This window comes from Schistocerca piceifrons, chromosome 4 (assembly GCF_021461385.2).
Source record: "Schistocerca piceifrons isolate TAMUIC-IGC-003096 chromosome 4, iqSchPice1.1, whole genome shotgun sequence".
NCBI lineage: Eukaryota > Metazoa > Arthropoda > Insecta > Orthoptera > Acrididae > Schistocerca > Schistocerca piceifrons.
In genome coordinates, this window is record NC_060141.1 from 815,169,235 (window position 1) to 815,313,413 (window position 144,179).

The window sequence follows — 144,179 nt, forward strand, 5'->3', positions numbered from 1 at the left end:
GCTTAATTACACATTAAAGTTATGACTTTAATATTTTATTATGTGGTACTTTATTTTTCATCTTTTTCTTTGACATTAATATTCCATTGGTGGTGTGCTAAATAATTTTTGTGAAACAGTTTTTCAAAATTCTATACTATAACTTAACACTGGATGTTAATTATGTCATACATAATTCGTACTGAAAATTGGCGGTGTTATTGTAACTACGAAAGATTGATTACAAATGTGCAGTTGCAATGAAAATGTGTACTGTAGTAGATTGTGAGGGAAATGTGGTCAAAGAGAAAAAAAGACAACTTTTTAAGTACCAAATTGACATTTAGAAATTTGTCATTGTAATGTTAAGCAAACATTACAAATAGGCACACTACGATAAGTAGTAATGAATTTTGCCACCTGACTGATGTGTGAAATAGCCTGACCCATCTGGGTGCCACAGTTACTCTCAATCCCTCACCTGCCAAGAGTGTTATTGACTACCCGGTGACAACATGCTACTGAGTACAAGGTGGCTGACTTGTTGGTGGCTTCACAACTTGTGTACTGCATTCTTGAGACCCATCTCATACTCCTTTCACCCCCTCTACTCCCATACCAGCTTCCCTAATTTGAAAATTTTGGAGTTCCCCTTAACTTAAGTTTCACAATCCTTCCCTCAGTACTAGCCACCCCTACACTGCCCTTTCCCATGCCTAGCTCTGTACCTGTACCTGTACCTCCTATGTTACACCCTCTGCCACCCCATCCCCTCTATGACATTTGCATTAAATCTGTCCACCACAACTCCTCACGCAGTTGGCCTGCAGGTTTATGACAATTTATCTGATTGGCAGAGGGACAGAACACGACAAATGTTATTCCAGGCTTAGCCTTTTACTGCTTATTTCCAGATTAACCCTTTCATGGCCAATCGAACATCTTAGGCTGATGCATAACACTGTAGTGTTTCCTACAAGTTAAAAAACTCAGACTATACATACTGGAGACTTAAATCATCATAAATAATATAATTTGTTTCGCTGTTCACTTCAGTCTGTTGGGATAACTTTCTGAATCCACAACTGTAGAAATCATGTGATTTTGTAGCAAAGAGCCATGTTCAAAGTGTATTTTCACCCCAAAGGAAGTATGTCAAGATCATTGAACAGAGAGCAGAGAAGATGAAATCTGAGGGTGCAAGATCAAATGAAAAGGGTGGGTGCAAAATGACTTCTCAACCCAGTTGTTCTATAGTGTTTGTTGCCAGTCTAGCAGAATGCTGGTGACTGTTACTGTGGAATAGCACCACTTCACACAGTCTTCCTGGATGTTTTTCTGGGACTATATCTGCAAGATGTCTGTTGTTGACAATAAATACCAACAGGGAAGTTACACCTCATGCAAGCAACTCGTAGTACACCACATGGTCACCTACATCTACATCTACATGATTACTCTGCAATTCACATTTAAGTGCTTGGCAGAGGGTTAATCCAACCACAATCATACTATCTCTCTACCATTCCACTCCCGAACAGCGCATGGGAAAAACGAACACCTAAACCTTTCTGTTGGAGCTCTGATTTCTCTTATTTTATTTTGATGATCATTCCTACCTATGTAGATTGGTCTCAACAAAATATTTTCGCATTCAGAAGGGAAAGTTGGTGATTGAAATTTCGTAAATAGATCTCGCCGCAATGAAAAACGTCTTTGTTTTAATGACTTCCATCCCAACTCGCATATCATATCTGCTACACTCTCTCCCCTATTACGTGATAATACAAAACGATCTGCCCTTTTTTGCACCCTTTCGATGTCCTCCGTCAATCCCACCTGGTAAGGCTCCCACACCCCGCAGCAATATTCTAACACCGGACCTCTCCACAATATCCATAACATTATCTTGTGTGGATGCTCAAAAGTCTATGTGGCACTGCTGCTTTGTTTGGATTAAAGCATTCCTTTCCGTTCTTTCTCTTACATTAGCATAAAAACAAAATTTCTAGTCATCAGTAACAATACAGGTTAGAAATGGTCAGTGGTATTCACCCACTAATCAAGAACAAGCAAGAGGGTAATGTACATACAGCCAACCACTGATTTATATGGTTTGGCATGTGGTACCCATATGCTTTATTGCTGAACCTTCTCCTTTGTATTCAAATGCTGCACAGTGACGGAATGGTCATACTTCATCACATTTTCTGGTTCTTGAGTGCAATGATGTGCATCATCGTGGATTAATGCATTCAGATCATCAAATGCTGAAGGTCTTTCTGAAAATGGAGGGTCAATAATGTCAAAACAATCATCCTTTAAATTAGAAAATCTTTCCTTGCCATGCTCTGTCCCATGGCATTATACCCATACATGGTGAAAACGTTACCATTGAAACCACATATTCATAAACACCACTGTTCTCATTTTGCCCACTTAGCCATTTTAAATTAAAATGTAGCAGTGCTTTGTGTCAACATAATATTCATAGAATGACAATTTACCTAAAAGAATGTGTCCACATTAAGTGAGAACAAGGTAATGTACTTCGTAAAAATGTAGGAAAAGACAACTGTATCCTTTGATCCCTAGGCATATGAACTTGTCTTAGATCACATGTAATGCCCCCAACAACACAAAACACAATGATGGGAAAGACTGACTTAAAGCATACATTGTATGCTCACTCTTACATTATTGGTATCGGCTGCATAAGTAACAATAACACAGTGCACAGTGTTCACTTAAGACGTCTCTCTGTTTTTGCTCCCAACATTTAATTTTCTAATGATGTACCAACATCATAATGCATTGATGATGGGTGGTTTAAATAAAAAATATGTACAAATGAAAAGAACTTCGTGACAAGGCTGAAGATATCGGTACATAGGACACTGCATAGAACTATATGGAACATTGTAGATGTAACTGTAGATGTGCTCCAAGGAAGTGTGTGGGGCCCTTGATATTGATGTTTTATATTAATGACATCACAGACATTCTTCTTCTTTTTGTTTTTCTGTTTGGGGTATCTAATGACAACATACTAATTTCAATGCTTCCTCCTTTGTTCTTCTTCCAGGTTTCCTTCGTCTTCACTATCTATCCTTTTTTCTTCCTCAGACCATTCTGACCCTGTCTTCCTCTTCTTCTTCCTGCCTTGGAATGCTTGCATTTGCAACACTTTCTTCTTGAAATCCTATCATTCTGCTGGGTCTTTCTCTTGTATTTCTTTCCAAATCTTTCCTAACTACTTGAATCTGTCCTGTTGTTGACATCTTGTCCCAAAGATGCTTAACAATATGTTTGGTTAACCTGTTGCTGTTCACTCTGTATAAATGTCCAAAAAATAATAGTCAGCTCTTCTGCAGCATTTCAGTTGTTTTTCCTATGCTGCAATATACTTTATTACTTCTTAATATTCATACTTATGGATTTCCTAGCAGTCTGAGTATTTTTCAAATGATTCTTAATTCTAGGACCTGAAGTTTGTATAATTCATAATTCAACATTAAACATTAAACATTCACTTGCATAGAGACATTCTGGTTTTACTACTGTGCTGTAGTGCTGTATTTTCAAATTTTTAGACACACACATCTTGTTGTAAATGTTCATGTTTATATCATATGCTTTCTCCATGTTACATACTCTTTTGTCTACAGCAAATATTTTTGAAGCCATTGCCTTGAATCTTTCCTCACAAATATTTAAATTTATAAACCCTCTTTATCAGTTCATTATCTGTTACTAGGATTTCTGGGTCATTTTTTTATGTTTGTCCTAAAAAAAATTTTCTACAGAAACTTTTAAAGCTGCTTTGTTAGGTATACCTTCCAAGAGGTTGATTTGTATTTCTGAATTTGTTATATTTTTATAAAGAATGGCATAATCATTTGCAAATACTAGACACTGAATTTCAGTATCTCTTTTTCCTGAAGTCTCCAGTCTCATTGTGACAGCTTATGTTCTTTGCCTTTTGTTTCAATTATCTTACTATTTCCTCTAAGATGCAGTTGAGGTGGTGTGGAAACATGTTGTCACCCTGCATTTCACCTGTTATTTTGAGTGCCTTAGGTGTTTCACACCAAAACCTTATTTATGCTTCAGTGTGTGGGTGTTTCACGAATAAGGTTTGCTAGTTTAGTGTAATGCCAAGTTCTCGAGTCACTTTACCCACTGTTAACCTGTCAATCAAACGCTTTTCTAAAACCTGTAAATGTTAAAACTATGTCTTAAAATTCGTATGGACTAAAAGTTGAAATTCTGTTCTGAGCCAGATTTGATCTTTCTAAATCCACTCTGATATTCTCCCAAATGGCTGTTAAGTGTTACTTCTACCTTGTTTAGTAATATTGTTAAAAATATAATACAGCCCACTGGCAACAGATATATACCTGTGCAATTATTTAGATAATGCCTATGACTTTCTTGTGCACAGGATGGATAGGAGCCACTTTCCAGTCTTCTGGAATCTTTTCAGTTTCCCATATTTCTTCAGACATAATCTGAAGGTTAGTCATCATTTCTGCTTGACACCAGTTATGGTTGAGATGATTTTATTTCTTCTCCACTGGCTTTGTTGTTTTTCAGGGTTTTTGTTTGTTTGTTTGTTTGTTTGTTTGTTTGCTGTAGGTGGTAGATCTGCTTCCATGTTTTCATCAAATATCTGGAAATTCTAGCTAACAATTCAGTTATCTACAAATCAAGAGTTGATCAAAGTACTTTCTTAGTAATTTACATGTGTGGTTATTGCTTAGACCTATTTTACCATTTTCGTCTCTGATGTAAATACATTGGAGCATGATAGCCCTTTTTGAATAAAACCAAGACTGTATGTATGAGAGCATTTTTTCTGCTGTAGTACACAGTGATTCTTTTTTATCACTAATTATGATACTCGTGTCATCTGCAAATAGTAGAATTTTGGCTGAGCTGTCTGGAGCCTGTATGTCATTGATATAAATTAGAAATAACAATGGGCCCAGAATGCTGCCCTAAGAAACAACTATTTAAATTTGTTTTGGTTCAGATATGGGTTTAAAATTGTGAAGATTCTTGGAGGACCTCGGCTCAACAACTTGTGACCTGTTTTGCAGATAGGATTCAAACCAATTTTTAACGGTACCCCTGATGCATATTGCTTCAAGTTTCCCTGGTAATATTACATTGTTCACAGTATTGAAGGCTTTGGCTAAATCTAGATTAATTCCAACAACCTGTTTATTTGACTCAAAATTTCTTACTATTTCTGTGCAATATGGCTGTTTCTGTACTGTGCCATGTTGACTGTTATTTATTAGTTTATGTTTTTCTATATGTTTTGTAACCCTGATTTTCCTTAATTCCTCAAGTATTTTGGAGGAGGATGGGAGGAGAGATATAGGTTGGTAATTTTCTATTTTATGTCTCACCAGTTTTGTATAGAGGTATCACTTTAGAGATTTTTAGATTATCCGGAAATATCTCTTGACTGAGGGACAAGTTTGCTATGTGCACTATAGGTTTGACAACACATGGAGCAATTTTCTTAATTATTGATACAGGTACATCATCCAAACCAGAGGACAATTTCGATTTCAAGCATTTAATGACTTTTAGAACTTAATGCTCGTCTGATGGGATTGCCATCATGCTGGTATTTACCATTGGAGACATCACTGTTAATTGTTGCTTAAATTTACTGCTTAAAGTAATGGGAATATTAACAAAATAATTGTTTACATTGTTTGCCATGGCATTTTTTCTATGGGGATATTTTTATTGTTTTTAAGATGGATTTCCTGTTCTTTAGTTTGACCTTCTTTTTTTTTACCACATCATTCTGGGCTTGTTACTAGCCTGCCTTATTAATCTATCATTACTTAATAATTTTGCTTTTGATATTACTTTGCAGTAAGTCTGTTTGTATGTTCTCACATACTCAACAAACTGCTGATCATGACATGTTTTTAACTTTAAACTTACTAATTTCATGGTTTCACTTGACGTTTTAATTCCGGGTGTACTCCAGGTCCCTTTGGATCCAAATGATCTGTAACCCAAAAGCTTTTTTGGGAAGCACATTTCAAAGTATGCCATAAAAGTGGAAGCAAATGTATTGTAAGCATCATTTGTGTTTGTTTGTGCCAAGACCTCTGGCCAAACTGCATTTTTAACATTATTTTAGAACTGATTACAATTTTCAGTAGAGAAACATCGTTTGTGCTCCTTTTATGTTCCCCTCCTTGGGAGTTGCAGTGAGATTAAAGGTTAGTGCATTATGATCTGATAATCCTATATTCACATTTGTAACTGCAACTTCATGTGTGACCACATTTGGGAAGATGTTATTTATTAGGCTTTCACTGGAATCTGTTGTTCTAGTGGCAGCTGATACGTGGGGAAACAAGTTGAAGCTTTTAGTATGTCTAAAAACTTGTATTTTACTGGCCTCTGGACCAATAGATTAATATTAAAGTCACCACAAAGAATTATGGTAGAGTTCTCATTTGAGAAAAATGTCGAGCATTTCTTCCAAATTCTTAAGAGAGACTTCAGTATCTCCAGATGGTGATCTGTAAATTGCTGCAACAATTACTTTCTTTTCTATGATTAATGGTTTAGCCTCATATCTTAACTTAAATTTAAGCTTGGGATTTAGATAAAAGCATACACCACCACCTTTGACATTTTGCCTATAGTACTGACTGGCAAGTTTATAATATGTGTGACCAAAAAGACTTAAACTATATGAGTTAATTGTATAAGGCTCAGTCACAACTTCTGTGCATGGCTATGACAGGTGGTGTGGGCAGCCTATCAAGTTAGGCTGTGGTCTCCTGATCTCACATTTTGTGCTTGCTTACTCAGTTGTGCAGGACTCTGACACTTGTCTCACTCCTCTGTCAACACAGCTTCCCTTTCATGTCGTTTGTCCCCTAACACTGCAGTCAGGTGTCATGTGGTGTAACTATTTAATACAATGATGTATTATATTCTGTACCTTATCTTCTATACTTCTTCTCAAACTCTGTTATAATTACTTTAAAATTCAAAATTGATGCCTTTGACGCATCACATTTTTATAAATAACTTACTATGTCACTTTTGACTTAACAAATTATTTATTCCCTTCATCATCACACTCGTGAACTACACTAAAAGATCACCTTCATTCAGTATAAAAGAGACACTCACAATAATTTTGAAGGTTCCTCTTCTGTGTCTCACAACATACATCAGTTGTTGAAATAACTCCTTTGGCAGCCTATTGCTTTACAGGACAGTGTGGTGACCCCACAGAATACTTATTTTCACACATGTAGTTTGGCACCCAAAGCTGCTGCGATAGCTGTACAGTGCTGAAGGTGCATATTGTCCCCTGATGTAAGCCACCACACACAAAATAGAAATAACACTAATGAACAATATCTGTACATTTATGTTTGACATGTTGTTTTCTATTGCCCTTTTCATAATGTGTACACAACACTTCTTTCAAAATGGCATTCATTGATAAGAAGTCATTGATATGTGCATCTCTCCTCTGGAGTGGTACGTACAAGCACAGTCTGTGAACATGGTGCCCAGTGAACACAGTCAAAAGTTTTTTAAATTTTTTTCCCTATATGCCATGAATGTGGATTTCTTTTCGTAACTATGGCTTCTGAGATTGGTTATAGCCGCAGTACATCATTGTCCGTGATAAAATACGCAAATTTACCCTCAATTGCAGCCACAATTTAAGACCATGTCACTAAAGTGAACATAAAGTACTTGAAAGATGTTTTCCTCTCTGTGTGTACAATAGTATCCAGTGCAGAACCACAGCGGCTGCGGACACCCGAGGCTGGAACCAGTACTGGAGCTGAGGACATACGTGCAGTGAAGTCACCTGGTGAGTAAGAGTAACTTTACACGTAGTTGCAGCCTTAACTAAAGCAGTACATAAAGTACTTAAAAGACGTTTTACTCTCTGTGTGTACAATAGTAGGCAGTGCAGAACAACAGCGGCTACGGTCACCAGAGGCTGGACCCAGTACTGCAGCTGCAGCAAAGTCACCTGGTGAGTAAGAGTAAGAGCCCACTGTGCGAGGCTTACATTCCTGCTCTGTACACTAGAGAATCAAATGTATCTGGACACCTATTAGTGGACATTAAGATTTTGTGTTCTCCTTTATGGGGACTTGAACTCTTCTGGGGACACTTTGACATTTCGAAATCTCTGTGGGTGGATGCCAGCCCATTCTTCCTTAATAGCTGATACCAGACAAGGTAGAAATATTGGACACAGGGTATGGAGTGAAAATGCCATTTATAACTAATCCCTAAGACGATCCATTGCTTTCAGGTTGGAACATCGGCAGGCAAGCCTTCTTCAGGAATGCCACTGGTTATAAGCCTTTGCCTAACAATGCTGATCCATGAGAGGTACAAGTGTTGAGCTGATCAAATCGGTCGTTATCTGTGAACTGTTCCCCTGCTGTGTATAGTACACAATAATGTCAAATATGTACTTACCCTTCTGCATTTATCATATCCTGAAGTACAATAAGGGGAGAACAAGTTAAAGAGGAGAAATTGCATATTGTTACACTGCCTGCTCTGCACTGCATTGTTGGCAGTAGAGGTAATGGCGGATAATGTTCACTTAGTAGTCACCACATCCAAATTCTTCCGTCAGATACCCACGGAGTATAGCACTGTTTGTCACTCCAAATCTCGTTTCCACTCATCCACTCACCAGCAGTCATAGGTTTTTATGCTACAGTCAGTGTGACTTTATGTTGAACAGAAATGTTGTTTCCAGAAGCTGCTCAGCCATTGTAACCAGTTTTTCTAACTCCCTGTACACAGCCATTTCCTTAGCGGGCTCCTAGCTGCACTTCAAAACTGAAGAGTGACTGCAGCATCTAACTGCAAGCTGGTTTTTACTATTTCCTACCACAATGACAGAAGCACTTGTCCATCAGCATACTGTGTGTGCCTGGACTTCATGTAGCATTGGTTGTTCCTTCACATTTTCACTTAACTGTCAAATCACTGACAGCTGACTTGGGCAAGTTTGGAAGGGCTGAAATGCATCCCTGTGTTAATTATTCAGGTGTAATGCAAAGAAAAGTCCATGTTCAGTGTACTCAGATCCCTGCCTGATGAATTCTGCTTACAAAACAGTATTACCTGCCACTTCCTATAATATATATGACGGCAGTATCTGTTCCCAAAAGAACAATTACCGTGGATGACCATGCAGCTTTGCTAGAAATGAAATAATTAAATGGACACCCTAGCTGCAAACAGGTGGTGATGTACTTCATTGGGGACATGTTGAAAATGTGTGGCCCAACCGGGACTCGTTCCCGGGATCGTCTGTTTACATGGCAGACGCTCTATCCATCTGAGCCACCGCGGGCACAGAGGATAGTGCGTCTGCAGGGACTTATCCCTTGCACACTCCCCGTGAGATCCACATTCCCAACATGTCCACCCCACTACATTCATAGTGTGCCTAACAGATGTTTGCCGATCGTACTCATTACTCGTGGCAGATTAATCTACCAAGTCCCGTACGAGTTTGGGCATAGCGTGTGCGTTCGCACAAGAAGGTCAATGGCCGGGAAGCCGTATTTTAACTATATATGATGGTAGTATCTGTTCCCGAAAGAACAATTACTGTGGATCACCCTGCAGCTTTGCTAGAAATGAAATGATAATTAAATGGATGGAGCGTCTGCCATGTAAGCAGGAGATCCCGGGTTCGAGTCCCGGTCGGGGCACACATTTTCACCATTTCCCCAATGAAGTACATCACCGCCTGTTTGCAGCTAGGGTGTCCATTTAATTATCATTTCACTTCCTATAATAGTAGCTCCACCTCTCATTGAATTAAAGTGCTCAGTTGCCCGTTACATAAGGGTGCCCAGGTATTTTGATTGGATAGTGGGTTTATAGTTCTTATCTATGTGATTTCTGCAACCCCTTAGTCAGTCCACCATACACAATTGAATTAGAATCCAGAAATCACAATATATTTTATTATATTTATGTTTTTGAATATTGAGGACTTTGATTTGGGGCGAGTATTTACTGACTTACAGAAATACAAAGTTTGCCTCTATAGCTGTGGAAATATGTGTGCTGAGAATTACTGGGAGGGAAAACGAAACAGAAAAATGGACAGGGAACAGGCAGGATTAGGAGACGTAGTGTGGAGGTAGTGGAGATGAGTGATACATGTAGTGATGGAGTGAGTGACAGATAGGATAAGACAATTACATGCTCGTATCCTAGGGAGGTGACTGGGGGAACATTGAGGTGACAGTCTGGTGAGAGGCATTGAGTGGATATCAGGCTACATGGACTTCAAGCTGCAATGCCTGTAGCTTGAGACCAGAATACCAGGAGAAGCCAGGGAAGAGGCTTAATCAAACAGTGGGACTCCAGTGAATGAATGATGTGAGTAGAAGAAACTGAGGATGATTTGTATTTCAAAACTGAACATTTTTGTGCAACCTATTAGGGTAGTAACTTAAATGGAAATATTGGGGTGTGAATCTAGTTTATAAATGGTCATAGCTGATGCGTTCAGCACTACCGTAAGTTATTTGATACTAACATTTTCAGGGGCTCCCTTAACCTTTCTGTGGTCAATCAGACATAAAGGTCCTGCCAAAATGTTTGTTTCAGAATCTGCACAACCATAGAAATGTCACATTTCATTGTGTACTGTGATCTTTTGTTCAGTTTATGTACAATTAGAACCCAGAAGCTGACAGGTGATGCTAGAATGTGTTTTTTCTTTGTTGGTACAGAAGTGAGTACAGTATGTTTTGTAGAAGGAGCTTCCTATCTTTGGCTTAATTGTGGATGGCAAAGACAGTGTAGATATTATTTATCTTTGTTACATTATTTGCTAGGTATATACTATTTGACATCTATTTTCACTGATAACTCATTCTTGAAGAAAACTGATGTCTGTGTCTTGTAACTAAAATTAATGCATGTCTTTATTAATGAAAATCATATCAAAATCATGACTGTAGTTGGAAATCTACCACCAGAAATGTACAGATACTGTTCTTTTGATGTACTGTTTTTCTTCTTTCTCATGAGATAGTGTACTGGAGAAATTTGTTTTCTTTTCCTTATTTTGTCTTGAATGTCTCAGTAGTTTCTTGGAATTAATTGTTTACAATTATTTATGGAGCTGTCTTTTGAATAATGGGTAGGGTGGTTATGAAGAATACAGTCAGCAGAAATAAGGTTTCTATGGTCTACTTTATAACATATGAAAGCTGATCACCTCTAAAATGAAGGTGCTGGGAGTGTATAGTAGAGTGGAAACAACTGAAGCATGTGGGATGAATGTGTCAATGCTTTTGGAGAGAATGGCTGATAATACAGTATCACTTCCTGTTCACTAGATTTGTCTCTGGTGCCAGTACCTTTGTTCATAAAATATTTCCCATCAAGACTTTCACTACAGTTTGATACCAGACCAATCTGTTCGTCTTTCTGCCTCACCTCTCTACAGGGAGTCCAGCAGGGAGCTGCCTTGCCCCATCTGCCACCCACACTCATGGTCATATGTCCCACCTAATGTGGATGATCCATGCACAAGGAGAGAGATGTGCTCAGGTAGCCATGAACAATAGAACCTCATTGCAGCACAGAAGGCACATGATAATGTTCGGCAAGTGAAACAGCTTCCTAGTGCAAGCAACATAAAAATACTCCTGATATGCTGTAAGGTTGTCACTAATATGAGCTAAGCTGAGCACTGCAAGCTGCACTGATGATGTCCTAGATTCCAATGTTGCTGTGCTCAGAGGAAACGTTTTGACTGTAACAGCAGCCAAAAGTATGAACTGTCATCCCCATGGAGGAGATGGCAATGCCATCCATGAGGCACACACCTGGAAGAAAAATACAGAAATTGGGCCAAGACATCAGTAAGGAGGTATGATGATGTGGAATGGTGCAGGCAGAAAGATACCAGGATGAAAGAAAGAAGTGGCACAAGGCATTTGAACATGGAGCAAAACCATTCAAACACTATGCAGAAGCACTTGAACACAGAGATGAAGGCTACCTAATGGATCACAAGGCACTGGTAAAAAGCTTCCAGAGACAAAAAAGGAATTATAAAAGCACAAGAAGAGAGATGTTCCTGAGTGGACAAGAGGAAGAGTGTTTCATTGCGGCACAGATGGTGCATGCCAACATGAAGCAAATGAAACAACTTTGTGATGAAGGCAAGGTAGTGAATGCCCTGATGCATGAAAAGATTGCCACTAATATGAAAACTATTCTTGAAGCTTCCAGTTGAGCACCCTGTAACAACTGACAAACACTGCTGTAGGTTGCACTGGCAATGCCAATATTGTGGGCTGCATTCTTATTAATATAGTCATGCATTCCAAAGTAGATAGTTGATGTCGAGTCTGGAACTTGGGTTGGCTGGTGAGCCTCTGTACATTCCCCTACAAAGGCTATGTAGTGGAGAAATACTGTTAAGTTGTCCAGTGTCGCATGGCTCCAGGGTGGAAACCGTGCAGTGGCTGTCATTGGCAAGATCTGCTGCACTGAGGGTGAGTTTCAGTTTCAAGCCTGTTAAGATGCCAGCAACTGACATACCTCTGTTGTGTGGCATAAGGCAGGATTGTAAAGCACCAGCCAGATGCTACACCACCCACTTCTACCTCATTCCAATTATGTCTCCTAATCCATCCTGTTCCCATACGCATCAGATTTTCTTTCTGTCTCACCTCCACAAAAAATCCACCTGAGAAATAATCTGCCTCACCTGCCACTCATTCTCCTCACTACTTGTACCCATCTGTAAGTAAAGAAAGGAGTGTTACATTGAATGTGTTTGATGTGGCATTATTACTGCACAAACAGCAAAAATGTGGTAAGTGATAAACATTTTTGCTATTACTTTCTGTGGGGTATCTGTGAGAGAAATTCATGATAATTTAAAATTATTGGTGAAGTTTTCTGCAAAACACTAAGTGCTCTCATTGCCAAATACTGGATGAATATAATGTCAGTACATGAATGCAATTAGTGAAGGTGCATAAACAAGCTTACACACAGTTCCTAAATGTTAAACATGAAACAGTGTGTTAACTGTGTAACATAAGATTGTATGTTTTATAAAGCAGATAAGTACAGGATCTTAAATTTTAAAATTTGAGCAATTTTTATGTGAAATGATGACAATAAACATTTATTGGTCCCTGCCAGTCTTCAGATAGCAAGCATGCAACTGGAATAAAGTTCTGGCTTTCTGGAACTCGGTAATATTGATGGTTGTTTATAATTGAGTAGATTAGATGCTCAATTATACACTGATCCGTAGGTTTTCTAAAAGATAGAAACAATTGATTCTGTTCTTTATCAGGTCATGTTGAAACACACTTAGTTTATCACTAGTTTGCTTTACTTGTGCAGATAAGGTATTTTTTATGTTAACACGCAAATTCTTTTTTTGTCAATCAGGCCCTGCTGAGGAGAAAGGCACGTGTCCCATTGCTCAGGTGAGTGAAAGTAGTGGATGCACGTATGAGACTGGCAGAGCAAGTGTGATTTTCACCAGTAGCATATAAAGTTTGGTTCTGTGGCATGTAATAAACCCCACACTGCTTCCTGTCCTCCTCCCTGGGTGAGGACATATTTCATCAGCTCAGGGCTTGGAACCGTTAAAATACTTCCTCCTATTCTGAGCTACTTTGCACACTACCCACTTGCTTAATCAAATAAACACCTTTATTAATATCCTATTCATCTCCATTTCAGTCTCATTGCGTCTCCCATGGCAGTCTGTTTCCTGACATCACAAACTTTGCAACTTCTTTAGCACTGTTAACTGAAATGCTATCTCAAGTCTAAATTACCTGCTAAATGACCCAAAAAATATCTCAAAGACCACTCATATATTGGCTCTTAATTTAAAACAAGTAACTCTCTTTAATTATTAATGTCAAGTCATGTGTCATTGGTCAGTGTACAGAATCTTACTGACAGCTCAACTTCATCTTCGTTCTCCTGATGTAATGGCAGTTGTCATGATGATGACAGTTCTAGGGGGAAGGCACATTGCTGAACAAGAATGAGACAGCAAGATATAAACCCATGGACTGGTTGTTTGTGTTGCCATCATCATTTGTGAAAGTGGCATGGCTGGACCATGTAAAAGTTGGGAATTCCTGTGGATGCTGATAACCATGCCATTGAGTGCCCCGTAACCAGGTATCATCATCATCATGATAGAATAAAACACTGAAATCATAATGAACTGTGAAGAACGATAAACTAATTATCGTTATCCCACCCTGCAGATATGCTGCATCAGTCTCCACTAGATTTTGTGTGTTTTGGTTGGAGGGTGTTACTAGAGGAGGACAAAATGCATGCGTTTTAACTCACACAGGCTGGCGTGAGGTCTGGAACAGGACAAGGAAATTAGAATTTAGAAAAACGGACTTAGCTGGTGGAATACTTAACTTTAATCCATTAATGATGAACGTCTGTCTTGATGGTACATAATTCACAATGGCTGATTTAAAGGCTACCACCTAGCAAGTGTGGTGTCTGACGGTGACACCACATTATGCACAACAGAGAAGGGTATAAAAGTTGAAAGCCACCATTTGAATTAAAATAAAAAAAAAACACTTTGTGGTGGTGACCATTGTTCATCGGTACTATAGACATTGTGAGATGTACGCCTTTACCAAAGCGATGTGTTACACCATAGTTGATACTCTTTAAACATGACAATAAATATTCCTCAAAATCGACACTTACCACTTACTGTTGTCTAAAATGCTTGCTGATTGCAGTTGGGAACTGAGATTTCCCCATTTTTGAGCAAATATCACAAACACAAATGACAGGTACTCGCAACCGCAAACACGTTTCAAAGTACCTTTCTAGAATGATATCAGACTCATTCTCCTCCATACATTCATGGCCTGTCAAACTTCCTAAACTCTTCTGAAAATACTTTCCTGCTTGTGAAATAACTACCAAGTGAACTACTTTGAGAGGTATACTTGTCATAGTGTTTGTTATGTTTGACAAATGTTGATTAGTAATTCAATAAAACTACCTTAGTGTACTTAAGCACGTGCATCACAAATTGTGCAGTGTGATTTCAAAGTAACTGTTTAGTTACTTTTGTTGTTAGGGATTTGCTTTCAGTAATATTAATATAGGTCTCTGGTACATTAAACAGAATCGAATGATCATTCTTGTGATCTTTCAGATCTTGCATTGACTTACTTGCCAGCTCCCATGACCATGGCAAACAGTCCTTTATCCAGTAAGTGGTTTCTTTTTCATACATCTTGTTGTTTAGGACCAATATGTGGCACAAATCTTAAAGGTCATGCAATGTGTCAGATAAAATAAAATGTTTAAGAAACCAAAAAAGAGGAGCCATAAGTTTATGTAAATGCAATCAAGAATGTAACACAGGAATGGCCGCTGAGGTGCCACCTCTCCATTTCTTCCCTCCTCCTCTTTCCTAATCATGACATTATTCCAATGGAATACTGGTGGCCTTCAATCCAAAAAGATGACTTGCGGCTGCTCTTGGAATCGCAGCCTCTGCTAGTTCTGTGCCTGCAGGAAACAAAATTGCATCCTCAAGACTGATTTGAGCTTTTGTATTTCTTCCCAGTCTGCTTTGACTCCCTCTCTCCAAAGATGGCATTCCATATCGTAGGAGGAGAGAGGGGAGTCATGCTGCTCATATGGAAGGACGTTCAAAGTCAACCCTGCTACCTGACTACCCAGCTTGAAGCTATTCCTGTCCGCATTTTACTTCCTCTCCTGAACTTTTCCATATGTACTGTTTGCATCCCTCAGTCATTCGGTGTCATGGACACTCTACATCGAGCTTACTGGCCAACTGCCTCACCCCTTTCTGCTGCTCGTTGACTGTAATGCACACCATTCCCTTTGGAAATCTCCCAGAACCTGACCGAGAGGTGCCCTCTAGGCTGAACTTCTCTGTCACCTTAACCTCATTTGCCTTATCGTGGGAGTACCCATCTTCCTTTTATACTACATGCACTCCTACCCATATCTGGAAATCTCCTGCACTGCCCAATTTGCCCATCATCTCATCACTGTCTCTAGTACGTACTCGAGCAACCATTTACCATTTGCTATCCATTTTCTGACTCCTACCCCACATATATGCACACCGAAATGGCAACTTTCTAGGGATGACTGGAGATTTACTGTTCCCTGGCACCCTTTGAGTGACATAATTTCTCCAGTTGTGATGGCCAGGTAGAATATCTTACAAATGCCATCATTACCACCACACAATATTCCATTCTCGCACTTCATCTTTACTGTGCCATGTCCCAGTGCCTTGATTGACTGAGCTGTGTTGTGACTCAACTCACATGCAGAGATGTGTTCTCCATGTTTTTAACCATCATTCTATGATGGCAAACTGCATTCATTATGAACAGTTGCATGCACAGTGCCGTTGCACCCTTCAGGATAGCAAAAATCTAGCTAGATTTCCTTAAGTAGTTCTTCTAACAGTTCCACTACCTCAATTGTTGTATGGGCCCTGCAGGACCAAGATTCATTGGGCTGCTATTCTGCAGAGATTTCAAGCTCCACCCACTATCATTCTGCCTTCCTCCACCAGAAACAAGTGGAGGAGGCTTGGGTAGTACCCTTATTTTGGCAGATTAGCGAGTGCTACAAGCTGCCTTTATTATGATTGGGTGAGAACTTGCTCTCACTTCATATCGATCCTCCAACACAGTGCTGGACGATGTTTGCATTCAGATGTTGCTAAACCTTTCTTTTGTGGGCAAGCACTTGCTCTTTCTTATGTACAACTGCATCTGGGCAGAGGGCACCGTTTGCCAGATGCCAGCATAGAGACACTGTCATTCCCATACCCATACCCAAGCCCAGTAAGGAAAAATACCTTCCTTCTAGTTACTGCCCCGTTTCTCCCACAAGCTGTGTTTGCAAACTGATGAAACATGTAATTCATGCCTGGCTGGCATAGTGACTAGAGTGTGGCAATTCACTGACCACTGTACCGTGCGGATTTTGAGCAGGCCGTCCTGCAGCTGACCATCTCATCACTTTGTCAACGTGTGTCGCGAATGGTTTTCTGTGGATATATCAGACACTGGCGGTGTTTTTAAATTTGCAGAAAGCCTAAAACACCTTCTGAAGGATGGGTATTCTTGATCTCTCTACATGTGGCACTTCTGAGGCCGCATGCCCCATGTCCTTCAGGTATTTTTAAAGTATTGATTTTTCAAGGAATGTTGGTACTGCCTTGTCAGACACCTCCACCAGGAAGTTGGTGTGCCTCAGGGTACTGTTTTGAGTGTGACCCTCTTTGCTATTGCCTTTAACTTTATTATGTCCTGTCTCCTGCAGGTCATCTCCAGCAGTCTACTGTTGCCCACCACTACCCTGTTACCCTCCCACACCCTGTCCCAGCCTCCTCCTTACCCCCACATGATTGCCTGTTTCGTCATGTGCAACTGCTCGCAGCCTGGCTTCAGCTGCCAGAGAGTGTGATCACGTGTGTGAGAGTTGCATTTGCGTGAGTATGTGAGTGTATGTTATCTATATATAACAGAGGCCTTGTTCACTGAGAGCTCACTTTCTTACAGTTTTTTTTTTTTTTTTTTTTTTTTTCGTGCCTGTGTGCCTTCCATGGTACTGTTAAATTCATTTCTGAAGAATTGTGATGGCTCGAGGCATTGAGGTGCTGGGGTAGGGGTCAGTGTACACTTATCAGCAAACAAACAATTGTGCCTTATTAGACAAAAGCCAGGAAAGATCAGACCATTTGGCAATAGTGCCGTAAAAACCAGACCAGGGATTGATCGCGGGGAGATGAGTGTCATCGGTGTGGTAAATGTGAGGTGTCTGATACTGACTCAGTATTCGTGTATGCCCCATATGCTAGTGATCGCTTACTTAACTGCATAGGTTATGGACCTGACTCTCAGAAGGTTCAAATCACTGACATATGCATTCCACTGACATATGTATTCCACTGCCACTCATATTCTTCATTTTGCAGCTTGAAAATATATCTCTGCATGTTTTGGAATGAAGGTTAAGGCCTCAAAATTACCTGCTCTTCCCAAATCCATTCTCCTTGGTGAAATGATAGAAGCATTGCACGGTAACCTGAAGGTGCAGAGTTCAAAGCTACACATTTCCATTTTTTAATTGTTTTTGCAAATTCACTAGAAAGAGAGAGACAGATTTTTTGGACATTTATGCAAATAATGGAATTGTGTGTCTGAGTAATTAAATAGTTGCTCTTGTTGCGTATGGGCTTCACTCTGTTTCAGATACATTTATTAAAGTACCTGTAGCTAAAGTCATGAAAGTTATAATGTTTTATGGTAGAGAAAATAACCAACAACAAAAGCAACATTTGAAGAGCTCTTCTTAAGACAGAATGAAACATGAAACCTTTAACAGTTCATGATAAGAAATGTTACACACTACTACAACTACACTTAATACTTACCATCCAGACCTCATGGCAAAGAATAGAAACAGTGAAACTAATGATTCACAGTATCATCCAGTTGCAGGCCTAGGTAAGCCAAGTGTTTCAACAAAACATTTGATCATATCCCATCAGATCTCATCTGTCACATGTGCCAAAGAATAAATTCACTTTCCATTACAGTGCTTGTGTATAGTCCAGCACAATATCAACATTGTGAAGTGCACTTCCACAAACATTTCTACAGCAAAAAGAGAGAAAATTTCTTCACGGGGTTTACAATACTATTCAGGTTTTCATCACACGATGTTTGTCTTGTATGGGAGTCCTAGTGTACTGCATATCGTGCTCGACAAAGGGAACAGGGAGAAGGGGGCGATAAGGAAGATGATGGCGAGGTGAGTTGCAGTCTTGTGTTAGACCATCATAGCAGCAATAGTTGCAGGCACAGATCAGCGTGATTTCCCTAAATTGCTCCAGGCAAATGCCGAGATGGTTCCTTTGAAAGGGCACGGCCGACTTCCTTTCCCATCCTTCCCTAAACCGATGAGACCGATGACCTCGCAGTTTGGTCTCTTCCCTCAACAGCCCAGCCAGCACAGATCAGTGGAAGATGTCATGGAAGGTCTTAGAACATCACTGAGACACTAATTACAAGTAACAGACATAAGAAATAAATGAATACACCTTTGGTTGTTGTTACCCATGCCCTGGCTCCAACTCAAACCATTAATGTTTGCTTGACTGTGATATTCCTGTGGTGCTGCTTGTGAGTGGATGACTGTAACTGAAGTATTGTCAGAGGTGTTAGTCATCAGAAATGGCATATTAGTCCAATGCTGATTTCTCTCTTGTCATGCTGATAAATGGCAAAAATGTTTAAGGAAATTTTGTTCAAATATGTGGCCTGTCCCCAGTGTAAGCTGTGCAGGGTTCAGCAAACGTCTGCAGTATGCAGATGATTTGGCTTTCCATCCATGCTTGTCACATATCTGGCAGAGTCGTGAATTTCTATGTATCCTGTGTTGACATGACAAATATTAAGGGGTAGTAACGTGCATTTTTAAAGCTATACAAATTCACCCCAAGGGTGACTATGGGAATGGAAGTTGCCTGAGTATTGGGAACTTTGGATAAAATATCAACCTGTGTGATTGATGAATCTTTGGAATGGCAGAAGTCTACCCCTACTGTAAACAGAATTTTAAAGAATTTTGTTGAAGGAGGCACTATCAGCAGAATGCCTGGCTCAAGATAATGAGCACACAGCAGGAAAACACATAGCTTGCCTGTAAGAGCCAACTAATCCCTCCCCTAGATACGAAGCAGTTGTAGTGAGTGACCAACTTCCCAGTTCCAATGATGCAGTTCACTGAGGGCCAAGGAAAGCTGTACTGCACGCACAATGATCCACTATAAAACAGGAACTCAGTGAGGAAATGTGTTACACTGGCTGGCAGCTACAGAGCTCCATCTGAATGCAATGTGGAAAAATGTACTTTTCACAGATAAGTTGTCTTACCAAGGCCAAACAGTAGTTTAGCAGCCACGAGGGTCCAGACATAATGGGGAATAAGTGGTGACAACAGGTAGTACTAGCCGATTGTCAGTTTCCTGGGGGCGTTGGTTTCCCCGTTGGGGGCGTTGGTTTCCCCGTTGGGGGCGTTGGTTTCCCCGTTGGGGGCGTTGGTTTCCCCGTTGGGGGCGTTGGTTTCCCCGTTGGGGGCGTTGGTTTCCCCGTTGGGGGCGTTGGTTTCCCCGTTGGGGGCGTTGGTTTCCCCGTTGGGGGCGTTGGTTTCCCCGTTGGGGGCGTTGGTTTCCCCGTTGGGGGCGTTGGTTTCCCCGTTGGGGGCGTTGGTTTCCCCGTTGGGGGCGTTGGTTTCCCCGTTGGGGGCGTTGGTTTCCCCGTTGGGGGCGTTGGTTTCCCCGTTGGGGGCGTTGGTTTCCCCGTTGGGGGCGTTGGTTTCCCCGTTGGGGGCGTTGGTTTCCCCGTTGGGGGCGTTGGTTTCCCCGTTGGGGGCGTTGGTTTCCCCGTTGGGGGCGTTGGTTTCCCCGTTGGGGGCGTTGGTTTCCCCGTTGGGGGCGTTGGTTTCCCCGTTGGGGGCGTTGGTTTCCCCGTTGGGGGCGTTGGTTTCCCCGTTGGGGGCGTTGGTTTCCCCGTTGGGGGCGTTGGTTTCCCCGTTGGGGGCGTTGGTTTCCCCGTTGGGGGCGTTGGTTTCCCCGTTGGGGGCGTTGGTTTCCCCGTTGGGGGCGTTGGTTTCCCCGTTGGGGGCGTTGGTTTCCCCGTTGGGGGCGTTGGTTTCCCCGTTGGGGGCGTTGGTTTCCCCGTTGGGGGCGTTGGTTTCCCCGTTGGGGGCGTTGGTTTCCCCGTTGGGGGCGTTGGTTTCCCCGTTGGGGGCGTTGGTTTCCCCGTTGGGGGCGTTGGTTTCCCCGTTGGGGGCGTTGGTTTCCCCGTTGGGGGCGTTGGTTTCCCCGTTGGGGGCGTTGGTTTCCCCGTTGGGGGTGTTGGTTTCCCCGTTGGGGGTGTTGGTTTCCCCGTTGGGGGCGTTGGTTTCCCCGTTGGGGGCGTCGGATTTCTGTGAGAGGAGCAGGAATGCTTCCTCAGTAGCAGGCCGTATGCCCACATTTTGAAGAAAGTGGTGCTGCATTTAGTGTGAATGCTATATTGTGGAGGGGATCTCATGCTACAGGAAGAATATTCACTTGTGTATAGGTCTGCTCATTCAACTGCAGCTGTCCAACATAGACATTAATGTAATGGACTTGCTGTGAGAGACTGCTCACATGAACACAATGGAAATTATGTGTGTGTAAGTAGCACGAACACACAGAGAACTGGCTGTGAAACACACCATTTATAGCTGATGCTCTTTTGGACTGCTTTTTTTGAAGCCTCAGTGGGGTTGCCTCTTCTGACAAATGGGTCCAATGCCCCACAGATTCAGTGCCAGGGTGCATGACTGAAGTCAGAAATAATGGGGCATTCTGGATAAAATGTTATGGACTGAGAACATTTTACTTTCTTTCCTTGTTCTGCTGTGCAGTGTTCTGTCAGTGAGAGCCAGCACAAAATCTCTTGGTGACAGAAAAATATCAAAGATGAGAGAAGGAAATTTGAGCTAGTTCTAGTTGGCATTATCCTTGTACCTGAAATAAATTTATTTTAATTTAATATTTTGAGTATTACATTCTCTTTACTTGCTCTCTGCCTACATACATGAAATGAATAAATCAAGAGTGCCCCTTTTTAGGGCTATTTTTTTGTTATGTCAAATTCATCTCTCTCCCACTCTATTGCCACCCATCGGACTCGGCCAAAAATGTGCAAAATATATCTTCTCTCTCTCTCTCTCTCTCTCTCTCTCTCTCTCTCTCTCTCTCTCTCTCTCTCTCTCTCTCTCTCTCTCTCTCTCTCTCTCTCACACACACACACACACACACACACACACACACACACACACACACACACACACACACACACGCACGCACATGCACAGGCAAATTAGAAATTGGAAAGTCTCTCATGACGAAATAAGAAAACAGGGCTGTAGGATAATTTGTAGTTTCTAAATGGTGTATATATATAGAAATTGGTCTGTATGTTGCATTTATTTGATGGAGTACATGTGTTTCTACATGCTGTATGTAGAATAAGAAACAATATGCCATTTAATTTCTGTTGGACAAAACGTGTTTATTTCTTGTCTGAATCCTGAGCCACAGCAATGAACTTTGTCCAGAGATTGTTCTTCCTTCATGTAATTGAGGAAAAATGCAACTGTGGACACTGCATCATGTAATTTCCCCATGCATCCTCCACAGCCTGACTAAACACAGCTTTGTTAGAGGCCATCTGATCTCGACTGTCGGTCATTTGTCCTAATCAGTGCTACCTAACAATAGCAAGACTGTGCACTCAATTTGCTTACTAAATCACAATCTGTCTTACATCACTGCACCCTTCAGTAAGAGTGATAGATTTGGTGAGTGGGAAGTAACTATATTGCCACTCATCTCAGACACTTCATACTTGCAGAACTGCAGTGCAAAAGGAGGGAGGTAGGGTGGGTGGGAGGGAGGTAGGAGGGAAGTCAGTATGGGACTGATGTTGCAGAAAATCAGTTTGTAAAGTAAGCACCACTTGGTATTAGGCTCATACTCATGCAGTTTATGGACTGCAGTTGTTCTTGTTGTTGTTGTTGTTGTTGTTGTTGTTATTGTTATTGTTAGTCCGAATGGGGTTAGATGCAGTTGTCCACTCTGGTATACATTGTGCAAGCATCCTTGGCTCTCGGTAACCATTATTAAATTCATTATCATGTGTTTAAATCTGGTAGTAGGCATACAGTAATGATTGTAACACAGTACCACATGGAATGACTTCAGTGCAGTCACTGCCACCAACTTCTGTACAAATAACTGGTCAGAGAATTCTGTACTGCCTTCACAGAGTGAATAAAAGTACTTGTTTCTCATGAGGTACTGCAGTGCTGGAAGTTAAGCCGCATCCTGTTAGCAACTGACACAAGCTGAGTGGACCAAAATCCATTTAGTTCACTTTCAGAGGACTAATTCCAGACCACTACTATAGCTCCTCAATGAGCTATGGACATTTGTGGACGTGTTTAGTCAGATGTTTTTACCTATTTTTCCACTTTTTGTTTCCATTTTAATTTCTTGTATTTCCTTTGTTTTGACTGCCATTGGGACCCTAGTTGTTGGGCTGCCCCAGTCCAATTATGCTTCTGCTCAAGTCACTAGTGGACAAAAAATTCTTATTTGCAGTTTCCTCTCTATTGGATGTGTTCACATTAGTCACATTATGTTGCTGCTGTCATAATATCAGCTTCCATCCCTGTTAGCCATGACCACAGAGATATGCATGGCCAAAATACAAAGTTGCCTTCAAAATTGTCCACAGCAACTGCTCTAACAGCTTCCCAATTAAATGCTCGAATATACCAAAATGGGATAATGATGCATTGCCTGTAGTTCTGTCAAACTGTGCTCTTACAGATTACTTTAAAGACTTCAGTTTTGAAATTTCCTTTCCCCTCCAAGTGATGTAGGACTTGCCTTATGCGTGTCAAGGAATCCAAATTTACATTGCAGTTGGATTTTGTGTAAATGTTACATTAGTTTCTTGTAAAAGTTGTAACAGCAGTCCCTGACAGGAATGCCTCATGTTAAGTCACCAGTACTGAGTACCACACTTGTTGATGATAGTTTTGTTGTTTAAGCTGTGTATCCAAATTGGCATATAGTTCCTTTAGTTGCTGGATATAAAATTTTCCAATTGTTTAAACTCCCACACCTTTATGCTGGTTCTTCATGCAGTCATTGTTGCTCTCTGCAGTGTTACTATGAATATGTGCTAGGCTGTTACAGTATTTGTGATTTATGATGCCGTATATCATTGCTACCAATGTCACATAGTACACTTCAAGACACCTACACTATCTTCTTTGTAAATTAGATATACTTTTCTGCATATCACCTTAACACTGTCCACAGTATGAAGTGACTTCCACCTAGTCATTCACTATGAAACACACAAGTCTCACTTGTTCTGTGTGTGCAGGTACAAATCAGTGAGGCTGATACACTGATACCAGTTGCCACTGATGCATTTTTACAGGAGAATGCCATCAATAGCGATTTGGATGCCTACAGTGCTATATTTCAATCACATTGCAGTCTGCTGTAGCAGTGTGAACAACAAGAGCTATTCAGTGTAGTTTGGGGGCTAACTGAGCATGTGCTAATCAACACAAAATACATAATTCACATAGAAAATAACTATCCAAACCCTAACCAACAATGTGCCTTGAACAAACTGCTTGCATCTGTAAGAAGCTCCCTAACAGGGTAGTGTGACTCAATTGAAATGAAAACTTATGTGCTGGCCACGCATGTTAAGTATGTGTGGGCATACCCTCAACACATTAAACTTCCTTACCTCTGGGGCAGCTATTAGCATGTTGGAATCCAAAATATGAACTTTGATGAAGAATTACTCTAACACAACACCACCCTGGAACAGGTTAGTACACCCCTAAATAGACAAAGCTCATAAAATCATAATGTATTGTTGAGGCCAGTGTCCTCCATTTTTGTAGGTATGCAGTCATTACAGTACTTGCAGATAGTTTAAAGTGTTTCGATCAGGATTCTGGGTATTCATGTGGCCTTTATGGCTTCCAATCAACATCACACTACTAATACAAAAGAAAGTGAGTCACATAGTTGTAAGCTGCCACAACTCTGCTACACTACATGGCATGTCATTTGCAACGTGTGCCACGTGAACTGCTGTGGCTCAACACTTTGGGATCTGCTGGTTCTCAGTAACTTGAAATCCAATGGAGACACTATCGGAATTGTACATGACATAATTTCTCTATCTCCTAACTGTGACAGTCTGTAATTTTATAATGGTCTGTTATTCCTTTCCCCTTTCATGAGGGGTGTTCATTCCAGCAAACTAAGCTGTACCATTATTTCGGTGACTGGCAGTGTCCTTACACCAGCCTCCAAACACCAATGTTGCCTTGCTTTTTGTGGGCACCTTTGTCCTTCTCTGTGACAGTGGCTGTATATGGCAGCTGTAATGAATTCAGACAATTAAAATTAAAATATTTTGTGGTTCTTCACTTGGATCATTATGCAGTTTTCATCAATCTCACTTTTATAAAATTTCTCATGTATGTACTTGCCACAGCACCTGATTCGTAATCTCCATCACTATTTTAGTGTAGCAACTTCTTGACATTAAAATGAGCATGTGCAGTGAGAAGACAACCACTGCCACATATCAAGATGTTCGATTTACACTCAAATTCTGTTGATGTAAAGTTATTCAGCTTCTTAATATTTTTGCAGATGCCGCAGAAGTTGAGGATGGAGGAACTGTTAGCAGGTGAGATATTTGCTTCCTTCAGTAGCTTAATTACACATTAAAGTTATGACTTTAATATTTTATTATGTGGTACTTTATTTTTCATCTTTTTCTTTGACATTAATATTCCATTGGTGGTGTGCTAAATAATTTTTGTGAAACAGTTTTTCAAAATTCTATACTATAACTTAACACTGGATGTTAATTATGTCATACATAATTCGTACTGAAAATTGGTGGTGTTTTTGTAACTACGAAAGATTGGTTACAAATGTGCAGTTGCAATGAAAATGTGTACTGTAGTAGATTGTGAGGGAAATGTGGTCAAAGAGATTAACCCTTTCATGGCCATTCGAACATCTTAGGCTGATGCATAACACTGTAGTGTTTCCTACAAGTTAAAAAACTCAGACTATACATACTGGAGACTTAAATCATCATAAATAATATAATTTGTTTCGCTGTTCACTTCAGTCTGTTGGGATAACTTTCTGAATCCACAACTGTAGAAATCATGTGATTTTGTAGCAAAGAGCCATGTTCAAAGTGTATTTTCACCCGAAAGGAAGTATGTCAAGATCATTGAACAGAGAGCAGAGAAGGTGAAATCTGAGGGTGCAAGATCAAATGAAAAAGGTGGGTGCAAAATGACTTCTCAACCCAGTTGTTTTATAGTGTTTGTTGCCAGTCTAGCAGAATGCTGGTGACTGTTACTGTGGAATAGTACCACTTCACACAGTCTTCCTGGATGTTTTTCTGGGACTATATCTGCAAGATGTCTGTTGTTGACAATAAATACCAACAGGGAAGTTACACCTCATGCAAGCAACTCATAGTACACCACATGGTCACCTACATCTACATCTACATGATTACTCTGCAATTCACATTTAAGTGCTTGGCAGAGGGTTAATCCAACCACAATCATACTATCTCTCTACCATTCCACTCCCGAACAGCGCATGGGAAAAACGAACACCTAAACCTTTCTGTTGGAGCTCTGATTTCTCTTATTTTATTTTGATGATCATTCCTACCTATGTAGATTGGTCTCAACAAAATATTTTCGCATTCAGAAGGGAAAGTTGGTGATTGAAATTTCGTAAATAGATCTCGCCGCAATGAAAAACGTCTTTGTTTTAATGACTTCCATCCCAACTCGCATATCATATCTGCTACACTCTCTCCCCTATTACGTGATAATACAAAACGAGCTGCCCTTTTTTGCACCCTTTCGATGTCCTCCGTCAATCCCACCTGGTAAGGCTCCCACACCCCGCAGCAATATTCTAACACCAGACCTCTCCACAATATCGATAACATTATCTTGTGTGGATGCTCAAAAGTCTATGTGGCACTGCTGCTTTGTTTGGATTAAAGCATTCCTTTCCGTTCTTTCCTTACATTAGCATAAAAACAAAATTTCTAGTCATCAGTAACAATACAGGTTAGAAATGGTCAGTGGTATTCACCCACTAATCAAGAACAAGCAAGAGGGTAATGTACATACAGCCAACCACTGATTTATATGGTTTGGCATGTGGTACCCACATGCTTTATTGTTGAACCTTCTCCTTTGTATTCAAATGCTGCACAGTGACGGAATGGTCATACTTCATCACATTTTCTGGTTCTTGAGTGCAATGATGTGCATCATCATGGATTAATGCATTCAGATGATCTTCATCAAATGCTGAAGGTCTTTCTGAAAATGGAGGGTCAATAATGTCAAAACAATCATCCTTTAAATTAGAAAATCTTTCCTTGCCATGCTCTGTCCCATGGCAATATACCCATACATGGTGAAAACGTTACCATTGAAACCACATATTCATAAACACCACTGTTCTCATTTTGCCCACTTAGCCATTTTAAATTAAAATGTAGCAGTGCTTTGTGTCAACATAATATTCATAGAATGACAATTTACCTAAAAGAATGTGTCCACATTAAGTTAGAACAAGATAATGTACTTCGTAACAATGGTGGAAAAGACAACTGTATCCTTTGATCCCTAGGCATATGAACTTGTCTTAGATCACATGTAATGCCCCCAACAACACAAAACACAATGATGGGAAAGGCTGACTTAAAGCATACATTGTGTGCTTACTCTTACATTATTGGTATCGGCTGCATAAGTAACAATAACACAGTGCACAGTGTTCACTTAAGACGTCTCTCTGTTTTTGCTCCCAACATTTAATGTTCTAATGATGTACCAACATCATAATGCATTGATGATGGGTGGTTTAAATAAAAAAATATGTACAAATGAAAAGAGCTTCGTGACAAGGCAGTAGATATATCGGTACATAGGACACTGCATAGAACTATATGGAACATTGTAGATGTAACTGTAGATGTGCTCCAAGGAAGAGTGTGGGGCCCTTGATATTGATGTTTTATATTAATGACATCACAGACATTCTTCTTCTTTTTGTTTTTTTTCTGTTTGGGGTATCTAATGACCACATACTAATTTCAATGCTTCCTCCTTTGTTCTTCTTCCAGGTTTCCTTCGTCTTCACTATCTATCCTTTTTTCTTCCTCAGACCATTCTGACCCTGTCTTCCTCTTCTTCTTCCTGCCTTGGAATGCTTCCATTTGCAACACTTTCTTCTTGAAATCCTATCATTCTGCTGGGTCTTTTTCTTGTATTTCTTTCCAAATCTTTCCTAACTACTTGAATCTGTCCTGTTGTTGACATCTTGTCCCAAAGATGCTTAACAATATATTTGGTTAACCTGTTGCTGTTCACTCTGTATAAATGTCCAAAAAATAATAGTCAGCTCTTCTGCAGCATTTCAGTTGTTTTTCCTATGCTGCAATATACTTTGTAACTTCTTAATATTCATACTTATGGATTTCCTAGCAGTCTGAGTATTTTTCAAATGATTCTTAATTCTAGGACTTGAAGTTTGTATAATTCATAATTCAACATTAAACATTAAACATTCACTTGCATAGAGACATTCTGGTTTTACTACTGTGCTGTAGTGCTGTATTTTCAAATTTTTAGACACACACATCTTGTTGTAAATGTTCATGTTTATATCATATGCTTTCTCCATGTTACATACTCTTTTGTCTACAGCAAATATTTTTGAAGCCATTGCCTTGAATCTTTCCTCACAAATATTTAAATTTATAAACCTTCTTTATCAGTTCATTATCTGTTACTAGGATTTCTGGGTCATTTTTTTATGTTTGTCTTAAAAAAAGTTTTCTACAGAAACTTTTAAAGCTACTTTGTTAGGTATTCCTTCTAAGAGGTTGATTTGTATTTCTGAATTTGTTATATTTTTATAAAGAATGGCATAATCATTTGCAAATACTAGACACTGAATTTCAGTATCTCTTTTTCCTGAAGTCTCCAGTCTCATTGTGACAGCTTATGTTCTTTGCCTTTTGTTTCAATTATCTTACTATTTCCTCTAAGATGCAGTTGAGGTGGTGTGGAAACATGTTGTCACCCTGCATAGGAGCCACTTTCCAGTCTTCTGGAATCTTTTCAGTTTCCCATATTTCTTCAGACATAATCTGAAGGTTAGTTGTCATTTCTGCTTGACACCAGTTATGGTTGAGATGATTTTATTTCTTCTCCACTGGCTTTGTTGTTTTTCAGGGTTTTTGTTTGTTTGTTTGTTTGTTTGCTGTAGGTGGTAGATCTGCTTCCATGTTTTCAACAAATATCTGGAAATTCTAGCTAACAATTCAGTTATCTACAGTTCAAGAGTTGATCAAAGTACTTTCTTAGTAATTTACATGTGTGGTTATTGCTCAGACCTACTTTACCATTTTCGTCTCTGATGGAAATACATTGGAGCATGATAGCCCTTTTTGAATAAAACCATGACTGTATGTATGAGAGCATTTTTTCTGCTGTAGTACACAGTGATTCTTTTTTATCACTAATTATGATACTCGTGTCATCTGCAAATAGTAGAATTTTGGCTGAGCTGTCTGGAGCCTGTATGTCATTGATATAAAGAAGAAACAACAATGGGCCCGGAATGCTGCCCTGAGAAACAACTATTTAAATTTGTTTTGGTTCAGATATGGGTTTAAAATTGTGAAGATTCTTGGAGGACCTCAGCTCAACAACTTGTGACTTGTTTTGCAGATAGGATTCAAACCAATTTTTAACGGTACCCCTGATGCATATTGCTTCAAGTTTCCCTGGTAATATTACATTGTTCACAGTATTGAAGGCTTTGGCTAAATCTAGATTAATTCCAACAACCTGTTTATTTGACTCAAAATTTCTTACTATTTCTGCGCAATATGGCTGTTTCTGTACTGTGCCATGTTGACTGTTATTTATTAGTTTATGTTTTTCTAGATATTTTGTAACCCTGAATTTCATTAATTCCTCAAGTATTTTGGAGAAGTATGGGAGGAGAGATATAGGTTGGTATTTTTCTATTTTATGTCTCACCATTTTTGTATAGAGGTATCACTTTAGAGATTTTTAGTTTATCCGGAAATCTCTCTTCACTAAGGGACAAGTTTGCTATGTGTACTATAGGTTTGACAACACATGGAGCAATTTTCTTAATTATTGATACAGGTACATCATCCAAACCAGAGGACAATTTGGATTTCAAGCATTTAATGACTTTTAGAACTTAATGCTCGTCTGATGGGATTGCCATCATGCTGGTATTTACCATTGGAGACATCACTGTTAATTGTTGCTTAAATTTTTTTTTTTTTTTATTTACCACATCATTCTGGACTTGTTACTAGCCTGCCTTATTAATCTATCATTACTTAATAATTTTGCTTTTGATATTACTTTGCAGTAAGTCTGTTTGTATGTTCTCACATACTCAACAAACTGCTGATCATGACATGTTTTTAACTTTAAACTTAGTAATTTCATGGTTTCACTTGACATTTTAATTCCGGGTGTACTCCAGGTCTCTTTGGATCCAGATGATCTGTAACCCAAAAGCTTTTTTGGGAAGAACATTTCAAAGTATGCCATAAAAGTGGAAGCAAATGTATTGTAAGCATCATTTGTGTTTGTTTGTGCCAAGACCTCTGGCCAAACTGCATTTTTAACATTATTTTAGAACTGATTACAATTTTCAGTAGAGAAACATCGTTTGTGCTCCTTTTATGTTCCCCTCCTTGGGAGTTGCAGTGAGATTAAAGGTTAGTGCATTATGATCTGATAATCCTATATTCACATTTGTAACTGCAACTTCATGTGTGACCACATTTGAGAAGATGTTATTTATTAGGCTTTCACTGGAATCTGTTGTTGTAGTGCCGGCCGCAGTGGCCATGCGGATCTAGGCGCTCCAGTCCGCAGCCGCGCTGCTGCTACGGTTGCAGGTTCGAATCCTGCCTTGGGCATGGGTGTGTGTGATGTCCTTAGGTTAGTTAGGTTTAAGTAGTTCTAAGTTCTAGGGGACTAATGACCACAGCAGTTGAGTCCCATAGTGCTCAGAGGCATTTGATCCATTTTGTTGTTCTAGTGGCAGCTGATACGTGGGGAAACAAGTTGAAGCTTTTAGTATGTCTAAAAACTTGTATTTTACTGGCCTCTGGACCAATAGATTAATATTAAAGTCACCACAAAGAATTATGGTAGAGTTCTCATTTGAGAAAAATGTCGAGCATTTCTTCCAAATTCTTAAGAGATACTTCAGTATCTCCAGATGGTGATCTGTAAATTGCTGCAACAATTACTTTCTTTTCTATGATTAATGGTTTAGCCTCATATCTTAACTTAAATTTAAGCTTGGGATTTAGATAAAAGCATACACCACCACCTTTGACATTTTGCCTATAGTACTGACTGGCAAGTTTATAATATGTGTGACCAAAAAGACTTAAACTATATGAGTTAATTGTATAAGGCTCAGTCACAACTTCTGTGCATGGCTATGACAGGTGGTGTGGGCAGCCTATCAAGTTAGGCTGTGGTCTCCTGATCTCACATTTTGTGCTTGCTTACTCAGTTGTGCAGGACTCTGACACTTGTCTCACTCCTCTGTCAACACAGCTTCCCTTTCATGTCGTTTGTCCCCTAACACTGCAGTCAGGTGTCATGTGGTGTAACTATTTAATACAATGATGTATTATATTCTGTACCTTATCTTCTATACTTCTTCTCAAACTCTGTTATAATTACTTTAAAATTCAAAATTGATGCCTTTGACGCATCACATTTTTATAAATAACTTACTATGTCACTTTTGACTTAACAAATTATTTATTCCCTTCATCATCACACTCGTGAACTACACTAAAAGATCACCTTCATTCAGTATAAAAGAGACACTCACAATAATTTTGAAGGTTCCTCTTCTGTGTCTCACAACATACATCAGTTGTTGAAATAACTCCTTTGGCAGCCTATTGCTTTACAGGACAGTGTGGTGACCCCACAGAATACTTATTTTCACACATGTAGTTTGGCACATAAAGCTGCTGCGATAGCTGTACAGTGCTGAAGGTGCATATTGTCCCCTGATGTAAGTCACCACACACAAAATAGAAATAACACTAACGAACAATATCTGTACATTTATGTTTGACATGTTGTTTTCTATTGCTCTTTTCATAATGTGTACACAACACTTCTTTCAAAATGGCATTCATTGATAAGAAGTCATTGATATGTGCATCTCTCCTCTGGAGTGGTACGTACAAGCACAGTCTGTGAACATGGTGCCCAGTGAACACAGTCAAAAGTTTTTTAAATTTTTTTCCCTATATGCCATGAATGTGGATTTCTTTTCGTAACTATGGCTTCTGAGATTGGTTATAGCCTCAGTACATCATTGTCCATGATAAAATACGCAAATTTACCCTCAATTGCAGCCACAATTTAAGACCATGTCACTAAAGTGAACATAAAGTACTTGAAAGATGTTTTCCTCTCTGTGTGTACAATAGTATCCAGTGCAGAACCACAGCGGCTGCGGACACCCGAGGCTGGAACCAGTACTGGGTCTGAGGACATACGTGCAGTGAAGTCACCTGGTGAGTAAGAGTAAATTTACACGTAATTGCAGCCTTAACTAAAGCAGTACATAAAGTACTTAAAAGACGTTTTACTCTCTGTGTGTACAATAGTAGGCAGTGCAGAACCACAGCGGCTGCGGTCACCAGAGGCTGGACCCAGTACTGCAGGTGCAGCGAAGTCACCTGGTGAGTAAGAGCCCACTGTGGGAGGCTTACATTCCTGCTCTGTACAGTAGAGACTCAAATGTATCTGGACACCTATTAGTGGACATTAAGATTTTGTGTTCTCCTTTATGAGGACCTGAACTCTTCTGGGGACACATTGACCTTTTTGAAATCTCTGTGGGTGGATGCCAGCCCATTCTTCCTTACTAGCTGATACCAGACAAGGTAGAAATATTGGACACAAGGTATAGAGTGAAAATGCCATTTATAACTAATCCCTAAGACGATCCATTGCTTTCAGGTTGGAACATCGGCAGGCAAACCTTCTTCAGGAATGCCACTGGTTATAAGCCTTTGCCTAACAATGCTGATCCATGAGAGGTACAAGTGTTGAGCTGATCAAATCGGTCATTATCTGTGAACTGTTCCCCTGCTGTGTATAGTACACAATAATGTCAAATATGTACTTACCCTTCTGCATTTATCATATCCTGAAGTACAATAAGGGGAGAACAAGTTAAAGAGGAGAAATTGCATATTGTTACACTGCCTGCTCTGCACTGCATTGTTGGCAGTAGAGGTAATGGCGGATAATGTTCACTTAGTAGTCACCACATCCAAATTCTTCCGTCAGATACCCACGGAGTATAGCACTGTTTGTCACTCCAAATCTCGTTTCCACTTATCCACTCACCAGCAGTCATAGGTTTTTATGCTACAGTCAGTGTGACTTTATGTTGAACAGAAATGTTGTTTCCAGAAGCTGCTCAGCCATTCTAACCAGTTTTTCTAACTCCCTGTACACAGCCATTTCCTTAGCGGGCTCCTAGCTGCACTTCAAAACTGAAGAGTGACTGCAGCATCTAACTGCAAGCTGGTTTTTACTATTTCCTACCACAATGATAGAAGCACTTGTCCATCAGCATACTGTGTGTGCCTGGACTTCATGTAGCATTGGTTGTTCCTTCACATTTTCACTTAACTGTCAAATCACTGACAGCTGACTTGGGCAAGTTTGGAAGGGCTGAAATGCATCCCTGTGTTAATTATTCAGGTGTAATGCAAAGAAAAGTCCATGTTCAGTGTACTCAGATCCCTGCCTGATGAATTCTGCTTACAAAACAGTATTACCTGCCACTTCCTATAATATATATGACGGCAGTATCTGTTCCCGAAAGAACAATTACCATGGATGACCATGCAGCTTTTCTAGAAATGAAATAATTAAATGGACACCCTAGCTGCAAACAGGTGGTGATGTACTTCATTGGGGACATGTTGAAAATGTGTGGCCCAACCGGGACTCGTTCCCGGGATCGTCTGTTTACATGGCAGACGCTCTATCCATCTGAGCCACTGCGGGCACAGAGGATAGTGCGTCTGCAGGGACTTATCCCTTGCACACTCCCTGTGAGATCCACATTCCCAACATGTCCACCCCACTACTTTCGTAGTGTGCCTAACAGATGTTTGCCGATCGTACTCATTACTTGTGGCAGATTAATCTACCAAGTCCCGTACGAGTTTGGGCATAACGTGTGCGTTCGCACAAGAAGGTCAATGGCCGGGAAGCCGTATTTTAACTATATATGACGGTAGTATCTGTTCCCGAAAGAACAATTACTGTGGATCACCCTGCAGCTTTGCTAGAAATGAAATGATAATTAAATGGATGGAGCGTCTGCCATGTAAGCAGGAGATCCCGGGTTCGAGTCCCGGTTGGGGCACACATTTTCACCATTTCCCCAATGAAGTACATCACCGCCTGTTTGCAGCTAGGGTGTCCATTTAATTATCATTTCACTTCCTATAATAGTAGCTCCACCTCTCATTGAATTAAAGTGCTCAGTTGCCCGTTACATAAGGTGCCCAGGTATTTTGATTGGATAGTGGGTTTATAGTTCTTATCTATGTGATTTCTGCAACCCCTTGGTCAGTCCACCATACACAATTGAATTAGAATCCAGAAATCATAATATATTTCATTATATTTATGTTTTTGAATATTGAGGACTTTGATTTGGGGCGAGTATTTACTGACTTACAGAAATACAAAGTTTGCCTCTATAGCTGTGGAAATATGTGTGCTGAGAATTACTGGGAGGGAAAAGGAAACAGAAAAATGGACAGGGAACAGGCAGGATTAGGAGACGTAGTGTGGAGGTAGTGGAGATGAGTGATACATGTAGTGATGGAGTGAGTGACAGATAGGATAAGACAATTACATGCTCGTATCCTAGGGAGGTGAGTGGGGGGAACATTGAGGTGACAGTCTGGTGAGAGGCATTGAGTGGATATCAGGCTACATGGACTTCAAGCTGCAATGCCTGTAGCTTGAGACCAGAATACCAGGAGAAGCCAGGGAAGAGGCTTAATCAAACAGTGGGACTCCAATGAATGAATGATGTGAGTAGAAGAAACTGAGGATGATTTATATTTCAAAACTGAACATTTTTGTACAACCTATTAGGGTAGTAACTTAAATGGAAATATTGGGGTGTGAATGTAGTTTATAAATGGTCATAGCTGATGCGTTCAGCACTACCATAAGTTATTTTCAGGGGCTCCCTTAACCTTTCTGTGGTCAATCAGACATAAAGGTCCTGCCAAAATGTTTGTTTCAGAATCTGCACAACCATAGAAATGTCACATTTCATTGTGTACTGTGATCTTTTGTTCAGTTTATGTACAATTAGAACCCAGAAGCTGACAGGTGATGCTAGAATGTGTTTTTTCTTTGTTGGTACAGAAGTGAGTACAGTATGTTTTGTAGAAGGAGCTTCCTATCTTTGGCTTAATTGTGGATGGCAAAGACAGTGTAGATATTATTTATCTTTGTTACATTATTTGCTAGGTATATACTATTTGACATCTATTTTCACTGATAACTCATTCTTGAAGAAAACTGATGTCTGTGTCTTGTAACTAAAATTAATGCATGTCTTTATTAATGAAAATCATATCAAAATCATGACTGTAGTTGGAAATCTACCACCAGAAATGTACAGATACTGTTCTTTTGATGTACTGTTTTTCTTCTTTCTCATGAGATAGTGTACTGGAGAAATTTGTTTTCTTTTCCTTATTTTGTCTTGAATGTCTCAGTAGTTTCTTGGAATTAATTGTTTACAATTATTTATGGAGCTGTCTTTTGAATAATGGGTAGGGTGGTTATGAAGAATACAGTCAGCAGAAATAAGGTTTCTATGGTCTACTTTATAACATATGAAAGCTGATCACCTCTAAAATGAAGGTGCTGGGAGTGTATAGTAGAGTGGAAACAACTGAAGCATGTGGGATGAATGTGTCAATGCTTTTGGAGAGAATGGCTGATACTACAGTATCACTTCCTGTTCACTAGATTTGTCTCTGGTGCCAGTACCTTTGTTCATAAAATATTTCCCATCAAGACTTTCACTATAGTTTGATCCCAGACCAATCTGTTCGTCTTTCTGCCTCACCTCTCTACAGGGAGTCCAGCTGGGAGCTGCCTTGCCCCATCTGCCACCCACACTCATGGTCATATGTCCCACCTAATGTGGATGATCCATGCACAAGGAGAGAGATGTGCTCAGGTAGCCATGAACAATAGAACTTCATTGCAACACAGAAGGCACATGATAATGTTGGGCAAGTGAAACAGCTTCCTAGTGCAAGCAACATAAAAATACTCCTGATATGCTGTAAGGCTGTCACTAATATGAGCTAAGCTGAGCACTGCAAGCTGCACTGATGATGTCCTAGATTCCAATGTTGCTGTGCTCAGAGGAAAAGTTTTGACTGTAACAGCAGCCAAAAGTATGAACTGTCATCCCCATGGAGGAGATGGCAATGCCATCCATGAGGCACACACCTGGAAGAAAAATACAGAAACTGGGCCAAGACATCAGTAAGGAGGGATGATGATGTGGAATGGTGCAGGCAGAAAGATACCAGGATGAAAGAAAGAAGTGGCACAAGGCATTTGAACACGGAGCAAAACCATTCAAACACTATGCAGAAGCACTTGAACACAGAGATGAAGGCTACCTAATGGATCACAAGACACTGGTAGAAAGCTTCCAGAGACAAAAAAGGAATTATAAAAGCACAAGAAGAGAGATGTTCCTGAGTGGACAAGAGGAAGAGTGTTTCATTGCGGGACAGATGGTACATGCCAACATGAAGCAAATGAAACAACTTTGTGATGAAGGCAAGGTAGAGTATGCCCTGATGCATGAAAAGATTGCCACTAATATGAAAACTATTCATGAAGCTTCCAGTTGAGCACTCTGTAACAACTGACGAACACTGCTGTAGGTTGCACTGGCAATGCCAATATTGTGGGCTGCATTCTTATTAATATAGTCATGCATTCCATCGTAGATAGTTGATGTCGAGTCTGGAACTTGGGTTGGCTGGTGAGCCACTGTACATTCTCCTACAAAGGCTATGTAGTGGAGAAATACTGTTAAGTTGTCCAGTGTCACATGGCTCCAGGTTGGAAACCATGCAGTGGCTGTCATTGGCAAGATCCGCTGTACTGAGGGTGAGTTTCAGTTTCAAGCCTGTTAAGATGCCAGCAACTGACATACCTCTGTTGTGTGGCATAAGGCAGGATTGTAAAGCACCAGCCAGATGCTACACCACCCACTTCTACCTCATTCCAATTATGTCTCCTAATCCATCCTGTTCCCATACGCATCAGATTTTCTTTCTGTCTCACCTCCACAAAAAATCCACCTGAGAAATAATCTGCCTCACCTGCCACTCATTCTCCTCACTACTTGTACCCATGTGTAAGTAAAGAAAGGAGTGTTACATTGAATGTGTTTGATGTGGCATTATTACTGCACAAACAGCAAAAATGTGGTAAGTGATAAACATTTTTGCTATTACTTTCTGTGGGGTATCTGTGAGAGAAATTCATGATAATTTAAAATAATTGGTGAAGTTTTCTGCAAAACACTAAGTGCTCTCATTGCCAAATACTGGATGAATATAATGTCAGTACATGAATGCAATTAGTGAAGGTGCATAAACAAGCTTACACACAGTTCCTAAATGTTAAACATGAAACAGTGTGTTAACTGTGTAACATAAGATTGTATGTTTTATAAAGCAGATAAGTACAGGATCTTAAATTTTAAAATTTGAGCAATTTTTATGTGAAATGATGACAATAAACATTTATTTGTCCCTGCCAGTCTTCAGATAGCAAGCATGCAACTGGAATAAAGTTCTGGCTTTCTGGAACTCGGTAATATTGATGGTTGTTTATAATTGAGTAGATTAGATGCTCAATTATACACTGATCCGTAGGTTTTCTAAAAGATAGAAACAATTGATTCTGTTCTTTATCAGGTCATGTTGAAACACACTTAGTTTATCACTAGTTTGCTTTACTTGTGCAGATAAGGTATTTTTTATGTTAAAACGAAAATTCTTTTTTTGTCAATCAGGCCCTGCTGAGGAGAAAGGCACGCGTCCCATCGCTCAGGTGAGTGAAAGTAGTGGATGCACGTATGAGACTGGCAGAGCAAGTGTGATTTTCACCAGTAGCACATAAAGTTTGGTTCTGTGGCATGTAATAAACTTCACACTGCTTCCTGTCCTCCTCCCTGGGTGAGGACATATTTCATCAGCTCAGGGCTTGGAACCGTTAAAATACTTCCTCCTATTCTGAGCTACTTTGCACACTACCCACTTGCTTAATCAAATAAACACCTTTATTAATATCCTGTTCATCTCCATTTCAGTCTCATTGCGTCTCCCATGGCAGTCTGTTACCTGACATCACAAACTTTGCAACTTCTTTAGCACTGTTAACTGAAATGCTATCTCAAGTCTAAATTACCTGCTAAATGACCCAAAAAAAATATCTCAAAGACCACTCATATACTGGCTCTTAATTTAAAACAAGTAACTCTCTTTAATTATTAATGTCAAGTCATGTGTCATTGGTCAGTGTACAGAATCTTACTGACAGCTCAACTTCATCTTCGTTCTCCTGATGTAATGGCAGTTGTCATGATGCTGACAGTTCTAGGGGGAAGGCACATTGCTGAACAAGAATGAGACAGCAAGGAATAAACCCATGGACTGGTTGTTTGTGTTGCCATCATCATTTGTGAAAGTGGCATGGCTGGACCATGTAAAAGTTGGGAATTCCTGTGGATGCTGATAACCATGCCATTGAGTGCCCCGTAACCAGGTATCATCATCATCATGATAGAATAAAACACTGAAATCATAATGAACTGTGAAGAACGATAAACTAATTATCGTTATCCCACCCTGCAGATATGCTGCATCAGTCTCCACTAGATTTTGTGTGTTTTGGTTGGAGGGTGTTACTAGAGGAGGACAAAATGCATGCGTTTTAACTCACACAGGCTGGCGTGAGGTCTGGAACAGGACAAGGAAATTAGAATTTAGAAAAATGGACTTAGCTGGTGGAATACTTAACTTTAATCCATTAATGATGAACGTCTGTCTTGATGGTACATGATTCACAATATCAATAGTAACTGATAAGGGCGCCTTGCTAGGTCGTAGCAAATGAAGTAGCTGAAGGCTATGCTAAAATATCGTCTCGGCAAATGAGAGCGTATTTTGTCAGTGAACCATCACTACAAAGACGGTTGTACAGCTGGGGTGAGTGCTAGGAAGTCTCTCTAGACCTGCCATGTGGTGGCCCTTGGTCTGCAATCACTGATAGTGGCGACACGCGGGTTCGACATATACTACCGGACCGTGGCCGATTTAAAGGCTACCACCTAGCAAGTGTGGTGTCTGACGGTGACACCACATTATGCACAACAGAGAAGGGTATAAAAGTTTAAAGCCACCATTTGAATTAAAAAAAAAAAAAAAAAAACACTTTGTGGTGGTGACCATTGTTCATCGGTACTATAGACATTGTGAGATGTACGCCTTTACCAAAGCGATGTGTTACACCATAGTTGATACTCTTTAAACATGACAATAAAAATTCCTCAAAATCGACACTTACCACTTACTGTTGTCTAAAATGCTTGCTGATTGCAGTTGGGAACTGAGATTTCCCCATTTTTGAGCAAATATCACAAACACAAATGACAGGTACTCGCAATCGCAAACACGTTTCAAAGTACCTTTCTAGAATGATATCAGACTCATTCTCCTCCATACATTCATGGCCTGTCAAACTTCCTAAACTCTTCTGAAAATACTTTCCTGCTTGTGAAATAACTACCAAGTGAACTACTTTGAGAGGTATACTTGTCATAGTGTTTGTTATGTTTGACAAATGTTGATTAGTAATTCAATAAAACTACCTTAGTGTACTTAAGCACGTGCATCACAAATTGTGCAGTGTGATTTCAAAGTAACTGTTTAGTTACTTTTGTTGTTAGGGAATTGCTTTCAGTAATATTAATATAGGTCTCTGGTACATTAAACAGAATCGAATGATCATTCTTGTGATCTTTCAGATCTTGCATTGACTTACTTGCCAGCTCCCATGACCATGGCAAACAGTCCTTTATCCAGTAAGTGGTTTCTTTTTCATACATCTTGTTGTTTAGGACCAATATGTGGCACAAATCTTAAAGGTCATGGAATGTGTCAGATAAAATAAAATGTTTAAGAAACCAAAAAAGAGGAGCCATAAGTTTATGTAAATGCAATCAAGAATGTAACACAGGAATGGCCGCTGAGGTGCCACCTCTCCATTTCTTCCCTCCTCCTCTTTCCTAATCATGACATTATTCCAATGGAATACTGGTGGCCTTCAATCCAAAAAGATGACATGCGGCTGCTCTTGGAATCGCATCCTCTGCTAGTTCTGTGCCTGCAGGAAACAAAATTGCTTCCTCAAGACTGATTTGAGCTTTTGTATTTCTTCCCAGTCTGCTTTGACTCCCTCTCTCCAAAGATGGCATTCCATATCGTAGGAGGAGAGAGGGGAGTCATGCTGCTCATATGAAACGACGTTCAAAGTCAACCCTGCAACCTGACTACCCAGCTTGAAGCTATTCCTGTCTGCATTTTACTTCCTCTCCTGAACTTTTGCATATGTACTGTTTACATCCCTCAGTCATTCGGTGTCATGGACACTCTACATCCAGCTTACTGGCCAACTCCCTCACCCCTTTCTGCTGCTCGTTGACTGTAATGCACACCATTCCCTTTGGAAATCTCCCAGAACCTGACAGAGAGGTGCCCTCTAGGCTGAACTTCTCAGTCACCTTAACCTCATTTGCCTTATCGTGGGAGTACTGATCTTCCTTTTATACTACATGCACTCCTACCCATATCTGGAAATCTCCTGCACTGCCCAATTTGCCCATCATCTCATCACTGTGTCTAGTACGTACTCGAGCAACCATTTACCATTTGCTATCCATTTTCTGACTCCTACCCCACATATATGCACACCGAAATGGCAACTTTCTAGGGATGACTGGAGATTTACTGTTCCCTGGCACCCTTTGAGTGACATAATTTCTTCAGTTGTGATGACCAGGTAGAATATCTTACAAATGCCATCATTACCACCACACAATATTCCATTCTCGCACTTCATCTTTACTGTGCCATGTCCCAGTGCCTTGATTGACTGAGCTGTGTTGTGACTCAACTCACATGCAGAGATGTGTTCTCCATGTTTTTAACCATCATTCTATGATGGCAAACTGCATTCATTATGAACAGTTGCATGCACAGTGTCGTTGCACCCTTCAGGATAGCAAAAATCTAACTAGATTTCCTTAAGTAGTTCTTCTAACAGTTCCACTACCTCAATTGTTGTATGGGCCCTGCAGGACCAAGATCCATTGGGCTGCTATTCTGCGGAGATTTCAAGCTCCACCCACTATCATTCTGCCTTCCTCCACCAGAAACAAGTGGAGGAGGCTTGGGTAGTACCCTTATTTTGGCAGATTAGCGAGTGCTACAAGCTGCCTTTAGTATGATTGGGCGAGAACTTGCTCTCACTTCATATCGATCCTCCAACACAGTGCTGGATGATGTTTGCATTCAGATGTTGCTAAACCTTTCTTTTGTGGGCAAGCACTTGCTCTTTCTTATGTACAACTGCATCTGGGCAGAGGGCACCGTTTGCCAGATGCCAGCATAGAGACACTGTCATTCCCATACCCATACCCAAGCCCAGTAAGAAAAATACCTTCCTTTTAGTTACTGCCCCGTTTCTCCCACAAGCTGTGTTTGCAAACTGATGAAACATGTAATTCATGCCTGGCTGGTATAGTGACTAGTGTGGCAATTCACTGACCACTGTACCGTGCGGATTTTGAGCAGGCCGTCCTGCAGCTGACCATCTCATCACTTTGTCAACGTGTGTCGCGAATGGTTTTCTGTGGATATATCCGACACTGGCAGTGTTTTTAAATTTGCAGAAAGCCTAAAACACCTTCTGAAGGATGGGTATTCTTGATCTCTCTACATGTGGCACTTCTGAGGCCACATGCCCCATGTCCTTCAGGTATTTTTAAAGTATTGATTTTTCAAGGAATGTTGGTACTGCCTTGTCAGACACCTTCACCAGGAAGTTGGTGTGCCTCAGGGTACTGTTTTGAGTGTGACCCTCTTTGCTATTGCCTTTAACTTTATTATGTCCTGTCTCCTGTAGGTCATCTCCAGCAGTCTACTGTTGCCCACCCCTACCCTGTTACCCTCCCACACCCTGTCCCAGCATCCTCCTTACCCCCACATGATTGCCTGTTTCGTCATGTGCAACTGCTCGCAGCCTGGCTTCAGCTGCCAGAGAGTGTGATCACGTGTGTGAGAGTTGCATTTGCGTGAGTATGTGAGTGTATGTTATCTATATATAACAGAGGCCTTGTTCACTGAGAGCTCACTTTCTTACAGTTTTTTTTTTTGTCATGCCTGTGTGCCTTCCATGGTATTGTTAAATTCATTTCTGAAGAATTGTGATGGCTCGAGGCATTGAGGTGCTGGGATAGGGGTCAGGTCAGTGTACACTCATCAGCAAACAAACAATTGTGCCTTATTAGACAAAAGCCAGGAAAGATCAGACCATTTGGCAATAGTGCCGTAAAAACCAGACCAGGGATTGATCTCGGGGAGATGAGTGTCATTGGTGTGGTAAATGTGAGGTGTCTGATACTGACTCAGTATTCGTGTATGCCCCATATGCTAGTGATCGCTTACTTAACTGCATAGGTTATGGACCTGACTCTCAGAAGGTTCAAATCACTGACATATGCACTCTCTTAGCCTTAGTATATTAATTGGCATTCAGGTTCTAAGTGCTCACTGTCTACCATTCAAGCAGCTAAGAATGGAAGACCAGTATTACCAACAAGTTTTTTGTATTCCACTGCCACTCATATTCTTCATTTTGCAGCTTGAAAATATATCTCTGCATGTTTTGGAATGAAGGTTAAGGCCTCAAAATTACCTGCTCTTCCCAAATCCATTCTCCATGGTGAAATGATAGAAGCATTGCACGGTAACCTGAAGGTGCAGAGTTCAAAGCTACACATTTCCATTTTTTAATTGTTTTTGCAAATTCACTAGAAAGAGAGAGACAGATTTTTTGGACATTTATGCAAATAATGGAATTGTGTGTCTGAGTAATTAAATAGCTGCTCTTGTTGCGTATGGGCTTCACTCTGTTTCAGATACATTTATTAAAGTACCGGTAGATAAAGTCATGAAAGTTATAATGTTTTATGATAGAGAAAATAACCAACAACAAAAGCAACTTTTGAAGAGCTCTTCTTAAAAGACAGAATGAAACATGAAACCTTTAACAGTTCATGATAAGAAATGTTACACACTACTACAACCACACTTAATACTTACCATCCTTAAATGTTTAAAGCAGAGGTTAAAATTTCCCAGAGTACTTTGACAAAGAGTGAACAAATAATGATGTACTTGTGCACCTACACACAGCCATTAAAGCTCTAATGAATGGGCAGGCAGCATTATTAAATTAGTTATCAACATTACTGGGTCAGCTATTTGTCAGAGAATATTAACTATAATCTATTACATATATTATGAACTACCAGAAAAAAAAATGCCAACAATTAAAAGCTTCCAGATGCATTTGAACTCGGATGCTGGCATCTTAAGTACTCACTTATGTGCCTTTACTGGTGTAGATGTAGAATTGGTGCCAAATTTGATATAGCTATTTGAACACGAACCAGACCTCATGGTAAAGAATAGAAACAGTAAAACTAATGATTCACAGTATCATCCAGTTGCAGGCCTAGGTAAGCCAAGTGTTGCAACAAAACATTTGATCATATTCCATCAGATCTCATCTGTCACATGTGCCAAAGTATAACTTCACTTTCCATTACAATGCTTGTGTATATTCCAGCACAATATCAACATTGTGAAGTGCACTTCCACAAACATTTCTACAGCAAAAAGAGAGAAAATTTCTTCCCTGGGTCTACAATACTATTCAGGTTTTCATCACACGATGTTTGTCTTGTATGGGAGTCCTAGTGTACTGCATATCGTGCTCGAAAAAGGGAACAGGGAGAAGGGGAAGATAAAGAAGATGATGGCGAGGTGAGTTGCAGTCTTGTGTTAAACCATCATAGCAGCAATAGTTGCAGGCACAGATCAGCGTGATTTCCCTAAATTGCTCCAGGCAAATGCCGAGATGGTTCCTTTGAAAGGGCACGGCCGACTTCCTTTCCCATCCTTCCCTAAACCGATGAGACCGATGACCTCGCAGTTTGGTCTCTTCCCTCTACAGCCCAGCCAGCACAGATCAGTGGAAGATGTCATGGAAGGTCTTAGAACATCACTGAGACCCTAATTACAAGTAACAGACATAAGAAATAAATGAATACACCTTTGGTTGTTGTTACCCATGCCCTGGCTCCAACTCAAACCATTAATGTTTGCTTGACTGTGATATTCCTGTGGTGCTGCTTGTGAGTGGATGACTGTAACTGAGGTATTGTCAGAGGTGTTAGTCATCAGAAATGGCATATTAGTCCAATGCTGATTTCTCTCTTGTCATGCTGATAAATGGCAAAAATGTTTAAGGAAATTTTGTTCAAATATGTGGCCTGTCCCCAGTGTAAGCTGTGCAGGGTTCAGCAAACGTCTGCAGTATGCAGATGATTTGGGTTTCCATCCAAGCTTGTCACATATCTGGCAGAGTCGTGCATTTCTATGTATCCTGTGTTGACATGACAAATATTATGGGGTAGTAACGTGCATTTTTAAAGCTATACAAATTCACTCCAAGGGCGACTATGGGAATGGAAGTTGCCTGAGTATTGGGAACTTTGGATGAAATATCAACCTGTGTGATTGATGAATCTTTGGAATGGCAGAAGTCTACCCCTACTGTAAACAGAATTTTAAAGAATTTTGTTGAAGGAGGCACTATCAGCAGAATGCCTGGCTCAAGATAATGAGCACACAGCAGGATAACACATAGCTTGCCTGTAAGAGCCAACTAATCCCTCCCCTAGATACAAAGCAGTTGTAGTGAGTGACCAACTTCCCAGTTCCAATGATGCAGTTCACTGAGGGCCAAGGAAAGCTGTACTGCACGCACAATGATCCACTATAAAACAGGAACTCAGTGAGGAAATGTGTTACACTGGCTGGCAGCCACAGAGCTCCATCTGAATGCAATGTGGAAAAATGTACTTTTCACAGATAAGTTGTCTTACCAAGGCCAAACAGTAGTTTAGCAGCCGCGAGGGTCCAGACATAATGGGGAATAAGTGGTGACAACAGGTAGTACTAGCCGATTGTCAGTTTCCTGGGGGCGTTGGTTTCCCCGTTGGGGGCGTTGGTTTCCCCGTTGGGGGCGTTGGTTTCCCCGTTGGGGGCGTTGGTTTCCCCGTTGGGGGCGTTGGTTTCCCCGTTGGGGGCGTTGGTTTCCCCGTTGGGGGCGTTGGTTTCCCCGTTGGGGGCGTTGGTTTCCCCGTTGGGGGCGTTGGTTTCCCCGTTGGGGGCGTTGGTTTCCCCGTTGGGGGCGTTGGTTTCCCCGTTGGGGGCGTTGGTTTCCCCGTTGGGGGCGTTGGTTTCCCCGTTGGGGGCGTTGGTTTCCCCGTTGGGGGCGTTGGTTTCCCCGTTGGGGGCGTTGGTTTCCCCGTTGGGGGCGTTGGTTTCCCCGTTGGGGGCGTTGGTTTCCCCGTTGGGGGCGTTGGTTTCCCCGTTGGGGGCGTTGGTTTCCCCGTTGGGGGCGTCGGATTTCTGTGAGAGGAGCAGGAATGCTTCCTCAGTAGCAGGCCGTATGCCCACATTTTGAAGAAAGTGGTGCTGCATTTAGTGTGAATGCTATATTGTGGAGGGGATCTCATGCTACAGGAAGAATATTCACTTGTGTATAGGTCTGCTCATTCAACTGCAGCTGTCCAACATAGACATTAATGTAATGGACTTGCTGTGAGAGACTGCTCACATGAACACAATGGAAATTATGTGTGTGTAAGTAGCACGAACACACAGAGAACTGGCTGTGAAACACACCATTTATAGCTGATGCTCTTTTGGACTGCTTTTTTTGAAGCCTCAGTGGGGTTGCCTCTTCTGACAAATGGGTCCAATGCCTCACAGATTCAGTGCCAGGGTGCATGACTGAAGTCAGAAATAATGGGGCATTCTGGATAAAATGTTATGGACTGAGAACATTTTACTTTCTTTCCTTGTTCTGCTGTGCAGTGTTCTGTCAGTGAGAGCCAGCACAAAATCTCTTGGTGACGGAAAAATATCAAAGATGAGAGAAGGAAATTTGAGCTAGTTCTAGTTGGCATTATCCTTGTACCTGAAATAAATTTTTTTAATTTAATATTTTGAGTATTACATTCTCTTTACTTGCTCTCTGCCTACATACATGAAATGAATAAATCAAGAGTGCCCCTTTTTAGGGCTATTTTTTGTTATGTCAAATTCATCTCTCTCCCACTCTATTGCCACCCATCGGACTCAGCCAAAAATGTGCAAAATATATCCTCTCTCTCTCTCTCTCTCTCTCTCTCTCTCTCTCTCTCTCTCTCTCTCTCTCTCTCTCTCTCTCTCTCTCTCTCTCTCGCACAGGCAAATTAGAAATTGGAAAGTCTCTCATGACCAAATAAGAAAACAGGGCAGTAGGATAATTTGTAGTTTCTAAATGGTGTATATATATAGAAATTGGTCTGTATGTTGCATTTATTTGATGGAGTACATGTGTTTCCTCATGCTGTATGTAGAATAAGAAACAATATGCCATTTAATTTCTGTTGGACAAAACGTGTTTATTTCTTGTCTGAATCCTGAGCTACAGCAATGAACTTTGTCCAGAGATTGTTCTTCCTTCATGTAATTGAGGAAAAATGCAACTGTGGACACTGCATCATGTAATTTCCCCATGCATCCTCCACAGCCTGACTAAACACAGCTTTGTTAGAGGCCATCTGATCTCGACTGTCGGTCATTTGTCCTAATCAGTGCTACCTAACAATAGCAAGACCGTGCACTCAATTTGCTTACTAAATCACAATCTGTCTTACATCACTGCACCCTTCAGTAAGAGTGATAGATTTGGTGAGTGGGAAGTAACTATACTGCCACTCATCTCAGACACTTCATACTTGCAGAACTGCAGTGCGAAAGGAGGGAGGTAGGGTGGGTGGGAGGGAGGTAGGAGGGAAGTCAGTATGGGACTGATGTAGCAGAAAATCAGTTTGTAAAGTAAGCACCACTTGGTATTAGGCTCATACTCATGCAGTTTATGGACTGCAGTTGTTCTTGTTGTTGTTACTGTTATTGTCAGTCCGAATGGGATTTGATGCAGTTCTCCACTCTGGTCTACCTTGTGCAAGCATCCTTGGCTCTCGGTAACCATTATTAAATTCATTATCATGTGTTTAAATCTGGTAGGAGGCATACAGTAATGATTGTAACACAGTACCACATGGAATGACTTCAGTGCAGTCACTGCCACCAACTTCTGTACAAATAACTGGTCAGAGAATTCTGTACTGCCTTCACAGAGTGAATAAAAGTACTTGTTTCTCATGAGGTACTGCAGTGCTGGAAGTTAAGCCGCATCCTGTTAGCAACTGACACAAGCTTAGTGGACCAAAATCCATTTAGTTCACTTTCAGAGACTAATTCCAGACCACTACTGTAGCTCCTCAATGAGCTATGGACATTTGTGGACGTGTTTAGTCAGATGTTTTTACCTATTTTCCACTTTTTGTTTCCATTTTAATTTCTTGTATTTCCTTTGTTTTGACTGCCATTGGGACCCTAGTTGTTGGGCTGCCCCAGTCCAATTATGCTCCTGCTCAAGTCACTACTGGACAAAAAATTCTTATTTGCAGTTTCCTCTCTATTGGATGTGTTCACATTAGTCACATTATGTTGCTGCTGTCATATCAGCTTCCATCCCTGTTAGCCATGACCACAGAGATATGCATGGCCAAAATACAAAGTTGCCTTCAAAATTGTCCACAGCAACTGCTCTAACAGCTTCCCAATTAAATGCTCGAATATACCAAAATGGGATAATGATGCATTGCCTGTAGTTCTGTCAAACTGTGCTCTTACAGATTACTTTAAAGACTTCAGTTTTGAAATTTCCTTTCCCCTCCAAGTGATGTAGGACTTGCCTTATGCGTGTCAAGGAATCCAAATTTACATTGCAGTTGGATTTTGTGTAAATGTTACATTAGTTTCTTGTAAAAGTTGTAACAGCAGTCCCTGACAGGAATGCCTCATGTTAAGTCACCAGTACTGAGTACCACACTTGTTGATGATAGTTTTGTTGTTTAAGCTGTGTATCCAAATTGGCATATAGTTCCTCTAGTTGCTGGATATAAAATTTTCCAATTGTTTAAACTCCCACACCTTTATGCTGGTTCTTCATGCAGTCATTGTTGCTCTCTGCAGTGTTACTATGAATATGTGCTAGGCTGTTACAGTATTTGTGATTTATGATGCCGTATATCATTGCTACCAATGTCACATAGTACACTTCAAGACACCTACACTATCTTCTTTGTAAATTAGATATACTTTTCTGCATATCACCTTAACACTGTCCACAGTATGAAGTGGCTTCCACCTAGTCATTCACTATGAAACACACAAGTCTCACTTCTTCTGTGTGTGCAGATACAAATCAGTGAGGCTGATACACTGATGCCAGTTGCCACTGATGCATTTTTACGGGAGAATGCCATCAATAGCGATTTGGATGCCTACAGTGCTATATTTCAATCACATTGCAGTCTGCTGTAGCAGTGTGAACAACAAGAGCTATTCAGTGTAGTTTGGGGGCTAACTGAGCATGTGCTAATCAACACAAAATACATAATTCACATAGAAAATAACTATCCAAACCCTAACCAACAATGTGCCTTGAACAAACTGCTTGCATCTGTAAGAAGCTCCCTAACAGGGTAGTGTGACTCAATTGAAATGAAAACTTATGTGCTGGCCACGCATGTTAAGTATGTGTGGGCATACCCTCAACACATTAAACTTCCTTACCTCTGGGGCAGCTATTAGCATGTTGGAATCCAAAATATGAACTTTGATGAAGAATTACTCTAACACAACAACACTCTGGAACAGGTTAGTACACCCCTAAATAGACAAAGCTCATAAAATCATAATGTATTGTTGAGGCCAGTGTCCTCCATTTTTGTAGGTATGCAGTCATTACAGTACTTGCAGATAGTTTAAAGTGTTTCGATCAGGATTCTGGGTATTCATGTGGCCTTTATGGCTTCCAATCAACATCACACTACTAATACAAAAGAAAGTGAGTCACATAGTTGTAAGCTGCCACAACTCTGCTACACTACATGGCATGTCATTTGCAACGTGTGCCACGTGAACTGCTGTGGCTCAACACTTTGGGATCTGCTGGTTCTCAGTAACTTGAAATCCAATGGAGACACTATCAGAATTGTACATGACGTAATTTCTCTATCTCCTAACTGTGACAGTCTGTAATTTTATAATGGTCTGTTATTCCTTTCCCCTTTCATGAGGGGTGTTCATTCCAGCAAACTAAGCTGTACCATTATTTCGGTGACTGGCAGTGTCCTTACACCAGCCTCCAAACACCAATGTTGCCTTGCTTTTTGCGGGCACCTTTGTCTTCCTCTGTGACAGTGGCTGTATATGGCAGCTGTAATGAATTCAGACAATTAAAATTAAAATATTTCGTGGTTCTTCACTTGGATCATTATGCAGTTTTCATCAATCTCACTTTTATAAAATTTCTCATGTATGTACTTGCCACAGCACCTGATTCGTAATCTCCATCACTATTTTAGTGTAGCAACTTCTTGACATTAAAATGAGCATGTGCAGTGAGAAGACAACCACTGCCACATATCAAGATGTTTGATTTACACTCAAATTCTGTTGATGTAAAGTTATTCAGCTTCTTAATATTTTTGCAGATGCCGCAGAAGTTGAGGATGGAGGAACTGTTAGCAGGTGAGATATTTGCTTCCTTCAGTAGCTTAATTACACATTAAAGTTATGACTTTAATATTTTATTATGTGGTACTTTATTTTTCATCTTTTTCTTTGACATTAATATTCCATTGGTGGTGTGCTAAATAATTTTTGTGAAACAGTTTTTCAAAATTCTATACTATAACTTAACACTGGATGTTAATTATGTCATACATAATTCATACTGAAAATTGGCGGTGTTATTGTAACTACGAAAGATTGATTACAAATGTGCAGTTGCAATGAAAATGTGTACTGTAGTAGATTGTGAGGGAAATGTGGTCAAAGAGAAAAAAAGACAACTTTTTAAGTACCAAATTGACATTTAGAAATTTGTCATTGTAATGTTAAGCAAACATTACAAATAGGCACATTACGATAAGTAGTAATGAATTTTGCCACCTGACTGATGTGTGAAATAGCCTGACCCATCTGGGTGCCACAGTTACTCTCAATCCCTCACCTGCCAATAGTGTTATTGACTACCCGGTGACAACATGCTACTGAGTACAAGGTGGCTGACTTGTTGGTGGCTTCACAACTTGTGTACTGCATTCTTGAGACCCATCTCATACTCCTTTCACCCCCTCTACTCCCATACCAGCTTCCCTAATTTGAAAATTTTGGAGTTCCCCTTAACTTAAGTTTCACAATCCTTCCCTCAGTACTAGCCACCCCTACACTGCCCTTTCCCATGCCTAGCTCTGTACCTGTACCTGTACCTCCTATGTTACACCCTCTGCCACCCCATCCCCTCTATGACATTTGCATTAAATCTGTCCACCACAACTCCTCACGCAGTTGGCCTGCAGGTTTATGACAATTTATCTGATTGGCAGAGGGACAGAACACGACAAATGTTATTCCAGGCTTAGCCTTTTACTGCTTATTTCCAGATTAACCCTTTCATGGCCAATCGAACCTCTTAGGCTGATGCATAACACTGTAGTGTTTCCTACAAGTTAAAAACTCAGACTATACATACTGGAGACTTAAATCATCATAAATAATATAATTTGTTTCGCTGTTCACTTCAGTCTGTTGGGATAACTTTCTGAATCCACAACTGTAGAAATCATGTGATTTTGTAGCAAAGAGCCATGTTCAAAGTGTATTTTCACCCCAAAGGAAGTATGTCAAGATCATTGAACAGAGAGCAGAGAAGATGAAATCTGAGGGTGCAAGATCAAATGAAAAGGGTGGGTGCAAAATGACTTCTCAACCCAGTTGTTCTATAGTGTTTGTTGCCAGTCTAGCAGAATGCTGGTGACTGTTACTGTGGAATAGCACCACTTCACACAGTCTTCCTGGATGTTTTTCTGGGACTATATCTGCAAGATGTCTGTTGTTGACAATAAATACCAACAGGGAAGTTACACCTCATGCAAGCAACTCATAGTACACCACATGGTCACCTACATCTACATCTACATGATTACTCTGCAATTCACATTTAAGTGCTTGGCAGAGGGTTAATCCAACCACAATCATACTATCTCTCTACCATTCCACTCCCGAACAGCGCATGGGAAAAACGAACACCTAAACCTTTCTGTTGGAGCTCTGATTTCTCTTATTTTATTTTGATGATCATTCCTACCTATGTAGATTGGTCTCAACAAAATATTTTCGCATTCAGAAGGGAAAGTTGGTGATTGAAATTTCGTAAATAGATCTCGCCGCAATGAAAAACGTCTTTGTTTTAATGACTTCCATCCCAACTCGCATGTCATATCTGCTACACTCTCTCCCCTATTACGTGATAATACAAAACGATCTGCCCTTTTTTGCACCCTTTCGATGTCCTCCGTCAATCCCACCTGGTAAGGCTCCCACACCCCGCAGCAATATTCTAACACCGGACCTCTCCACAATATCCATAACATTATCTTGTGTGGATGCTCAAAAGTCTATGTGGCACTGCTGCTTTGTTTGGATTAAAGCATTCCTTTCCGTTCTTTCTCTTACATTAGCATAAAAACAAAATTTCTAGTCATCAGTAACAATACAGGTTAGAAATGGTCAGTGGTATTCACCCACTAATCAAGAACAAGCAAGAGGGTAATGTACATACAGCCAACCACTGATTTATATGGTTTGGCATGTGGTACCCATATGCTTTATTGCTGAACCTTCTCCTTTGTATTCAAATGCTGCACAGTGACGGAATGGTCATACTTCATCACATTTTCTGGTTCTTGAGTGCAATGATGTGCATCATCGTGGATTAATGCATTCAGATCATCAAATGCTGAAGGTCTTTCTGAAAATGGAGGGTCAATAATGTCAAAACAATCATCCTTTAAATTAGAAAATCTTTCCTTGCCATGCTCTGTCCCATGGCATTATACCCATACATGGTGAAAACGTTACCATTGAAACCACATATTCATAAACACCACTGTTCTCATTTTGCCCACTTAGCCATTTTAAATTAAAATGTAGCAGTGCTTTGTGTCAACATAATATTCATAGAATGACAATTTACCTAAAAGAATGTGTCCACATTAAGTGAGAACAAGGTAATGTACTTCGTAAAAATGTAGGAAAAGACAACTGTATCCTTTGATCCCTAGGCATATGAACTTGTCTTAGATCACATGTAATGCCCCCAACAACACAAAACACAATGATGGGAAAGACTGACTTAAAGCATACATTGTATGCTCACTCTTACATTATTGGTATCGGCTGCATAAGTAACAATAACACAGTGCACAGTGTTCACTTAAGACGTCTCTCTGTTTTTGCTCCCAACATTTAATTTTCTAATGATGTACCAACATCATAATGCATTGATGATGGGTGGTTTAAATAAAAAATATGTACAAATGAAAAGAACTTCGTGACAAGGCTGAAGATATCGGTACATAGGACACTGCATAGAACTATATGGAACATTGTAGATGTAACTGTAGATGTGCTCCAAGGAAGTGTGTGGGGCCCTTGATATTGATGTTTTATATTAATGACATCACAGACATTCTTCTTCTTTTTGTTTTTCTGTTTGGGGTATCTAATGACAACATACTAATTTCAATGCTTCCTCCTTTGTTCTTCTTCCAGGTTTCCTTCGTCTTCACTATCTATCCTTTTTTCTTCCTCAGACCATTCTGACCCTGTCTTCCTCTTCTTCTTCCTGCCTTGGAATGCTTGCATTTGCAACACTTTCTTCTTGAAATCCTATCATTCTGCTGGGTCTTTCTCTTGTATTTCTTTCCAAATCTTTCCTAACTACTTGAATCTGTCCTGTTGTTGACATCTTGTCCCAAAGATGCTTAACAATATGTTTGGTTAACCTGTTGCTGTTCACTCTGTATAAATGTCCAAAAAATAATAGTCAGCTCTTCTGCAGCATTTCAGTTGTTTTTCCTATGCTGCAATATACTTTATTACTTCTTAATATTCATACTTATGGATTTCCTAGCAGTCTGAGTATTTTTCAAATGATTCTTAATTCTAGGACCTGAAGTTTGTATAATTCATAATTCAACATTAAACATTCACTTGCATAGAGACATTCTGGTTTTACTACTGTGCTGTAGTGCTATATTTTCAAATTTTTAGACACACACATCTTGTTGTAAATGTTCATTTTTATATCATATGCTTTCTCCATTTTACATACTCTTTTGTCTACAGCAAATATTTTTGAAGCCATTGCCTTGAATCTTTCCTCACAAATATTTAAATTTATAAACCCTCTTTATCAGTTCATTATCTGTTACTAGGATTTCTGGGTCATTTTTTTATGTTTGTCCTAAAAAAAATTTTCTACAGAAACTTTTAAAGCTGCTTTGTTAGGTATACCTTCCAAGAGGTTGATTTGTATTTCTGAATTTGTTATATTTTTATAAAGAATGGCATAATCATTTGCAAATACTAGACACTGAATTTCAGTATCTCTTTTTCCTGAAGTCTCCAGTCTCATTGTGACAGCTTATGTTCTTTGCCTTTTGTTTCAATTATCTTACTATTTCCTCTAAGATGCAGTTGAGGTGGTGTGGAAACATGTTGTCACCCTGCATTTCACCTGTTATTTTGAGTGCCTTAGGTGTTTCACACCAAAACCTTATTTATGCTTCAGTGTGTGGGTGTTTCACGAATAAGGTTTGCTAGTTTAGTGTAATGCCAAGTTCTCGAGTCACTTTACCCACTGTTAACCTGTCAATCAAACGCTTTTCTAAAACCTGTAAATGTTAAAACTATGTCTTAAAATTCGTATGGACTAAAAGTTGAAATTCTGTTCTGAGCCAGATTTGATCTTTCTAAATCCACTCTGATATTCTCCCAAATGGCTGTTAAGTGTTACTTCTACCTTGTTTAGTAATATTGTTAAAAATATAATACAGCCCACTGGCAACAGATATATACCTGTGCAATTATTTAGATAATGCCTATGACTTTCTTGTGCACAGGATGGATAGGAGCCACTTTCCAGTCTTCTGGAATCTTTTCAGTTTCCCATATTTCTTCAGACATAATCTGAAGGTTAGTCATCATTTCTGCTTGACACCAGTTATGGTTGAGATGATTTTATTTCTTCTCCACTGGCTTTGTTGTTTTTCAGGGTTTTTGTTTGTTTGTTTGTTTGTTTGCTGTAGGTGGTAGATCTGCTTTCATGTTTTCATCAAATATCTGGAAATTCTAGCTAACAATTCAGTTATCTACAAATCAAGAGTTGATCAAAGTACTTTCTTAGTAATTTACATGTGTGGTTATTGCTTAGACCTATTTTACCATTTTCGTCTCTGATGTAAATACATTGGAGCATGATAGCCCTTTTTGAATAAAACCATGACTGTATGTATGAGAGCATTTTTTCTGCTGTAGTACACAGTGATTCTTTTTTATCACTAATTATGATACTCGTGTCATCTGCAAATAGTAGAATTTTGGCTGAGCTGTCTGGAGCCTGTATGTCATTGATATAAATTAGAAATAACAATGGGCCCAGAATGCTGCCCTAAGAAACAACTATTTAAATTTGTTTTGGTTCAGATATGGGTTTAAAATTGTGAAGATTCTTGGAGGACCTCGGCTCAACAACTTGTGACCTGTTTTGCAGATAGGATTCAAACCAATTTTTAACGGTACCCCTGATGCATATTGCTTCAAGTTTCCCTGGTAATATTACATTGTTCACAGTATTGAAGGCTTTGGCTAAATCTAGATTAATTCCAACAACCTGTTTATTTGACTCAAAATTTCTTACTATTTCTGTGCAATATGGCTGTTTCTGTACTGTGCCATGTTGACTGTTATTTATTAGTTTATGTTTTTCTATATGTTTTGTAACCCTGATTTTCCTTAATTCCTCAAGTATTTTGGAGGAGGATGGGAGGAGAGATATAGGTTGGTAATTTTCTATTTTATGTCTCACCAGTTTTGTATAGAGGTATCACTTTAGAGATTTTTAGTTTATCCGGAAATATCTCTTGACTGAGGGACAAGTTTGCTATGTGCACTATAGGTTTGACAACACATGGAGCAATTTTCTTAATTATTGATACAGGTACATCATCCAAACCAGAGGACAATTTCGATTTCAAGCATTTAATGACTTTTAGAACTTAATGCTCGTCTGATGGGATTGCCATCATGCTGGTATTTACCATTGGAGACATCACTGTTAATTGTTGCTTAAATTTACTGCTTAAAGTAATGGGAATATTAACAAAATAATTGTTTACATTGTTTGCCATGGCATTTTTTCTATGGGGATATTTTTATTGTTTTTAAGATGGATTTCCTGTTCTTTAGTTTGACCTTCTTTTTTTTTACCACATCATTCTGGGCTTGTTACTAGCCTGCCTTATTAATCTATCATTACTTAATAATTTTGCTTTTGATATTACTTTGCAGTAAGTCTGTTTGTATGTTCTCACATACTCAACAAACTGCTGATCATGACATGTTTTTAACTTTAAACTTACTAATTTCATGGTTTCACTTGACGTTTTAATTCCGGGTGTACTCCAGGTCCCTTTGGATCCAAATGATCTGTAACCCAAAAGCTTTTTTGGGAAGCACATTTCAAAGTATGCCATAAAAGTGGAAGCAAATGTATTGTAAGCATCATTTGTGTTTGTTTGTGCCAAGACCTCTGGCCAAACTGCATTTTTAACATTATTTTAGAACTGATTACAATTTTCAGTAGAGAAACATCGTTTGTGCTCCTTTTATGTTCCCCTCCTTGGGAGTTGCAGTGAGATTAAAGGTTAGTGCATTATGATCTGATAATCCTATATTCACATTTGTAACTGCAACTTCATGTGTGACCACATTTGGGAAGATGTTATTTATTAGGCTTTCACTGGAATCTGTTGTTCTAGTGGCAGCTGATACGTGGGGAAACAAGTTGAAGCTTTTAGTATGTCTAAAAACTTGTATTTTACTGGCCTCTGGACCAATAGATTAATATTAAAGTCACCACAAAGAATTATGGTAGAGTTCTCATTTGAGAAAAATGTCGAGCATTTCTTCCAAATTCTTAAGAGAGACTTCAGTATCTCCAGATGGTGATCTGTAAATTGCTGCAACAATTACTTTCTTTTCTATGATTAATGGTTTAGCCTCATATCTTAACTTAAATTTAAGCTTGGGATTTAGATAAAAGCATACACCACCACCTTTGACATTTTGCCTATAGTACTGACTGGCAAGTTTATAATATGTGTGACCAAAAAGACTTAAACTATATGAGTTAATTGTATAAGGCTCAGTCACAACTTCTGTGCATGGCTATGACAGGTGGTGTGGGCAGCCTATCAAGTTAGGCTGTGGTCTCCTGATCTCACATTTTGTGCTTGCTTACTCAGTTGTGCAGGACTCTGACACTTGTCTCACTCCTCTGTCAACACAGCTTCCCTTTCATGTCGTTTGTCCCCTAACACTGCAGTCAGGTGTCATGTGGTGTAACTATTTAATACAATGATGTATTATATTCTGTACCTTATCTTCTATACTTCTTCTCAAACTCTGTTATAATTACTTTAAAATTCAAAATTGATGCCTTTGACGCATCACATTTTTATAAATAACTTACTATGTCACTTTTGACTTAACAAATTATTTATTCCCTTCATCATCACACTCGTGAACTACACTAAAAGATCACCTTCATTCAGTATAAAAGAGACACTCACAATAATTTTGAAGGTTCCTCTTCTGTGTCTCACAACATACATCAGTTGTTGAAATAACTCCTTTGGCAGCCTATTGCTTTACAGGACAGTGTGGTGACCCCACAGAATACTTATTTTCACACATGTAGTTTGGCACCCAAAGCTGCTGCGATAGCTGTACAGTGCTGAAGGTGCATATTGTCCCCTGATGTAAGCCACCACACACAAAATAGAAATAACACTAATGAACAATATCTGTACATTTATGTTTGACATGTTGTTTTCTATTGCCCTTTTCATAATGTGTACACAACACTTCTTTCAAAATGGCATTCATTGATAAGAAGTCATTGATATGTGCATCTCTCCTCTGGAGTGGTACGTACAAGCACAGTCTGTGAACATGGTGCCCAGTGAACACAGTCAAAAGTTTTTTAAATTTTTTTCCCTATATGCCATGAATGTGGATTTCTTTTCGTAACTATGGCTTCTGAGATTGGTTATAGCCGCAGTACATCATTGTCCGTGATAAAATACGCAAATTTACCCTCAATTGCAGCCACAATTTAAGACCATGTCACTAAAGTGAACATAAAGTACTTGAAAGATGTTTTCCTCTCTGTGTGTACAATAGTATCCAGTGCAGAACCACAGCGGCTGCGGACACCCGAGGCTGGAACCAGTACTGGAGCTGAGGACATACGTGCAGTGAAGTCACCTGGTGAGTAAGAGTAACTTTACACGTAGTTGCAGCCTTAACTAAAGCAGTACATAAAGTACTTAAAAGACGTTTTACTCTCTGTGTGTACAATAGTAGGCAGTGCAGAACAACAGCGGCTACGGTCACCAGAGGCTGGACCCAGTACTGCAGCTGCAGCAAAGTCACCTGGTGAGTAAGAGTAAGAGCCCACTGTGCGAGGCTTACATTCCTGCTCTGTACACTAGAGAATCAAATGTATCTGGACACCTATTAGTGGACATTAAGATTTTGTGTTCTCCTTTATGGGGACTTGAACTCTTCTGGGGACACTTTGACATTTCGAAATCTCTGTGGGTGGATGCCAGCCCATTCTTCCTTAATAGCTGATACCAGACAAGGTAGAAATATTGGACACAGGGTATGGAGTGAAAATGCCATTTATAACTAATCCCTAAGACGATCCATTGCTTTCAGGTTGGAACATCGGCAGGCAAGCCTTCTTCAGGAATGCCACTGGTTATAAGCCTTTGCCTAACAATGCTGATCCATGAGAGGTACAAGTGTTGAGCTGATCAAATCGGTCGTTATCTGTGAACTGTTCCCCTGCTGTGTATAGTACACAATAATGTCAAATATGTACTTACCCTTCTGCATTTATCATATCCTGAAGTACAATAAGGGGAGAACAAGTTAAAGAGGAGAAATTGCATATTGTTACACTGCCTGCTCTGCACTGCATTGTTGGCAGTAGAGGTAATGGCGGATAATGTTCACTTAGTAGTCACCACATCCAAATTCTTCCGTCAGATACCCACGGAGTATAGCACTGTTTGTCACTCCAAATCTCGTTTCCACTCATCCACTCACCAGCAGTCATAGGTTTTTATGCTACAGTCAGTGTGACTTTATGTTGAACAGAAATGTTGTTTCCAGAAGCTGCTCAGCCATTGTAACCAGTTTTTCTAACTCCCTGTACACAGCCATTTCCTTAGCGGGCTCCTAGCTGCACTTCAAAACTGAAGAGTGACTGCAGCATCTAACTGCAAGCTGGTTTTTACTATTTCCTACCACAATGACAGAAGCACTTGTCCATCAGCATACTGTGTGTGCCTGGACTTCATGTAGCATTGGTTGTTCCTTCACATTTTCACTTAACTGTCAAATCACTGACAGCTGACTTGGGCAAGTTTGGAAGGGCTGAAATGCATCCCTGTGTTAATTATTCAGGTGTAATGCAAAGAAAAGTCCATGTTCAGTGTACTCAGATCCCTGCCTGATGAATTCTGCTTACAAAACAGTATTACCTGCCACTTCCTATAATATATATGACGGCAGTATCTGTTCCCAAAAGAACAATTACCGTGGATGACCATGCAGCTTTGCTAGAAATGAAATAATTAAATGGACACCCTAGCTGCAAACAGGTGGTGATGTACTTCATTGGGGACATGTTGAAAATGTGTGGCCCAACCGGGACTCGTTCCCGGGATCGTCTGTTTACATGGCAGACGCTCTATCCATCTGAGCCACCGCGGGCACAGAGGATAGTGCGTCTGCAGGGACTTATCCCTTGCACACTCCCCGTGAGATCCACATTCCCAACATGTCCACCCCACTACATTCATAGTGTGCCTAACAGATGTTTGCCGATCGTACTCATTACTCGTGGCAGATTAATCTACCAAGTCCCGTACGAGTTTGGGCATAGCGTGTGCGTTCGCACAAGAAGGTCAATGGCCGGGAAGCCGTATTTTAACTATATATGATGGTAGTATCTGTTCCCGAAAGAACAATTACTGTGGATCACCCTGCAGCTTTGCTAGAAATGAAATGATAATTAAATGGATGGAGCGTCTGCCATGTAAGCAGGAGATCCCGGGTTCGAGTCCCGGTTGGGGCACACATTTTCACCATTTCCCCAATGAAGTACATCACCGCCTGTTTGCAGCTAGGGTGTCCATTTAATTATCATTTCACTTCCTATAATAGTAGCTCCACCTCTCATTGAATTAAAGTGCTCAGTTGCCCGTTACATAAGGGTGCCCAGGTATTTTGATTGGATAGTGGGTTTATAGTTCTTATCTATGTGATTTCTGCAACCCCTTAGTCAGTCCACCATACACAATTGAATTAGAATCCAGAAATCACAATATATTTTATTATATTTATGTTTTTGAATATTGAGGACTTTGATTTGGGGCGAGTATTTACTGACTTACAGAAATACAAAGTTTGCCTCTATAGCTGTGGAAATATGTGTGCTGAGAATTACTGGGAGGGAAAACGAAACAGAAAAATGGACAGGGAACAGGCAGGATTAGGAGACGTAGTGTGGAGGTAGTGGAGATGAGTGATACATGTAGTGATGGAGTGAGTGACAGATAGGATAAGACAATTACATGCTCGTATCCTAGGGAGGTGACTGGGGGAACATTGAGGTGACAGTCTGGTGAGAGGCATTGAGTGGATATCAGGCTACATGGACTTCAAGCTGCAATGCCTGTAGCTTGAGACCAGAATACCAGGAGAAGCCAGGGAAGAGGCTTAATCAAACAGTGGGACTCCAGTGAATGAATGATGTGAGTAGAAGAAACTGAGGATGATTTGTATTTCAAAACTGAACATTTTTGTGCAACCTATTAGGGTAGTAACTTAAATGGAAATATTGGGGTGTGAATCTAGTTTATAAATGGTCATAGCTGATGCGTTCAGCACTACCGTAAGTTATTTGATACTAACATTTTCAGGGGCTCCCTTAACCTTTCTGTGGTCAATCAGACATAAAGGTCCTGCCAAAATGTTTGTTTCAGAATCTGCACAACCATAGAAATGTCACATTTCATTGTGTACTGTGATCTTTTGTTCAGTTTATGTACAATTAGAACCCAGAAGCTGACAGGTGATGCTAGAATGTGTTTTTTCTTTGTTGGTACAGAAGTGAGTACAGTATGTTTTGTAGAAGGAGCTTCCTATCTTTGGCTTAATTGTGGATGGCAAAGACAGTGTAGATATTATTTATCTTTGTTACATTATTTGCTAGGTATATACTATTTGACATCTATTTTCACTGATAACTCATTCTTGAAGAAAACTGATGTCTGTGTCTTGTAACTAAAATTAATGCATGTCTTTATTAATGAAAATCATATCAAAATCATGACTGTAGTTGGAAATCTACCACCAGAAATGTACAGATACTGTTCTTTTGATGTACTGTTTTTCTTCTTTCTCATGAGATAGTGTACTGGAGAAATTTGTTTTCTTTTCCTTATTTTGTCTTGAATGTCTCAGTAGTTTCTTGGAATTAATTGTTTACAATTATTTATGGAGCTGTCTTTTGAATAATGGGTAGGGTGGTTATGAAGAATACAGTCAGCAGAAATAAGGTTTCTATGGTCTACTTTATAACATATGAAAGCTGATCACCTCTAAAATGAAGGTGCTGGGAGTGTATAGTAGAGTGGAAACAACTGAAGCATGTGGGATGAATGTGTCAATGCTTTTGGAGAGAATGGCTGATAATACAGTATCACTTCCTGTTCACTAGATTTGTCTCTGGTGCCAGTACCTTTGTTCATAAAATATTTCCCATCAAGACTTTCACTACAGTTTGATACCAGACCAATCTGTTCGTCTTTCTGCCTCACCTCTCTACAGGGAGTCCAGCAGGGAGCTGCCTTGCCCCATCTGCCACCCACACTCATGGTCATATGTCCCACCTAATGTGGATGATCCATGCACAAGGAGAGAGATGTGCTCAGGTAGCCATGAACAATAGAACCTCATTGCAGCACAGAAGGCACATGATAATGTTCGGCAAGTGAAACAGCTTCCTAGTGCAAGCAACATAAAAATACTCCTGATATGCTGTAAGGTTGTCACTAATATGAGCTAAGCTGAGCACTGCAAGCTGCACTGATGATGTCCTAGATTCCAATGTTGCTGTGCTCAGAGGAAACGTTTTGACTGTAACAGCAGCCAAAAGTATGAACTGTCATCCCCATGGAGGAGATGGCAATGCCATCCATGAGGCACACACCTGGAAGAAAAATACAGAAATTGGGCCAAGACATCAGTAAGGAGGGATGATGATGTGGAATGGTGCAGGCAGAAAGATACCAGGATGAAAGAAAGAAGTGGCACAAGGCATTTGAACATGGAGCAAAACCATTCAAACACTATGCAGAAGCACTTGAACACAGAGATGAAGGCTACCTAATGGATCACAAGGCACTGGTAAAAAGCTTCCAGAGACAAAAAAGGAATTATAAAAGCACAAGAAGAGAGATGTTCCTGAGTGGACAAGAGGAAGAGTGTTTCATTGCGGCACAGATGGTGCATGCCAACATGAAGCAAATGAAACAACTTTGTGATGAAGGCAAGGTAGTGAATGCCCTGATGCATGAAAAGATTGCCACTAATATGAAAACTATTCTTGAAGCTTCCAGTTGAGCACCCTGTAACAACTGACAAACACTGCTGTAGGTTGCACTGGCAATGCCAATATTGTGGGCTGCATTCTTATTAATATAGTCATGCATTCCAAAGTAGATAGTTGATGTCGAGTCTGGAACTTGGGTTGGCTGGTGAGCCTCTGTACATTCCCCTACAAAGGCTATGTAGTGGAGAAATACTGTTAAGTTGTCCAGTGTCGCATGGCTCCAGGGTGGAAACCGTGCAGTGGCTGTCATTGGCAAGATCTGCTGCACTGAGGGTGAGTTTCAGTTTCAAGCCTGTTAAGATGCCAGCAACTGACATACCTCTGTTGTGTGGCATAAGGCAGGATTGTAAAGCACCAGCCAGATGCTACACCACCCACTTCTACCTCATTCCAATTATGTCTCCTAATCCATCCTGTTCCCATACGCATCAGATTTTCTTTCTGTCTCACCTCCACAAAAAATCCACCTGAGAAATAATCTGCCTCACCTGCCACTCATTCTCCTCACTACTTGTACCCATCTGTAAGTAAAGAAAGGAGTGTTACATTGAATGTGTTTGATGTGGCATTATTACTGCACAAACAGCAAAAATGTGGTAAGTGATAAACATTTTTGCTATTACTTTCTGTGGGGTATCTGTGAGAGAAATTCATGATAATTTAAAATAATTGGTGAAGTTTTCTGCAAAACACTAAGTGCTCTCATTGCCAAATACTGGATGAATATAATGTCAGTACATGAATGCAATTAGTGAAGGTGCATAAACAAGCTTACACACAGTTCCTAAATGTTAAACATGAAACAGTGTGTTAACTGTGTAACATAAGATTGTATGTTTTATAAAGCAGATAAGTACAGGATCTTAAATTTTAAAATTTGAGCAATTTTTATGTGAAATGATGACAATAAACATTTATTGGTCCCTGCCAGTCTTCAGATAGCAAGCATGCAACTGGAATAAAGTTCTGGCTTTCTGGAACTCGGTAATATTGATGGTTGTTTATAATTGAGTAGATTAGATGCTCAATTATACACTGATCCGTAGGTTTTCTAAAAGATAGAAACAATTGATTCTGTTCTTTATCAGGTCATGTTGAAACACACTTAGTTTATCACTAGTTTGCTTTACTTGTGCAGATAAGGTATTTTTTATGTTAACACGCAAATTCTTTTTTTGTCAATCAGGCCCTGCTGAGGAGAAAGGCACGTGTCCCATTGCTCAGGTGAGTGAAAGTAGTGGATGCACGTATGAGACTGGCAGAGCAAGTGTGATTTTCACCAGTAGCATATAAAGTTTGGTTCTGTGGCATGTAATAAACCCCACACTGCTTCCTGTCCTCCTCCCTGGGTGAGGACATATTTCATCAGCTCAGGGCTTGGAACCGTTAAAATACTTCCTCCTATTCTGAGCTACTTTGCACACTACCCACTTGCTTAATCAAATAAACACCTTTATTAATATCCTATTCATCTCCATTTCAGTCTCATTGCGTCTCCCATGGCAGTCTGTTTCCTGACATCACAAACTTTGCAACTTCTTTAGCACTGTTAACTGAAATGCTATCTCAAGTCTAAATTACCTGCTAAATGACCCAAAAAATATCTCAAAGACCACTCATATATTGGCTCTTAATTTAAAACAAGTAACTCTCTTTAATTATTAATGTCAAGTCATGTGTCATTGGTCAGTGTACAGAATCTTACTGACAGCTCAACTTCATCTTCGTTCTCCTGATGTAATGGCAGTTGTCATGATGCTGACAGTTCTAGGGGGAAGGCACATTGCTGAACAAGAATGAGACAGCAAGATATAAACCCATGGACTGGTTGTTTGTGTTGCCATCATCATTTGTGAAAGTGGCATGGCTGGACCATGTAAAAGTTGGGAATTCCTGTGGATGCTGATAACCATGCCATTGAGTGCCCCGTAACCAGGTATCATCATCATCATGATAGAATAAAACACTGAAATCATAATGAACTGTGAAGAACGATAAACTAATTATCGTTATCCCACCCTGCAGATATGCTGCATCAGTCTCCACTAGATTTTGTGTGTTTTGGTTGGAGGGTGTTACTAGAGGAGGACAAAATGCATGCGTTTTAACTCACACAGGCTGGCGTGAGGTCTGGAACAGGACAAGGAAATTAGAATTTAGAAAAACGGACTTAGCTGGTGGAATACTTAACTTTAATCCATTAATGATGAACGTCTGTCTTGATGGTACATAATTCACAATGGCTGATTTAAAGGCTACCACCTAGCAAGTGTGGTGTCTGACGGTGACACCACATTATGCACAACAGAGAAGGGTATAAAAGTTGAAAGCCACCATTTGAATTAAAATAAAAAAAAAACACTTTGTGGTGGTGACCATTGTTCATCGGTACTATAGACATTGTGAGATGTACGCCTTTACCAAAGCGATGTGTTACACCATAGTTGATACTCTTTAAACATGACAATAAATATTCCTCAAAATCGACACTTACCACTTACTGTTGTCTAAAATGCTTGCTGATTGCAGTTGGGAACTGAGATTTCCCCATTTTTGAGCAAATATCACAAACACAAATGACAGGTACTCGCAACCGCAAACACGTTTCAAAGTACCTTTCTAGAATGATATCAGACTCATTCTCCTCCATACATTCATGGCCTGTCAAACTTCCTAAACTCTTCTGAAAATACTTTCCTGCTTGTGAAATAACTACCAAGTGAACTACTTTGAGAGGTATACTTGTCATAGTGTTTGTTATGTTTGACAAATGTTGATTAGTAATTCAATAAAACTACCTTAGTGTACTTAAGCACGTGCATCACAAATTGTGCAGTGTGATTTCAAAGTAACTGTTTAGTTACTTTTGTTGTTAGGGATTTGCTTTCAGTAATATTAATATAGGTCTCTGGTACATTAAACAGAATCGAATGATCATTCTTGTGATCTTTCAGATCTTGCATTGACTTACTTGCCAGCTCCCATGACCATGGCAAACAGTCCTTTATCCAGTAAGTGGTTTCTTTTTCATACATCTTGTTGTTTAGGACCAATATGTGGCACAAATCTTAAAGGTCATGCAATGTGTCAGATAAAATAAAATGTTTAAGAAACCAAAAAAGAGGAGCCATAAGTTTATGTAAATGCAATCAAGAATGTAACACAGGAATGGCCGCTGAGGTGCCACCTCTCCATTTCTTCCCTCCTCCTCTTTCCTAATCATGACATTATTCCAATGGAATACTGGTGGCCTTCAATCCAAAAAGATGACTTGCGGCTGCTCTTGGAATCGCAGCCTCTGCTAGTTCTGTGCCTGCAGGAAACAAAATTGCATCCTCAAGACTGATTTGAGCTTTTGTATTTCTTCCCAGTCTGCTTTGACTCCCTCTCTCCAAAGATGGCATTCCATATCGTAGGAGGAGAGAGGGGAGTCATGCTGCTCATATGGAAGGACGTTCAAAGTCAACCCTGCTACCTGACTACCCAGCTTGAAGCTATTCCTGTCCGCATTTTACTTCCTCTCCTGAACTTTTCCATATGTACTGTTTGCATCCCTCAGTCATTCGGTGTCATGGACACTCTACATCGAGCTTACTGGCCAACTGCCTCACCCCTTTCTGCTGCTCGTTGACTGTAATGCACACCATTCCCTTTGGAAATCTCCCAGAACCTGACCGAGAGGTGCCCTCTAGGCTGAACTTCTCTGTCACCTTAACCTCATTTGCCTTATCGTGGGAGTACCCATCTTCCTTTTATACTACATGCACTCCTACCCATATCTGGAAATCTCCTGCACTGCCCAATTTGCCCATCATCTCATCACTGTCTCTAGTACGTACTCGAGCAACCATTTACCATTTGCTATCCATTTTCTGACTCCTACCCCACATATATGCACACCGAAATGGCAACTTTCTAGGGATGACTGGAGATTTACTGTTCCCTGGCACCCTTTGAGTGACATAATTTCTCCAGTTGTGATGGCCAGGTAGAATATCTTACAAATGCCATCATTACCACCACACAATATTCCATTCTCGCACTTCATCTTTACTGTGCCATGTCCCAGTGCCTTGATTGACTGAGCTGTGTTGTGACTCAACTCACATGCAGAGATGTGTTCTCCATGTTTTTAACCATCATTCTATGATGGCAAACTGCATTCATTATGAACAGTTGCATGCACAGTGCCGTTGCACCCTTCAGGATAGCAAAAATCTAGCTAGATTTCCTTAAGTAGTTCTTCTAACAGTTCCACTACCTCAATTGTTGTATGGGCCCTGCAGGACCAAGATTCATTGGGCTGCTATTCTGCAGAGATTTCAAGCTCCACCCACTATCATTCTGCCTTCCTCCACCAGAAACAAGTGGAGGAGGCTTGGGTAGTACCCTTATTTTGGCAGATTAGCGAGTGCTACAAGCTGCCTTTATTATGATTGGGTGAGAACTTGCTCTCACTTCATATCGATCCTCCAACACAGTGCTGGACGATGTTTGCATTCAGATGTTGCTAAACCTTTCTTTTGTGGGCAAGCACTTGCTCTTTCTTATGTACAACTGCATCTGGGCAGAGGGCACCGTTTGCCAGATGCCAGCATAGAGACACTGTCATTCCCATACCCATACCCAAGCCCAGTAAGGAAAAATACCTTCCTTCTAGTTACTGCCCCGTTTCTCCCACAAGCTGTGTTTGCAAACTGATGAAACATGTAATTCATGCCTGGCTGGCATAGTGACTAGAGTGTGGCAATTCACTGACCACTGTACCGTGCGGATTTTGAGCAGGCCGTCCTGCAGCTGACCATCTCATCACTTTGTCAACGTGTGTCGCGAATGGTTTTCTGTGGATATATCAGACACTGGCGGTGTTTTTAAATTTGCAGAAAGCCTAAAACACCTTCTGAAGGATGGGTATTCTTGATCTCTCTACATGTGGCACTTCTGAGGCCGCATGCCCCATGTCCTTCAGGTATTTTTAAAGTATTGATTTTTCAAGGAATGTTGGTACTGCCTTGTCAGACACCTCCACCAGGAAGTTGGTGTGCCTCAGGGTACTGTTTTGAGTGTGACCCTCTTTGCTATTGCCTTTAACTTTATTATGTCCTGTCTCCTGCAGGTCATCTCCAGCAGTCTACTGTTGCCCACCACTACCCTGTTACCCTCCCACACCCTGTCCCAGCCTCCTCCTTACCCCCACATGATTGCCTGTTTCGTCATGTGCAACTGCTCGCAGCCTGGCTTCAGCTGCCAGAGAGTGTGATCACGTGTGTGAGAGTTGCATTTGCGTGAGTATGTGAGTGTATGTTATCTATATATAACAGAGGCCTTGTTCACTGAGAGCTCACTTTCTTACAGTTTTTTTTTTTTTTTTTCGTGCCTGTGTGCCTTCCATGGTATTGTTAAATTCATTTCTGAAGAATTGTGATGGCTCGAGGCATTGAGGTGCTGGGGTAGGGGTCAGTGTACACTTATCAGCAAACAAACAATTGTGCCTTATTAGACAAAAGCCAGGAAAGATCAGACCATTTGGCAATAGTGCCGTAAAAACCAGACCAGGGATTGATCGCGGGGAGATGAGTGTCATCGGTGTGGTAAATGTGAGGTGTCTGATACTGACTCAGTATTCGTGTATGCCCCATATGCTAGTGATCGCTTACTTAACTGCATAGGTTATGGACCTGACTCTCAGAAGGTTCAAATCACTGACATATGCATTCCACTGACATATGTATTCCACTGCCACTCATATTCTTCATTTTGCAGCTTGAAAATATATCTCTGCATGTTTTGGAATGAAGGTTAAGGCCTCAAAATTACCTGCTCTTCCCAAATCCATTCTCCTTGGTGAAATGATAGAAGCATTGCACGGTAACCTGAAGGTGCAGAGTTCAAAGCTACACATTTCCATTTTTTAATTGTTTTTGCAAATTCACTAGAAAGAGAGAGACAGATTTTTTGGACATTTATGCAAATAATGGAATTGTGTGTCTGAGTAATTAAATAGTTGCTCTTGTTGCGTATGGGCTTCACTCTGTTTCAGATACATTTATTAAAGTACCTGTAGCTAAAGTCATGAAAGTTATAATGTTTTATGGTAGAGAAAATAACCAACAACAAAAGCAACATTTGAAGAGCTCTTCTTAAGACAGAATGAAACATGAAACCTTTAACAGTTCATGATAAGAAATGTTACACACTACTACAACTACACTTAATACTTACCATCCAGACCTCATGGCAAAGAATAGAAACAGTGAAACTAATGATTCACAGTATCATCCAGTTGCAGGCCTAGGTAAGCCAAGTGTTTCAACAAAACATTTGATCATATTCCATCAGATCTCATCTGTCACATGTGCCAAAGAATAAATTCACTTTCCATTACAGTGCTTGTGTATAGTCCAGCACAATATCAACATTGTGAAGTGCACTTCCACAAACATTTCTACAGCAAAAAGAGAGAAAATTTCTTCACGGGGTTTACAATACTATTCAGGTTTTCATCACACGATGTTTGTCTTGTATGGGAGTCCTAGTGTACTGCATATCGTGCTCGACAAAGGGAACAGGGAGAAGGGGGCGATAAGGAAGATGATGGCGAGGTGAGTTGCAGTCTTGTGTTAGACCATCATAGCAGCAATAGTTGCAGGCACAGATCAGCGTGATTTCCCTAAATTGCTCCAGGCAAATGCCGAGATGGTTCCTTTGAAAGGGCACGGCCGACTTCCTTTCCCATCCTTCCCTAAACCGATGAGACCGATGACCTCGCAGTTTGGTCTCTTCCCTCAACAGCCCAGCCAGCACAGATCAGTGGAAGATGTCATGGAAGGTCTTAGAACATCACTGAGACCCTAATTACAAGTAACAGACATAAGAAATAAATGAATACACCTTTGGTTGTTGTTACCCATGCCCTGGCTCCAACTCAAACCATTAATGTTTGCTTGACTGTGATATTCCTGTGGTGCTGCTTGTGAGTGGATGACTGTAACTGAGGTATTGTCAGAGGTGTTAGTTATCAGAAATGGCATATTAGTCCAATGCTGATTTCTCTCTTGTCATGCTGATAAATGGCAAAAATGTTTAAGGAAATTTTGTTCAAATATGTGGCCTGTCCCCAGTGTAAGCTGTGCAGGGTTCAGCAAACGTCTGCAGTATGCAGATGATTTGGCTTTCCATCCAAGCTTGTCACATATCTGGCAGAGTCGTGCATTTCTATGTATCCTGTGTTGACATGACAAATATTAAGGGGTAGTAACGTGCATTTTTAAAGCTATACAAATTCACCCCAAGGGTGACTATGGGAATGGAAGTTGCCTGAGTATTGGGAACTTTGGATGAAATATCAACCTGTGTGATTGATGAATCTTTGGAATGGCAGAAGTCTACCCCTACTGTAAACAGAATTTTAAAGAATTTTGTTGAAGGAGGCACTATCAGCAGAATGCCTGGCTCAAGATAATGAGCACACAGCAGGATAACACATAGCTTGCCTGTAAGAGCCAACTAATCCCTCCCCTAGATACGAAGCAGTTGTAGTGAGTGACCAACTTCCCAGTTCCAATGATGCAGTTCACTGAGGGCCAAGGAAAGCTGTACTGCACGCACAATGATCCACTATAAAACAGGAACTCAGTGAGGAAATGTGTTACACTGGCTGGCAGCCACAGAGCTCCATCTGAATGCAATGTGGAAAAATGTACTTTTCACAGATAAGTTGTCTTACCAAGGCCAAACAGTAGTTTAGCAGCCGCGAGGGTCCAGACATAATGGGGAATAAGTGGTGACAACAGGTAGTACTAGCCGATTGTCAGTTTCCTGGGGGCGTTGGTTTCCCCGTTGGGGGCGTTGGTTTCCCTGTTGGGGGCGTTGGTTTCCCCGTTGGGGGCGTTGGTTTCCCCGTTGGGGGCGTCGGATTTCTGTGAGAGGAGCAGGAATGCTTCCTCAGTAGCAGGCCGTATGCCCACATTTTGAAGAAAGTGGTGCTGCATTTAGTGTGAATGCTATATTGTGGAGGGGATCTCATGCTACAGGAAGAATATTCACTTGTGTATAGGTCTGCTCATTCAACTGCAGCTGTCCAACATAGACATTAATGTAATGGACTTGCTGTGAGAGACTGCTCACATGAACGCAATGGAAATTATGTGTGTGTAAGTAGCACGAACACACAGAGAACTGGCTGTGAAACACACCATTTATAGCTGATGCTCTTTTGGACTGCTTTTTTTGAAGCCTCAGTGGGGTTGCCTCTTCTGACAAATGGGTCCAATGCCTCACAGATTCAGTGCCAGGGTGCATGACTGAAGTCAGAAATAATGGGGCATTCTGGATAAAATGTTATGGACTGAGAACATTTTACTTTCTTTCCTTGTTCTGCTGTGCAGTGTTCTGTCAGTGAGAGCCAGCACAAAATCTCTTGGTGATGGAAAAATATCAAAGATGAGAGAAGGAAATTTGAGCTAGTTCTAGTTGGCATTATCCTTGTACCTGAAATAAATTTATTTTAATTTAATATTTTGAGTATTACATTCTCTTTACTTGCTCTCTGCCTACATACATGAAATGAATAAATCAAGAGTGCCCCGTTTTAGGGCTATTTTTTGTTATGTCAAATTCATCTCTCTCCCACTCTATTGCCACCCATCGGACTCGGCCAAAAATGTGCAAAATATATCTTCTCCTCTCTCTCTCTCTCTCTCTCTCTCTCTCTCTCTCTCTCTCTCTCTCTCTCTCTCTCTCTCTCTCTCTCTCACGCACACGCACACGCCCACACACACGCCCACACACACACACACACACGCCCACACACACACACACACACACACACACACACACGCGCACGCACGCACACGCACAGGCAAATTAGAAATTGGAAAGTCTCTCATGACCAAATAAGAAAACAGGGCAATATAATAATTTGTAGTTTCTAAATGGTGTTTATATATATAGAAATTGGTCTGTATGCTGCATTTATTTGATGGAGTACATGTGTTTCCTCATGCTGTATGTAGAATAAGAAACAATATGCCATTTAATTTCTGTTGGACAAAACGTGTTTATTTCTTGTCTGAATCCTGAGCTACAGCAATGAACTTTGTCCAGAGATTGTTCTTCCTTCATGTAATTGAGGAAAACTGCAACTGTGGACACTGCATCTTGTAATTTCCCCATGCATCCTCCACAGCCTGACTAAACACAGCTTTGTTAGAGGCCATCTGATCTCAACTGTCGGTCATTTGTCCCAATCAGTGCTACCTAACAATAGCAAGACCGTGCACTCAATTTGCTTACTAAATCACAATCTCCCCCTGCGGGTTCGGGGGTAAGAATAGGCCCGCGGTATTCCTGCCTGTCGTAAGAGGCGACTAAAAGGAGTCTCAAACGTTTCGGCCTTCTGTGGTGGTCCCCTCTTGGGTTTGACCTCTTTTTTTTTTTTTCTCCAAATTTCTGTTGTTAGTGCGTGCCATTTGGGGAAGGACACCTTACGTGGTGTTTTTCTATTGGTCCATCATGCTCCACCATCTTGCATGTTTCCTATTGTCGTGTGTGGGGGGGGGGGGGGGGGGACTACGCCCAACGTCTTCTGGGTTGTCTCCTTCTTGGCTTGAGCGCACTCTTCTTCTTCACGCCCACAACAACTGTGGACCCTTTCAACACCTAAAATCCAGCACGGTAGCCAGTCCGTTGTGGTGGGGTCGTCATGTACCCTCTTGGTGGTAGCCCCCTGACCACGCAGGGATCGCACTACAGATGCCAGAGCTGTTTCCTCCCCATGCATGCCAAGGAGTATGTGCCCATCTTGTCTGGGGCACGGGTATTCCGGGCAACGGGATATCGGGCAGGTACCCATTGGTTTGGCTGGGTGGCGCCCTTGGGGAGAGCCCTCGTTCGGAGTAGGTGGCATCTGGGCGGATGTGGCGCAATGAAGCGCAATAAATCAAACCAAACTGGTGGTCGCACGGCCATCAGCGTCTCTAAGCAAGGTAGAGTAGACTTTGATGCTGTGCAATATGACCCTCAGTTGTTCCCCTCGTTGGCTGCGCCATGGGAGGGACGCTGATCTAGTGCCAAGCGGGAGCCTTACGTACCGCAATACCTTGTCTGCAGCAGGACTGATGGTGACTCCTTTCTTATGACGAAGCCTCTGTTTTTTGTGGAACACCTGGAGGATAAGTTTGGGGAAGTGGCGGGGTTGTCTAAAATGAGGAATGGGTCCATCCTCCTCAAGACGTCCTCCCCAGCCCAGTCACGAGCTTTGCTCTTGTGTGATAAGCTGGGGGACGTCCCTGTTACCGTCACTCCCCACAGTAGCTTAAATATGGTCCAGGGGATTATTTACCATCGTGACCTCTTGTTACAATCCGATGACGAGCTGAGAGCCAACTTGGAACGACGTGGTGTACATTTTGTCCGTCGTGTACATAGCGGACCCAAGACTAACAGGGTGGCCACCGGTGCCTTTATCTTGGCCTTCGAGGGTGATGTCTTGCCCGAGAAGGTCAAGGTGATGGTTTACCATTGCGACGTCAAGCTATACGTCCCTCCCCCGATGCGGTGCTTGCAGTGCTGGAAGTTTGGGCATATGTCCTCCCGTTGCCCATCCAGCGCTACATGTCGAGATTGCGGACAGCCCTCTCATCCCGATTCTCCATGTGCGCCTCCGCCTGTATGTGTCAACTGCGGGGAGCACCACTCTCCATGCTCGCCGGATTGCCCCGTTCTTCATAAGGAGCGAAAGATCATGGAATTTGAGACTCTGGACCGGCTTACTTATCGAGAGGCAAAACTGAAATATGAAAGGTTGTATCCTGCTTCCATTCGAACATCTTATGCTGCAGCCACGTTATCGTCGCCCACGCGAGCAACGGTTGTCTCCTCATCTGTGCCGCCTTCAGTGGGCCCTCTGGGCCGTGTATCTCTGTCTGCCCCCTCGTGCCTGGGGGCAAGCCTTCCTCTGTTGCCCCTTTAGCAGTTGGGGGCAAACCCTCTTCTGTTGCTCCCCCTACGCTTACTTTGGGAGTGACATCTGCTCCACAACCGGGAGGCTCGATCCCTCCCCCTTCTTCTCCGCCGGCGTTGCCTCCGCCAGTTCCTCTCTCGCGGAAGGGGTCCCTCGGGGCTCTCCCTTCCTCCGTTTCTTCTCCTACCCAGCCGGATGTCAGCCAGTGGCTGAAGGTTCCGCCACCTGCTGGTTGTAGGGCTTCTGCGTCATCGTCAGCCTCCGACGCTCCTTCAGAGAAGCTCTCCCAGCCCTCTCACCCTAAGGGCCGACGTGAGAAGAGGGAACGGCATGTGTCCAAGAAGAAGGACGTTCCGGTAGTTTCAGCACCGCCTGCTGTACATGGTCCTGGCTCCGGGGATGAGGTGGAGATCCTCGCCTCTGCCGCGGATCTCACCCTCACGGAACCCTTGGGGGCCTCTCCTATGGACTCAGCTGACTCTCCCCAAGTGGCAGCAGTTGGCTCTGAGGCGCTGTCTGCCTCTTAGTCGCATTCACGCCCTCCCAGTCCCTTCCTGCTTCCATTCTCCAATGGAACTGCGGCGGTTATTTCCGCCACCTGCCTGAGCTCCAGATGCTTCTGAGTGTTTCCCCTGTTCTCTGCATTGCTCTGCAGGAAACTTGGTTTCCTGCAATGCGGACCCCCGCCCTTCGTGGTTATCGGGGATACTATAAGAACCGTGCTGCCTGTCAACGAACGTCAGGTGGCGTTTGCCTCTTTGTTCACCACTCTGTCTGTAGCTCGTCAGTACCCCTTCAGACGCCTTTAGAGGCAGTTGCTGCCAGGGTTGAGCTCTCGCCGGCTATTACTGTTTGCTCTGTTTACATTCCTCCGGATGGGGAGCTCCCCCGACATGTCTTGGCTGCGCTGCTGGCTCAACTCCCGCCACCATTGCTGCTTCTGGGCGATTTCAATGCCCACAACCCTCTATGGGGTGGGACCGTCTCTGATGACCGCGGTCGAGCCGTGGAGCATTTGTTGGCTCAGCTCGACCTTAGCCTCTTGAACACCGGTGCTCCCACGCATTCCAGTGTGGCCCATGGCTCGTTCTCGGCCATCGATCTCTCTCTTTGCAGCCCCGGACTTGTCCCATCCCTCCACTGGAGGGTGCACCCTGACCTGTCGGGTAGTGACCATTTTCCCATCTATTTGTCACTGCCCCAGTGTCATTCTTCTGGGCGCCTGCCCCGCTGGGCTCTCCATAGGGCTGACTGGGCGGCTTTTACTTCCGCTGCAATCATTGAGTCTCCCCCACAGGGTGACATTGATGAGGTGGTCCGCGTCTTAACCACGTCAACGATTTCGGCCGCCAAGGCTGCCATCACCCGCTCTTCTGGCCTCCCTCGGAGGAAGGCTGTACCCTGGTGGTTGCTGGAGATTGCTGAGGCTATTCGCGACCGTCGGCGGGCTCTCCAGCGTCATAGGCGGCACCCGTCTCTCGAGACCCTCATCGCCTTTAAGAGGCTCCGTGCCTTTGCCCGTCGTCTTATTACACGGCGTAAGCAGGAGTGCTGGGAGTGGTATGTCTCCTCCTTGGGCTCCCGTGTCTCCCCCTCACTCGTGTGGTCCCGGATACGGCGGATTTATTGACACCAGACCCCTACGGGTGTCCCTGGGATCTCTTTGGACGGCGCTGTCTGCGCGGACGCTGCCGCCATTGCTGAACACCTTGCTGCGCACTTCGCTAAGAGCTCTGCGACTGCAACTTATCCCCCCGCCTTTCGCTCTCTCAAGGAGCGTGCCGAGCAGACGCCGTTATCGTTCCACACACGTCGTTCTGAAAAATACAATGCTCCTTTCAGCGAGAGGGAATTCCTCGCTGCCCTCGCCGATTGCCCTGATACAGCACCAGGACCGGACTGCATCCACGCACAGATGCTGAAGCATCTCTCCAGGGACTGCCAGAGACACATCCTCACCATCTTTAACCGCATCTGGAGCGAGGGCGTGTTCCCGTCGCAATGGCAAGAGGGTCTTATTGTCCCCATCTTGAAGCCCGGTGCGGACCCACTGGCGGTGGACAACTATCGTCCCATTACCCTCACCAACGTTTTGTGCAAATTGCTCGAATGTATGGTGGGGCGGCGTTTGTGTTGGGTCCTTGAGTCGCGCAGTCTCCTCGCTCCATCCCAGGGTGGCTTCCGTTGGGGCCGGTCTGCCACGGACAATTTGGTGCGGCTGGAATCTGCTATTTGTACGGCCTTTGCCCGACGTCAGCATCTCGTTGCTGTATTTTTCGATCTGTGGAAGGTGTATGACACCACATGGAGGCATAACATTCTCGCCACGTTGCATGAGTGGGGTCTTCGTGGTCGGCTCCCGGCTTTTCTTCAAAGCTTTTTATTGCGCCGCTCTTTCCGGGTGCAAGTCGGTGCCACCTCTGGTTCATCTTATATACAAGAAAATGGAGTCCCGCAGGGCTCGGTGTTGAGCGTCTCCTTATTTTTAGTGGCCATTAATGGTCTGGCTGCAGCAGTGGGGTCGTCGGTGTCTCCTTCTCTGTATGCCGACGACTTCTGCATCTCATTTAGCTCCACGACTACGGGAGTCGCCGAACGCAGGCTGCAAGTCGCCGTTTGCAAGGCAGCATCATGGGCTCTGACTCGTGGTTTTCAGTTCTCTGCTGCCAAGACTCGAGTTACGCACTTCTGCAGGCGTCGGACGGTCCACCCTCATCCTGAACTTTACCTCAACGGCCACCTGCTTGAAGTGGTGGACACTTGCCGCTTCTTGGGACTCGTGTTTGATGCCCGGCTCACATGGGTTCCTCATGTTACTCAGCTGAAGCAAAAATGCTGGCGACACCTCAACGCTCTCCGCTGCCTTAGCCACACGTCTTGGGGTGCAGATCGCTGCACGCTGCTGCGGTTGTACAGAGCCCTTGTGCAGTCCCGGCTTGATTATTGGAGCCTGGCCTATGGGTCTGCATCACCCTCAGTGTTGACGTTGTTAGACCCCATACACCACTGTGGGGTTCGGCTTGCAACTGGCGCTTTCCGTACGAGCCCCGTGGATAGTCTACTGGTGGAGGCCAGGGTTCCTCCACTGCGGATTCGCCGCCATCGACTGCTCGCCGACTATGCTGTCTACGTGCATTGCTCGCCTGGCCATCCCAATCGTCGCCTGCTTTTCCCTGCCATGGTCCTCCATCTGCCCGAACGGCGACCTAGGTCTGGGCTTTCCGTAGCTGTCCGTGTCCAGTCCCTGCTGTCGGAACTGGGGTCATTCCCTCTTCTGCCTCCCTTCCGGGTCCGTGCACCTACACTTCCCTGGTGTTTGTCCCGGCCGTCTGTCCGTCTGGACTTGGCACAGGGACCCAAGGACTCGGTTCTGCCTGTGGCCCTCCGTCGCCGTTTTCTTGCGCTCCTCGCCTCATTTTCGGACTGTGAGCCCGTCTACACTGATGGTTCCCTGGTTGATGGTCGCACTGCCTATGCTTTTGCTCACGCTGCCCATGTTGAGCAGCGCTCCTTGCCGGCTGGCTGCAGTATTTTTACTGCAGAGCTGGTGGCCATATTGCGCGCTCTTGAGCATATGCGTTCCTGCTCAGGTACGCCCATCGTCATCTGCAGTGACTCCCTGAGCAGCCTCCAGGCCATCGACTGCTGCTATCACTCTTCTCCTGTGGTATCCTCTATTCGGGAGTCTGTTTCCGCCATTACCTGCTCTGGTCATTCGGTGGTCTTTGTTTGGACGCCAGGTCACTTTGGCATCCCGGGGAACGAACGTGTCGACAGGCTGGCCAAAGGGGCGATCGACGACCCAGCTTTGGAGATTGGCCTCCCAGCTCGAGATCAGCAGTTGGTGTTGCGCCGTAAGGTGTGGGCTGCTGAGTGGCGTGGCCTGACATCCCCGAATAAACTGCGGGCTGTCAAGGAGACGACCAATGTGTGGCGCTCCTCCTTGCGGTCTTCTCGCAGGGACTCTGTTATCCTGTGTCGGCTCCGCATCGGCCATACATACCTGATGCACGGCCATCTTTTGCGTCAGGAGGATCCCCCCCTGTGTCGGTGTGGGTCCCGGCTGATGGTCGCCCACATATTATTGGAGTGTCCACGACTGCGCACCCTCCGGCAGTCTTTTAATCTCTCGGTCACTTTACCTTTGATTTAATGTGACGATGCCTCTATGGCTGACAATGTTTTACATTTTATCCGTGGTAGTCCTTTTTGTGGTTCCATTTAGGGAAGTCCTGCTCCTTTCCCTTCGTGTGTCTCTTGTCCTCGAGTCTCTTATGTTTGGTTGCAGATTTTAGTGTGTAGTCGGTTGGTTGACTCTTTCCCTTTTTTGTTGTCATGGTCAGTCAACCAGTCTCCGGTCATCTTCTTTTGTTCTGTTTCTTTTTGTCTGGTGTCTTCGTGTCTGTAGTGTTCGTTACCGCATTTGTGTTCTTTTAGGGCCTGGGGGGGAGTCTCCTTCCCCTTGGGGTTTTAACTGCTTCGTGCATTTCAGTCTCGCCTGTTTTTTGGAATGGGGGACTGATGACCTTAGCTGTTCAGTCCCCCTTAAACATACCAACACCCCCCCCCCCCCCAAAAATCACAATCTGTCTTATATCACTGCACCCTTCAGTGAGAGTGATAGATTTGGTGAGTGGGAAGTAACTATACTGCCACTCATCTCAGACACTTCATACTTGCAGAACTGCAGTGCGAAAGGAGGGAGGTAGGGTGGGTGGGAGGGAGGTAGGAGGGAAGTCAGTATGGGACTGATGTAGCAGAAAATCAGTTTGTAAAGTAAGCACCACTTGGTATTAGGCTCATACTCATGCAGTTTATGGACTGCAGTTGTTCTTGTTGTTGTTGTTGTTGTTGTTGTTATTGTTATTGTCAGTCTGAATGGGGTTTGATGCAGTTCTCCACTCTGGTATACCTTGTGCAAGCATCCTTGGCTCTCGGTAACCATTATTAAATTCATTATCATGTGTTTAAATCTGGTAGGAGGCATACAGTAATGATTGTAACACAGTACCACATGGAATGACTTCAGTGCAGTCACTGCCACCAACTTCTGTACAAATAGCTGGTCAGAGAATTCTGTACTGCCTTCACAGAGTGAATAAAAGTACTTGTTTCTCATGAGGTACTGCAGTGCTGGAAGTTAAGCCGCATCCTGTTAGCAACTGACACAAGCTGAGTGGGCCAAAATCCATTTAGTTCACTTTGATGACTAATTCCAGACCATTGCTGTAACTCCTCAATGAGCTATGGACATTTGTGGACGTGTTTAGTCAGATGTTTTTACCTATTTTTCCACTTTTTGTTTCCATTTTAATTTCTTGTATTTCCTTTGTTTTGACTGCCATTGGGGCCCTAGTTGTTGGGCTGCCCCAGTCCAATTATGCTCCTGCTCAAGTCACTACTGGACAAAAAGTTCTTATTTGCAGTTTCCTCTCTATTGGATGTGTTCACATTAGTCACATTATGTTGCTGCTGTCATAATATCAGCTTCCATCCCTGTTAGCCATGACCACAGAGATATGCATGGCCAAAATACAAAGTTGCCTTCAAAATTGTCCACAGCAACTGCTCTAACAGCTTCCCAATTAAATGCTCGAATATACCAAAATGGGATAATGATGCATTGCCTGTAGTTCTGTCAAACTGTGCTCTTACAGATTACTTTAAAGACTTCAGTTTTGAAATTTCCTTTCCCCTCCAAGTGATGTAGGACTTGCCTTATGCGTGTCAAGGAATCCAAATTTACATTGCAGTTGGATTTTGTGTAAATGTTACATTAGTTTCTTGTAAAAGTTGTAACAGCAGTCCCTGGCAGGAATGCCTCATGTTAAGTCACCAGTACTGAGTACCACACTTGTTGATGATAGTTTTGTTGTTTAAGCTCTGTATCCAAATTGGCATATAGTTCCTTTAGTTGCTGGATATAAAATTTTCCAATTGTTTAAACTCCCACACCTTTATGCTGGTTCTTCATGCAGTCATTGTTGCTCTCTGCAGTGTTACTATGAATATGTGCTAGGCTGTTACAGTATTTGTGATTAATGATGCCGTATGTCATTGCTACCAATGTCACATAGTACACTTCAAGACACCTACACTATCATCTTTGTAAATTAGATATACTTTTCTGCATATCACCTTAACACTGTCCACAGTATGAAGTGGCTTCCACCTAGTCATTCACTATGAAACACACAAGTCTCACTTGTTCTGTGTGTGCAGGTACAAATCAGTGAGGCTGATACACTGATGCCAGTTGCCACTGATGCATTTTTACAGGAGAATGCCATCAATAGCGATTTGGATGCCTACAGTGCTATATTTCAATCACATTGCAGTCTGCTGTAGCAGTGTGAACAACAAGAGCTATTTAGTGTAGTTTGGGGGCTAACTGAGAATGTGCTAATCAACACAAAATACATAATTCACATAGAAAATAACTATCCAAACCCTAACCAACAATGTGCCTTGAACAAACTGCTTGCATCTGTAAGAAGCTCCCTAATGGGGTAGTGTGACTCAATTGAAATGAAAACTTATGTGCTGGCCACGCATGTTAAGTATCTGTGGGCATACCCTCAACACATTAAACTTCCTTACCTCTGGGGCAGCTATTAGCATGTTGGAATCCAAAATATGAACTTTGATGAAGAATTACTCTAACACAACAACACTCTGGAACAGGTTAGTACACCCCTAAATAGACAAAGCTCATAAAATCATAATGTATTGTTGAGGCCAGTGTCCTCCATTTTTTTAGGTATGCAGTCATTACAATACTTGCAGATAGTTCAAAGTGTTTCGATCAGGATTCTGGGTATTCATGTGGCCTTTATGGCTTCCAATCAACATCACACTACTAATACAAAAGAAAGTGAGTCACATAGTTGTAAGCTGCCACAACTCTGCTACACTACATGGCATGTCATTTGCAACGTGTGCCACGTGAACTGCTGTGGCTCAACACTTTGGGATCTGCTGGTTCTCAGTAACTTGAAATCCAATGGAGACACTATCAGAATTGTACATGACGTAATTTCTCTATCTCCTAACTGTGACAGTCTGTAATTTTATAATGGTCTGTTATTCCTTTTCCCTTTCATGAGGGGTGTTCATTCCAGCAAACTAAGCTGTACCATTATTTCGGTGACTGGCAGAGTCCTTACACCAGCCTCCAAACACCAATGTTGCCTTGCTTTTTGCGGGCACCTTTGTCTTCCTCTGTGACAGTGGCTGTATATGGCAGCTGTAATGAATTCAGACAATTAAAATTAAAATATTTCGTGGTTCTTCATTTTGGATCATTATGCAGTTTTCGTCAATCTCACTTTTATAAAATTTCTCATGTATGTACTTGCCACAGCACCTGATTCCTAATCTCCATCACTATTTTAGTGTAGCAACTTCTTGACATTAAAATGAGCATGTGCAGTGAGAAGACAACCACTGCCACATATCAAGATGTTTGATTTACACTCAAATTCTGTTGATGTAAAGTTATTCAGCTTCTTAATATTTTTGCAGATGCCGCAGAAGTTGAGGATGGAGGAACTGTTAGCAGGTGAGATATTTGCTTCCTTCAGTAGCTTAATTACACATTAAAGTTATGACTTTAATATTTTATTATGTGGTACTTTATTTTTCATCTTTTTCTTTGACATTAATATTCCATTGGTGGTGTGCTAAATAATTTTTGTGAAACAGTTTTTCAAAATTCTATACTATAACCTAACACTGGATGTTAATTATGTCATACATAATTCATACTGAAAATTGGCGATGTTATTGTAACTACGAAAGATTGGTTATAAATGTGCAGTAGCAATGAAAATGTGTACTGTAGTAGATTGTGAGGGAAATGTGGTCAAAGAGAAAAAAGACAAATTTTTAAGTACCAAATTGACATTTAGAAATTTGTCATTGTAATGTTAAGCAAACATTACAAATAGGCACACTACGATAAGTAGTAATGAATTTTGCCACCTGACTGATGTGTGAAATAGCCTGACCCATCTGGGTGCCTCAGTTACTCTCAATCCCTCACCTGCCAAGAGTGTTATTGACTACCCGGTGACAACATGCTACTGAGTACAAGGTGGCTGACTTGTTGGTGGCTTCACAACTTGTGTACTGCATTCTTGAGACCCATCTCATACTCCTCTCACTCCCTCTACTCCCATACCAGCTTCTCTAATTTGAAAATTTTGGAGTTCCCCTTAACTTAAGTTTCACAATCCTTCCCTCAGTACTACCCACCCCTACACTGCCCTTTCCCATGCCTAGCTCTGTACCTGTACCTGTACCTCCTATGTTACACCCTCTGCCACTCCATCCCCACTATGACATTTGCATTAAATCTGTCCACCACAACTCCTCACGCAGTTGGCCTGCAGGTTTTTGACAATTTATCTGATTGGCAGAGGGACAGAACACAACAAATGTTATTCCAGGCTTAGCCTTTTACTGCTTATTTCCAGATTAACCCTTTCATGGCCAATTGAACATCTTAGGCTGATGCATAACACTGTAGTGTTTCCTACAAGTTAAAAAACTCAGACTATACATACTGGAGACTTAAATCATCATAAATAATATAATTTGTTTTGCTGTTCACTTCAGTCTGTTGGGATAACTTTCTGAATCCACAACTGTAGAAATCATGTGATTTTTTAGCAAAGAGCCATGTTCAAAGTGTATTTTCACCCCAAAGGAAGTATGTCAAGATCATTGAACAGAGAGCAGAGAAGATGAAATCTGAGGGTGCAAGATCAAATGAAAAGGGTGGGTGCAAAATGACTTCTCAACCCAGTTGTTCTATAGTGTTTGTTGCCAGTCTAGCAGAATGCTGGTGACTGTTACTGTGGAATAGCACCACTTCACACAGTCTTCCTGGATGTTTTTCTGGGACTATATCTGCAAGATGTCTGTTGTTGACAATAAATACCAACAGGGAAGTTACACCTCATGCAAGCAACTCGTAGTACACCACATGGTCACCTACATCTACATCTACATGATTACTCTGCAATTCACATTTAAGTGCTTGGCAGAGGGTTAATCCAACCACAATCATACTATCTCTCTACCATTCCAATCCCGAACAGCGCATGGGAAAAATGAACACCTAAACCTTTCTGTTGGAGCTCTGATTTCTCTTATTTTATTTTGATGATAATTCCTACCTATGTAGATTGGTCTCAACAAAATATTTTCGCATTCAGAAGGGAAAGTTGGTGATTGAAATTTCGTAAATAGATCTCGCCGCAATGAAAAACGTCTTTGTTTTAATGACTTCCATCCCAACTCGCATATCATATCTGCTACACTCTCTCCCCTATTACGTGATAATACAAAATGAGCTGCCCTTTTTTGCACCCTTTCGATGTCCTCCGTCAATCCCACCTGGTAAGGCTCCCACACCCCGCAGCAATATTCTAACACCGGACCTCTCCACAATATCCATAACATTATCTTGTGTGGATGCTCAAAAGTCTATGTGGCACTGCTGCTTTGTTTGGATTAAAGCATTCCTTTCCGTTCTTTCTCTTACATTAGCATAAAAACAAAATTTCTAGTCATCAGTAACAATACAGGTTAGAAATGGTCAGTGGTATTCACCCACTAATCAAGAACAAGCAAGAGGGTAATGTACATACAGCCAACCACTGATTTATATGGTTTGGCATGTGGTACCCATATGCTTTATTGTTGAACCTTCTCCTTTGTATTCAAATGCTGCACAGTGACGGAATGGTCATACTTCATCACATTTTCTGGTTCTTGAGTGCAATGATGTGCATCATCGTGGATTAATGCATTCAGATGATCTTCATCAAATGCTGAAGGTCTTTCTGAAAATGGAGGGTCAATAATGTCAAAACAATCATTCTTTAAATTAGAAAATCTTTCCTTGCCATGCTCTGTCCCATGGCATTATACCCATACATGGTGAAAACGTTACCATTGAAACCACATATTCATAAACACCACTGTTCTCATTTTGCCCACTTAGCCATTTTAAATTAAAATGTAGCAGTGCTTTGTGTCAACATAATATTCATAGAATGACAATTTACCTAAAAGAATGTGTCCACATTAAGTGAGAACAAGGTAATGTACTTCGTAAAAATGGTGGAAAAGACAACTGTATCCTTTGATCCCTAGGCATATGAACTTGTCTTAGATCACATGTAATGCCCCCAACAACACAAAACACAATGATGGGAAAGGCTGACTTAAAGCATACATTGTGTGCTCACTCTTACATTATTGGTATCGGCTGCATAAGTAACAATAACACAGTGCACAGTGTTCACTTAAGACGTCTCTCTGTTTTTGCTCCCAACATTTTATGTTCTAATGATGTACCAACATCATAATGCATTGATGATGGGTGGTTTAAATAAAAAAATATGTACAAATGAAAAGAGCTTCGTGACAAGGCTGAAGATATATCGGTACATAGGACACTGCATAGAACTATATGGAACATTGTAGATGTAACTGTAGATGTGCTCCAAGGAAGTGTGTGGGGCCCTTGATATTGATGTTTTATATTAATGACATCACAGACATTCTTCTTCTTTTTGCTTTTCTGTTTGGGGTATCTAATGACCACATACTAATTTCAATGCTTCCTCCTTTGTTCTTCTTCCAGGTTTCCTTCGTCTTCACTATCTATCCTTTTTTCTTCCTCAGACCATTCTGACCCTGTCTTCCTCTTCTTCTTCCTGCCTTGGAATGCTTCCATTTGCAACACTTTCTTCTTGAAATCCTATCATTCTGCTGGGTCTTTTTCTTGTATTTCTTTCCAAATCTTTCCTAACTACTTGAATCTGTCCTGTTGTTGACATCTTGTCCCAAAGATGCTTAACAATATGTTTGGTTAACCTGTTGCTGTTCACTCTGTATAAATGTCCAAAAAATAATAGTCAGCTCTTCTGCAGCATTTCAGTTGTTTTTCCTATGCTGCAATATACTTTATTACTTCTTAATATTCATACTTATGGATTTCCTAGCAGTCTGAGTATTTTTCAAATGATTCTGAATTCTAGGACTTGAAGTTTGTATAATTCATAATTCAACATTAAACATTCACTTGCATAGAGACATTCTGGTTTTACTACTGTGCTGTAGTGCTGTATTTTCAAATTTTTAGACACACACATCTTGTTGTAAATGTTCATGTTTATATCATATGCTTTCTCCATTTTACATACTCTTTCGTCTACAGCAAATATTTTTGAAGCCATTGCCTTGAATCTTTCCTCACAAATATTTAAATTTATAAACCCTCTTTATCAGTTCATTATCTGTTACTAGGATTTCTGGGTCATTTTTTTATGTTTGTCCTAAAAAAAATTTTCTACAGAAACTTTTAAAGCTGCTTTGTTAGGTATTCCTTCCAAGAGGTTGATTTGTATTTCTGAATTTGTTATATTTTTATAAAGAATGGCATAATCATTTGCAAATACTAGACACTGAATTTCAGTATCTCTTTTTCCTGAAGTCTCCAGTCTCATTGTGACAGCTTATGTTCTTTGCCTTTTGTTTCAATTATCTTACTATTTCCTCTAAGATGCAGCTGAGGTGGTGTGGAAACATGTTGTCACCCTGCATAGGAGCCACTTTCCAGTCTTCTGGAATCTTTTCAGTTTCCCATATTTCTTCAGACATAATCTGAAGGTTAGTTGTCATTTCTGCTTGACACCAGTTATGGTTGAGATGATTTTATTTCTTCTCCACTGGCTTTGTTGTTTTTCAGGGTTTTTGTTTGTTTGTTTGTTTGTTTGCTGTAGGTGGTAGATCTGCTTCCATGTTTTCATCAAATATCTGGAAATTCTAGCTAACAATTCAGTTATCTACAGTTCAAGAGTTGATCAAAGTACTTATTAGTAATTTACAGGTATGGTTATTGCTTGGACCTATTTTACCATTTTCATCTGTGATGTAAATACATTGGAGCATGGCAGCCCTTTATATGATTTTTAAATGTCTGACACAGAGTTTGGAAGGATAACAAAGATTCTCCAACTCATCCTTCCTGCAGACATTATTGGTATTGTAGTAGTAGTAGTAGTAGTAGTAGTAGTAGTAGTAGTAGTAGTAGTAGTAGTAGTTGTTGTTGTTGTAGTTGTTGTTTTTTAACAGTCATAGAAAACACACACACACCTAAAAGACCACTTTCATTCATTCAGTATAAAAGAGAGAATTGTTATAATTCAAACATTCCTCTTCTGTGTCTCACTGCATGTATAATTTATTGAAATAACTGCCCTTTGGAAGCCTATGCATCAGCAGGACAGTGTGGTGACCCACGGACTACCTATTACCACAGCCAAGCACATAGTTTCTCACTGAAAGCTGCTGTTAAAACTCCCCAGTGCTGAAGGTGCATATTGTTCCATGTCGAAAATTCACCATATAAAAAATGAAAATAAATCTAATGAACAATATGACAGGTTGTTTTATGTTATTATTTTCATACTGTATTAATGACATTTTTAAAAATGTCATTCATTAAGAAGGCATCACTCCTTTGAAGTGGTATGTACAAGCATATTCCATGAAAGTAGTGTGCTAATTGACACTGTCTAAAAGTTTCCTTTTTACACAGATTATGAATGTGGCTTTCTGTTTCTTCGTAATGTCTTCTTAGATTGATTAGAGGCTCAGTATGGCAACAGTGTGTGTTAAAATTAATATATGTTCCAGTCATTGCAGCCATAATGTGGGAATAGTAGAAGGAGCACATCACTAAAGCAGTAAATAAAGTTATTAAGAGATGCTTTCCTCTCTGTGTGTACAGTTGCAGCTGCTGGAAGACGGCGGCAACTTGAGGAAGATGCCGTACCCAGTAAAGAAGCAAGAGCTGGAGGTGCCAGGCACTCAGTGGGTGAGTAGTAGTGAGAGCCCACAGTGGGAGGCTTGTGAATCAAATGTATCAGGACAACTATTAGTGGACATTAAGAGGGAGTGTGTCCACCCTTCTCCTTTATGGTGGCTTGAACTCTTCTGTTTGTACTTTCATCGAGACGTCTGAACCTCTGTGAAGGAATGGCAGCCCATTCTTCCTCGAGAGCTAAACCCAAAGAAGGTAGAGATGTTGGACATCAGGTTTGGAATGATGTCACCATTATGACTCGTCCCGAATATGATCCACTGCTTTCAGGTTGGAACATTTGCACGCAAGTTCACTTCAGGAATGTCATTGTCCATAAACCTTCGCCTCACAATGCTGCTCAGTGACAGGTGGCATTGTTGAGCTGATTGTCAGTCTTTGTGTCTGAACACTTCCTCTGCTGTAGACAGTACACTACCGTCAAATACATAATTATCCTTCTGAATTTAGCATTTTCTAAAGTGCAATAAGAGGACAACAAGTTAACGATGAGGAATTGCATACTGTAACACTGCCTCCTCTTCACATGATTGTTGGTACTAAAGATGATGGCAGGTAAAGTTCAGCCAGCATTCAGCTAACCCAAATCCTTCAGTCACATTGCCATGGAATATAGAATGATTTGTCACTTCACTCCTAGTCCCCTGCTTCCAGTTGGTTACTGTCCAGTGGACATTGCTCATTACGTGACCTTCAGTATTGTTTAGTGTTGACAACAGGAGTGTGCGGTTTTGAGAAACTGCTCAGCCATTGCAACCAGGACTGTGGAGAGTGAGGGGTGGCCATGGGGCAAGACACATGAGCCCCACCTAAAAATATAGCAAACCAATTTTATTAGCAATGTAATGTAAGTGGAGTGGCTCCAAATGTTTGTATAAGTTAAACGTGTGTGTGTGTGTGTGTGTGTGTGTGTGTGTGTGTGTGTGTGTGTGTGTGTGTGTGTGTGTGTGTGTTTTTCTCATGCCACCACTTGGTAGCTTGGTAACACTGCCTCCCCCCCCACCCCTCCGGGGGCACGCCATTCCTTGGTGGGTTCATTCTTGGCTACCATGGGGCCCCAGGCTTTGCAGCACCTTTTCCCTTTTGTGTTGTATGTCATTCATCTTGCTGTTCTTTTTCCCCTTGGGGAACATGTCTGGGGTATTCTTGGGAATGTCCAGCATTCTGTCACTGATGTACAAACAATCTCACCTTTGTCTTCCGCTCCATTTTCCTTTCTCTGTTCCCCTTCTCTTGTTCCTCCGCTTCTGCGTTCGAGGGTCCTCTTTTTCTCTTCTTGCTCCCTGTGTGCTCCTAAAGGCTGGCCCATGCATCTGTGCATAACAGGCAACTGGGTGACTCATAATTCCCAGCCCCATGTTGACAGGTCGGATTCTCTCGTTCCTCCTGCTGTAGGCCAGTCTCAGGGTGGGGTGTGTGCGTGAGCAGTAAACTTTCCAAATTGCCATACATTCCAAACCCAATGTGCTGCTACCAATGTCATCATTTTAACCACTCTATAACATCTTGTCAACACCCAGCCACATGTCACCTGTGGTAGGGATGCGCACGAGGGCGATCGTCCACCTCTATCTCCCTGCTGTATCAACTGCAAATGCGGCCATGCGAATTCATCTTAGGAGTGACCAGTGTATCTTGGTGTGCACGTTGTTCAAGAGATCCAGTTGAGGGAAAACGTGCCTTATCCAGTTACTGAGTAGTCACAAACCCTGTGTTCTCCTGTCTGGCATCTATTTCTGTTTTTGTTACCCCTTACTCCATGAAAGACGTGGCCAGGCAGACATACAACCTCCAATTCAACTCTGAGGACATGAAATTGCCCAGTGTCAAGGTAGCATCGCCATCCCTCTGTCCTGCTTTGCAAGAAACCGTCGAACTCTTGCCTCAAGGGCCCAAGCAACCAGCTACACAACCGGTAGGCCGGAAAGGCCAGAAGGAGTACTCCCATGAAGACTTACTCTGTCCCTCCAGCCAAACAACACTTGAGTCATCAACTGGGAGGGCTCGAAGAAGTCCTCCAAAGGCAACCAGTCCTCCTTTTGCCACCCTGAAGATCCTCTTCGATGGTGTCGGCACGTAATACCTTACCCCGGCCAGCCTCCATGATGCCAATGTTAACTAAAAACTGTTTTTCGGCACTGGACTCCACAGACAGCCCGCACAAGCGATCTGATGTTTCTGTCTGACTCCATCGAGCAGGATCCTCCTGTGTCTGCACTCTGTAGTAGCACCTCTTCCTAGGCTGTCACTCAGCATCTGCCGAGGTGACACCCCAACGTCTGTTCATCATGACTGTTCTCCAATGAAACATTCACCACCTTCGGTCCCACAATGAGGATTTGCGACTGCTTTTAGTGTTGAAGCACCCCCTTGTACTCTGCTTTCAGGAAACGAAATTGTGCCCTCATGACCGCTTTGAGCTTTCAAATTTCTTACCGATTTGCTTTGATCTTCCCTGTTGTAACCATGACCGGAATGGCTGCAGGTATGCTGTCAATGAAAGTGCAGTGGTACCGAATGGGAGCAGTCCACAAACAAACAAGACAGATGAACAGGGAAGGAAAAACAGATGCAACGACAGATGACTGAGCAAGATACTGAGACACAAAGACCAACAACAAGCAATAAGCAACGGGGTTACAAGTGAAAACCTCATAAATCGACAAAGGCCACTCGTACATGGAAAGGACGTCTGAGGTGTTCATGATGGCCAACCCAGAGGCCATGGCAGCTGAGGGAGCTGCCGATCCATCTGGGGGCGGGGAGGGCTGGTGTCAGGCTGGCAGGGAGGCAACAATTGGGGCAGTGGTGGTGACTCAAGGACCACATGTGTACCTGAAGGAGGTAGTGGTTGAGGAGTTGGTGCGGGAGTCCCGCAGGGGAACGTGGGCGGAGCTGGTTATGATGGCGGCACTCCAACCCTTTCAGCGTGTGCACTGATGTCACATGCCACCCATGGGTTGCGATGACTGGCAGGTGTCCAACCCGCCTTGCTCCTGTAAATGTGGGCCCACACTACTGTGCTGGGGCCATAATGCTGAGAGGGCCAAGAGCGGGGGCAGGAAGAGGATGGCATCAGCAAATGCAGCAGGGTCTGTGGCTGTCACCCATGGAGGATTTCCTCTGAACTACGTCCGTCAATTGGCGTGGTGTGATAGGTGCTCAAGAACAGGGTGAGGGCCGATGTGGTTGGAGATGTTCAGACTGCCTTTGTCAGCTGTATAAACGTGTGGCCAAGCTTCTCTGCTGCGCCATTGGAGGATATGTTTGATACCATTGGCCAGACAGAAGTCATGGAAGGAGGACACCATGAATTGGTGGGCCATTATGGTAGACCAATGTGTGAGGCAGGCCCTCAGAGGTGAGAACCTGGGCCAGGGCCACGAGTGTGGCCTCCTTGGTGGTGGCCGAAACACGGTCAACATATGGGTATTTGGAGTAGGTGTCAATGATAAGTAACCACACAGACCCCAAAAACAGGCACTCAGAATCAAGATGGGTGCGATGCCATGGCTGGTAAGGTACAAGCCAGGGTGCAAATGACTGAGGAGGGGCTTGCCTGGTGACGTGCACACAAAGTGCACCCACGGATGAGCCGGTCAACATCATCATTGATGTCTGGCCAATGCATGTGCAAATGAGCCAAAAATTTCATGTGGGACATACCCCAGTGCCCACAGTGTAACAAACTGAGCACTTGATGCCACAAATCTGGAGGGATGTCCACCTGATGGGATCAGACTCCATGGCTAACAGGAGGACATCATCGACCATGGAGAGACTGTGGTACAGTGGGTGCCAGGGGCTGAAGTTGGTCCACATCCAATGAGTAATATAGATGGGGTACCAGTGGACCACATAGCGGAGGACCTGCCACAAGACAGGGTCTCGGCATGTAGCCGTGGCAATGTGGCAGCCATAAGAAGCAGAGCATCATAGGCGGTTGGCTTATACTGGATGGTGTAAGTGTAATTCCATAAAAATAATGCCCAGTGCTGGATACAATGAGCCGTCCACTCTGGAATGTGGGAGTGGAGCCCAAAAAGCATAACTAAGGGTTTATGGTCTGTCAGGAAAGTGAACTTTGCTCCAAGGAGATAGTTGTGAAACTTTTGGACACCAAACACTATTGCCAGGGCCTCCTTCCAATCTGGGAGTAGTTCTGTTGTGCTGGGGTAAACATCTTAGAATCATAAGTGATGGGCTGTTCAGAGCCATTGACATTCTCATGCATGAGGAGGGCCCCAATGCCGTACGCTGATGCATCAGCTGCCACAACCAAGGGGTGGTCCGTAAAGAAGGAAGTAAGGCAAGGGGCAGAGTTAAGCATCACCTTTAAACAGAGAAAAGCCTGGTCACAATCAAACTGTACCCCTTTGTGACACAAGTGAATTAGGGGTTGAGCTACAGAGGCAGTCTGGGGTAAGAGCTTCAAGTGATAAGTAACCTTGCCCAAAAACACCTGGAGTTCAGATAAGTCCTTGGGATGAGGTGGGCCTTCAATGGCCACAACATTATGACCTGAAGGGCAAATGCCATCTTTGCTAAGCCAGTGGCCTAAGTATTCCACTTCTGGTTGAAAGAAAAACATCACATGTCTAGCTGACAGCGTAAACCTGCAGACTGCTGAGTGTGAAGTAAGGCACTGAGGTTTTGCAAGTGTTCCTGGCGGGAATGACCTGTACCCAAGACGTCATTCAGACAATTCCTGCAGGGTTGCCTAAGCTGCACCAGGAATTGCTGGAAAATGGCTGGCACCGAATAGTCAATAAATGGTAGGTGCTTGTACTTGTACAATCAGAAAGGCATGTTGATAATCATGATGTTCCAGGAATTGGCATCTGAGGGTAACTGGTGGTATGCCTCAGCCAGGTCGATCTTTGAAAAGTTCTCTCCCTCGGCTAGCTTGGTGAGAAGGTCTTCCTGTCAGGGAATGGGGTAAGTGTCTATGAGGGGCTGAGCATTGACAGTAGCGCAATGTCCCCACTCAGCCAAAGAGACCCATTGGGTTTCTGTATGACCACCAAAGGTTTCGCCCAGGCACTACAAGTCACAGGCTCCAGAATGCCAGTAACCTGGAGCCGATACAGTTCCTGCTTGACCGGAAGGGGTGGGGCCCAGAAAAAGTGAGGCTGCACTTCCAGCTGAAGTGTGATGTGTGCCTGAAAATCTGAATCACATCCGAGATCTGTGACAAACAATGACACAGAAGCTGAGCACAGATTGCCCAGGTCCTGAAAAAGAACAGCTGTGGAAACGACCTCAACTTCATCAGAAATTGAGAAGTTAAACAGTTGAAATGCATCCAGGTCAACAATATTCGAAGCCAATGGATAGTAGACGACAAATAGGGTAAGGAGCTGGGGAACGTGTTTGTAAATTGCCTGGACAATGAACTGCCCATGAAGGGGAATTGAACCATCTCTGGAGGTGACCAACTGCTGAGAGGTAGGTGAAAACTCAAGAGAACCCAGTCGCATGTATGTTGCCATATTAATCATGGAGACAGTGGCCCCAGTGTTGACCTGAAAACTGTCATCCTCCGTGAAAAGGCTGAATGTGAGGAAAAGCTAAAAGCTACCGCACCGATGGGTCATCCAGTGGGACAATCAATTGCAGAGCATGTATGGTATCTTGAGGCCCAGGAGGGGCAGGACTGAAGTGAGTCGAGCAACTGCGACAAGCCGATTGAATGTGGCCCTCGTTGTCACACAGCATACACCCCCCCAGGGGGTCCACAACTCTTTTGTGGACACGTGCGTAGCGAGCACGGGACCCCGAGCTAATGTGGCCCTCCTTCTTTTCCGGGCTGCATACCTTCCCTTCCCTTTCCGCATCCCTCCCCGTCCCCCATCTTCGCCCCCCCCCTCGCCACTGTCTCTTTCCTTCCCTTTCTCCCCCTCTGGGAGTATGGTTTGTGCCTACGTCCGGAGACGGACGCTCGAAACTGTTCCAAATTCCTTGCTTTTACACTTGCAAGTCCTCGTCCTTCCTCTGTCCTTCTCTTTTCCTTCCCTCTTCTCCTTGCCCTTTTCTCCGCTGCGGCGTTTGAGACCCCCTTTTCTTTCCTTTCCCTTTCTCTTTTTTCCTCCCTGTGCGTGTCTCAAGGCCGACCCACGCACTTCCATGCGTAGCCGGTGACGGGGTAACGCGTAATTCCCCGCCCCGGGTAGACAGGTAGGACACGTACGTACCCCCTGGTAACGGCCAGGCCCAGGGAGGGGTGATTACCCGAGCTGATACCTTCCGAAAGTGCCGATTGGTCCCTCCGTCCGTTTGTCGGGAGGTGTGACCTGAGGTGTGAACAATCACCTAAGGCGGGTGTGCCCTCGGTGAGGGCCCCCACAAGGGAGGAGCGCGCCATCGGAGACGCCGGTAATCATGGGGGAGTCTTCCGCAATGGTTTCCTCACCTTCCACTATGTCTGCTCACAAACGTAAGTTCACTGAGTCTCAGCCACAGACGGTTCTTCCATCGTTGCCACAGTTCCTTGTTGTTTCTCGGTCTGACGAAGGTCACGACTTTTCCACGGTCAACCCTTTCATTATTCAGAAAGGTGTCGACGCAATTGCGGGTCCTGTAAAGTCTTGTTCCAGATTACGGAATGGTACCCTGTTGTTAGAAACACACAGTGCCCTCCAGGCTCAAAAATTGCTGCGTACTTCTCTGCTCCACACCTTCCCTGTCTGGGTGGAACCGCACCGTACCTTAAATTCCTCGCGTGGAGTCGTTTATACACGCTCCCTCGATGGATTGTCTGACGAAGAAATTCAGCACTACCTGTCTGACCAGGGCGTCACCGCTGTTCATCGGGTTATGAAAAGGGTTGACTCGAACATCATTCCAACCCGCACTGTCCTCTTGACATTTGACAAAGTTCAACTCCCATCAAAAATCAAAGCAGGCTATGAGATAATTTCCGTTCACCCTTATGTCCCAAACCCTATGCGTTGCTATCGATGTCAGCGGTTGAATCACACCAGCCAGTCCTGTTCCAATCCGGCCAAATGTGTTACGTGTGGCAAGGATGCCCATGAGGGTGCTTGTCCACCTCCATCCCCTCACTGCATCAACTGTATGGGTGACCACGCTGCTTCCTCTCGAGATTGCCCCGTTTTTAAGGATGAAAAGCTCATCCAGGAAATCAGAGTGAAGGAAAAGGTGTCGACCTTTGCTGCTCGAAAGTTACTCGCCAGTCGACAGCCCACCGTGCCTCAGAGAGGAAAGTACAGCACTGTCCTTGCTTCTCCTCGGCCAACAAAGGAGGCGGCCACGCAGACTTGCGACCTCACATTTAGTACCACGGTGGTCAGATCTGCCAGCGCAAAGATCGCCCGTTCAACCTCACCACTTTCGCCTGCCCACTCTATGGCTCACCCTTTGTCGGGTTCTGCTAAATCTCGAGCCCAAAAGTCAGACGCCAAGTCTTCGAAAAAAGAGCATTCTCGTGAAGAGTTTTTACGTACTGCAACTTCACAACCATCGGTTCCTCCTTCATCTAAACATCATACCTCCAAGAAGGCTACAAAGAAACACAGTTCCTCTCCTTCTCCGCCAAGGCGTGTCCCATCTACAGCACCACCTGGCAGAAATCGCCCTCGGCCATCTTCTGTGTCGCCGAGGCGCACTGCTGGTGGCCGGTCAACTGGCCGATCGTTGGTGGCAGGAGCTGCTCCTGACCAACCTATGGATCAGGATCTTCTGCCTTCGACTGAATGCCATTTCATGCTGTCGGTTGCAAGCTCTGAGCAGTCGTTGCGTTGACAGCACCCTTGGTCACGTTTCTCCACTTTCTGTTCACCCTATGTCCATTATCCACTGGAATATCCGCGGCATTCGCGCCAATCGGGATGAATTGTCGATTCTCTTACGATCCTACTCGCCGGTCATCTTCTGTCTTCAGGAAACAAAGCTGCGTTCCCATGACCGCTTTGTTCTCCCTCATTTTCAGTCCGTCCGATATGACCTCCCCTCTGTTGAAGGCACTCCAGCCCATGGAGGACTCATGATTCTGCTCCATGATACTCTCCATTATCACCCAATCCCCTTAAACACTTCCTTCCAAGCTGTCGCCGTCCGTCTTTCCCTTTCTGGATACACGTTCTCTCTTTGTACGGTATACATTCCATCGTCTACACGCACGAGCTGATCTCCTTCATCTTCTTGATCAGCTTCCACCCCCCTATTTGCTGGTTGGGGACTTCAATGCCCACCACCCGCTTTGGGGATCTCCACATCCTTGTCCACGTGGCTCACTATTGCTAGACGTCTTCCACCAAGCGGATCTAGTCTGCCTCAACACTGGGGTCCCCACATTTTTGTCTGCCTCCACGGTAAATTTATCTCATTTGGACCTTGCGGTCGGTACTGTTCCGCTAGCTCGGCGCTTCGAATGGTTCGCCCTTGATGATACACACTCGAGTGACCACTTTCCATGTGTTCTTCGACTGCAGCCTCAACTGCCATATATGCGCTCGCGACACTGGAAGTTTGCCCAAGCCGATTGGACACTTTTTTCGTCTCCAGCGACATTCGATGACCGTCGCTTTCCCAGCGTCGACGATGAGGTCACACATTTTACCGACGTTATTCTCACAGCTGCGGAAAGTTCAATACCACGCACCTCCGAATTGCCCCGGCGCCCCCCAGTTCCTTGGTGGAACGAGGCATGCCGTGACGCAATACGTGAGCGGCGACGTGCTCTTCGCATTTTCCGTCACCATCCAACTTTGGCCAACTGTATCCGATATAAGCAGCTCCGTGCGCGATGCCGTCGCGTCATCCGCGATAGCAAGAAGGCAAGCTGGAAATTCTTTATTAGCTCATTTAACACCTTCACTCCCTCCTCGGAAGTTTGGAGTCGGCTTCGACGGTTCTCAGGCGCGCCTAGTTTCTCCCCGGTCTCTGGGCTCACTGTCGCGCATGATACCTTAGTGGACCCCATCGCAATTTCTAACTCATTGGGTCAGCACATTGCTGAGATTTCGAGCTCTTCAAATTACCCGCCAGCGTTTCTCCCGAAGAAACGTGCAGCGGAAGTGCGACATCTTGCTTTCTCCTCTCAAAATCGCGAAAGCTACAATACTGTTTTCTCCATGCGCGAACTCCAACATGCACTCTCTTCTTCTCGCTCCTCCGCCCCAGGACCGGATGGTATCCATGTCCAAATGTTGCTGCATTTATCAACCCATAGCCTGCGCTACCTCCTTCGCCTTTATAATCGAATTTGGACCGACAGTACCTTTCCCAGGCGATGGCGGGAAGCTATTGTCGTTCCCGTTCCGAAACCTGGAAAGGACAAACATCTCCCCTCTAGCTATCGCCCCATTTCTCTCACGAGTAGTGCCTGTAAGGTTTTGGAGCGTATGGTGAATTACCGTTTAGCTTGGTGGCTGGAATCCCGCAGTCTTTTAACACCAGCCCAATGCGGATTCCGACAGCATCGTTCCGCCGTTGACCATCTTGTTGCTCTCTCCACTTATATCATGAACAATTTCCTCCGGACACGCCAAACGGTAGCAATATTTTTTGATCTGGAGAGAGCATACGATACCTGTTGGAGGACAGGCATCCTCCGCACACTGTTCTCTTGGGGCTTTCGAGGCCGGCTGCCCCTTTTTCTTCGCGAATTTATGGCAGAGCGCACATTTAGGGTGCGGGTGAACACAACTCTCTCCCGTACTTTCTCCCAAGAAAACGGGGTACCCCAGGGCTCCGTGCTGAGTGTTGTACTGTTTGCCATCACCATTAATCCAATTATGGTTTGTCTCCTTCCTGATGTCTCGGGCTCCCTCTTTGTGGACGATTTTGCGATCTACTACAGCTCTCAACGGACCAGCCTTCTTGAAAGACGTCTTCAAGGATGTCTCGATCGCCTCCACTCGTGGAGCATCGAAACCGGCTTCCGTTTTTCTCCCAGTAAGACCGTTTGTGTTAATTTTTGGCGACGTAAGGAGTTTCTTCCGCCCTCCTTACATCTAGGTCCTGTCAACCTTCCGTTTTCCGACGTCGCTAAATTCTTGGGTCTTATGTTTGACAGAAAACTGTGCTGGGCCTCCCACGTTTCCTATCTTTCGGCTCGCTGTCTGCGTTCCCTTAACACCCTCCGTGTCCTGAATGGTACCTCCTGGGGAGCGGACCGAGTGGTCCTTCTCCGACTCTATCGCGCCTTAGTGCGCTCAAAATTGGATTATGGAAGCATAGTCTACTCCTCTGCTCGGCCGTCTATTCTTCGGCGTCTCGACTCTATCCACCACCGTGGATTACGTTTGGTGTCTGGAGCTTTTTACACCAGCCCTGTGGAAAGCCTTTATGCTGAGACTGCTGAACCTCCGCTGTCCAATCGGCGGGCAGTCCTTCTGAGTCGTTATGCTAGCCATCTGTCTTCCATGCCTGCTAATCCAGCCCATGACTTTTTTTTCGACACCTCCTTTGATGTCGGGTATGCAGGCCGCTCCTCCTCCTTACTACCCCCGGGAGTCCGCTTCCGTCAACTGCTCCATTCTCTTTCCTTCCGCTTTCCTAAAACCTTCTTGACAACTTGGGGTACAGCACCGCCTTGGCTCCGTCCCCGGATCGACTTGCTCAGAGACCTATGTCAATTTCCCAAGGATGGTACCCCTACACTTGTTTATCGTCGGGCATTTGCTGCTCTATGTGCACAAATGACAGAAGCCACATTTATTTACACCGATGGCTCGAAAACATCGTTAGGTGTAGGGAGTGCCTATATTGTTGGCGTCACCTCAAATCACTTTCGGCTTCCCGACCAGTGTTCGGTTTATACTGCGGAGCTTTACGCTATTCTCCAGGCTGTCCACTACATCCGCCGCCATCAGCGGATACAGTACGTAATCTGCTCAGATTCTCTCAGCTCTCTCCTACGTCTCCAAGCTCTTTACCCTGTGCACCCTCTGGTCCACCGGATTCAGGACTGTCTGCGCTTGCTCCACCTGGGGGGCGTCTCAGTGGCGTTCCTCTGGCTCCCGGGACACGCTGGTATCTGTGGAAATGAGGCGGCCGATATAGCGGCCAAGGCTGCAGTCTCTCTTCCTCGGCCAGCTATTCAGTCTCTTCCGTTTACCGATCTACGGAGCGGTTTATGTCGCCAAGTTGCTCATTTATGGCATGCGCATTGGTCAACACTTCCCCATAATAAATTGCGGGAAGTGAAAGCCCTTCCTTGCGCATGGACCTCTTCCTCCCGAACGCGTCGTCGGGAGGAGGTAATTTTAGCTAGACTCCAGATAGGGCACTGTCTTTTTAGTCATGGACATCTTTTAAGCGGTGATCCTCCCCCACTCTGTCCCCACTGCTCTCGGCTGTGGACGGTCAGACACCTTTTAATTGAATGCGCCTATTTTAATCCGTTACGCTCCCATCTACAGCTATCGCATGATCTATCGTCGATTTTAGCAGATGACACGCGTTCTACAGTTTATTAGTGACAGTGAAATGACGTCAGTCATTTGAAGCTTTTTTTGGGGGACAACCATTCCCTTTCTATAGTGGATTTTTAAGCATTCCTTCTGCCTTTAGTTTCTCAAATTTTATGACCTTGTTCCCATTGCTGCTGATTTTAAATTTAATTTTTTTCCTGTTTTCTACGTCATGGGCTGGGCGCTAATGACCATAGAAGTTTTGCGCCCTAAAACCACAACCAAAAAAAAAAAAAACACAGCATACACGTTTCTGAGCGGTGGGAACATTCAGCTCGAGAATGTGCGGTAAAGGACTGTGCGCAAGATGGAAGTGTACCGCCCGACCGTTGCTGGAGACGCAGATGCCATAGACCTATCAGGCAAAGAGGAGTCCCAACAGAACTGGCCTCTGTTGGCTGGCTCACAACAACTCACGAGGGTGGTTGTGGCATTGGCCGTGAAGGAAAGTGCGGTGGAACTGAAAGGGAGCAGCCCGTGAACAAACAAAATGGAGGAATGGGACAGGAAGGACAAGCATGACGACAGATGACAGAGAAAGACACCAAGAACAACAAGCAATAAGCAACGGGGTCACAAGTGAAAACCTCACAAAATCAACAATGTTCACTGGTACATGGAAGTAAGCCAAGTAAACGTGATGTCTGTAAGCCAGATATCGAGAGACTTAGGCGAATATTGGACTGCTTCATTGAGTGATAGGCAGGCACTTAAATACATGATAGGGTATGTCACTATTGGCTGCTACCTTCCCCATTTTTGCTGCTTGGTGACTTTAATGCAAATCATCCCTTTTGGGGTTCCCCCAGGACCTGTGAGAGAGGTGCCATCTTGGCTGACCTGCTTAACGAACTTAACCTCTCCTGTGCCTTAATACTGGAGCACCCACTTCCCTGTCCAACTCCTCGCACACCTATTCCCATTTGGACCTATCCTTCTACACTGCCCAGCTTGCCCATCACAGCTTTCTAGGGCTAACTGCCAGCTTTACTCCTCCCTTCCTCCCTGGCGACCTTCAAGGAATGAGATTTCCCAGTTGTGATGACTAGGTCGAATATCCCACATTTGTGGGATATGTTATCCTTACTGGGATATGTTATCCTTACTGCTGAAGAACGTTCCATCCCCCACACTTCCTCTCTACCATGTCGTGTCCCAGTCCCTTAATGGACTGAGGCATGCTGCGATGCAATTCGCACATGTAGATGTGCTCTCCACATTTTTAACCCCCACCCTAGTCTGGAAAACTTCATTCATTACAAAAACATGCGTGCAAAGAGTCATCTTGTTCTTCAGGATAGCAGAAGAGCTAGCTGGATTTCATTCACTAGTTCTTTTATCAGTACCACACATTGCTGTGTCATGTGGGCCAACATCAGACGGCTCTCTGGAACAAAGATCCATTCCCAGTTTTCTGGTTTGACAGTAGCTGCTGATTTCATTGTGGACGCTATTGCTATCTTCAACACCTTGGGATGCCATTTTGCAGAAGTTTCCAGCTCTTCCTGCCACCACCCTACCTTCCTCCATCAGAAACAAGTGAAGGGGGCTCGGGTGAGACCCTTCCCTTCTCTGAATCATGAGTGCTACAAACCTGTCTTCACTATGACAGAGCTAGATCATACTCTCAGTTCATCCTGATCCTCCACTTCAGGGCCAGACACCATCCACATTCAGATGTTGCAGCACCTTTCTCTTGTGGGCAAGTGCTTTCCACTAAAAACCTCCCTTCTGGCTACCCCCCCCACCCCCCCACCCACCAACACCCCCATATATCTTACCAGATGCATTTGCAAGGTGATGGAATTTGTACGATTCATGACTGGCTGGTGTGGTGGCTTGAATCTCACAATTTACTGATGGATGCTCAGTGTGGATTTAGAGTGTGGCGTTCTGCAGTTGACCATCTCATTACGTTGTCCACCCATTTTATGAATGGTTTTCTGTGAAAATCCTAGACTGGGCTGTGTTTTTTGATTTGGAGAAGGCCTAAAACACCTGCTAGAGAACTGGTATCCTCTGTACTCATAAAATGTTGGGATTCCGTAGGCACCAACCCTGATTTCTTCAGGTATTTTTGCAAGACTGAGTTTTCAAGTTGCATGTGGGTTCTGCCTTGTTGGACATCTTTATCCAGGAAAATGGTGTGCCTCAGGATTCCACCCTGAGTGTCATCCTCTTTCTTATCGCCATTAACCCTGCAATGGCCCGTATCCTGCCAGGCATCTCCGGTTCTCTTTTTGTAGATGACTTTGCCATCTATTGCAGTTCTCCATAGACCTGTCTCACTGAGCAGTGTCTTCAGCACTGTCTTGATAGTCTTTACTACTGGAGCATTGACAATGGCTTACGCTTTTCCCCCTGATAAAACCATCTGTATGAATTTCTGGTGGCAAAAATGATTTCTCCCACCATCTCTACACCTTCGTCCTGTTGCTCTTCCATTCATTGAAACTATGAAATTTTTGGGGCTCCTGATCAATAGGAAACTCTATTGATCCTCCCATGTGTCTTACCTGGCAGCCCGCAGCTGTACGGGGTTCCCCAATCTCCTACATGTCCTCAATGATACTTCGTGGGGTGCCAATCAAACCACTCTCCTCAGTTTGTTTCGGACCCTTGTCCATTCGAAACTCGATTATGGGTGCTTTGTTTAGGAGTTTGCACACCCATCCCTCTTATGCTGTCTCAACACTATCCACCATCATGGCGTCTGTTTGGCCAAGGACACCTTTTACACCAGCCCAGTTTAGGGTCTGTATGCTGACACTGTTGAACTACAACTGTCCTACTGTCATTACTTTCTCCTCAGCAATTATGCATGCCATTTGTCTGCCAAGCATGGCCACTCTGCCTATGCATCCTTCTTCAATGATACCTTTGATCATCAGTACGGGACTCGTCCCTCTTCTGTTACCTCCTGGAGTCCACTTTCGCCACACGCTATGGCGATTTAACTTCACACTACCGGCAACTTTCCTAGTGGGTATGAACTGTTCATCACCTTTCCTTTGCAAAGTGGCCCATGTTAATCTTGGCCTTCCTTCATTTCCAAAGAACACTACTCCAGCCTTGATCTGTTGCCTTCAGTTTCATGATCTTTGAATGGAATGTCACTATAGTACTTTTGTATACACTGATGGGTCTCAGACTAATCATGGGGTCAGGTATGCCTTCGTCATTGGCACCCATGTCTTTTGATATCGGCTGCCGGCACACTCCTCAGTATTTACAGCCAAACTTTTCGCCTTGTATCAGGCCACGGAGTACATAGGGGACACAGCCTTCACAATTGTGTCCTTCACTCAGACTCACTCACTGCCTTCCAAAGTCTATGTGCACTGTACACTGCTCATCTCTTAGTGCAGCAGTTCCAGGTAAATTGTCACTTGCTCACTATTGGTGGAACCAGTGTCATGTTCCTGTGGGTCCCTGGTCATGTCAGTCTGCCAGGAAACAAGGCTGCTGATGCTGCTGCCAAGGTTGCAGTCCTTGTACTTCAGCCTGCAATTACCTATATTCTTTCCAATGATCTCTGTATTGCCACCTGTCAGGAGGTGCTGTCCCTTTGGCATCGTCAGTGTTCCTCCCTTCACAAGAATAAGCTTTGGCTTATTAAGCCTCTGCCAGTGCCTTGAATGAGTGCCTCCCACCAGGTGGAGATTATTTTAATTGGGCTGCATATTGGGCACAGCCTTTTTAGCCATTGTCATTTGCTAAGTGGAGCAACCCCACCACTTTGTACTCATCACCCCCAAAATTTAACTGTCCACCACTTCCTGCTGGAATGCCCTTTTTAACAATTTACATTCCAGCCTGGGTTTGCCATCTGATTTATCAGCCATTTTAGAGAATGATGCGAGAGCTGTCAACTGCGTTTTACTTTTCATCCGCCGAAGCACTTTGACGAAGGCCAATTAATTTTTAGTTTCGGACCTCCATTTCTGTATGGTTTTTTTTTTGCCTTGTTTCCATGTGCCTGGTTTTAGCTGTCTCCTATTCTGTCAATTGGGACAGATGTGAAGTTGTTTAACTCCTCTCTGTGTTCGTGGTCTATAGTCTTGACTTGGGTGCGTATGACCCCAGTTGTTTTTTGTGTCCTAAAGCCAAATGAAACAAACAAAACAAAACTGCTTGGTGAGTAGATTTTTTTCCTATCCAATTACATTATGTTGTAAAAATGGATTATTTTTTGTTGTTACACTAATTCAATTTAATTTTTATCTTACAGAAAGTTTGACATGAAACATAGCATAGTCAGGAATTATTGGTGATACAGAAAAAATACTCATTGAGATAGAATGTAGAGTAAATGTAATTTCTTACTAAACACTAAACTTATCTTAACATCTTGTTCTCTTGATTTATCTCTGGTGCCAGTGCCTTGCTCATAAAATATTTCCCATCAGGACTTTCACTACAGTCTGTTCCCAGACCAATCTGTTTGTGTTCCTGCCTCACCTCTTTACAGGGAGTCCAGCAGGGAACTCCCTTGCCCCATCTACCACCCACACTCGTGGTCATACATCTCACCTATTGTGGATGATCTATGCACAAGGAGAGAAATGTGCTGAGTTTGTTACAAACATAAGAACCTCATTGCTACAAAGAAGACGCATGATGATGTTGGGCAAGTGCAACAGATTTCCAGTGAAAGCAACCTAAAAACAGTCCTGATACACTTTCAGGTTCTCACTAATATGAGACCTACTCTGTAAGGTGTAAGTTGAGCACTGCAAGCTATGCTGGTGATGTCCTAGATTCCAATGATGTTGCACTCAGAGGAAAAATTGATACTGTAACAACAGCAAAAATATGACAACTCTCATCCCCATGGAGGAGATAGCAATGCCATCCAGGAGGCACAGACCTGGAAGAAAAATACAGGAAATGGCTAGGACATCATTAGGGAGGAACGGTGTGGTGGAACGGTGCAGGCAGAAAAACATGAGAATGAAGGAATGAAGTGACACAAGATAGAGACAAGTTAGAACAAGTAATTATAAGGCAAATAATCACAGAACATGGGAGAACAATTGTGCAGAGTCATCTGCAACCCAAAGGAAATGTGAAGAATGTTTTTTGAACATAGAGCAAAACCATTCAACCACTGTCAAGAAGCACTTGAACACAGAGATGAACTCTACCTAATGAAACACAAGACACTGGTAAGAAGTTTCCAGAGACAAAAAAGTAATAAAAAAAAGCCAGAAAGAGAGATGTTCCTGAATAGCCAAAATGAATAGTCTTTCATTGCGACACAGATTGCACATGCCAACATGCAGCAAATGAAACAGCTCTCTGGTGAAGGCAAGGTAGAGAATGCCCTGATCCACTAAAAGATGTCGCTAATATGAAAACTATTCTTTAAGCTTTCACTTGAGCCCTCTGTCTGTAATAAGTCACAAACACTCCTGTAGGCACCTACAGTGTAGGTTGGACTGGCAATGCCAATATTGTGGGCTGCATTCTTATTAATATAGTCATGGCACTCAGAAGCAGATAGTTGATATCGAGTCTGGAACTTTGAATGGCAAGTGAGCCACTGTGAATTGACCTACAAAGTCTGTGCAATGGAGAAATGCTGTAAAGCCCAGTGTCACATGGCTCAAATGTGGAAACTATGCAGTGGCTGTCGTGGGAAAGATGAGCTGCACTGAGTGTGAGTTTCAGTTTCAGCCCTGTTAGCATGCCAGCAACTGAAAGCCCTCCATTGTGGGGCATAAGGCGGGATTGTGAAGCACCAGCCAGATGCTACACCACACATTTCAACCTCATTCCTGTTATGTCTCCTTCTCCATTCTGTTGCCATACTCATCATCTTTCCTTTCTGACTCACCTCTACAAAGAATCCTCCTGAGAAGTACCCCACCTCATCTGCCACTCATTCTCCTGGCTACTTGTACCCATCTGTAAGTAAAGAAAGGCGTGTTACATTGTATGCATGTGATGTGGCAATTTTAATGTAGAACAATGAAAATATAGTAATTGGTAAGCATTTTTGCTATTGATTTCTGTGGGCTCTCTCTGAGAAAAATTCATGATAATTTGAAATTATGGGTGAAGTTTTTTGGAAGTCACTAAGTGCTCTCATTGTCAAATACCAGATGAATATAAAGTTGGTATATGCCTGCAATGAGTGAAGCTGCATACACAGGCATAGACACAGTTCCTAACTATTAAACTTGCCACAGTGTGTTAACCATGTAACATAAGATTATATGTTTTAAGTAGCAGATTATTACAGCATTTTAAATTTTGATCAGCAATTATGTGAAGTGTTGACAATGAAAGTTTATTTTCCCCTGATTGTCTTCAGATAGCAGCCTGCAACTTCACTAACTGAGTTCCAGAAAGACAGGGTTTTATTAATGTTCACTGTTGTACATAATTGAGTAGATTAGATGCTCATTTATTCACTGATTAGTAGGCACTCTACAAGACTGAAATAATTGATTCTGTTCTTTATCATGCCATGTTGAAACACTATTAGTTAATCAATTATTTGTTTTACTTTTGCAGATAGAGTTTTTTATATTAACTCAAAATGTTTTCTGTCAATCAGGTACAATTCAAAGCGTTCTATCTCCTATTGCTGAGGAGAGTGAAAGTGGAAAGAGCACCGGTACAACTGATGGAGCCATGGTATGTTTCACCAGTAGCAGAAAGTTCAATTTTGTGGCCTGTAATTAACACCACACTACTTCCTGGCCTCCTTTCAGGTGCTCACAAAGTTCATTACATTTGGGCTTTTAGCCATTACAATACTTCCTCCTCTACTGTACTGCCATGCACTCTACACACTTACTTAAATAAAATAAAAACTACTTCCTTCATATCCTATTCATTTCCATTTCATTCTCATTACATCTCCCATGCCAGTTTGTTTCCTGACACCACAAACATCACAACTTCTTTTACAATGGAAATTGAAATGCTATCTCAAGTCTAAATTATTTGCTGTATGATCCAAAACATTTCTCAAAGACCAATCATATACTGGCTCTTAATTTAAAACAAGTAACTCTCTTTAATAATTAATGTCAAGTCGTGTGTCATTGGTTATTATGCAGAATCTTAACGACAGCTCAACTTCATCTTTGTTCTCCTGTGTAATGGTAGTTGTCACGGTGCTCACAGATTTAGGGGGAATCCACAATGCTGAACCAGAATGAAACAGCAAGGAATCAACCCAAGGAGAGATATCATCAGTATGGAGTAAACCACTCAAATCATCATGTACTTTGAAGAACGACAAAGCAACTATTGTCATCTCACCCTCCAGAAATCCTACATCAATCTGCACCAGTTCTCATGTGCAGCACAGAAAGCTCCTAAAGTGTATAAAAGTTTAAAGCCACCATTTGAACTAAAAAAAGACTTTATGGTGGTGACCACTATGCATCAGTACTATAGACATGGTGAGGTAAACAATTTACCAAATCAATAGGTCATATCGTAGTTGTTACTCATTAAATATGACAATTAATATTCTTTCAGAATGACAACTACCACTTACTGTTGTCTAAAATACTTACTTATTGCTGTTTGGAAGTGAGTTCTCCTCATTTTTGAGCAAATATCATAAACACAAATGATAAGTGACTCATTCTCCTCCACATAATCATGGCATGACAAACTTCCTGAAGTCTTCTGAAAATACTTTCCTGGTTGCTAAATAAGTACCAAGAGACTACTTCGAGAGATCTACTTGTCTTAGTGGTTGTTGTGTTTGACACGTGTTGGTTAGTAATTCAATGGAACTACCTTAATGTACTTAAACACATGTGTCACAAATTGTGCAGTGTGATGTAAAAGTAACTGTTTAGCTACTTTTGTCCTTCAGGATTTGCTGTCAGTGATATTAAGATAGGTCTTGGTACCTGAAACAAAATCAAATGACAACTCTTGTGATGGTGTTTCAGATCTTGCATTGACCATGGCAAACAGTCTTTCATCCAGTAAGTGCTTTAATTTTCATACACCTTGTTTTCTAGGACCAATATTTGGTACAAATCTTAAAGGTCATGGAATATGCCAGATAAAATAAAATGTTTAAGAAACCAAAAAAGAGGAGCTATATGTTTATGTAAATGCAATCAAGAATGTAACACAGGAATCAGCTTAATTTTTCAAGGAAATCCTCAACACGATAGGAAACTCTTCAATTTTGATTTGAAACTACATGGATTACTGCTAAGAGGTTTGAATTCCTGTGGTAACTTACTGCAAATGGATGCCGCAGTGTACTGCATGCCTTTCTGCTCAAGAGTCAAGAAAGTGTGCCCCATAGGCAGATTGGATTTCTTCCTAGTGTTAACTGAGTGAAAGCTGCTAATTCTTGGGAGTAAACTGACACTGTTAACAGGAAATGACAGCAAAGAATGTGTGTTTATTGAGAGGCCTATGTCAGATTACCCAGACTAATTAACAGGGTTCAGCAGGAGTTACACGAGCTTATACAACTTAATGCCTGAACCACCCATTTCTGAGCCGAAACATCCTTTGGGAAATGGAAGAATTACCCCAAAATATACCACCATACCTCATAAGCGAATGATAATAAACAAAGTAGACTAATTTTTGTGTCACACTGTCATTTACTTCATATACCATTCAAATAGTAAAAATGCCAGCATTAAGTCTTTGAACAAGATCCTGAACACGAGTTTTCCACAACAGTTCACTATCCATCTGAACATATAGAAATGTGAACTGTTATGTTTCACTAATTGTACAGCCATTCTGTGAAATTAAAATGGCTGGTTTTGTTGAATTTTTTGTTAGAAATTGTAAAAACTTATTCTTGCTGTGATTTAGCATTAGTTTATTTTCTACAAGCCATGAACCTATATCTCAAACTGCATTACTTGAAACAATACCAACATTCCACAAAACATTCTTTCCTACCACGCTAGTGTCATCAGCAAGCAGAGGGCATACCATTTATATAAATTAGGAACAATAGATATATTACAGAAAACACACACCACTCTTATGAGGTATGTTGGCCTCAATGGATGTGTTTTGTGACAGCTGAATTCGCTCCCAAAGATAACATGTAAATATATAAACACGGAGCCATAAACTTTGTTGATTAAACATTATACTAGTACAGACGACAGTTTTGCATTGGTGATTGAACAGCAGGAGGATGATCCATGAAAATTCGAGAAGCGTTTTGAGTCTCATGTTGTTACATATTCCCTCCAGTGAGTGGATGCCCAATGGTGCACTAAATTTTCTCACAATACGTTGAGAACATCCGAAATATCCCAGCAATTACAGTAAAATATGCATTTTTAAAGTTTTTAATGATGTATGTTGAGAAGATGTTCTCTCCCAGGGGTTGAATATGGTTAGGCTTGAAACCTATTCAGTACCCTCATCCTCAGGACATTGGAATGTGCAAACTATTCAAAGGAAATGGGAGGGTGAACTGATACTTCTTAAATTCTATGGATATTTATACCAGTACCAGTGTGACTTTAACCTGTACATGGATGCAGACAAAGCAAGCTCCTGGGAACTATTGAAATCCCTCAAGGTTGGCAGCAGAAAAAGCATCATTACTCATTTAAGAGACAGTTTTTCCAAGTTCCTATTTTTATTGCAGGTGAAAGTTAGGTAAATTCTAAGAACCTTGAAAAAGTATCTTCCCTTTGTTCCACTAGATGGTGATAGAGAGAGCTGTGTTGGTCAAACAGAGGTAAGGCCAAAAATGTCTTAAATTCTGTAGTCATTGTGATGTGTTAAATAACTTTATCAAATCAGCAGTTTCCCTGGACTTTTTATCTGATGAGCCTAAATATAAAGTCCCTCCAGCACATAGACATAAACTTCACAGAGCCCTATTAAGTATGGTGTATCCATTTGTTCCCTTCTTGTGCTAAGTTCATCTTTGCTACTTTTCACATATGCTGCAGATGCTCTCCTATTACGGTGCCCAGAATGATACTTCTGCTTAATTCCAAAATTGCACCTCCCCTGGCTTAAAGAATGTTTCTTCCTGCTTGGTGTGCAGATTTTGACTGAATATGCATGCTGTTTCATTCCAGTATGGCACAGAACTTTTCTTGAACAAATTTGGCACAGTGCAAATTTCTTATCGCCTATAATCTTCTTACTTTTATAACTTTTTGGCTTTCTGGAATACACACAGGACATCTTGTGACAGAAATATGTTATTTGAAATGAAAAGAAAACAGTGACTGACAAACAGAAAAAGCCTGTTTGTATAAAGTTCATGGATAACCTTTTTATTTATTTATTTTTTCTCCTGTGAATAGTTCATCTGAGGAACACATTCCAATTTTAGATCCTCACAGTTTGTTGTTTCCTTTTCTTCCATTATGATTTCATTTGTTCACTATATTCTGTCTCTTTGCAGACCATTTTGAACCAGTCTTTTTAGCTACCCTGCCTCGGAGTAATTTGATTTTCAAAACTTCTTCCTGAAAGATTTCTCTGTTAGCATCTTCTGTCCTTATATAGTTTCTTTCTAAAACTTCTTTTTTTTTTTTACTTCACTGACCCAGCTATTTCTGTACTGCTTATCCCACAGCTATTTTAAAATCTTATTTGTAAATCTACTGTCTTGTGTTTGTGATGAAGCAAGCTGGGATAGTTTTACTCCCACTCTTGTTTTGCCATCTGCCTCCTTAAAATTCATTTTGTCACTTTTGAATTAAGTACTATTAACATATGTCAATATAATCTGCATTTTCATAAGAGAGAAACGTTTGTCCTCAGTTTTAAGGAACTTAACATCAGATCAAATTTTGTGCTTAATTTTATGTATGTAATTGAATTCCCAGTTTATTTTGACTATTCCTTGTCGGTATCTTCCATTATTAGGTGAAATCAGTAATTCTTTCATAACTTAATTTCTGTTGTTGATGTATAAACAAATCTAAATTCTGTACTAATTATAAACATTTGGGAGACAAAATACTAGTAATCTTAAAGTATCTATTTGGCTCTATTCAGAAACATGTTAGCAAAATTATCTGTTATTTAATCCCAAACTAATTAATAGCTTTGTCCAAAGTATTGTTTGCATACATAAATTTGTCAATTTGATTATTTAAACAAATAATTCTGTCTAACTCTTGTAGTAGAAGAAACTGTTAAAAAGATGGAATTTTTTGATGTAATCAGTCAATTTAACGAGTTAAGATTTAATTGTAATTTCTGTAAATTAAACTTCAAACAATGTGTAGTTTCAGCACCTATCATTGTGATAATGTATAAGGGCCTGATTTCTGGTCCTGAGACAGTCAGTCCAGAGCCAAGTTTGAGACGTGGAACCTGTGTTGGTTAGAGCGACAACAATGTATCAACTTAACAGTGAACCTATCTATTTGGACCACATCGGTTTTAAAGGATTTCCTAGCATTCTTAACATACCCCCCCTCCTCCCCCCTCATGCTGTAGAAATCCTTAAGCACTTCTACTGGCTATTTCCACCAGGAAATTTGTTTGTGTTACAGCAGATGCCACATTTTCGGCAGGTAATACAAAATCACCTCCAAATTGATTTCGACCTTTTTTCTTCCTCCTCCTAATCTTATTGGAAAAATGCTGAGTTCAATACATTCTTACAATTTTCCCTAATACAGTATTAAAAAAGATGGGTACAGGCCATCACCTTGTGGTACATGTGTTTTTATTTTGAAGGCTGTGAAATTTCTCCCATAAGGTTTACTTAACAGAGTGGTATCTGTAAGTGTTTCATGGATTAGGTTTGTCAGTTTAGACCTTATACCAAATCCTCAAATTATTTTATCTGTAGTTTTTCTGTCAACATAATCAAAAACCTTCTTGTTATCCACAAACATAATACAATATCCTTTGAATTTAGTAATTGGTGATGAATTAGTGACATGAGATTAAATATTTGATCTGATCATGACCTTACCTTCATCTAAAGCAAGCTGTCTAGTGTTGTTTTTTATTCTGCTTGATAAAATTTTGGAAAATACTGAGCTGCTACTGACAGTAGAGAGGTTACTATGTAGTTGTTTCCAACTGTTTATTATCTTTCTTATGCAGTGGATGTATCAAGGTAACTTTCCACTCCTCTGGGATATTTTTTTTTCTGTTTTTCAGATTTCATCAAAGAGTAAATTTAGCTAATTTGCCTTATTTGGCAGGGACCACATCAAAAGTTCAGCTAAAATACAATCTTCTCCACAATCTTTCTTATTTCTGAGGGTGTTAATTCCTTTTTCAGTTTGTTGCATAGCTTGTGGTAACCTTCTTCAAAATTTTCATTACTAACTGAGATTTGAAATTCATGAAAAATCTTGAAAGCATTATTTAACCCAATTTGGCCATTTTTATTTTAGAAACATATTTGCGGTTTGAAACCTCTTCAATTTGTTCTTCACAGTTTGATAAAAAACAGGGGATTTATTTTTGTCTATTTGCAAAAGTTTCTCTTTCTCAAAGGTTTATTTGGTATTTCTGATTAATCTGGTAGTTTTCTTTATTTGTTGTTTAGATTGATCATGATCTAGAATTTTCTTTCAGCATTTTTGCCTTATTCATCTTTTTTCCCTCTCTGGTATGGTTTCTTTGCATATTTCATTCCACCACATTTTACCTTTATTTTTTATTATTGAATTATTTTTGGTGCTGTGAATATCTTTTTGCAAGCTGCCATGCTTAGTCACTTTAATTTCATGTTGATAGCCTTTACCTGATTCCTTGGTTAGTGAGTCTATCTGCATTATGTTTTAGTAACCTTTGTGAGTTTCTTTGTTCTTTGTTAGACAGAAGTTTTACTTCAAACTCACCTTTCCTTACTACTTTCAAATTCATAACTTCCATTGTACTTCTTTGTGAAATAGGTACATGACCTAACTGATTTTTTTCTGACATTTTGTTGCGAGATATCCATGTTTTAGCTTCCCTTGGGAGCTTGCTAAGGTGGGTTGACATCAATTTCAAGAGAGCTTTGACACAAAATGATTGACCTCAAATGTGTTGGTTCTTCTGTGAGGTAGGTGATATCCTACTTGATTTATGAATTTCTTTACTTTCTGTTTATTTCATTGCTATCATGATTTTGGCTTCAAGCCCTTAATGAGCACAGAAAAATATATGGCAGACAGGTGAAAAACATTTTCTTTGAGCCACAGAATTGACAAAACATTCGTTACATGTGCTGTTTCTCTGAATATGTTAAGAAATCACTGGGCAGTTTGAGGCCAGTTTGGTTTCAACATTGTAGTAGTTACAATAAAAATATCTCCCTCCATCATTTGGAAAATTGTCATTTGTCTGAGGAGGTCCATTAGCAGTTCGTCTCCTTCTTAAATTACGTTCATTTACATTTGTGGAAATTCTAAAAGGCCTTGAATTTCTGTGGTGGTTCTTCATTTACAGACCTGCATATCAATGTAGTCTGGCAGCCTTGGCAGAATTGCCAAAGCCTGACCCCTCCTCTTGTCCAGGCCAAGTAGGAGTGTCGTAAATATTGCATGAAAATTTTGATATTTAGACAAACATCTCTGAGCCCGTACTTCAAAATGTCTAATGGAGAAGCCTTGTCAGTGTTTAGTTCTGTGATTCCAGGAGTCCTGCTGAGTTTTCAACATTTTCTGCACAATATTTCGATGACATATTGTGCAGGCTCTTTCAGGTACTGCAAGTCTGGAGTTATACGGAATTCGTGCTAGGTATTCAATCTCTCAAGGAACAATTTATTGTATGTCATGCACCAGTGTATATAACAGAGTTTGATTGCTGGTACCCACTGTGCAATTTTATGCTTTTTGTTGGTCGGGGCACTCACTGATATTCTGTAACACGCAAATACTGTGTGTTTTTCAGCAGCTCCTATCTCATACCCTTCTAATAGATCTAGATGCAGACACATCCCACACGTCCTCCCCCCACCAACTCCACCTACTGAAGTCCAGCTAGAAACATTACGTATCCCTTCAGTGGTGGGCAACCTGTGAAACACGTCATGTGATCTAAATGCTAGGCCGCAGCCAACCACTGTACTGCATTCTAGGAGGGCAGGAAAAACAAGCAGTAACTGTCTGCATAAATGGCACACCACCAAACCCAATGCACTGCTACCAGTGTCATCATTATGACCACAGTCAAATGTCATGGCGACGCCCAGCCAACTGTGTCACCTGGCTACCTTGGCCTCTCTGCTGCACAAGTTGCAATGGTGATCATGCCACCTCCTTCCAAGATTGTCTCGTGTATCTCAATGACTGGGTGTCCAGGAGATCTGGGTCAAGGAAAAAGATGCCTTACCAGATCACTCGCAAATTGTTGGCTAGTCAGTGACCCTGTGTTCTACCATCAGGCAGTTACAGTACCATTGGTGCTACATCTCACTCCATGAAGGATGTGGACACCCAGATGTGTGATGTGAAATACAGCACTGTGGTTGTTAAATCACCCAGTGTCATAGCAGCTGTGTCATCGTCGTCGTCCTCCTCCTCCTCCTACTCCTCCTCCTCTCCAGCTGTGCAAGAAGCCTCAAACTTTTGTCTCATGGGACAAAGTCACCTGCTACACAACTGAAAGCCCAGGAGGGATGGAATGAATACTCCCACAAAGACTTTCTATGTCCCTTCAGCCAACAAACATTTCAGTCTTCCTATGCCAACCAGAAAGGATCCAAGAAATCAAACAAAGGCAAACAATGTGCTTCTGTATTGGCTCACAGTTCCTCCTTGATGGTGTGGCCACATGATACCCTTTGCTGACTGAACACCTTGTAGCTGGTATGCATCTCCGGGCATCTTTCTGCTCTGGACCTCAAGGACAGACAGAATGAGAATGCCAACACCTCTGTAGATCTTACAGAGGCTGATTCTCCAGCCCTTCTGCCCTGTAGCAGTGAGCCTTCAAAAGCTGCCACTCAATAGTCATTGAGGTGACACCCCTGCATTTTTCCCTTCTCGCCTCTCCTAATCATGACAATCCACCAATGGAATGTTTGCTGCCTTTGATCCAATAAAGAGGATTTATGGCTGCTCTTGTAATCACAGCCTCTGCTTGTTCTCTGCCTCCAGGAAACAAAATTGAATCCTCATGACCTGCTTTGAGCTCTTGCGTGTATTTCCAGTCTACTGTGACATCCCCCCAACCTCACAGCATCATCCAAGGACCGATTCAATGTAATTGGGTGGAGTGATGCTGCTCATCAAGGATGATGTTCATAGTCTTCTTGGAAACCCAGATTCAAGCTATTCCAGTCTGCATTTTACTTCCTATCGTAAACTTTTCCATATGTACTGATTGCATACCTCAGTCATTCTGTGTCACTGAACAGTCTTCTTCATGCTTACTGGCCAACTCCCTCACCCCTTTTGGCTGCTCGTTGACTGTAATGCACACCATTCCCTTTGGGACTCTCCCAGAGCCTGTTGGAGAGTTGCCTCTTGGCTGACTTTCTCAGTCACCATAACCTCATTTGCTTTATTGTTGGAGTACCCACCTGCCTTTCACACTCCATGCACTCCTACCCCCATCTGGACCTCTCGTGCACTGCCCAATTTACCCATCATCTCATCATTGTCTTTGTTATGCACTCAAGCGACCATTTCCCATTAGCTATCCATTTTCTGACTCCTACCCCACCTACGTGCCCACCCAAATGGCAGCTTTCTAAGGAATTCTAGAGATTTGCTGTTCCCTGGCACCCTTCAGGAAACATTGTTTCCCCAGTTCTGATGCCCAAGTAGAAAATCTTAAAAATTCTATCATTACCACCACACAATGTTCCAGTCTCGCATTTCATCTTTCCCGTGCTGTGTCCCAGACCCTTGTTTGACTGGGCCATGTTGTGACTCAACTCATATGCAGAGATGTGCTCTACATGTTTTTAACATTCTATGAAAGAAAACTGCAGACATTGCAAACTGTTGCTTGAACAGTGTCGTCACACCCTTCAGGATAGCAAGAAATTGGTTGGATTAAATTAACTAGTTCTTTTAACTGTTCCACTCCCTCTTCTGTTGTGTGGGCCAACCTCAGGTGGCTCTTTGGGACCAAGAATCATTTTCAAATTTCTGCCCTGGTAGCAGCAGATACAATCATAATGGACCCTATCACTATCTCTATAATCTGTAATTTTATAATGGTCTGTTATTCATTTCCCCTTCCATGATGGGATGGTTCCTCTCAAAGGGCACGGCCGACTTACTTCCCCATCCTTCCCTAATCCGATGAGACTGATGAGCTTGCTGTCTGGTCTCCTTCCCCAAACAACCCAACCCTTCCATGCTGCTTTAGACTACTCCACCAGGTCATAGTTGAGGGGTGTTCATTCCAGCAAACCATGCTGTGCTTCTATTTCAGTCACTGGCATTATCCTTACACCAGCCTTCATGAATCTAGCAACTGTAGTCTACATTCCCACCATGTTGACTTGTGGTTTGTGGGCACCTTCTTTGTCCTGCACTGTGACAGTTGCTGTATGTGGCAGCTGGCAGCTCTAGTGAATTCAGACAGTTATGCTCAATTGAAATAGAAATATTTTGTGATTCTTCATTTGTATTATTATGCAGTTTTCGTCAATTGCACTTTAATAAAATTTCACATGTATCTACTTGTCACTGCACCTGATTCATAATCTGTCATTATATAATTTACCAACTTACTAACACTGAGATGAGCATGTGCAGTGAGATAACATACCACTGACACATTTGAAGGTGTTTGATTTATGCTTAAATTCAGTTAATGTAAAGTTATTCAGCTTTTTAATTTTTTTTTGCAGGAGCAGGAAGAGGTACACCCAGAGGAGGTACTGGCAGGTGAGATTTTTGCTTTATTCAGTAGCTTAATTACATGTTAAAGTTATCACTTTAATATTTTCTTATGTGGTATTTTTTTCCATATTTTTCTTGCTAAAGCATTTCAGTGAAACAGTTGTTCAAAATTTTATACTTGAATTTGACACTGGATGTTAATTACATGGTACATAATTCATACTGAAAATTGGCAGTGCCTTTGTAACTACAAAAGATTGGTCACAAATGTGCAGTTGTGTTTAAAATGTATGCGGTGGTAGATTGTGAGGGAAATGTGATGAAAGAGAAAGAAGACAAATTTCTAAGTACCAAATTGACATTTTAAAATAAGTCATTGTAAAGGTGAGCTAACATTACAAATTGGCACACTATGATAAGTAGTAATGTTAAGATCACAGTCCCCTTATTCTGTAGTCGTGGCTCATATTAAAATAATCACCTTGAGATAAATATATTTATGTATAAGACAATCACTCAGCATAGTTGAGCTTCTTAAAGAGAAAAATTGCCAATCTTATTGGGGACTGGATCAAGTTAACCACATTCATGTCCAGTGATTTGAAACCTCATCATCATGTCTCAAAATGAAGAATATTGTCCCTGTAATCCTTCTTCTCTCCTGAAGCAGTATTTTGCAACCTCACTGACGTGACGTGTGAAATAGCCTGGGTGCCTCAGTTATCCCTCGCCTGCCAAGAGGGTTATTGACTACGCATTGACAATATGCTACTGAGTACAAAATGCCTGACTTGGTTGTAGCTTCACAACCTGTGTACTGCATTCTCGATACCCATCTCCAATTCTGTCACCCCGTCCACTCCCATATCAGCTTCCCTAATTTAAACATATGGGAGTTCCCCTTAACTCATCCTTAAGTTCCACAATACTCCTTCCCTCATTACTCATTACCCGTGTGCTGCCCTTCCTCAAGCATAGCTCCGTCCATATCCCCGTATCAGTCCCTGTGCCTCCTATATTACATCCTGTGCCACCTCATCCCTTCACTGACATTCTCACTCAATCTGTCCACCACAACTCCTCACACAGTTGTCCTGCAGGTTTAAGAAAATGCATCTGATTGAGAACGGGACAGAGTGTGGCAAATGTTATTCAAGGCTTAACCTTTCACTGCTTATTTCCATAGTAACTCTTTCATGACAAACAGAACATCTTAGGCTGGTGCATAAGGCTGTAATGTTTTCTGTAAGTTCAAAAAACACACACTATACACAATGGAGACTTAAGTCGTCATAAATAATATAATCTGCTCCACTAATCACTGCAGTCTGCCAATGTTGGGGTAACTTTCTGAATCCACAACAGTAGAAATCACGTGGTTTTTGTAGCATTGCTGCCTTGTTTAGACAAAAGCATTCCATTCTATTCCTTCCCTTACATTAGCACAAAGACACATTTTCTAATCATCAGTAATGGTGCAAGATAGGAATGATCAGTGGTGTTCACACACTAATCGATGACAAGCAAGTGGATGATGCACATAATGCCAACCAGTAATTTTTCTGATTTGGCTTGTGGTTCTCATACTCTTCATTGTTGAACCTTCTCCATTGCATTCAAATGCTCCACAATGAGGGAATGAGCATGAGGGACACAATTGCGGGGGTGGGGGATGTTTTAAAACCAATTTCCATCAATTGACTTAAGAGTGTGCTTTTATTTTGCACAATAATGCCATTGGCTTCATAGCCATTCTTGAATGCCTGTTGAAATGTTAATATGTATGTTATGCTGTGTTGTTCTGTTATTGAAAAAAAAAAACATGTTTCTAACTTCATAGACCCATTTGTAGTTTTCAACTGTGCACAATATCAGCCACATCACATATCTTCCACACATACTCATATCCTGCAATAGAACACGCCTTACAAGACCAAAAATATATTTTTTCGGTAACTCACAGACTGGTCAAACAATCTTAATATTTCAACATGATCTTCAGAATGGGTATAAAGCTGAAATCATGACTGTGTAAACAAATGAACAAGTTATATTCAAATCATGGAAATTTCTTTAAAAAGAAAGGTAAATGAGATAGTGATAGTCAGTGAGACAGTGTTAGTAAAAGAGGAGGCGAGATTTGTGAAGATAGACTCAGTGGGAGGAAAAGAGATAGGAGCCTGTGTAGACAAAAAGGAAGACTTAGGGACACCATAAATCAGCTTCTTGGTATACATGAACACATAAGTGTGGGAGAGAGAAAATTTTGGTCTGAGGTCTTACACTCTAGTGTATAAGGAAAAACAACTAACTTGGATGCCCCAGAATTATTTTTGAGCTGTTAAGGAGTTGTGGAGTCAGTGAGCTTATCAAAGAAAGACAAAAACAGGCAGTGTAATTGAGAGAGGTGACATTGGCAGTGGGATATACTGTAAATCAGTGGGAGAAAAATGAGACAGTGGGGGAGAGCCATATACATAGACAGTGACAGTGACAGTGAGGGGGAGGTGCTGAGTATGAAGGCTTCACTAGAGGGAGAGACCAGATGAATGAATTCAGGTAATTGCGTGTTAAAACAGTGGGAATATGTTCACATTGCAAAAACGTTTGGTGAGGAAGGCAACATGTAGACTGGGGCAGCTGGTTCCTCACTCTGCTGTCAGTATTTTAAAGAGGAACATATTCATCTTTCATGTGCTCCAATAGGTGCATTTTACCAGTTGTTTGCCCTATGGTACTATGTGTTGCATGAGATACTGCTGGTGGAACTAGAGTTTGTTTTTTTGTTGTTGGTGATGTAGTAGGTTGAATCAGACAATGTGGTAGTTTAAAAAAGCGTATTGTCGAGCCACTATTGAGTGCACTACCTTCGGTTGCATGTTACATGGAAAGTTAACCTGTATTGTGGAACATGTGGACACTGAAGTGCATAATCTTCTCACTGAGTAGAGGACAGGGATGTAATAAACATTACTTATCAATAATACAGTGTCTGCTAATGCTTAATTTCCTGTACAAAAGGTAATGTTCATCACTCTGATTTTAGATGCTTTTGCTTCATCTGTATTTCTTCCCACAGGAACAAAGCATCAGGTAAATTAGTATCTTGTGTAAAATTTTCTTATTTCATTTCAGGCATAAAAATACATAAGTGTATTTCTATGAGAGTGTGGAAAGACAAAAATCCAGGATGGAATGTAACAGTATTATGGGAAGGGAGGTTGCTACTCACCATATAGCAGAGATGCTGAGTTGCAGATAGGCACAACAAAAAGACTGCCATTAAGACCTTCATCAACAATAGTCTCTCTGTTGCGTCTATCTGCAACTCAGCATCTCCGCTGCATGGTGAGTAGCAACTTTCCTTTTCATAGTATGGAATGACAGGCTTCCTAATTACAGAACTGACACTGAAAACTAAATTTGCTGCCTCCAATAGGTATTTTTTTCTTTTTTTCAAAGCACATTTTCTGAATCCATGCTACTGGTACCAACACACATTTTCAGTCAGAATTAGATTTTGCTATTATCTACAGATTTGAATAACATTTAAAAATGTATTTGCAATTTCCACTGTAATTAATTATGATGATTTCACAGAAAGAAAACAGTAGCATGCCCATGTGATGAGCCCTTGCTAAGTTCACACTTTTGTCAAACAGTGTAATTTAATTGGATAGATAAACACATCTAATAACCCATCACATTCTTTCTTGTGTGTGTGTGTGTGTGTGTGTGTGTGTGTGTGTGTGTGTGTGTGTGTGTGTGTGTGGTGTGTGTGTGTGTGTGTGTGTGTGTGTTTTTTTCTGCTGCTGCTTGGAAAGTAGATCTTTAATCTATCAAATAATTAAATTGTAAAGAAGAAATAGCTCATTTAAAATTAAACATGAAATAGAATTAGACGCAACTGAGGTGAATGACTCATAAAACTGAAGAACTGAATTGAAACAAAGAATATTATGAAACAGAGTCGCTACTCACTATATAGTAGAGTTGAAATGAAGGATGTCGTGTTGGGCAGCATGCTTAGCAGCAGGGTATCAACTTGTTTCTTGCCACAGTTTGTATGTGGCCATTTATGTGGAGAGACAGTTTGTTTGTTTGTCATGCCCACATATAATGCAGCACAATGGCTGCATCTTAGCTTATATAGCACATGACTGGTTTCACAGGTAGTGCTGCCTTCAATGGGATAAGTGATCTTTGTGACCAGGCTGGCGTAGGTGGTGGTGGTGGTGGTGGTGGTGGTGGTGGTGGTGGTGGTAGGATGTATGGGACAGGTCTTGCATCTAGGTCTATTACAGGGATATGAGTGATTAAATATGGGTTAAAAGTTCTTCCTAAACACCCAGAATCCTAAAATCCCTCTCCTCATTCAGATTCATTGAAGACATCTTTGTGATCTGGATTGAGAGTGAGGACACCCTATACGCATTCCTCCAGAACCTCAACAGCTTCTCCTCCTTTGCTTCACCAGGACCTTCTCAAGCCAACAAGCCACCTTCATAGGTGTTGATGTACACTTCAAAGACGGCTACATCACTGTTCGTGCCTATATCAAACTTACTAACTACAAGTAATACCTCCATTTTTGACAACTACCACCCAGTCCATACGAAGAAGTCCCTCCCATACAGCCTATCCACCCATGGTTGCCACATCTGCAGTGATGAAGGGCCCTCCTCGAAATATACCGGGGGACTCAATGAAGTGTTCAGACAATAATTATCCTCCAAACCTTGTACAAAAACAAATCTTCAGTGCCTTATCTTTGCAGTTTCCCATGACCCCCAAAGTCGCACAATCTGGCCACAGAGGATTATTCCCCTCGTAACTCAGTACCACCCACGACTGGAACAACTGAATTACATCCTCTGCCAGGGTTCTTACAAACTGTCATTGTGCTCTGAAATCAGAAATGTCCTGCCTACTATCCTTCACACCCGTCCCACAGTGGTATATCTCTGTCCACCAAACCTACACAATATACTCGTCCATCCCAGCACAATCCCTGCTCACAAACCCTTACTTAATGGCTCATATCACTGTAATAGAAGTAAATGCAAGACCTGTCCCATACATCCTTCCACCACCATCCACTCCAGTCTGGTCACAAACATCTTATATCCCACCAAAGGCAGGGATATGTGGGAAACGAGTCATGTGATATACAAGCTGAGCTGCAACCAATTTGCTGATTTCAGCATGGGAATGACAAGAAACAAGCTGTCTTTCTGCATGAATGACCAGTGATAAACTGTGGCCAGGAATTCTCCCTGCAGTATATCCTATGTTCCTGTAACCCTCCTTGCTTCAACCTCGATTAGTCAGATTTCTCACCCATTCAGACCCTTCCCTGTCTCCATTCCAGTGCTAGACAGCCCTCATATCACCAACACAAGAAGTCTTCTGAACTCCTTTTGTAGAAAGAACTTCCAGGATTTTGCTTTTTTGTGGGTGGCAAAGTCAGTGAAGATATTATTTATCTTTGACATTATTTGCTAGGTATATACTATTAGACATATATTTTCACTGATAACTTATTCTTGAAGAGAAGTGATGTCTGTGTCTTGTAACTAGTGTGTTCAGAAAAATCAGTGTTTTGATCACTCCTTTTATATTCAAAGCTACGTTTTTACATTTATAATAGCTACCACAGCTAAGGCTAAGTATCTATGGCTGGATGACATGACTGGCATTGCAGTAATAGAGCTTACAAAACAACTTTGCTAATTAATGCATGTATCTATTAATCCTGACTCTGTCAAAATCCTGACTGTAGTTGGAGATTAGCCATCACAAATGTACAGATACTGTTTTTTGATGTACTATTTTTCTTCCTCCTCATGAGATAGTGTATTGGAGACAATTGCATTGTTTTCCTTATTTTGTCTTGGCTGTCTTAGTAGTTTATTGGCATAATTTAAGTGTTTACAATTATTTATGGAGCTGTGTTTTGAATACTGGGAGAGAGGGGGATTTATGAAGAATAGTCAGCAAGAATAAGGTTTCTATGCTTTACTTTGACACATGAGAGCAGATTACCTCTGAAATGAAGAGTCTAGGAGTAAATAGTGTAGTAGAAACAACTGAAACACATAGGAGAAATGTGCACACACATTTGGAGAGAATTTCTAATAAGTATCCGAAGATAATGTACGTACAGTATCACTGTCCCTTTGCTCTTAATATGTTTCCCATTAAGACTTTCACTACAGTCTGTTCCCAGACCAATGTGTTTGTCTTCCTGCCTCACCTCTCTACAGGGAGTCCAGTAGGGAGCTGCATTGCCCCACCTGCCACCCACTCTCATGGTCATTCATCCCACCTATTGTGGATGATCCATGCACAAGGTGAGAAATGTGCTCAGGTTGTCATGAGCATCAGAACTTCATTGCAACACAGAAGGCACATTATAATGTTGGGCATGTTAAATGGCTTCCTAGTGCAAAAAAGCATGACAATAGCCCTGTTATGCTGTAAGGTTGTCACTAATATGAGCTAAGCTGAGCACTGCATGCTGCACTGGTGATTTCCTAGATTCCAATGCTGTTGTGCTCAGAGGAATAGTTGTGAATGTTATAGCAAGGCAAGGTAAAGAATGCCCTGATCCAATGAAAGATGTTTGATAATATGATAACTATTCTTGAAACTCCAGTTCAGCACTCTGTTCGTAACAACTGAGAGGCACTGTTGTAGGTATCTAAAGAGTAGGTTGCACTAATGATGCCAATATTGTGGGCTGCATTCTTACTAATATAGACATGGCACTCGGACTTTGATAGATGATGTCAAGTCTGGGTCTTGGGTTGGCTGGTGAGCCATTGTGCAGTGGTCTATGAAGGCTGTGAAGAGCACAGGAATACTGGAAAACTGTCCAGTGTCATGTGGTCCCTATACAGAAACTATGCAATGGCTGTCATGGGCAAGATGATCTGCTCTGAGTTTGTTTCAGGTTTATTAACATGCCAGCAACAGGCAGCGCCCTGTTGAATGTCTCAAGACAGCATTGTAAGGTACCAGTCAAATGGTACACTTCCACCTCATTCCTATGATGTCTTCTACTCCATCCTGTTCCCATACTCATAAAATTTCTTCCTGCCTCACCTTTACGAAGAATGCACCTGAGAAACAACCCACATCATCTGCTACACAGTCTCCTTGCTATGTGTATCCATCTGTAAGTAAAGAAAGGAGGATTACATTGTATGTGTTTGATGTGCAATTTTACTGCATGAACAGCAAAAATGTGGTAAGTGATAACATTTTTGCTATTACCTTATGAGGGGTATCCCTGAGAAAAGTTAATGATAATTTGAAATTCTTGGTGAAGTTTTCTGCAAGTCACCAAGTGCTCTCATTGTCAAATACTGGATGAATAGAATGACAGCATATGCTTGCAGTGAGTGAGGCTGCATATACAGTCATACACACAGTTCCTCACTGTTAAACTTGCCACAGTGAGTTGACCCTGTAACATAAAATTGTATGTTTTAATAAGCAGATTACTACAGGATTTTAAATTATAAAATTTGGTTAGTAATTATTTGAAATGTTGACAATAAAAGTTTATTTGCCCCTGGCGGTATTCAGATAGCCAGCTTGCAACTCGAATAAAGTTCTGACATTGTGGAACTCGGTTAGTAATGTTCACTGTTGTACATAATTGACTAGATTAGATGCTCAGTTATTCACTGATCACTAGGCACTCTAAAAGATTGAAATAATTGATACTGTTCTTTATAATATCATGTTGAAACAGTCTTCATTTATCAACTGTTTGTTTGACTTTTGCAGATTAAGTATTTTTTATTTTAACACACAATTTCCTTTTTTGTCAATCAGGCCCTGTTGTCGACGAAGCCCCGCGTCCTATAGCTCAGGTGAGTGAAAGTAGAGGAAGCACCCCTGAGACGGTCAGAGAGAGGGTGAGTTTCACCAGCAGCAAAGAAGTTTGGCTTTGTGGCATGTAATGAACCCCCCCCCCCCCCCTCCCCCTCTGTTTCCTGGCCTCCTTCCAGGGTGCTCACAGTTTTCATTTTAGATAACACAGACATGACCTTACTCAAATATAAAAGAACAACACTTTACTCCACTCAGTTGTGAAGGAACCATACATTGCAGGATTCCAGCCAGGGTATTATTGCATCCTACACACTCAGGTGATCATTGAGGAGCCATAAAATTTAAGCTTGTAGAGTAAGCCAGTTACTTGCCAATCGGGTTGCTTGCAATGTCCGTATGTCTTCATGCAGCTCACCGCTATCTGGCCTTATGACAGCCTGCCCAGCTTGACGTGACTGATTCAACCTTCAGCAGCATCTCGGGACCTGCACCGGACAGTGGGAGTCTGCCAAAAGCAACAACTTGCCAGCCACATGCCCACATGCCAATTCTTCTTCAGGACCCACCAAACCAACACACATGTGCAAGTGTTGCTACGACTCGGACATGATTTAATCCTTCTGTCTTCCACAGTTTGTTCAAGAAAGTCGGTGTCAGTTTTCACAAAGCGTAATATGAATGGCCACCTTGAAAACATTTTGTGCTCTACCATTTGATACTCCTTCACATACATAATCCAACACAGTTCTGTATCTTAAAGCACTGGATGATCAGTTCTTCTGGAGATAGTCCTTGCCTTCTGAATGTACAGAGAAACTTTGGCTCCCAGCAACTTGTCGATCTTGCCAGGTGACCAAAATTCTAGATCGATAAGTTTTATACGTGTCAAATCCAACACACTGTTTAATTTTGCTGAAGGTAACTGACATCTTGTCTTGATCCCAGACAGAAGATGAAATGAAGAAGTTTATACAGAAGTCAACTTAAACAGAGACGTGCTGCTTCGTTTGTTATATGATTCCACCTGTTCCTTGAATGTATACTCTACTGTGCCATCTGTGAAGTCAGAGCCACTACTATCTATCAACCATGTTGTCACTGTTGTAAGCAGCACTTGCCTGAATTTGCTGCACTTCTGCAAAGCTTGAGTCAAGTGACGCATGACATACACAACACTAGCAGCGACTAGATTCATCTCAAACGCCCTAAGTGCTTGACATTGCAGGTGGTCTGCTGTTTGTTCCCATATGTGCTGTGTCGTGGTAGTACTGTAGCCTTGATAATTTCAGATTTGCATTTATTTTTGAGAAAAGCACATCTCCATTCTAATATCAGAAAGCTATTGAAACTCAGGCAGGTTTTAAATCTTGTTGTTACAGACTGGCCAACTTTTCTATAAAGAGCAGTGAAGTAATTACATCTTGAAAGGATACATTTAGTTGTAATGCCAACAGCACATGAATATTGCTTGAAGTAGTGCATGAAGTTCACTTGCACCTTCGCCAGTCGCTGACAGAAACGTTAACAGCTTCTTCAGATGTGCTGATGCAATCAGTCTTGGGTTATTGTATGTGTTGCAAACTGTATCAAATGGTTATTTAGCAGTGTCCTGTAATTCATAATTATTTACCACAAGACTCAAAAATGTCACTAAAATGCCTGAACTACTTTACATTCAGATTCCCTCTAGGCAGACAGTATCCCCCCCACCATTCACAAGGGGGTTATGGTTCCTTCGTGTTAGTTCACATGTGGTGCACATGTGGCTCTGAGCTAATGCAGCCAATTCTTCCTTACTGTCCGCATTTGTCACCCTGCCCTCCCTCCCTATCCTTGCTCACTCCCAATTGCCCCCTCCTACCCCTTTCTTGGTGATCTGATTCATCTCGACATGGCTATCCACCTGGTTTCCTTTATTGTTTACAATTTGCTTTCCTCTGCCTGTTCATTCATGTTTTTTGGTTTTTAGGTCCCCAATTGAGTTTTACCTCCACTTCAAAATTTCTTGTTTTTGTTTAATGTGAGCCGTTTGGGGAACAACTCGCTCCCTGGCATCTGCGGTGTGGATTCCTCTTGCCTTCCCCCTGTTGCCCCCTTCAACCCAGCTAGGTCACCAGCACACATAGCCAGTCTGTGTGATGGGTCTGTTATGTACCCATCTGGCTGAGATCCCTGACAACACAGGAATCACTCTCCTGATTCCTAAATTGTTCATTCCCCATGTATGCCAAGGAGTGGTTGCTTGTCTTCTTGGAGCATCAGAACTCCCACCTATAGCCACCGTGCTAGATGGCCCTTGGTTTGGGTGTGTGGCACCCTTTGGGAGAGCCCATGGTCAGAATGGCTGGTATTTGGGGGATGCTTGATGCATGAAGCGTATGGAGCTGCAAAGATCTGGCCGATCTCAAACGGCTGCTTCTTTGAATGGTGAACAATCATTGAATGGTGCTTCATGTTACCCAGCAACCTCTGCTTCCCTGGCTACACCATGGGAGGATGGCCAGGCTAGCCATCTTTGGACGATATACTTCCCCCCTAACCTCATCTGTACGAGGACAGGTGGGGACACATTCATTGCCACAATGCCATTGTTTTTGTGGAAAATATTGAAGAAAACTTTCTTGATCAGAGCATCTTCTGCCACCCAATCGGCAGCTCTTTGCATCTGTGATCCTATTGGCAATGTCCCAGTGTCTTTTATCCCTCACCAATCTCTGAATATGGTGTAGAGAGTGATTTTTCATTGGGATCTCACCCTGCAAAATGATTAGGAACTCTGGGCTAATCTGGAGAGGTGTGCATTAATTTGGTTTGGCATGTGGAGAAGGGCCACAAAGACAACCGCATCCATACTGGTGCCTTCATTCTAGCTTTTCTGGGGGATACCCTCCCAGAGAATGTCAAGGTTATGTGCTGAAGTTGTGATGTGAAGCCATACACCCCACCACCTATGCGGTGCTTCTGGTGGCTGCAATTTGGGCATATGTTTTCCTGGTGTGTGTGGTAGACCCTCTGTACACTCACTGTGGACACCCATTCCATGAGGGAAGCCCCTGTGTTCTGACACCTGTGTGTGTCAAATGTACTGAAAGCCACTCCCCTCACTCGCCAAATTTGCCCGGCGTAAAAGAGAGGAAGGAGATCCAAGAATACGAGTCATCGAATCGCCTGTCTTATACTGAGGGTTACTAAAAGTATGAGATACTCCATCCAGTGTCACTATCTTCAACTTATCTCTCTTTTACTTCATTTCCTCCTCCTACCTCTCCCTTGCCCAGCCCCATCCACCTATCCCCTCTCCCTCCCCCTACCCCTGCAGTTGCCACAACCTCCTGTCTGGGTCTGCTCCCTCTCTCCAGCCGAAGAAGTGCGCCCCTTCTTTGGCACCTGCCAGTGATTGGGGTCCCTTACAAGGCCCCTTTGCCCAGCTCAGCTTAGGCTGGAAGACTCCTACCATCACTCGGACAGTGCGTTTGTTCATCCGAAGGTCACCCGCTCTCTTTCAGTCACCTGTACTCCCTCTGTGCTCTACCCTCCTCCAGCTCTGAAATAGGAGGAGGAGGAGGAGAAAACGGACAGGAAGAAACATAAATCCTAAGACAAGGTCCCCCCCCCCCCCAACCGCTGTCCCCAGTAATGCCACCTCCTGCCTTGCAACCTGTGGCTGAGATCTTATCTTATTTACGGATGTCACCTCACCCTTGTAGGTGAAGGCTACTGACCAAGTGACATGGTATCCTCATTTTTTTTGTGTAATCTGGATTCTGGCCACACAGTCATCCACTGAAATTACCAAAGTTACTATCATCACCTACCAGAAATGCAACCTTCTGTCGGAAGTGTACTGGCCCCAGGGAAGCATCTGGTGGGATCTGCACTTTGGTTCACTCCAATGTCGTAGTGACCGGATCCCACTAAGTACCTACCTGGAAGCTATAGTGGTTAGAGTGCAAATGTCTCTGGCAATCACCATTTGCAGTGTCGACCTCCCTCCAGGTACAATAATTCCTTACTTTGCACTGTCTACCTTAATCTAGCAATTCACACACCATTTCTCATCCTTGGGACTTCAATAGCCACCACCCATTGTGGGAGAGTGACACTTCAATGGGTAGGGGTCTCCTAATTGACCAGCTTATTATGGACCTGAATTTGTGTCTCCTCAATGAGGGTTCCCCTACCCAATTCAATGCTCTTAATGGCACCTTTACCACTATCAATCTCACGATCACCTCTCCTGCTCTCATTGCTTCCCTGCATTTGTCAGCCCATGATGATGTTTATGACAGTGACCACTTTACAGTGGTTCTATTGTTCCCCTGCCACCACCAGGCAGACAGGCCCCCAAGTTACGAATTCCGCAGGGCCAATTGCCCTTTGTATACATCTGCTGTGCACCTCTACACCTCCCTGTCGAATTGCATTGATGCAGTCTGCAAGGCATCTCTGCCACTATTCTTCACACTGCTGCCACCCCCTCCCCCCCATCAACATGTCCCCTCATCGTTGATGGGTACTTTGGTGGGCCAAGGATGTCACAGTCACTGTCTATAACTGCTGACATGCACTGCAGCATTTTAAGCAACACATTTCAAAGACGAACCTCTTCGCTTTTAAGTGTGTTCATGCGAAGGCTCATTACCTTATTAAGCAGTGTAAAAAGGAATGCTGGGAGCACTATGTGCCCCTCCGGGGACATACGCCTCTTCATTGCAGGTTCGGTCCAAGCTCCGTACTGTTCTTGGCTGCCAGCGACAGTCAGTATTCCATAGCCTTAACCTTAACGGTGATTTGTGCACTGATCCATCGGTCCTCGCAGAACACCTTGCTACATGCTTTGGGATGGTATTGGCATCATCTTTCTGTCCTCCTAAATTTCTCCAGCAGAAATGCAGTGTTCACTATGCCCCCCGCCAAATCAATCTGTTCATAACACATAACACTAAGTGAGTGCTATAGTCAAGCAGGCTCTTACCTCTTCATGGGACATGGCAGCTGGCCCATATTCTGTCCGCAACCAGATGGTCTATTATCTTCAACTGCATTAGGTTCACAGCTGCTTTTCTGTCACAATGATAAAACAGTATAGTTCTCCCTGTCCTTAAGGCCAGGAAGAACCCAATGGCCTCGACAGCTACCACCCAATTAACCTGACAAATGTACTACATAAACTTCTCGAGAGGATAGTTAGCTACACATTATGTTGGGTACTAGAATCTCCGGGCCTTTTGTCCCTGTATCTCTGTGGCTTCCAAGTGAAATGATCTCCAACTGATCATTTACTTGGGTTGGAAAAAGTTACGCAACAGGCTTTTACTCACCACCAGCGCCTAGTTGTGGTGTTCTTTTTACCTACATTGGGCACACAACATGGCTTGGTGCCATCACATTTTAGTTACCAACCATGACTGAGGCTTCCATGTGCCCCTTCAGATTTTTATCCATGAGTTTTCCTCTGAGCGGCTCTTCTGGTTTCAAGTTGGAACTTCCCTCAGCACCCCTGGAATTCTGAAGAATGGTATCCCACATGCTTCTGTGGTAAGTGTCACACTCTTCCTCCTTGCAGTCCATGGGCTTGTGACCTCTGTTGGGCCACTGGTTACTCTGGCATTGTACATCGATGATTTTTGCATCTGATGCAGCTCCCACTAAGTAGCATCTGGTGAGTGTCTGCTCTAAGATGCCATCCCATGGGCCTCTGCATGGGCCACCTCCTATTGCTTCCAGGTTTCTCCCTCAAAAATGTGGGTAATGCACTTTTATCGCTGATTCACAGTACACCCCAACTCAGAATTTTATTTAGGTGAACAGCTTCTCGATGTTGTAGCACAGTCCTGTTTCTTGGGCCTTACTTTTGATAACCAGTTGACATGGCTGCCCTTCATTTGCCACCTAAATACTGTATGTATATGGAAGCTTAATGCTCTCCACCTCCTGGCCCTTGCATCTTGGGGTGCAGACTGTGTCACTTTTCTCCATCTTTACTGTGGCCTGGTCTTCTCCAGACTGTTGTGGTGGTCAGGTTTATGGCTCAGCAGCTCCTTCCACTTTGAAACTGCTTGACCTTCTTCACCATTGTGGGGTTCATCTGGCTATTGGTGGCTTTCTCAGTAGTCCCATTGATAGTCTCCTCACAGAAGTGGGGATTCCCTCTCTACACACATGACTGAGCAAACTACTACTTTCTTAATCAGTCATCATTCGCCAATTCCCTGACCATCCGATGTATCCTGCACTCTTCGCCATTGAGGACTGTCTCCCTCCTGACACCCGTTCTTGTGTGGGATTGCCGGTTGGCATGCGTATCACTTCCTTATGTCGGGATCCCCATCTCCCTTCGCTGTAATGTACTTCACATATTTCCTCCCATACCCCTCCCACCCATGGATGGTAACTAGACCATGAATTATGACTGATCTATTCCAGGGTCCTAAGATTCATGTCATCTCTTTAATTCTCCACCATCTTGTATGTGCCATCCTTGGAGTGTTCTAGGGTGCCACAATTTTTCACACTGATAGTTCTAAGGCAATAGATAAGGTGGGATACACTTTCATGTCTCCTACTGCCTTAGAACACCATTTTTTGCCAGGATCAATTAGTGTGTTCACAGCAGAGTTTCTGGAAATTCACAGAGCCCTCCTTTTTTATCTCAGGCCTCCCTCCACAGTGTTTTAATCTGTTCAGATCCAACGAGCAGGCTGCTGGCCATCGACCTCATCCTTTGGTCTCTGCTATACGTGCCCTTCTCTTGGCCCACGAGTGTGCCACCTGTTCAGATGTCTTTCTCTGGGTCCCAAGTCATTTGAGCAACCCAGGGAATGGACTGGCTGACCCTTTGGCTAGAGAAGCAGATACTTACTGCCATTTCCTTTCATTATTCCAACTGTGGATCTGCGGATCTATGCAAAATCTCTCTTTACCCAAAATCTGAATGACATCTGGTGTGCTACTGCACATAGTAATAACTCCCCACAATCATGTAGTCTTCCCCCTGTGGGTGAGGGGTAAGAATAGGCCCGAGGTATTCCTGCCTGTCGTAAGAGGCGACTAAAAGGAGTTTCAACCGTTTTGGCCTTCCATGTGATGGTCCCCCTTGGGGTTTGACCTCCATTTTCCAAATTCTACAGAAGTACGAGCCTTTTGGGGAAGGACACCATACGTGGTGTATCACTGGTCCTCAGTGCACTAAGACCTTGGCACTCAGCATTGTAACTGCGTTGTAACCACACCCACTATTCCTCAAATTTGGCCTAAACGTCTGATGGGTTGCACAAGTTATGCCCATAGTGCGCCCCATCTGCACCTACAATCATGATGGACTTTCCATGGCACCCGAAATCCAGCACGGTAGCCAGCCCATTGTGGTGTGGTCGTCATGTACCCTCTAGGTTGTAACCCCCTGACAACACAGGGATCGTACTGCCGATACCTGAGCTGCACCCTCCCCACATCGGCCAAGGAGTACATGCCCGTCTCCTTGGGGCGTCAGGACTCCCAGCAACGGTCATCCTGCCAGGTGGCCCTTGTTGAGGCTGGGTGGCGCCCATGGGGAGAGCCTCTGGTTGGAGTGAGTGGTATTGGGGAGGAAGTTTTGCAGATGAAATGTCAAAATGTATCAGGTCGATCTGGGGCCGAGTCTTTTGAAAAGAAAGGTACTGTCTCTGGTTCTGGTACTCCTGCCCTTTCCCCCTTGGCCCCTCCCTGGGAGGAAGGACAGGCCCGCCGGCTTGGGGCAATATACTTCCCCCGCTATTTAGTCTGTTCTCGGACCGATGGGGGGGACGTTCGCCACCTCCAAGCCCATGTTCTTTGTCCACCACATCTAGGACATCTTTGGGGAAATCGAGGCTCTCAGTAAAATGCGTTCGGGGTCTGTTCATATAAAGACCACCTCCGCCACACAGTCGGCGGCGCTCCAGCGTGCGACTGACTAGGGGACATCCCAGGATCCATTGTCCCGCATCTGGCACTGAATAGGATGCAGGGGGTTATTATTCCTGAGGACCTCCTGCTGCAATCTGATGAGGAGCTCAGGGCCAACCTGGAGTGCTGAGGCGTGCATTTCGTCCGGTGAGTCCAGCGCGGCCCCAAAGACTGTCGCATCGACACCGGGGCCTTTATCCTCGCCTTCGAGGGGGACGTTCTCTCGGAGAAGGTAAAGGTGATGTGCTACCGGTGCGACGTGCCACCTTACGTCCCACCTCCTATGCGCTGCTTTCGGTGTTTGCGCTTTGGGCACATGTCGTCACGGTGTGAGGCTGAGCCCCTTTGTGGCGATTGTGGACGTCCTCTTCGTGAGGAACATACATGCACTCCACCACCTCGGTGCATCAATTGTCCTGGCATCCACTCACCTAGATCTTTAGACTGCCCCACGTATCAGATGGAGAAGAAGATTCAAGAATTAAAAACTTTGGATCATCTCTCTTTTTCTGAGGCCAGGAAGATGTATGACCGCCTCCATCCCATGACGTTGGCAATATCGTTGGCCTCAGGCGTGTCCCCTCCTTGCACAGTATCCTCACCCCTATCCTGTCCCCCTTCCACCTCCTCACCCCATCTGGGGTTTATGCCTCCGCCTCCCAAATCCCTCCCTTCCAAATCCTCCTCCCTCGCGGCCCCTGCCCCCTCTGCCCCAGGGGCCACCCTTCCTCCTCCTCCTCCCCCTCCGCCGCCTGAGAAGCGATCCTCTTCTCAGGCGTCCATTGGGGAAACGTTCCAGACCCCGGCTTCCAAGGTCCGGCATTCCAAAATGGACCCCGCGTCTGACGCTCCATCCATGAGTCGCTGGTCCCGGCCGTCCTCAGTTTCGCTGGGACGCTCTGCTGCCAGGCGCTCAGCTGGCCCCTCGTCGGCGAATGATACTGCCCCTCCTACGCAACCCAGGACAGCGGCCGCAGCTGGCGACGACTCGATGGAACAGGATCCGCCTCCCGCTGGTTGTAGCGTTGTTCCCTCATAACCTGGCCCTCTGCGGCCGTCGAGGTGACCAGCTCTTCCCCTGTTTCATTCCCCCTTTTTTTCTGACTAGCGATGGCTTTATTACATTGGAACATAAGAGGTATTCGATCTAATCAGGAGGAATTACAACTGCTCCTCCGCCTGCACTGTCCGCTCGTCCTTGGTCTCCAGGAAACCAAGTTGTGCCCAACTGACCGTATTGCTTTTACCCACTATACCTCGGAGTGGTATGACCTCGCCCCTGTGGATGGTATTCCAGCTCATGGTGGGGTCATGTTGCTCGTTCGGGACGATGTCTATTACCATCCCATCCCATTGACCACCCCACTCCAAGCAATAGCTGTCCGTATTACTCTTTCTGCCTTTACTTTTTCTGTTTGTACCGTCTACACTCCATCGTCAACCACAGTTAATCGGGCTGACATGATGCACCTGATTGTTCAGCTTCCTCCGCCGTTTTTATTGTTTGGCGACTTCAATGCCCATCGTCCCCTTTGGGGCTCTCCTGCATCCTGTCAGAGAGGCTCACTCTTGGCGGATGTCTTCAACCATCTCAACCTTGACTGCCTCAATACTGGCACCCCGACTTTCCTCTCGGACTCTACTCATACCTACTTCCACTTAGACCTCTCGATCTGTTCTACCACTCTTGCCCGTCAATTCGAGTGGTGTGTCCTTTCTGACACCTATTCGAGCGACCACTTCCCCCGTGTCGTTCGTCACCTGCACCACACCCCCATCCCCACGTCCTTCGAGCAGGAACATACCGAAAGGTGACTGGGGACTTTACTCCTCCCTGGCGACCTTTTCGGACCACGATTTTCTCAGTTGTGACAGTCAGGTCGAATACCTCACGGCTGTTATCATCAATGCTGCCGAACGTTCCAATCCTCGTACTACCTCTTCTTCACGTCACGTTTCCGTCCCCTGGTGGAATGAGGCTTGTAGAGACGCTATCCGTGCTGGACGACGTGCTTTATGCACCTTTCGCCGCCATCCTACGTTGGCGAATTGTATTGGATACAAACGACTCCGAGCGCAATGCCGTAGAGTCATCAAAGACAGCAAAAAAGCTTGTTGGGCCTCTTTCATCAGCTCCTTTAACAGTTTTACTCCCTCTTCTATCGTCTGGGGTGGCCTGCGCCGGCTGTCGGGCATTAAGGCCCACTCCTCGGTATCTGGCCTGACCTCAGGTAATGAGGTCCTTGTTGATCCTGTGGATGTCTCCAACGCCTTCGGCCGCTTTTTCGCTGAGGTTTCAAGCTCCGCCCATTACCACCCTGCCTTCCTTCCCAGGAAAGAGGCAGAAGAGGCTCGGCGACCTTCCTTCCACTCGCTGAATCTGGAAACTTATAGTGCCCCCTTTACTATGTGGGAACTCGAACGTGCACTTGCACTGTCCCGTTGCTCTGCTCCGGGGCCAGATGAAATTCACGTTCAGATGCTGGCACACCTTTCTCCGGCAGGCAAAAGCTTCCTTCTTCATACCTACAATCGCGTCTGGACCGAAGGTCAAGTCCCCATCCGTTGGCGTGACGTCATCGTTGTTAGTATACCCAAACCTGGGAAGGATAGACACCTTCCTTCTAGTTACCGCCCCATTTCTCTTACAAGCTGTGTCTGTAACGTGATGGAGCGCATGGTTAACGCTCGGTTAGTTTGGATTCTTGAATCTCGACGGCTACTTACCAATGTTCAATGCGGCTTTCGTCACCGCCGCTCCGCTGTTGGCCTTGTCGACATTCATCATGAACAACTTTTTGCGAAAGCGCCAAACGGTAGACGTGTTCTTCGATTTGGAGAAGGCTTATGATACCTGTTGGAGAGGAGCTATCCTCTGCACTATGCACAGGTGGGGTCTACGCAGTCGCCTTCCCCTTTTTATTGATTCCTTTTTAACAGATCGAAAGTTAAAGGTACGTGTGGGTTCCGTATTGTCCGACGTCTTCCTCCAGGAGAACGGAGTGCCTCAGGGCTCTGTCTTGAGTGTAGCCCTTTTTGCCATCGCGATCAATCCAATTATGGATTGCATTCCACCTAATGTCTCAGGCTCTCTCTTTGTCGATGACTTCGCGATCTACTGCAGTGCCCAGAGAACATGCCTCCTGGAGCACTGCCTTCAGCGTTGTCTAGACAGCCTATACTCATGGAGTGTGGCAAATGGCTTCCGTTTCTCTGAAGAGAAGACGGTTTGTATCAACTTTTGGCGATATAAAGCGTTCCTTCTGCCATCCTTACATCTCGGTCCCATTGTTCTCCCTTTCGTGGAAACAACTAAGTTTCTAGGGCTCACATTGGACAGGAAACTTCGTTGGTCTCCACACATCTCTTATTTGGCTGCCCATTGTACACGTTCCTTAATGTCCTCAGAGTGCTTAGTGGTTCATCTTGGGGAGCGGATCGCACTGTCCTGCTTCACTTGTATTGGTCCATAGTCTGATCAAAGCTGGATTATGGGAGCCTCGTCTACTCGTTTGCTCGGCCATCCCTCTTACACCGTCTCAACTCCATCCACCATTGGGGGTTACGTCTTGGGACCGGAGCATTCTACACTAGTCCCGTCGAGAGTCTTTATGCTGAAGCTGCCGAATTACCATTGACCTACCGGCGCGACGTACTGCTGTGTCAGTATGCCTGCTGGCTGTTGTCAATGCCCGACCAGCCCTTTTATCAGTCCTCCTTCGCCGATTCTCTCGACCGTCAGTATGGGTTGTATCTGTCTGCCCTGCTGCCCCCTGGAGTCCGCTTCCGTCACCTGCTTCGACAGTTGGGTTTTGCCCTCCCTACCACCTTCAGAGAGGGTGAGAGCCCGACACCACCTTGGCTCCAGACTCTGGTTCATATTTATCTCGACCTCAGCTCAGTCCTGAAGGAGGGTACTCCGGCTGATGTGTATTGCTCACGGTTTGTCGAACTTCATACACGACTTGCTGGTCACACCTTTATTTACACCGATGGCTCCAAAACTGACGATGGTGTCGGCTGTGCCTTTGTCATTGGGGCCGCCACCTTTAAATACCGGCTCCTCGACCAATGTTCCAGCTTTACGGCCGAGCTTTTTGCTCTCCATCAGGCCGTTCAGTATGCCCGCCGCCACCACCATTCATCGTATACACTCTGCTCTGATTCCCTCAGTGCTCTTCAGAGCCTTGGAGCTCCCTATCCGGTCCATCCTTTGGTGCAACGGATCCAGCAGTCCCTCCATTCTTTCGCTGATAAGGGTCTCCTGTCAGTTTTCTGTGGGTTCCCGGACATGTAGGAGTGCCTGGGAATGAGGCTGCAGATGCTGCAGCCAAGGCTGCAGTCCTCCTGCCTCGGCCAGCCTCCCATTGTGTCCCGTTATCTGACGTTCATGGGGTTGTTTGTAAGAGGCTTGTGTCGTTGTGGTGGGATGCTTGGTCATTCCTCCAAGGAAACAAGCTCCGGGCAGTAGAACCGCTCCCAACAGCTTGGACATCCTCCTCCCGACCATCTCGGCGAGAAGAAGTCCTTCTGACCAGGTTGCGGATTGGGCATTGCCGGTTTAGCCACCGCTACCTGATCTCCGGTGACCCAGCCCCGCAGTGCCCTTGTGGTCAAGCATTAACAGTGCGCCATGTTTTATTGTCGTGTCCCCACTTTAGTCAATCTTGTGTTGTCCTGTCCCTACCATCTACTTTACCGGATATTTTAGCTGATGACGCTCGAGCAGCTGCTCGTGTTCTGCTTTTTATAACTTTGACTGGCTTGTCCAAAGACATCTAACTTTTATACGTCTTTCATCTTCATCTTTGTCAGGACTTCCTGGTGTCCCCCCCCCCCCCCTCCCCTTGAGTTTTACTAGATTCCATGTGCTCTAACAACTGTGACTGGGCGCTAATGACCTCAGTAGTTGAGCGCCCTTAAACCCCACCAAAAAAAAAAAAAAAAAAACACCGTGGATTACGTTTAGTATCTAGAGCTTTTTACACCAGCCCTGTGGAAAGCCTTTATGCTGAGACTGCTGAACCTCCACTGTCCAATTGGCGAGCAGTCCTTCTGCATCTTTATGCTAGCCTGCTAATCCAGTCCATGACATTTTCTTCGACGCCTCCTTTGATGTAGGGTATGCAGGCCACCCTTCCTCCATACTACCACTGGGAGTCCACTTCCGTCAACTGCTCCATTCTCTTTTCTTCCGCTTTCCTAAAACTTTCTTGAGAACTGGGGGTACAGCACCACCTTGGCTCCGTCCCCAGACCTGCTTGCTCCGTGATCTTTGTCAGTTTCTGAAGGATGGTACCCCTTCACTTGTTTATTGTCGGGCATTTTCTGCTCAATGTGCACAAATGAAGGATGCCACATTTATTTACACTGATGGATCAAATACATCATTTTGTGTAGGGAGTGATTATATTGTTGGCAACACCCCAAATCGATTTCAGCTTCCCGATCAGTGTTCCGTTTATACTGCGGAGCTTTACGCTGTTCTCCAGGCTGTCCAATAAATCCGTCACCATCAGCGGATACAGTATGTTATGTGTACAGATTCTCTCAGCTTTCTCCTCAGTCTCCAAGCTCTCTACCCTGTCCACCCACTGGTCCACCGGATTCAGGACTGCCTCCACTTGCTCCCTTTGGGGGCGTCTCGGTGGTGTTCCTCTGGATCCCAGGTCATGTTGTTATCTGTGGAAATGATGCGGCCGATATAGCAGCCAAGGCTGCAGTCTCTCTTCTTCGGCCAGCTATTCACAAGATTCCCTTCACCGCTATATGGAGTGTTTTATGTCGTCGTGTTGTTCTTTTATGGCATGCACATTGGTCAACACTTCCCCATAACAAATTGCGGGACACGAAAGCTCTTCCCTGTGCTTAAACCTCTTCCTCCCGAATGCGTCGTCGTCGGAGGTAATATTAACTAGACTTCGGATAGAGCACTGTCCTTTTAGCCATCGACATCTTTTAAGCGGCGATCCTCCCCCACTCTGTCCCCACTGCTCTCAGCTGTGGACAGTAAGACACCTTTTACTCAAGTGCCCCTATTTTACTCTGTTACGCGCCCGTCTACAGCTGTCGCCTGAAATATCGTCAATTTTAGCAGATAACGCGCTCAGCCGATCGCGTTCTCGAGTTTATTAGTGCCAGTGAGATGATGTCAGTCATTTGAAGCCCTTTTTCGGGACAACCAAACCCTTTCTCTAGTGGTTTTTCATGCTGTACTCCTGCTTTTAGTTTCTCCAATTTTTTGAGTTTTGCTCCCTTAGCTGCTGGTTCCATTTTCGTATTTTACTTTTACCTAAGTCACAGATTGGGCGCTAATGACCATAGCAGTTTTGCGCTTTAAAACAAAACGAAAAAAACGCAAAACCAACTGAGGAAAATACAGGCGGCGGAAATGAGATCCTAAAGGAGTATTAAAGATGGTGTGAGGGTGGATACAATCCGAAATGAAGATTATTAGGAAAGACTAAATATAGGATCAATACGTAATAAAACATTTAAAAAGATACAAAACCAGACTTTACACAGGTAATGTAAGAGTACACGCTGAGCGGCAGAAGAGATGGAGGACAGCCCAGGAGATTGTGGACACAACTGTAAAACCAGAGCTGGCAAGAATCCCTGACTCATAAAATGAAAAAGAAGTAGAAGAAGAAGAAGAAGAAGAAGAAAGGAAGAAACTGCAGCAAACTACCCCTTAGAGAATAATGAGCAAAAAGGATCATACAGACTCGAGGCCAGAAATCCTGTACAGTACATTACAGCACTCAACATACTGAGACAAGACAACCGTTAGAGAAACTGTCCAAAGTGGCTCCCACAGGCCTCTAAGCAAGTGCGGACATGATTCAGCTGCATCTGACACCAATTTTCAAATGTCCATTTACTAGTTCTCTTAACTGTTCCACTCCCTCTTCCGTTGTGTGGGCCAACATCAGATGGCTCTCTGGGACCAAGAATCAATTTCAAATTTCTGTCCTGGTAGCAGCAGATATAGGCATAATAAACCCTATCACTATCTCTATGATCTGTAATTTTATAATGGTCTGTTTTTCATTTCCCCTTCCATGATCCTTCAGACTACTCCACCAGGTCATATTTGAGGGGTGTTCTTTCCAGCAAACTATTCTGTACTTCTATTTCAGTCACTGGCATTATCCTTGCACCAGCCGTCATGGATCTAGCAGCTGTAGTCTACATTCCCATCATGTTGACTTGTGTTTTGTGGGCTCCTTTGTCCTGCACTGTGGCAGTGGCTGTAAGTGGCAGCTGACAGCTCTAGTGAATTCAGACAGTTAAGCTCAATTGAAATAGAAATATTTTGTTATTCTTCATTTGTATTATTATGCAGTTTTCTTCGATTGCACTTTAATAAAATTTCACATGTATCTACTTGTCACTGCACCTGATTCGTAATTTGTCATTATATAATTTACCAACTTACTAACACTGAGATGAGCATGTGCAGTGAGATAACATACCACTGACACATTTGAAGGTGTTTGATTTATGCTTAAATTCAGTTCATGTAAAGTTATTCAGATTTTTAATTTTTTTTGCAGGAGCAGGAAGAGGTACACCCAGAGGAGGTACTGGCAAGTGAGATTTTTGCTTTCTTCAGTAGCTTAGTTACATGCTAAAGTTATCGCTTTAATATTTTCTTATGTGGTATTTTTTCCAAATTTTTCTTGCTAAACTATTTTAGTGAAACAGTTGTTCAAAAGTTTATACTTGAACTTGACACTGGATGTTAGTTACATGGTACATAATTCATACTGAAAATTGGCAGTGCCTTTGTAACTACAAAAGATTGGTCACAAATGTGCAGTTGTGTTTAAAATGTATGCGGTGGTAGATTGTGAGGGAAATGTGATGGAAAGAGAAAGAAGACGAATTTCTAACTACCAAATTGACATTTTAAAATAAGTCATTGTAAAGGTGAGCTAACATTACAAATAGGCCCACTACGATAAGTAGTAATGGTTAGATCACAGTCCCCTTATTCTGTAGTCATCCTCCCCTGCAAATTGCACACTGGTGCCACTGTTATCCCTTGCCTGCCAAGAGGGTAATTGACTATGCAATGACAACATGCTATTGACAAGGGAACCTCCCCATCGCACCCCCCTCAGATTTAGTTATAAGTTGACACAGTGGATAGGCCTTGAAAAACTGAACACAGATCAATTGAGAAAACAGGAAGAAGTTGTGCGGAACTGTGAAAAAATAAGCAAAATATACAAACTGAGTAGTTCATGGGAAGATAGGCAACATTAAGGATGATGGGAACGCAGGAGCGCCGTGGTCTTGTGGTAACGTGAGCAGCTGCGGAATGAAAGGTCCTTGGTTGAAATCTTCCATCGAGTGAAAAGTTTAATTTTTTATTTTCAGTTTATGTGACAAACTCTTATGTTTTCATCACGTTTTTGGGAGTGATTATCACATCCACAAGAAAAACTAAATTGGGCAAGGTAGAAGAATCTTTTTACCCATTCGCCAAGTGTACAAGTTAGGTGGGTCGACAACATATTCCTGTCATGTGACGCACATTCCGTCACCAGTGTCTTATAGAATATATCAGATGTGTTTTCCTGTGGAGGAATCGGTTGACCTATGACCTTGCGATCAAATGTTTTCTGATCCCATTGGAGAGGCACATCCTTTCGTCTACTAATCGCATGGTTTTGCGGTGCGGTCGCAAAACAAACACTAAACTTATTACAGTGAACAGAGACGTCAATGAACGAATGGGCAGATAATAACCATGCAAAAATAAAGAAAGTAAAATTTTCATTCGAGGGAAGACTTGAACCAGGACCTCCCGTTGAGCAGCTGCTCACGCTACCACGGGACCATGGCGCTCCTAAGCTTACGTAGTCCATTATGTTGCTTATGTGGCTCATGGACTACTCAGTTCGTATATTTTGCTTATTTTTTCACAGTTCCACACAACTTCTTCCTGTTTTCTCAATTGATTTGTGTTCAGTTTATCAAGGCCTATCCACTGTGCCAACTTATATCTAAATCTGTGGGGGGTGCGATGGGGAGGTTCCCTTGTGAGTACAAGATGCCTGACTTGGTCGTAGCTTCACAACCTGTGTACTACATTCTTCAGACCCATCTCCAATTCTGTCACCCCTTCCACTCCCATATCAGCTTCCCTGATTTAAACATATAGGAGTTCCCCTTAGCTCATCCTTAAGTTCCACAATCCTCCTTCCCTCAGTACCTGTATGTGCCCCTGTGCCTCTTATATTACACCCTGTTCCAACTCATCCCCTCACTGACATTCTCAATCAATCAGTCCACCACAACTCCTCATGCAGTTGGCCTGCAGGTTTAAGAAAATTTATCTGACTGACAGAGGGACAGACTGTGGCAAATGTTATTCCAGACGTAGCCTTTGATTGTTTATTTCTACACTAAGAGTTCCAAGACCAACAAAACATCTTAGGCTGGTGCATAAGACTCAAATATTTTCTATAAGTTCCAAAAACACACACTATACATAATGGAGACTTGAATCATCGAAAATAATATAATCTGCTTCACTGATCACTGAAGTCTGCCAATGTTGGGGTAACTTTCTGAATCCATAATTGTAAAAATCATGTGGTTTTGTAGCAAAGAACTTGTAGAGCCATGTTCAAAGTGTATTTTCACCCCAAAAGGAAGTTTGTGAAGATCATTGTACAGAGAGCAGAAAAGGTGAAATCTGTGGGTGCAATGTCAGGTGAAAAGGTGGTTGCAGATTGACTTCCCAATCCAGTTGTTGTATAGTGTTACTGGCCAGTGTCGCAGGAATCCGGTTGCTGTTATTGTGGAATAGCATCACTTCACACAGTCTTCCTAGTTGTTCTGGGATTTCGTCTGGAAGATGTCTGTTGATGACAATAAATGCCAACAGGAGAGTTACCTCATGCAAGCAACTCTTTGTACACCACATGGCCACTGTTCCACCAGATGCATAACACTATCTTATGTGGATGCATGCAAGTCTTTTTATGTGGCATTACTGCTTTGTTTGGACTAAACCATTTCTTTCTTTTCTTTCCCTTGCATTAGCACAAAGACAAATTTTCTAGTCATCAGTAATGGTGCAGGATAGGAATGATAGGTGGTGTTCACACACAAATCGATGACAAGCAAGTGGATAATGCACATATGGCCAACCAGTAATTTTTCTCATTTGGCTTGTGTATCTCATATGCTTCATTGTTGAACCTTCTCCATTGCATTCAAATGTTCCACAATGATGGAATGAGCATGAGGGATTCAATGGAGGGGAAATTTTAGAAAATCATTTCACTGAAGAAAATGTTAGTGTTCCTTTATTTGACCCTATAATATTCTTTCCCCTATTGTAACCATGTCTGTGGCATTCACTAAGAGAAGCAGAATGTTTCACAAGTGTTGATCACATTGAGTGTGGGATAGCATTTCACATTTCCTGATTACAATCTCTGAATTCCAAAGACAAGTCATGTTTCAGATTTATCAGTCCCCTTGTCATAGTAAATACAATGCAGGGTGAATGTTGTTTGTTTGGTATGATTTGAACTGGGAGTTGCAGCAACAGTAAGTGAATAATGCTTCTGATTTTCTCTCTGTTGCAATATGTCACCACTGACTTGAGAACTAGAAAAAGTTCATTCTGAGTGTCACATGACAGATAATGCATGTGGCATGTGGCATTGTGCAGACTATTGTTGGTCTCTAACCTTGCCTATGTATTCAATTGTTATAGACAGAAGAGTTCGAATATTCACAGGAAATTTTCATTAGTTGAACCTGCAATTTTCTGAGCTTAACCTCTGAATGCCAAGCCTCTTTGACCAAGAAATAATATCACATTAAGTAACATGAGAGCTCAAATGCAAGTTGGCTATTACATGGATGAACAGAAAAGTTACCTTTTTTACTTCCAACCATCAGCATACTTCTTTCATGTCATTTTATTTCTTCGTTTTTATGATTCTCCTGTGAAATATTTCTACAAATGTAAATATTTCGTTTGTTGTCTGTCATTGGATGAAAAATATATTGTATATACTGGTTTTTAATGTAAATCACCTTAAGATGTAATCAGAAATGTGTTACTTCTGGATGTTGTTGGCAAGGCTACCAAATTGTAATGTTGTTTTAGATCTGCCAACGTGTACATTTGTTGGGGAAATGTGATAGAATTCACGAGAATATTTGAAGAAAGCATTTTTTAAACTCTATCACAATGTGGGTTTAGTGCACAATATCTAAAGAAGAAATAGAATAATATAACAGTTAATACAATCAACTTTGCCAAAATAACACTCTTCAACAAACACCCTTGTATTTCTGAAAAAAATACATTGTGATCCTATTTGTACTTAGATAGCTGAATTCAAAACTGTTTTTAGTTTTTTTTCTGTCAGGAATTGTTTATGAATAATCACAGTTTTCTTTTTCTCTTCTATTTCTGATATATTGCAGCAAACATGAGGTGAAATTCAATAGAGAAATTCACATATTTATGATGTTATAATTTCATCACATTAATGGAGGGTGAATTCTAACATATAACACAGAAATCTTTTTGGATACACCTTGTAGCATTTATTTGATATGAGAAATAAGAGGAAATCGACAAGAAAATGAACCACTCTATTCTAATGCACATCACTTTCTTCTCTTGTATTGTGAATCTTTCTTATCTTGAATGATATTCCAGCAATAATCTGCTAATATAGAAGGTACCCACTTCCCTTCATAACACCTTTCTATGGTATTTTTCGCCATGTTCATTCAATACATCACTACAACTCTCTATGAAGTAGTCCAGATGAGAGTCCATCATATGTATCTTCAAAGACACACTGCACATTGTTTCATTAGCCCAAGTTTGATGTGAAGAGGTGTAAGCGGTATATCCCCAAGAGCTATCTGACATTAATGTTGTACATTCTTTTCGCCCACTTTCCATTTCTGACTAGGCCATTTCTTTTTCATGTAGTGACAATTTCCGTCTCGACTATCCCATTCACAAAGAAAACAGGCATACTCCATGTACCCTTGTTACATTCTCTGTACCATCGCAATTACTTTGAAATCTGCAAATATTTTCCATTTGTATTCACGGTATAGTAATGAATTTAACACCCATTCTACAAATTGGTAATTCTCTTTCGTCAAGCTGGCATAAGCTACTGAAATGGAGGGTATTTTATTTCCATTATGCAGCAAAACACCATTGAGACTTAGTTTTGATGCAGCAACCGGCTGCCACTGTTAGAGATAATGGGCTATTGCAGGTGGTCTCAGTGACATACATATGGCAGGGGATAACTCGATGACATCTGATTCTTCCCACCTGCTGTTGGACAAGAAATGGTTATGTTCCACCACTAACAGATGTGGCAACGTACCTGTAACAAGAAATTGTTATGTTCCATCACTAACGGATGTGGCAACATACCTGTATCTCTCTATAATGTCCCTATGTTTACCGTGAATTGTGGAGATATCTATATATATATATATATATATATATATATAAAAAAACAAAGATGAGGTGACTTACCGAACAAAAGCGCTGGCAGGTCGATAGACACACAAACATACACACAAAATTCAAGCTTTCGCAACAAACTGTTGCCTCATCAGGAAAGAGGGAAGGAGAGGGGAAGACGAAAGGAAGTGGGTTTTAAAGGAGAGGGTAAGGAGTCATTCCAATCCCGGGAGCGGAAAGACTTACCTTAGGGGGAAAAAAGGACATGTATACACTCGCACACATGCACATATCCACCCACACATACAGACACAAGCAGACATATTTAAAGACAAAGAGTTTGGGCAGAGATGTCAGTCGAGGCAGAAGTGTAGAGGCAAAGAAGTTGTTGAAAGACAGGTGAGGTATGAGTGGCGGCAACTTGAAATTAGCGGAGATTGAGGCCTGGCGGATGACGAGAAGAGAGGATATACTGAAGGGCAAGTTCCCATCTCCGGAGCTCGGATAGGTTGGTGTTGGTGGGAAGTATCCAGATAACCCGGACAGTGTAACACTGTGCCAAGATGTGCTGGCCGTGCACCAAGGCATGTTTAGCCACAGGGTGATCCTCATTACCAACAAACACTGTCTGCCTGTGTCCATTCATGCGAATGGACAGTTTGTTGCTGGTCATTCCCACATAGAATGCGCCACAGTGTAGGCAGGTCAGTTGGTAAATCACGTGGGTGCTTTCACACGTGGCTCTGCCTTTGATCGTGTATACCTTCCGGGTTACAGGACTGGAGTAGGTGGTGGTGGGAGGGTGCATGGGACAGGTTTTGCATCGGGGGCGGTTACAAGGATAGGAGCCAGAGGGTAGGGAAGGTGGTTTGGGGATTTCATAGGGATGAACTAACAGGTTACGAAGGTTAGGTGGACGGCGGAAAGACACCCTTGGCGGAGTGGGGAGGATTTCATGAAGAATGAATCTCATTTCAGGGCAGGATTTGAGGAAGTCGTATCCCTGCTGGAGAGCCACATTCAGAGTCTGGTCCAGTCCCGGAAAGTATCCTGTCACAAGTGGGGCACTTTTGTGGTTCTTCTGTGGTGGATTCTGGGTTTGAGGGGACGAGGAAGTGGCTCTGGTTATTTGCTTCTGTACCAGGTCGGGAGGGTAGTTGCGGGATGCGAAAGCTGTTTTCAGGTTGTTGGTGTAATGATTCAGGGATTCCGGACTGGAGCAGATTCGTTTGCCATGAAGACCTAGGCTGTAGGGAAGGGACCGTTTGATGTGGAATGGGTGGCAGCTGTCATAATGGAGGTACTGTTGCTTGTTGGTGGGTTTGATGTGGACGGACGTGTGAAGTTGGCCATTGGACAGGTGGAGGTCAACGTCAAGAAAAGTGGCATGGGATTTGGAGTAGGACCAGGTGAAACTGATGGAACCAAAGGAGTTGAGGTTGGAGAGGAAATTCTGGAGTTCTTCTTCACTGTGAGTCCAGATCATGAAGATGTCATCAATAAATCTGTACCAAACTTTGGGTTGGCAGACTTGGGTAACCAAGAAGGCTTCCTCTAAGCGACCCATGAATAGGTTGGCGTACGAGGGGGCCATCCTGGTACCCATGGCTGTTCC

The 144,179-nt window shown here is 42.6% G+C and overlaps 1 protein-coding gene across 1 annotated transcript; it reads right to left on the reverse strand.

The window, feature by feature from the left end:
* Positions 1–11,834: 11,834 nt before the first annotated feature.
* LOC124796221 (CAR1 transcription factor-like) lies at positions 11,835–61,525 on the reverse strand. Its single transcript, XM_047260312.1, has 4 exons — positions 61,469–61,525; positions 45,303–45,731; positions 20,116–21,069; positions 11,835–11,879 (listed from the first exon to the last, which is right to left on the reverse strand). The coding sequence occupies exons 1-4, from the start codon at positions 61,523–61,525 to the stop codon at positions 11,835–11,837; spliced, it is 1,485 nt and encodes a 494-aa protein (XP_047116268.1).
* Between the last annotated feature and the right edge of the window lie 82,654 nt (positions 61,526–144,179).

Bases quoted from the DNA above. Each gene is read 5' to 3' on its own strand.
- LOC124796221 (XM_047260312.1), bottom strand. From the start codon at position 61,525: ATGAGTGTGGGTGGCAGATGGGGCAAGGCAGCTCCCTGCTGGACTCCC. The intron at 21,070-45,302 runs GCCCCCAGGAAA...CTCCTCTCACAG, and splicing joins CCCCCAACGGGGAAACCAAC to AAATCCGACGCCCCCAACGG. The intron at 11,880-20,115 runs GCCCCCAGGAAA...TTTTTCTTCCAG, and splicing joins CCCCCAACGGGGAAACCAAC to GTGTGTGCCTCATGGATGGC.